The sequence below is a fragment of the Lygodium microphyllum genome, chromosome 4 (assembly GCF_053477565.2).
Source record: "Lygodium microphyllum isolate KBCC chromosome 4, Lygodium_microphyllum_v1.1.10, whole genome shotgun sequence".
In the NCBI taxonomy this organism is placed as follows: domain Eukaryota; kingdom Viridiplantae; phylum Streptophyta; class Polypodiopsida; order Schizaeales; family Lygodiaceae; genus Lygodium; species Lygodium microphyllum.
This window is the reverse complement of record NC_141138.1, coordinates 50,747,832-50,892,010: the sequence shown is the minus strand read 5'-3', so window position 1 is coordinate 50,892,010 and position 144,179 is coordinate 50,747,832. Positions and strand designations below refer to the sequence as shown.

At 39.7% G+C, this 144,179-nt stretch overlaps 2 protein-coding genes across 6 annotated transcripts; one reads left to right on the top strand and one right to left on the bottom strand.

The window, feature by feature from the left end:
• The first annotated feature begins 3,655 nt into the window (after positions 1-3,655).
• Positions 3,656-15,789, top strand: LOC148037024 (uncharacterized). 5 transcript variants are annotated; one of them, XM_087675966.1, is made up of 10 exons: positions 3,656-3,864; positions 4,103-4,341; positions 4,422-4,508; positions 12,740-12,848; positions 12,927-12,996; positions 13,082-13,180; positions 13,280-13,750; positions 13,910-14,004; positions 14,316-14,436; positions 14,544-15,787. In XM_087675966.1, the coding sequence occupies exons 2-10, from the start codon at positions 4,206-4,208 to the stop codon at positions 14,625-14,627; spliced, it is 1,272 nt and encodes a 423-aa protein (XP_087532092.1). In that variant the 5' UTR covers positions 3,656-3,864; positions 4,103-4,205; the 3' UTR covers positions 14,628-15,787. The 5 variants fall into 5 exon arrangements, 4 of the variants coding, with proteins under 4 accessions (XP_087532092.1, XP_087532090.1, XP_087532089.1 ...); XR_015690562.1 differs by having other exon boundaries at positions 3,657-3,864; positions 13,280-14,004; positions 14,544-14,691; positions 14,803-15,789; XM_087675964.1 differs by having other exon boundaries at positions 4,188-4,341; positions 13,280-14,004; positions 14,544-15,786.
• An 18,846-nt stretch (positions 15,790-34,635) lies between these two features.
• On the bottom strand, positions 34,636-108,441 carry LOC148037023 (glycine-rich domain-containing protein 2-like). Its single transcript, XM_087677059.1, has 10 exons — positions 107,898-108,441; positions 107,579-107,699; positions 83,475-83,738; positions 82,428-82,877; positions 81,027-81,628; positions 79,993-80,111; positions 51,715-51,896; positions 50,035-50,190; positions 49,752-49,896; positions 34,636-34,973 (listed from the first exon to the last, which is right to left on the bottom strand). The coding sequence occupies exons 1-10, from the start codon at positions 108,134-108,136 to the stop codon at positions 34,636-34,638; spliced, it is 2,616 nt and encodes an 871-aa protein (XP_087533185.1). The 5' UTR covers positions 108,137-108,441.
• Positions 108,442-144,179: the final 35,738 nt, after the last annotated feature.

Below are 144,179 nucleotides of genomic sequence, written 5' to 3'. Positions count from 1 at the left end.
GGTGATAGTCGATGGCATCACCCTCACCACAGGTGGCCCCATCAACATCACCATTTGTCAATCCCTCAGGCTCTCTAGTGTGGGGCTGTCTCTAAGCCACACCTAAGTCATTTTTAAACATGCGTTAAAATAAATATGAGATAATTAAACCAAAATATTGCATTCCTCATAAGAGAATAAAGATTAGATACTCACATGCTTATCATATCCCTCGGCAATATGCTTTTGTGTGCACTGGATGCAACACTTTTTTTTTTAAATCGTATTGGGCCCATGACCCTTCTCACAAAAGTAGTTACGAACTCCTCTTGTGTCATGGTACGCTCCTCCTCTAACAAGTCCCATAAGTGTCTTGCTCTTGCATATTGCCCTCTCTCGTACTTCTTGCGGGCTAGCTCTAATTTTCTCTCCAAGTTTCCAAACCGAGTCTCGGCCATACGAAGCCATGCATCAACAACACAAGTGTGTGTGGTACCAATAGGCTGACCAACGAGGAATATCTATGTGGATGTCATGCTCATCCCTCAAGTGGACGACCATGTTGACCCTCCTCTTCATGTTCACATGTCTCTTTGGGCAAAGGATGTTAGCACATCACTACCAAGCTTGAGAGCCATTAGGGAGAGTGATCTCCACATACGATGGTTAACCCTAAGCAAGCACATGCATAGTGAGTGGCCACCGCGTCACAATGCCAAAATCTTAGAGAGCACCATATTGTCATCGAACACAATGCATGGTATTGCAAAACTCTTACCGATGAGTGATTCTCGAAGATGGCACCATCATCATGTGGCGAGGGTGCAACACGCTTGTCGTGGCTTTCACAGCTAGGATGAGAAGATAATGTCACCTACAACAAACATTTAGAAGCACCCCTCATGAAATCATTACAAATCAATATAATACATTGAAAGTAGAAATCGAAAGATAAATGAAACTTATAATCCTCTTTGATCGTGTGCATGGAGGGTCCCGTCGGGGCCAAGCCTACGAGGACTGATTCCTCGTGTATGGTGCCATAACCAAGTGCCTATCAACCAATGACAAAAACAAACGTCACGATTCATGTTACACAAAATAAGTGAACAAGCTCAAAAGAAGAAAAGAATCAACGCTAAATCCCAATAAACCACTATCATAAGCAAGAATCATAATCCATGACATACTCATGTTCGGTTGCTTTACCATCCATAGAAGGCATACTTTTAGTTCTGGGTTTACTTCTAGGTCCTAGGCAAATAAAATTTTTACACGTATGGGCTTTCTTACATGTCCAACAGATTACACTCCTCAACATATTAGAGCAGCCATTCTTATTTAACCCAACATGCATCCCTCGCACAAGTATACATGGAGATTTCAACCAAAGTACAAAAAATAAACGAAGTTTGCAAACATATCAAACAATATTGATTCAATAAGGCCAAATGCATTACAAAGTGAACCCGACATTATCATCGAATTGCGTCCAAAAGTAGACCTAACATGAACTCAATCATCGAATAGAGACCAAAAGTAAACCCGGCATTATGACCGAATAATGACCAAAAGTAAACTTGGCATGAACCGAATCATCGAATGGCGACCAATCGGCATGATGATCCGCATAACTCATCCAATAGCAACCAAAAGTAAACTCAGCATTAAAGGTGGAAACATGAAATGCTCGCCAACATGAGCCGCCAAGTCGAGAGAGAGGAGGACGAGAGGGCCGCTGAGCTGGCAGATTTCCTTTGCGCAGGTCTGGGAGGTTCGGTTACGTTGTGGCAGAGAGGCCCAAAGCAGCCGGGCGAGAGTCGAGAGAGAGAGAGGAGGACACCGAGGGAGGTGGAAGGCACCCAGTTGAGAGAGAGAGAAGGATGAGAGGGCTGCATAGTTGGTGGTCCTTGGCGCGGGTCCGGGGGGTTACTCTGTGGTAGAGAGCCCCAAAAGGAGCAGGTGTCTGCAGCTGGACCAGAGGGCCACACCAACAACAAGACGAGAGGAGGACAAGAGGGCTGCAAATATGAGGCGGGGGGTAGATATGAGGACAACAGGGTGTGAAGCGGCCGAGGGAAGGTGTGCGAGAGGCGAAGCGGGTGGGCTTGAGATGCGCTGGGATGTGAGGGAGCTGAGCAGGGTGTGAGGGCCTGTGTGCGGGAGAAGAGTAGGGTCTGAGAGAGCCGAGCATGGTGTGTGAGAAGAAGGGGATAGATGCGAGAGAGCCGAGGAGCAGAGGTCTCGGTTCGGTGGATTCCATGCAGTTATTTCACGTAGAATATCGGTCATTCCACAAAGTCCGAGGTCACCGGCTAGTCAGTCGGGTCTACTAGTTTGACTCGGTTTATTATCCCCGAAATCACGGTGTAACTCCTAAAAATTCACTCTTTTTTGACGTGTTAGGTTTACTTATTGGGTTGGGATTACCGTATTTTATGGGTTTACTTGTTGAAAAACAAAGCGATCGAAATGCCATCTTTTTTTTGAGTGCATTGTCCACCGTTGATTCCATCTCCTCGGGGTCATAAAGATCCCGTGGGAGATAGTCGTGATTGAGGAGCTTTAAATTTGACGCCCAATGTTGGGCTTCAATCAAATTTTATTGACACCTTTGGCCTTTTTAATGGGCATCAAATTGACACTTTCATAGTAATTTCGGGCGTCAAAACTTCCAACATGTGTTACTCATTGATTAGTGATTGCTAGTAATTGTCAAAAAGTGGAGTCGACATATGAATTTAGGGGTTGATTGTTTTGGAGGAGACTACCAGAATGGCTATGAGGGGTACAAAGATAATAGTAGGCCCAAAAGTATGAAGCTATAGCCTGCATGTAATAGAGGGAAAGGTAGGAGCTTTAACTCAAAGAGCTCCTGAAGGTTGAATGTGTGATGCTAAAGGCAACTAGATACTTTGCCACTACACTTGTACGAACCTATGTAGCCTATCAACATTTAGCCTTTGATTACTCAACCCTCAATGCTTGCACCTTCATAAGTTATGAGTGTAAGTTCAAACACATCAGGTAGACCGTGCACAAATAAGTTGGGCCGAGCTAATGAAGACAAATCGAGCAAATTGGGTAGAGTCACAATGCAAATGTGATTTATAGTAGATATTCACAAGTCACACAAGTATAGGTTTCTCCCCAAAACATGTGGCTCCATATCTTAATATAGCCTTATAGATTTGAAAGTGATCCTGCCACTCATTGCGAATTCTAAGGCTTAATTGAGTCATGACCAAGCTTTTAAATCAATGCTAAAAAAAGCTATTGAGCATGGGAATTATGCTTGTGTGTCTTCTCACTTCATTCTACATGTATGTATAGATGTATATGGTGACACCTTACCTAACGTTATTAGACTTCAATTGCAACCTTGACCTTTAGACTTCAGTTGCAACCTTGACCTTAATTCTTAGACTTCATCTTGACACCTTGCCCCAAGTTTTTAGGAGTCGTTTGATGCCCAAAATGGCCATGACGCCCATTTTGGGCTTCAAATTTAAAACTCGGAGGCTCTCTCCAAAGGATGGTACTCGAATAACCATGGTACTCCAATAACCACATGTAGTTTGTTCGCTTGTGTGTGGTGGGGGCCTACGGGTGCATGCTTTCATGAATCGGAACTAGATGTAGTTTGTTCACGTGCTTGTAGTGGGGCGGGGGGCTATGGGGTGCGTGTTTTCATGGATCACAACGGGCAATAACCGGTCTACATTCAGGATATGACGGGCAGGCGCCAGCGTAGCACCTGGAACGCTTCCCTACCCTTTTGCGTTGCAATGCGCATCAGATCTAGTCGCTTGTCGTCTCCCTCGCAAACAGTAGATCATTCTCTAAAGAGTCTCGACCGATTGTTGACGTGATGATGGAGCTGGAGTGAGTCTTCTTTCTGCACATTGTTTCTTCTCGCGACTCTTCGAGAACACAGAGAGAGAGAGAGAGAGAGAGAGAGAGAGAGAGAGAGAGAGAGAGGCGTTAAACTGTCAATTATGCTGTTTCCGGGTCTGGGTCTAAAGAAAAATGGTTGAAATTGCAGAGAGAGAGAGAGAGAGAGAGAGAGAGAGAGAGAGAGAGAGAGAGAGAGGTTAAACTGTTCCATTTTCCTGTTTTCCAGTCTGTCTGTAAAGAAAAATGGTCGAAAGTGCTGCTCATCTTTGGATTTGCTTCAAAATCTTCACGCAATTGAACGTGTTGCGTAGATGCTGTATCCTCTCTGAATGGAATCAGAGGGCAGCCATAAAGTCTTAGGCTATTCCACATACAGCAGTTCTCTACCGACTTATCATCAGCACCAGCACCAGCACCAACACTCCTGTACGGAATCCTTGTATTTGGATGTCCATCAGAGCGAAGGTTACAATGTTCTTAGCTCGTTAATATATGAATTGTGCACATTGTTGGTAATTTAACCTACCAGCTTAATGTTTGAGCAGGAAAAGCAGCAGCTATTCATGATTTTTTCTCTCTTTGTGGAATTGGGAACACTACTTCGATTGTGACAGAAATGTCTGCAACTACAGGTAAGATGCTTGCAAAAATTGTGACACTTTGCTCTTCCAAAATGCTTTCTTTGGATAGGCACTATGTGAGCACTGCTGAAGCGCACAATGACATTTAGTAATACAATCTGATAAGCATACCTTAGCCACTGTCACATGGACAAAATTATGAGTGTCTCTATGGTTATATCTTGCCCATGGTTTTGGTGGTGAATCAATGATCCGACTGTGCATAGCATTTTTTCTTTAGATATGATCTTGGACATGCTTCAAGTAGGCTAGATGTACAGCAGGAGCATTGACTCAAAGGTCTAGTTGACAAGGGTGGTGTCCCATCGCGCCCAAGCAAATGCTGCCCCCCGATAGCACTCCCTTGCGTAGGCGAGGTAGTGCCATCATGGGTATGAGTACAAGCTTGCACACAAGATTGCAAAGGTAGGATCTTGTCATTTCCAACATGTGCTTGTAATGTAGGTGTTGTACATGTGGGGGTGTGTATAGCAGCAATTCAATCGAAAACTCATCAATAGAATTGTGGGGTTATTTGACCATTAACTATATCCAAGATCAATAGGATATAATGCAGTGGTATCATGCTAGAAGCAAAACAAGAGAAACTAAGAAGATGATTCTTCTCGAGTCAACTTTGCCTCAATAGAGTTAAGTTCTCTTACGAAGACATCTCATAATCTCTCACACCCAAGCAAATGAAGGAAATAGATCTACATAGTTGAGAATGCAAAATTCAGCCTCTTGGCTGATTCTTGAGGAGATTTGTTGCAAAGCAATCAGCTTAAAATTGCGGAAAAAGGGGCAGAACAGCCTCTTGACAACTTTTGGAAGAAATCTTTGATGGACAAGCACCCTTGAATGACTCAAAAATGAACAAAAGAGTCTCTAAACAGCTTTGAGAAATGCTGTGAAGAAAAAGAGTACACTAGCTTAGTGGTGAATTTGTCCACTTTAGGACTTAAGACTTGAGTGGACAAACTGAATGTGTTCTAGACAAGCACCCTTGAATGGCTAAAAAATGAACAAAAGAGTCTCTAAACAGCTTTCTGAAGAAATGTTGTGAAGAAAAAGAGTACACTAGCTTAGTGGTGAATTTGTCCTCTTTAGGACTTAAGACTTGAGTGGACAAATTGAATGTGTTACCTTCTTCATTAATTTCAAACTCCTGTACAGATGTAGAAGCAATAGAAGAGGAAATAGAAGTATAAACTTGTATACCTTGCATTGGAGTAGAAGTGAAGGATGCTATGTGCTTGGTGTCTTTGTCTCCAATTTAGGGGCCCATCCTAGTTGGAGACTCCAATAATCTTGCAAGATCTTTAGACTTGTGCATAGAATCTAAAGGAAGATAATCAGTGTTAACCTTCAAGAAGTTATTGGACTTGATGCGTGAGGATCATGTTAGTAGAGTATGTCAGCTCATGTGTGAGTCTGAGCATGTATTATGGCTCGGCACTTTATGTAGTTATTTCAGGCATTTTTATTGTGTAGCATTTTATGCTTTGTGGCATTTATTGTTGCCAGTCGGCCAACATTAAATGCTGGTCGACCTGACATATTTTATGGCATTATTCATGCCTATATATTTTGGGCTCCTCCTCCTTAGGTTGTCAATTCACCACCTAGAGGTCCTGTAGAGAGAGGAGCCGGTGCCAATGCCCACGCAGGCAATGACTCACTGTTGTATGCGACAGTATCGTGTTTGATATATGGATTCCATTTCCTGACCATACGTCTAAGTTCTCATCTGTATTGTGTTCTTTCTTTCATTTTCTCTTTTGTCTTGTGTTTCAGCAGTTTATTACAGCATATGCTTATGTTTCCATTGCTGCTCCACTTCTAACATGGTATCAAATTTTAGGATTTGCGCTCCTGCTATGTTTTCTTGTTGATTTCAGGACTGTTTTCACCCCTGCTGATTAGGTGATTGTTGCTCCAACCAGGTGAACTGTTTTACCTACATTTTCTGTAGAGTTGCCATTGCTTGCTGTCTACAGTTCCTCTGTTGCCTGCGTTTTCGGTTTTCAGACTGCTACGACAGTTTTTCAGCCTATTTGTGGCTGTACTCAGCCTGTGTTTTGGTGTTCCTAACTTCTTCCTGGCTGGGTGATTGTACCTTCAGGCTGTTTTTACCGTTTTTGGTAGTTTTTGATTTTTTGCAGCAGCTTTTGTCTTCTTTTGGTCAGATTTTGGGTTATACTGTAGTGAACTCTTATTTTTTGTAGTCTGTGCTCGTGTTTTGGCTGTGTTCCCTCTCCACATACCTTCTTTTCTCTACTTCTCTTCTAAAATCTCTACAGATGGCTCCTCCATGCATGTCCACTGATGACAAGCTCCATGAACCTGATTATCACATGTGGAGTGCGGTGATGAAGGAATGGTTAATCCAAAAGCGGTTATGGTACGTGGTTTGCGGAGCTATTGCACGTCCTCAATGGCTTTCTCCTGTTCCAATTGATTTTGATGAAGAGAACTATGAGAAAGCAATACTTACATAGGATTCGGATGATGCTCGTGCCTACTTGGCTTTACTTCGGTGTATTTCCAAAGAAGTCCTATCGGCGGTCACCTCCTGCAGGACAGCTTCAGACATATGGTCAAAGTTGCAGTTGATGTACGAGGCTCCTTTCACCATGAGGGCCATTACTATCTATGGCCTGCTCTAGCAACTGAAGTTTGAAACCAAAGATACGATCCAATCATTCCTCCTTCGAGTTATCCAGATTCAGGACCAGCTTCGGACTAGGCATTCTACCTATCAAAGGCACATCTTGTTGGTATGGTACTCTACAAGCTTCCTCAAGAGTTTGATGGAGTGGCCAATGCTTTACGGGCGCAGACATCTACGACTCCTGTTAGTTTTCTTCATATGTCCTCGATGCTACTTGAGCATGAGGCGACTTTGCAACTACAGGAGCGGCTTCCGTCACATTATGGAGGTTTATGTGAGGCTCTTGCAGCTTCAGAGAGGGGTTCAATGATGAAGAAGTCGAAACCCTAGTGTTACCATTGCGGCAAGAAAGATCATTTATGAAAGGACTGCAAAGAATTAGTGGCTTCCAGGAAGAAAAAGGAGCAAAAGACGAAGCGGGATGTGGATTTCTCCTACGAGTCATCATTTGCCTTAGATTTTGATTTAGATCCTCCGACCAAGGCGAAGTCCAAGGTGCGGAAGGGATCCTTTTCTTTGGATCGTGGGAAGGGCTTGGTGGCCCCTTCCTTCGTTGCTTTCTAGTGGTGGTGATGTCATCCCTCACGACCCTCTAGTGCCAGAGAAGGAGTGTGAGAGGGTGGTGAGGTGGGGCAGCTGTGCCTCATCTATATTTCTATATAGATACACAGGACGCATCGATCAAAGTCTGGCAGGTACAAATCTTGGAGCTAGGATTGACATCCAGGTTCATGATGGGTTGGCTACTTGATTGAGAGCAGGTGGCTTTCGTTTGGAGCTCATATGAGGGGATACTTTGGCAATCTGGCCAAAGGCGGGGAATCCATATTCACGATGTTCCAGAGGTATTTTTGAGAGGATGGTCATGTATGCTACTGAGAGACATTGGGGCGGATATAGAGATATTCACTAATCTTCTCTATTTTTAGGAGCTGGTACGATCAACATCAACATCAGGTTCTCTCCGAGGCACCTTGGTGGTGGTTTGATCACCCACTGCCTGGGTATCCATGGTTCTACTTGGTGGTTCTCTATTGTATGGACTATGGTGAGTCCTTTATCATTGTATCATTGTATTGTATTAGATCACCCATGATGTGAGAGAGGGTGTTAGCAGAGTATGTCAGCTCATGTGTGAGTCTGAGCATGTATTATGGCTATACTAGGCACTTTATGTAGTTATTTTAGGTATTTTTATTGTGTAGCATTTTATGATTTGTGGCATTTATTGTTGCCAGTCGGCCAGCATTAAATGCTCGCCGACCTAACATATTTTATGGCATTATTCATGCCTATATGTTTTAGGCTCCTCCTCCTCAGTCTGTCAGTTCACCACTTGGAGGTCCTGCGGAGAGAGGAGCCGGTGCCGATGCCCACATAGCCAGTGACTCACTGTTGTATGCGACAATCTCGTGTTTGATATATGGATTTCATTTCCCGACCATACATTTAAGTTCTCATTTGTATTGTGTTTTTTTCTTTCCTTTTCTCTTCTGTTTTGTGTTTCAACAGTTTATCACAGCATATATTTATGCTTTTATTGCTGCTCCACTTTTGATAGATCAAACTATATTGGGCATGTGAGATCACGTATGGACGGTAGTATCCATAGTAAGTTGAATCTCCATCCGTGTTGGAATCTTTGGAAGCTAGTTGTGAGTACCACTCCTATTTGGTTCTCGGCCTTGTTCTAGAGATTGAAGCGGTGATGATGTGTTTGAGACCAAAGAAATACTTGAATTGTCAGAAGTGGATGTAGCAATGGAAGCATATACATATGCTAAAAATACATTGTTGAACACAAGACAGAGAGAAAAGAACACTGCAAAAGAAGGGAACTCAGAAGAAGACTTGAAAAATGAAATCCATAGACCAAGACATGAGGCAGTTGCATACAACAGTGAGTCATTAGCTAGGTGGGCACTGGCATTGGCTCCTCTCCAAAAGGCATAGTTATCAGGTACGAAAGGCACGATACGTACAGTACAATAAAACACGGTACTAAATGATATCTTATGATTTTTGTAAGGTACAATACGATATTAGTAGGAAATTTTTTCCAATTGATTATTAAAAAACCCTTAAATAATTAAATGATAGAACACATGTTTAAAGTGGAAATGGCCATTTCATTACAAAATAAGATAAATACACGAGGGTGGCCCTTGCAGTTGCATGCACTGCGTGCAACATGCAATACAACTAGAGTCTAGAACATACATGTATGATGAATCATATTGGCATGTGGATACAATGATAGTAGATACACAAAAGAGAGAGACCTATTAATCCATGATGAGGCATCACTGTCATCATTAGAACCATCTGAGTGCTCATCAAGAGAGTCTGAAGATGACTCCTTGGCATCGGATGATGAGACACTCTTATCACTGATGAGGTTACGATTATCATCAAATGATGGCTCCCTAGGTGTTGATTGTGTAGGCGGGGGGGATGTCGTCATGAGGCATGGGATGCGAGCTACTAGAGCCCCCCCTTACATATGTCTATAAGCCACTCAAACTACCCCTCCTCGATGTCTGAGGACACCGAATGACCATGCCTTTGCTACCACCTACTCGAACTCCTCGCCCATAAGCACATGAGTGCGAGTGTCATAAGTATTTGCTCCTATAAGCTCTCTATAGAGCTTTGCAAAGATCCTCTCCTCCTCATCCACCTCATGATGTACACTTGGAAGAGTGTCACCTGTCAACTTGAATGTATCAACATTCACCTACACAATGTGCATAAGATTGTAAATGCTAAAGTCTAAATTGTAAATAATAAACTTTAAAGTTCAAAACAAAAAGTTTTAAATTTTATGGTTAAGCATTTACTTGCTTTGGACTACCCATGCTCATCATAGCCCTCATCGTACGTAAGTTAGTGCGGAAGTAGACTAGCCGTTGTAACTATCGTCTACTTTTGATATGTCAGATATGGGGCTGATTCATTATTTTTTGGGGATTCGATTTACCTAAAATCAGCATGGTATTGTTATGTCTCAGTCACAATATGTTCAGAAGTTGCTAGTAAGGTCTAACATGCAAGATTGTAAACCTAGGAGTACACCTATGGAAACAGGTTGAAGCTTTTAATGCATGATGGTAGTGATCTATTAGCCAAGGACACTATGTTGGTAAGTTGTTAAGTGCATTTTTCACCATTTGTAAGGAATACAGTCATATGGTTTGCTATTTTCCAAGGGAAGAGACTTGCAAATGCACGATTACAATGATTTAGATTGGGTTGGTGATCATGATACAAGGCAATCTACCAGTGGACACTTACTTTCTAGGCCAGTCATGCATTTCTTGGCTAAGCAAGAAGTAGCCTATTGTGGCTACCTCATCTTGTGAAGCTAAGTACATGGCAGCTTTTATAGCGACAACCGAGTGTGTTTGGTTGCACTGTGTATTGGTTGATCTTCATGTACATGTGCAAGGACTTACTTCTTTTCTTTCCGATAGTTAGAGTGCTATTGTAGTAGCACATAATCCAATGTTCTATGCTTGTACGAAACACATTGACATACACACTGAAGGCCGGCTCACAACGCTGGACGGGGCCGGGGTCGTAGGGCAGAAGAGGTGGGGGATCAGGGCGGAGGAGGCAGGGGGTTAGGGCGGAGGAGGCAGAGGATTAGGGCAGGGGGAAAGCTGGCGTAGGACAGCAGGCGGGAGAACAAGGTTGGGGGGGGAAGGCGCAGGAAATAGTGCACCACGGGCAGTAGGTGGGGGGGAGAGCTGGTACGATGGCAGGGGCGGAGCAGCAGCGCACGTGATGGTGTCAATGGTCTGGGACATCATGAGTTAATGTGTAATGAATACTGTAGTCAAGAACAAACCAAGCAATCCATGATAGTGTACAGTCACGATTGACAACACAATGAATAAAGCCAAAACACAAAATACAAGAATGAAGATAATTAAATGGATGAAAAGTGCTGAATAATGAATGAATAAATGAATGTTTGAACATGTACACAATGCTCAAGGGCAGAGCTGTCCAATAGTTTGGCTGAGATGGCAGACAACAAAAACGCAGCATGTAGGAGTGAGTGGAAGCTGTGCAACAGCAAGATAGCTGAATAGATTGAAAATGCAGCTGTCCTCAAAGGCTGAATGAACAGGGTGGCCACTGGGAATAGCTAGACAGGCAGCTGAGGAAGCAGTTTATGTGGAGAGGATGGTGACCAGCAGACAGGCGACTTTAGTAAGCAGAAACGCAGGCTGGAAGCATCCAGACGATGTTGATTATGATCACAATGGCAGCTGGGGCAAAATGCAGCCACTAGAGGCCTTTTGAATCATGAATGGCAGGCGACAGCTGAGGATGGCCACTTCAGGAGCTGGAAACAGGAGAAAACAGGCTGTGAACAAATGCTATCAAGCAGAGATGGAAGGGCAGCTGCAGGATGTCCATGAATGAGTGGGGAGAATGCTGAATGGGAGGAACTCGAATAGACTGGGATATCAAGTGACTATGAACATTGTCTATCTATAGATGAGGAATGGACCAAAATACATGGGATGGCTGACAGGTCACTGAAGCATTTTAGTATAAAGTTTGAGTTTCAGAGCTGTTTAGTGAGCGAATGAGGGTTTAATGTGAAATGCACCTTTTTATTAACTTTTTAGCTAAATAAACTTGGACTGTTTTCACTAACCCTTAATTTTTATTAGCCTTATAATTACCAATGTTTAAGTTGATGCCAACTTAGTTAAGTACTTACTACTAAACTAACCTTTATTTTTAGGAGGGATATACATAAACTAGCAGATGAAAAATTTGTTAGAGCTCCTAATGTCCTTGTATGACCCAGATTGAGGTTCACAGATAGGAGATGACCATATAAGACACATGTTTGCTAGCACCTCCATGCTAGCTCCATGAAGTAACTAGGTCTGTCATTTTCAACGCATGGAAATAGTCTATCAAAATTCCATCACCTTCCTCATAGAGATGTATCCGAGACAGGTACAGGAGCCCAAAAAGTTGTGATTGGAGGTGTGGGAGCTTATTGGGAGTCTCACAAAGTGGCACATTTGAGGTCCACCTCTAGTTGACATTCGTTGAAGAGAGCCTTATGTTATATGCCACTTAGTGGACATCTGGTTGTCCATCACCCTCTCTGACATCATTGGGAGCAGATTCAAGGGGGCTCGTGGCATTAACTGGAGCTTCAGTAGTTGTTCCTTTATACCCAGGGTTACTTATGGGATTGCAACACTCTGCTCCAGCTAGACTGTTTAGCACTTTTACTTTGTTGAAAATTTCTTCTGAAATAATTAGCCACACTTTATTTTGCAAAAGAAGAAAAGAGATGTACCCAAAGTTTCCCCAATAACTGGTACAAATATGTATTGTTCCAAATCATGGTTAGTATGTTCTTTCACTTATGCTGGTTATGGTGAGAGTTTGCCGTGTTTTCCTGTGTTCTTGATCAGTATACTAATGTTCTTAATTGGAGACGATTCATCATTGAGGCTTGAAGGGTGTCTTTGTGAGGGTTTGCTGTGTTTTCCTGTGTTCTTGACAAGTATAGTAACACTCTTAATTGCAGGTGATTCATCACTAAGGCTTGAAGGGAAGACACACGATAGTAAGGGGATTGCTTTGAGGTCCAAACATTCAGCCACAGAACAACGTAGGCGTAGCAAAATCAATGAGAGGTCCTCTTATTCTGATATTGTTGTTTGTCAGTTATGGGTTTGGATTACTTTTTTAAAAATGTGTTGGGACCTGTTTAGGTTTCAAACACTGAAGCAGTTGCTGCCAAATATTGACCAAAAAAAGGATAAAGCTTCTGTACTGCTAGAGGTGCGTATTTCACTCCTAAAAGTAGGCTGTTTTCTGCTATTTTCTATCAGTTATGGGCTTTGATTGTTGCTGATGGTACCTCCAGGCCATAGAATATATACAAATACTGCAAGAAAAATTGAAATGTTTTGAAGCATCAGAGCAAGAACGGCAGCAAGAGCATATGAATTCCAGGCAGTTGGATGTATGCAGATTTTTCTCAGATATCAATATTATATTTCATGCAGCTCGTTTGCATTGCAATAGTTTTTATGGACATACAAGATCACTCTCCTGTTTGCAGGGGAATGCTGGACTTGAAGGCCCAACTGAAAAATCATCTAATGCTTCCTCACCATCAATTGCTGCATTAGAAAGGAAAGGTCTCCCAGAAGCCAATGGCCACACGAGAAGCAGGTCGGGCTCACTGTCTACAGTGTGTGAAAATGGAACACTTGGCTCAAACTTTGGGGCCAATAGGCTCAGTGAAGGTACCCAGGCTTGCCAGTCTAATCACAATGGCAAACTGGCAGGCAGTCAGCCTGTGTCTCCAGCTTTCCTCACACACCCAGTGATTGAAAGCACATCTGCTTCTACAATGCATTCCACAAGGCGAACACCACTGCAAGCATGTGGAAAACCTAGCCATCTTTCTAATGAAGAGCAGGTTACACTAGCAGCCTACAATACTCCAAGACAGGCAGAAATTATTGGGTTTTCACAGTCACTCCAACCTCAAGGCTCAAATACGAAACTAGATTGGGATAATGAAAAGGTCAGGATTCCTTCATGCACTCTGGAAAGTGTAGGCAATAGAGATCACAGCAAAGATGTTGAATACACCAAAACCACCTGTAATCCAAACTTGCAGCAGCTTGGTGGGGCTCATGTCCAGGACTCTGAAATTTATAATGACAGGTGTGTTGATGCACAGAAAGAAAAACAGGTGAAAGAGATGACAACAGATGCCTTAGAGACACATTGTTGCCATGGAGTTTCCATCAGTCCATCAAAATTCTACTCACAAAGGTATGTGGCAATGCACAGTTTTACAAGAAAGCATTGCCCTCCAGTAACGAACTCTGTTCTGATGCACATCTGTGTAGGTTCAATTGCATATCCCAGCATTAGTAAACATACAGATCATAGAGAAAGTTGGAACTTGTAGCTAATCATGCATACAAAATTGGAAGCAAATAGCTTGTGAAAATGGCAAGGTAATAAAAGGCGGATGCGAACAAAGTATGAATCATTAGTTACGTTTTAAAATGTAAGAAAGAAAGGGTGTATTTTTTGTTGGCTTACTTGCTCATTTTACTTGAAGACCTGTTTTTGATTAGGTTGCAGGAAAGAATAAGATTGGCATTACATAATTCAGGGATTGATGTAAATCACACAAGGATTTCTGTTCAACTACAGCTGGAAGAGACATGCAAAGCTATTCTTTCAGAGTCTGGAATGGTAAGAGTATCTTGTCGCTTCTGAGGGGAATTTTAGTCCACATTTTCATTTTCTTTTTGATAGCATAGAATGCTTATGAACTTTTTGATTGTGGTGCTTGCAAACAGATTGATCCATCAAATCCAGGTCAGTCTCAAGAGTTAGACCATATAAGAAAAAGGTCAAAGGTTGACACAATTATAAACGATTAGCACTTGCGAACAGAAAAACTTTCAAGGACCTGTAGCATAAACCAGCTTCAAAGAAGATTTGAAGGTGTTCTCTCTTTGGCATCTCTGTTTTTTTGGTGTCTTTCTTGAGGTTGGGAGCAAAGTTTGTTGTAGTACATGAGTTTCAGCTTCTTGAACTGCAAACTGTTTGATCTAGGATACATACCCTCAATGTGATCATCATACTGCACACTTAAGGCTGCAGTTGCTAAGATCAGTTTCCATCTGTCAGACCTTTCTTTGTATAATGTCCAGTATGATAAGCCAGCTTTAAAGGAGATTTGAAGGTGTTCTATCTTTGGCATCTCTGTTGATTTGGTGCCTTTCTTAAGGTTGGCAGCAAAGAACGAGTTTCAACTTCTTGAACTGCAAGCTGTTTGATCTAGGATACATATCCTGATCATCACACTTGAACTTAAAGGCTGCAATTGCTAAGATTGGTCTCCATCCCTCAGACCTTTCTTTGTACAATGTACAGTATCATAAGCCAGCTTTAAAGAAGATTTGAAGAATGTACAGTATCATTAGCCAGCTTTAAAGAAGATTTGGAGGTGTTCTATCTTTGGCATCTCTGTTGATTTGGTGTCTTTCTTAAGGTTGGCAGCAAAGTTTGTAGTACACGAGTTTAAACTTCTTGAACTGCAAATTGTTTGATCTACGATGCCTTTTATGAATGTAATCATCACATTGGACACTTAAGGTGGCAATTGTTAAGATTGGTCTCCATTCCTCAGACCTTTCTTGGTGTGATGAGTATCCAGCTGTTTCAGAATGAATGAAGTACTTAGTGATATCAGTTTGCTATATGGCGCATTTATGTTAGGCCTTGCGGACAATTCAAGAACCTCTTTGAATATACTTCCCATGTGTTGGTGAAGGCTGATCGGATATTCCCGAGTGGTTTCCTCATCTGCAAGAATTGAGGCAGCTTATGGGAACCAAACCCTTAGCTCTGAGCCTTTGCACTTACAGTGCAATTCCGTTTGCTTCTATGGTGCATTGCACGAGTAAATGCCAATGCTATCATATCTTAAGGTACTTGGCGATGCCCCTTTTCGGAGTGTATTCTATGATTTAGGGACACTTGATGTCCTGCAAATAGGACTAAGAATAACTTTTCAAGCATTTTGCTAGTGTGCTTTTTTGGGTCTGCCAAAAATGCAGGTTGTAGGAATGACATGCTTCTATATGAAGCAAAGTCATTTTAACAGGTGAACATTTTTTGGCATTGGTTTATATATGAGTATTTGGATTGTGGCATATTCATCCCTACATGTTTTTTTGATTAAAAAGAAAGATTTTCAAAAAGAACAAAAGAAAACGAGTATAGTGGGTTATAGAGCTGAGCACAAGGAGATAAAAGAACAATATCCTTGCCAGAACCTTTGATAATAGTTGTTTGTCAAGCAAAACAATCTTTATACTATAAATGGTTTATCAATCTATATAATCTTAGGGACCTAGTCTCAAAAGGAGTTATGTCTATAAAGGAGTTATGTCTATTATTGGAGTCTCATCCTTCACAATGAGCCTTGTTTTCTACAAGCAAGATAACTTTTGACATGGATATCATAATGATTAGAATACACATTAGTTGGACATCAAAACAACATTTTGAATGATGATTTGCATGAGCAAGTATGTGCATCAGTCTTGTGGCTTTGTTCAAAAAAGGATAGGAAAATAAAGTTTGCAAATAAAAGAAGACATTGTATGGTTTAAAGAAAGCACCTTGGACTTAGTATGAGAAAATACATGTATACTTGATTGGACATAGTTTTTAGAATCATCTAACTATCCAACTGAGAGCACCTTATATGTTAGACATGAGGGTGACGTGCGTCTAATCTTTGTACTTGATATCAATGACATGTGGCTCACGGTCCTAATGAGGAACATGATTGATTTGTAAGGGGCCAATTCGAATTTGATTGTTTACACAACAAATGTATATATATTGCATCATTGTTTGAGCATTGAATTTAAACAACATGATTGAGGTATTGCTTTGTGTTAAACAAAGTAGATTCAAACATTGTTGTTGCAAAGATTTGCTTTGGAGCATAGCACACCTAATGCTACTTTTATGAAGATAGGTTTGAAGTTGAGTCTTAGTGATAATACTACATTGATATTTAATTTGCAATCTCACAAATAAGCAAGTTCATGCATAGCTTGGGCACCAAACATTTGTAAATAGCAAAGTGTATCTTTCAAGGGTTGAGTGATACTCAATAATTTAGGTGGTTTTATTTGAAGGAAGGATTCTTCGTAGCGTAGTGCTACTCCTATGGAGATAGGTTTCAAGTTGAGTCTTCATGATAGTAAATATTGCATTGATGTCTTTTTCTACCAGTAGGTTGTTTAATACTTGATTTATGTATGCATTATGAGCCTTAATATTTCATTTGTAATCTCACAAATATGCAAGTTTATGTATAGCTGAGGCACCAAACATTAGTAAATTGTGAAGTGTGTCTTTCACTATTTGAGTGATACTCAACAATTTGGGGGGTTTTATCTCTAAGAAATTGTTCACACCAAATCTACATGTTTTTTAATATTCTCACCATATTTATATGTTTGTTTTATTCAAAGGGGAGATCATTTTTACTAGATATACATTTTTTTTTACATTTTACTTGGGTTGGTTGTTATGACACTCATTTATCTATATATGTTTTTTGCTTTATGCTTGGCAACTCATGCACATCATGGTTAAGTAAGAAATAGCTCATTGTGGCCACTTCTACTTGTGAAGTTGAGCACATGGCAACTTCCATAGCTACAAGTGAGTGTATTTGATCTAAGGCACTTTTCAGTTGATTTGGCTACTAGGCAATCACTTGCTACCACCATCTTTATTGATGGGTCAAATTGCATTCTGAGTTGTACGAAACCTAGTGTTCCATGCTTACATTGAGCAAATTGAGGTCCATTGTAATTATGTTAAGGAGAAAATCTCTACAAGAGAGATTCACGTACTCACAAAGGACAAACTTGCAAATCTTTTACAAAGGCTTTGTGTTGTTAGAAGTTTGAAGCTTTTTGCAAAGCTTTGGGCTTACTTGCCTTTGTGTATTGATCATAATGCACCAACCTCGGCACTTCCCTATTGTTAACCGTAAAATGGCATGCAACAATTTTGGTCAATATTTATAGTCATATAGTTAATTCTAATATTATTTTGGGTTGGGAGTAGCACATGTGTAAGTTGTAACATTTTTTGCCAGGAAATAGGACCTGTAGCTTGGCAAGGATGCATGTGCTAGGTTTCATTCACTTTCATGACAATCAGTGTAATCTAAATGCGCATGCATGAATCAAGAAAGACTAACCTAGAGGTACATAGAAAAGACGGGCACCCGACTTGAGTAGAAGCCCAAGCTTAAAACCTTATGTATAAAAGTTAGAAAGTGAATGAATAAGCTCATTCTTGTTGTGTATAAACTTGAGAGCATTCTTTCCTTCTTGCTTCTTCTCTATCTTCTTATGCTTTATTTTGAGAGTGAGGGAGAGTGAGTGTTAGTGTGAGAGTGAGGGACTTGAGGGGTGAAGCTTCTTTCTTGCCACACACATCTCTCTTCTTCCCTTTCTTAGGTGAGAGATGGATTGGAGGAGATATTGGGTTGCTTCTCTTCTTCTTTGCAATCTCTCTCAAGGATCAAGAGCTTGTGGTTTGGATTGGGGGCTATGGAGTAGAGAAGGTAGATCGAGTACCACTGCATGGATCATGGAGCCACCATCGAACTTTCGTCTCGTAGGATCGAGAAGAAGGTAAGGTGGTGAGTTCTTTTCATCATACATGGGAATTATCTTCTCCTTGACCCTACAAGACCTCACCTTCTACACGAAGGAATTACCCATGACGACAAACATTCTTTTCATCATACATGAAAATAGAAGCACAACTTTGAAATAGAATAGGTGTGCGTACTTTGAAATAGATTAGGAGTGGAGCTCGAAATTAGTTGAGGTAGTTAGTGTAAGATGAATGGAGTAAGAAAGACCATATGATTTTGGATTGAAAATTAATATGTGAAGTAGAGTAGCGATTTAGTGTAGCCTTAGAAACAAACCTCGAACAATAAAAACCATAAAAAGATTTAGCTTTTTGGTCTCCATTTTGCATCCTATGGGGTTGGTAAAGGGCCTACTTGTGAGTTTGAAGCAAGGTGTAACAATAATACGTAGCTTCTCATGTTGTGGAGCTACAAGAGCTCACATGTAGGGTTTCATGTTTCCCTCTTTATCGACTAACACATTTTTGTCTAAGGCTTAGTCTAAGGTATTTTTCTCTTTGAAAGGCTTTATAGACCCTTATTACAACTTCAGATGATAGCAAGGGAGTGACGCCATTAATGAATAGAAATAAGCTATATTAGGCTATTTCAGGCTTGCACATCACCCAACAACCAAACGATATGTGATAAGGCCTAAAAGCCTTGGATTTCGGGGAACAATTGAGTGATATCTTCAATAGCCAAATAGGCCTACAAATGACAATATCAGTCGTGTTGGCTATGGGATAGGGCCGTGCGTTGGGGGGTTAAAGGCCATTTGTGCCTAGCCACCTATATTTATTTTGTACCTACTACTACCTGTACATTTGTACATTGCAAGTGGTGGTTGCCCATCATTGTCACTTTATTCTTTATTCTTTACTATGACAATACAATAAGGGAAGGAAGGTCACACACTATGACTATTGGAGTTTACACATATGGTCTTGCTCTCTCTTCTTGTTCCAACCTCCATAGCTCTTACTTCTTTCTTTTCCTTATGCTCTCATTCTCACTTACCCTTTTCACCTTTCAACTAGTATCATAGCGGGCATTTGAGGAGCTTCATCCACATTCACTTTAGCCTGAGAAGAGAGTTTCGCTTGTAGCTTTCATGGTAGCCCGAGCTCCATAGCAACCATCAATACCTCTAGCATAGTCCATGTTGATTGGACTGATTTTGGGTTGATTTACCCCTAGATCACTACTTATACCTCCTACTCTAGCCATTGTTCAAGCCATTGGCTACCTATTGGGCATCTTTTCCAAACTCTTGGACTTTGCCTCTTTTGAGCATTCTTTGAAGATGCATAACTCAACAATTGCTTCACAGTTGTGGACAGATTGTTGTTCATTGTTTGGGGTAGTATATGTTTGATTGTTTAATGTTGTTGAGCTTTTTTAGCTCAATAGTTGGAAGGTTTATTGTTGTTATATCATGTGGACGACAAGCATAATGCTTATGTATTTGATGCTTACAAACTATCTTAGGATTTCTATTAGTTATGTGGATGCTTGCCACTTATTGGCTTGGTTATATGTTGCATGTATGTACTCTCGGATATATGTTTGATGTATCTTGGGTTCTCAGATGCTTTGAGATTTATGTATTGAGATTTGTTTCCTCATTGGCTATTCTTGTTTGCTTCTAGTGGAAGTTCTTTGGCATTTTATTTGCAGAGCTTGTAGTCTAAAGTCAATGGGAGACTCTTACATGCTCATTGATGTGGTTTATGCATACACTATATTTGCAGACATGGATGATTGTGTGTTGATTTAGATTTGATTTGATACATGGTCCTTACTCTTGTCAGATGAGTTGTCAATGGTGGATACACGCTATGTTTATGTACATGAGCCTCACTGTTTATATGTAGTGAGTTTGCAATTTGTTGGATCTTCGTGTTGCTTGAGAGATCTCTAATGCATGGTGAATTTATGTATATGGTTATCCTATTGGTTGGGATACATCTATGTACTTCACATGCTTTGGTTCTTTGGAAATACTTGTTACTTGAAGATTTATGCTCATTCTTGTACAACACTGCTAGTTGCATTTTTAGGCTAGTTGCTACCTGGACTTCCTTCGTAGTGGAAACTTTGTATTTTGGTCTTTTTCCTACAATTTCATACTCTTTTATTGTAGTTTTATGGATAGCAAAGTTAAAACTCAATTAAAAGTCATTTTGTTAAGAGCAGACACTTGTTTTGAACACTTTAATGCATTTATTTTGTGGATAGCCATACCTTATATTGCACCCCGCCTCTTGTATTCAGTTTTGGGATGATTTATTATAATTACAATAGCCCATTCACTCTTTGCTTTGCAATCATAATGGCATCTTCTTTAAGTGCTTTTGGGGATATCGACATTTTCAACATAGACAAGTTGGATGGCAACACTTTCAATTATTGGAAGACCCAAATATGGCAAGTTTTGGTTCAAAAAAAATTCAATCATTGAAGACTAACGGGACAAAGCTCAAAAAGTATGGTGTAGAGGCTTGGGCTAATCTTGATGAGTTATGCAAATCCACTATTATCTTGTCTTTTTCAAAGCATGTTTACTTTGAAGTCATTGAGACTAAGGGTGTGGTTGGAAGTTATGGGTGAAAATATATAATCTTAATGATAACCAAAACCCTGCTTTGCAATTTTATTGGCATAAGAAACTCATGAATCTTTGTATGAATAAAGGTACTGCTATGTCTCTCATTTGGATGAGTTTCATCCCATTTTTAACCAACTTACTTTGTAGGGGATTACCTTTGAGGAGAATGTCAAGATTGTGTTGTCAAGATTGTGGGAGAGAAGGAAGGAGTCTCACTTGCAGCTTTCTTGCTTGCACAATGGGGGAATACACACAAGGGTGGAGGTTGAAAACAGTTTTCCTCTTCTTAGTTGTGTAAGCCAAAAAGAACTCTAGTACATAGAAATAAAAGAACCCTATATATGGGTCTCAAACCAAACTCAACTAACTAAGGTGGCATACTAACTGAGCCACAAACTGGAGTAGATAAGGATAGCTGTCATCTAGCTATTATTCATGGGCGGTGTACCAACCGCATCTGCAACTGACAAGTCGGTGACATAAATGCACAACGGTCACCCTGGCATATCACGAGTGGAGCTTGATATCTCAACACTCCCCCTCAAGCTCAATCCCAATTCCTGCACACCAAGCAGGTCTCTGAACTTGCGCAGCTTCTCTGCGCCCAATGCCTTTGTAAATATGTCAGCTACCTGATCCTCTGTGCTGACATAAACTAGATCAATAAGACCTAGTAAAACCCTCTCCCGCACATAGTGATAATGCACCTCAATGTGCTTTGTTCTAGCATGATAGACTGGGTTATTTGCCAAGTGTATACTGCTCATGTTGTCACAATAAATGACAACTGGCCCATCTGTAGGTTGATGCATATCATAAAGTAGCTTATGCAACCAAGCTACCTCACATGCAGCCATTGCTACGCCCCTGTACTCAGCCTCTGTGCTCCAGAAGGCAACTGTAGGCTGTTTCTTGCTGCTCCAAGTGACTGTAGCACTCCCAAAAGAGAACACATATCCACTGGTAGATCGTCTATCAGAAATACTACCTGCCCAATCAGCAACAGTGTATCCATGCAACTGTATCTGAACCCCAGTCTCATAAAGTAGTCCATACTGCAATGTGGACTTCACATACCTGAGTATGCGTCTGGCCGCATCCAAATGCGATTTCCTTGGAGCCTGCATAAACTGACTTACCAATCCAACAGCATAGCTCAAATCTGGCCTGGTAATAGTCATATAAATCAAACTTCCTACTATGCGTCTGTACATAGTAGGGTCTTCTAGAAGTTCACCTGCATCTGCGCTCAGCTTCACATTCTGCTCCAAAGAAACTGAAATAGGCTTACAGCGTGTCATCCCATATTTGGACAGCATGTCCAATCCATACTGCCTCTGCAAGAGCTGTATCCCACTTGGTGATCTAATCACCTCAATGCCCAAGAAATAATGCAGCTCTCCCAAATCCTTCATCTCAAACTTTTGCTTCAATAGCATTTTCACATGAAGGATATCTTCATCACTGTCACCTGTCATAATCAAATCATTAACATAAATGACAAGTAGCATAATACATTTCTCTGTTTTTCTCACATAAAGTGAGAAATCTGCCTTGGAAATCTGAAAACCAATAGTGACAAGATACTGTCCTATCTTGTCAGACCATGCTCTAGGTGCTTGCTTCAAGCCATACAATGCTTTCTTCAACCTGCAAACAAACTCAGGATGAACAGCATGCACATAACTGTTGAGATATCGAGCTCCACTCGTGATACGCCAGGGTGACCGTTGTGTATTTATGTCACCGACGTGTCGGTTGCAGATGCGGTTGGTACACCGCCCATGAATAATAGCTACATGATAGCTATCCTTATCTATTCTAGTTCGTGGCTCAGTTAGTATGCCACCTTAGTTAGTTGACTTTGGTTTGAGACCCATATAGAGGGTTCTTCTATTTCTTTGTACTTGAGTTCTTTTGGCTTACACAACTAAGAAGAGGAAAACTGTTTTCAGCCTCCACCCTTGTGTGTCTTCCCCCATTGTGCAAGCAAGAAAGCTTCAAGCGAGACTCCTTCCTTCTCTCCCACAATCTTGACATGGTATCAGAGCCTTGTTCGTGGTAAGGAGCTCAAGAAAGCAAGCCAAGCTCGCGGTGTTCTGGTAAGAGGAGCAGTGTTGCTTTCATTTTCTGTTTTGGGAGCAGATCTCTACAGGTAGCACAATCGGAAAGTGCAGGAGTGCATTGTCTCAGGTTGAGACGCCCTTCGCGGTGAAGCAAGAGGGCAGTATAGACAAAAACAGCCCAGTTTGGGCTGGAACAAACCTAGGGCTGCATGCTGACTAGGGCAGCCACAAAAATGCACTGACAGAGCTCCTCTGTCTCCTGTCAGACTTTGACAAGAGCTCACAACCAGGAGATGACAGACTGAGACTGAAGAGGAGCAGGCTAACAGGTTCTGGTTCTTGTATCACTTTGACCATATATGCATAGTGAATGGCTGTAAATCCATCATATTTCAGCCTATCCACAGGATACCTAGCTCTGGTAGACCTCGCAAAGTAGGTTCACTCCTAGGTGCTCTCAAAACATTCATGGTCTTCCTTACTCCAGGTGTAACAATAGAAGGAATACCCAACTCATCATCAATGCTCTGTTCTGAGCCACTGGATTCACCATCCACATAAGAGTGACCTGCATTCACATCAAACATGGGCTGATCTACCTTCTCTTTTCCTTTTCGTGATACCTGCAAACCACTATCTACATTGCTTTGAGAAGATTCTCCTAATCTCAATCTGCCAGTCCATGGCGAAGAATGTGAACCACTGCTAGAGGACGCTCCAGATCCACTAATATTTGGTGACTACTGCTGTGAATTCTGTGCAACATTACCATTTTGTGCATCTACATCATCAATCACATTTACTGGTTTATACCAGCTACTCATCTCATCAAAAACAACATCTCTGCTCACTGTAAACTTACAAGTAGAAGGGTTATAGCATCTATACCCTTTCTGCTGCAAAGAGTAACCAATAAAGATGCACTTCTCAACTTTTGGATCCAACTTGGATCTCAACTCATTTGGCACATGAACATAGGCAATGCAATAAAAAATTTTCAAGTGAGAAATATCTGGTTTCCTACCAGTATACCTCTCCTCTGGAGTCATCCCATGTATTGCTGCAGTGGGAGTCCTATTCATTATGTAGACTGCTGTAGCAACTGCTTCAGCCCAGTAAAAATCTGGCAAGTCTTTTTCATTGAGCATGGTACGAGATACCTCTCCAATATGCCTGTTTTTTCTTTCTGCAATTTCATTTTGCTGTGGGGTATGACTGCATGAATATTGCTACTTTATGCCATGCTCCTGCAAAAACCTTGCAAACTCATTTGAGAGGTACTCTCCCCCTCCATCTGACCTTAGGCATTTTATTTGCAGTCCTGTTTCTTTTTCAACCATAGCTTTAAGAGTTTTGAAACGCCCAAAAACTTCACTTTTCTTTTTCATAAAATACACCCAAACTTTTCTGCTATAGTCATCAATAAAAGTGACAAAATAATGACAGCCTCCAAGAGATGCAGCTTTAGTAGTCCACACATCAGAGTGGATTAATTCCAATGGCTTCTTACTCTCTTGAACATGTCTAGGAAATGATTTCCTTGCCTGTTTTCCAAACTGACAAGCTTCACATATCTTATACATTTCTGCAACCTTGAATTTTGGCAATCCTGCAACAATATTTTGGGCATGCATTGATTTAAGTCGTTGTACATTAACATGACCAATGCATTTATGCCAGATATCAATATCTGCAACTACCATGTGCAAACATTGCTGCACTCAATTCAGGCATGTCTGCATCCAATGTAAACATTCTGCCCTTCTTCTTTCCTTTTGCTATCAAGCGACCTTTATTTTTCATATCTTCAACAAAGCATCCATGAGGAAACCCATTTCAATACTTGTAGGAATGCCAAATTTGTCAGCCTTAGGTTTCTCTCTATCCATCTTTAATGGGTTAGCAGAGGAAGATGTGAAGTTCCACATAAGTGAGTTCCAAACATTAATGTTCAATTGCCAGAAGAATATCTCATGATGTTTTTCAATACGACTTTGAAAGGAAGAGCTATAATGTGGTATCATGGCTTGGAAGCTGGAACCATAACCATGATCAATTTATTCTTTGCAGCCTTTTGAAAAGAGTTTTCCCGTGAGAGAGGTGGTCAGTATATTGGGTATGTGTTTTGAATGTGATGCATCAAGAGTCCCATGAGAATGCTCAAGCGTATGCTAAGAAACTAAAAGAGGTGTTTCACAAATTGTAAACCTCTATTTCTATTCCACATGCTACCCAACTGTAGTACTTTTTACATGGATTAGATTTCAATATCCAAGTGCAATTGAGTAGTGTTTCTCTTGTTGATATAGACATTACTATTACACGAGTAGAGGAGGTAGAGTCACGCTTACAAGTAGCCTACACATCTAGAGCAAACCTAAATTTGAGTCTAGTTCTTGAAAATAATTTGGCAGTGATCAATGGAAGTCAAGGTTTCACTAATACACTTATGACCAATTCAAATGAAAGGAAGCATAATACAAAATGTGTCCATGTTGTTGGCTTCTCCTAGTGTTGCTATGCCAATGGCTAGCCAAATGGTTCCACTAAATAATGGAAGCCAAATAACAAACTCTAATGTCATGCCAATTAATAAGCCACCAATCCCTAATCAGGTGGTTAGGCTGGCTGAATGTCAAGGGGATGATCATGGTTATGAGTCTAGTGTATCAAATGTTCTTGGAAAAGTTAAGAATATGATGAAGCATTATACCAATATGATAATGGAATAGTTTAGACAAATAGTTGTAAATGTTAATTTCCTAAAGAAGTAGCAAAACTTGATAGGAAATCGACGTCTTGAAGAGGATGCTCCATCAAGATTTAGTTGTAAGTGGTGTGGTGGACAACACTTTTTGAGAAACTGCCCTAATGTGAAATGCGACATATATGGGAAGTCCAGCCATCTAGCTAGTACTTAATGGAGTAAGATCGGCTCTCTTAAGCAAGGGAGTAAGTAGCCAAGTCCGATTAACCATTGAGCACAAGGGAATAACCTTCAACAGTATAAGGGACTGAAGCAAATATTGCAGAGAGGAAAATCTATCATAGAAGAGCTACCCAATGGTAGTGGTGTCACCCTTATAGAATCAATGCATGTCAATACCATTGGGGCTTCCAATCTATAAGCCATTACAAGAGGACAAAAAGTTAAAGAAGGTAATAGGGATAATGAAAAACCTATTGAGGCAAACCCTAAACATGATGATAAGGGGACACAAGTCCTTAACCACCCTAATGTGGAAGGCCAGTAGTCTAATACCTACTAATGGCAAAGCTGACTCTAATAAGGAGTTGCCAAAGAAGAATGTAAAAACCAAGAAAGAGGTACCTAAGCCTATTCATCGATCAAGTGAAAGAATGATGGCAGGAGAAGAGAACCATTTCTAATTATAATGAATTTGACTTAGCCAATTCTCTTTGCAAGGTAAAGACTAACGTGAACCTCCTAAAGCAGCTGATCAAGTTATCTCTAGGAGTGCGTAAAGAGTTTAAGAAGATCCTTTGCACTAGGTATATTGTCGAACCATTGGGAATGACCCATATGGGAGATGACTAGTTTGAACATGCTGAAAAGCATTGTCCAAGGATGGCAGTATATGTTGATGGCATATTAGTGGATAATGCCATTGTGGATGCAAGATCCTTTATAAATATTATGAGTTCAAAATTGATGGAAAGACTAGGACTGAAAATCCAAAAGGATGCCTTCACAATTCTCCAGATGGTTGATGACAGTTTAAGACAACCGGAAGGTTGTATTACCAAAGTCCACATGACTATTGCTAATGCGGAATGTATTTTGGACTTTAGGGTTATTAGGTTTACAGGGTAGCCAAGCTATCAAGTATTATTAAGAAGGCCATGGATCTTGCAATCCAATTGTCAAGTTGATATACATGTCGATCGTTTGATATTTGGCAAAGGTGCCAGACACATAATAGTGAGGGATGCATATCTTGAATCTCCTCAAAGCGAGAGAATATCTTTATCTTCGACAATATTGGATACACTAGAGAATCCTTCTAGTAGTGAGACTTCATCAAGTGATGAATCAAGAGAGAGGTCCACTACAAAAGATGTCTACCAGGTGACTTTGAATGAGCTAATATAAGCTTAAGATAGAATCAGAGACACGGATGTGATTGAGCTAGATCTCGATATGTTGAATGATCCACGACCAATTAAATTAGGATCTATGCTTAGTTTGGAAGAGAGGAATGATTATTAATCTAAGAATTATGTGCTATTTTCACCTAGAGCTATGATAAGTTGAGGGGTGTTCCTCCTAGTCTGGCTATGCATACTATTCCCTTGAAGGAAGATAGCCATTCTGTTTGATTAAAAGTGTGGCATGTGCCTTTTGAGCAAAGGGACAGACTGTTTGAGGAGCTAAAGAAATTGTGTAAGGGTGGTCTAATATTTCTTGTACAACACACGTAGTGGTTTTCACCTGTAGTTATCAGAAAAAAGAAAAATAATCAAATCCAACTTTGTATAGATTTTAGGGAGCTTAATAAACAAAAGTTCAAATATTACTATCCGTTGCTACTACCATTCATTGATCAGATTCTAGATCCGTTAGTAGGTAGGGATATCCATTTGTTTATGGTCTGCTTTGTTGGTTATAATCAAATGTCTATATTAGAGGAAGGTAAGATTAAAACAACATTTATCACTATATTTAGTACATTTTTTGTATCATGTTATGGCTTTTAGATTATGCAATGCACCAGGGTCTTGGCAACATATGGTTAATAAAACTTTTGGTGATATTTCCCCAGAGGAGTTGAAAGTCTTTATTTATGAATTGGGGGTAGCCACCACAAAGGAAAGATAGTTGATCATTTTAAGAAAATATTTTGAGCATTACAAGCAATTTTGCATTACTCTCAGTCCAAGGAAATGTGTCTTTGGAGTGCCCTATGATTTGTTGTTAGGCCATGTGGTTAGCTCGGCTGGTATTGCGAGCGGTCCTAAAAAGATAAAGGTTATCATCGTCGCTATGAGTTTGCCACATACTCCTAAAGAAGTACACTATTTCTTTATTTGGAGTGATCCATATCAAGCATCCTTCGAGGATATGAAGCAAGAATTGGCAAAAGCACCAGTCCTCAAAGCATCTAAAAGAGGTAAGACATTTTATATATTTTTAGTAGCTATGATGTATAGTATTAGCTGTTGTTTAGCCCATATTTGGGAGGAGAAGTGGTACCATCTGATTGCACTTTCCAGTTGTTGCGCAAATTGGGGGTGTCCAAGATTAATTATACCTACATAGAGAAACTATGCCTTGGATTGTCTTTGCAATGAAGAAATTAATGCATACATCCTGTATGAAAAGGTAGTAATTTATATGAAGGTAGAGGGGCTGAGGTTATTGTTGAATAAGTTGCAACCACCTGACCACCTAGCAAAGTGGTTGATCACTTTGTAGGAGTTTGACTATGAAATTAAGAGTAATCTATCAAAGTTGTAGGGCATCGTTGAATGTCTTGTGGATTTCGAGGAGACGAAGAAAGTCGTGGCTAAAGGTAGTGACCTCGACGGTCTATTCAAAATCAATATGGCCTCCATTCCATCCTGGTGTGCTGTCATAACACTATCTATCTACAAGAGACCGGAGTCGCTTTGTCAAAGGCGACTAAAAAGAGAAAAATTAAGCAGCAAGCCTTGAAATTTGGCTTGATTGTAGGAACACTATATTGGCAAGGGTTTGATGATGTTTATCACACCAATGTGTTACAGTTGATGAGGTTCCATTTATCTTGGAAGAGTGTCATGACTCTGCTTGTGGAGGGCACTTTGCTAGATGGTTGATTGCATAGAAAGCTTTGAGAGAAAAGTATTGGTGGCCATTCATTTTCCAGGATGCATTTATGTATATCAAGAAATGTGATACATGTCAAAGACATGATAATAGGGAGAACAGGAAGTGGCCATTGGCTCCTATCGTGGCTATATTACCATTTGAAAAGTGGGGTATTGATTTCGTTGGACCTATACATCCTTTGTCAACTATACAAAAGCATTATATAATTGTGGCGACAGACTATTTCACGAAGTGGTCTGAAGCTTGCACTACGTAGGATAATACTAAGAGAATGGTTAGTTTTATTTTGGAACAGATTGTTTGCCATTTTGGTCCACCTAAATAAAGTGATTGAGGCTTTGACGGAAGCTCTGAAGGTTAAGAATAATAAGACAATGTCTTACAATCCCCAAGATAATGGGCAAGTAGAGTGTACTAATAAGCAGCTTGTGGGGATTTTATCCAAGACTGTATCTGAAGGTAAGCATGATTGAGATAAGAAGTTGTATGTGGCTATTTGGGCTTATAATACGGCATTCAAAAGAGCTATGGGCCACATCCCTTTCAAATTAATATATGGGGAAGAGTGTGTTTTACCTTTAGAGATTGAGCTACCTATGGTAAGGTTTGCTCTGAACCATTCTTTGGGTGAAGAGGAAGCATTGCAAGAAATGTTCCTTTCCCTTGCACATCTTGATGAGATTTTGTTACAAGCCTTGTTGCATCAGGAAGTAGGGAAGAAGCGGATGAAAATGTTTCATGATCTTTGCGCTAAGAAGTATAAATTTGCCAAGGGTCAATTGGCCCTATATTATGATGCCTATCCCTGAAGATTTCAATGCAAACTATTATGAGCTATTCCTAGCAAGTTGGAACCCAAATGCGATGGTCCTTATAAGATTGTTCATATAAGAAAGAATGGATCTACAACCCTTTAAGTAGAATTGCAAGGGGTAGAGTTAAAACCTAAAGTAAATTAGGGCTCACGTCGGACGACTTGGTGCCATTGCAGGTCCTTCAAGATCTAGCTTAAACTTGCACAAGGTACCAAGACTATTGGATGGGGAAAGTCATTCCTTATCCAGAACATTCATATTTAGAGCAGTGTTACCACCAAGGCAAAGTGATCTGGTGGAGTGAGGGTTATCACATTATTGAGTGGCGAGATGGATCTTTTACATGGGATATTTGAGTCTATTGCCCCCATTGTCTCATCGAGTTCTTACTAGCATCTCTATTGAGTTCAATGAAGAAGGAGAGATTGTACTTGTCTTACACCCTCTCTCTTGATTAGAGTTTGACTATCATAAGTATGAGTAGGTTGATTGCCATGGCAAGTTACATCAATGAAGCCTTTGTTTACACATTATATTTCGATGGAGCTTCTCGAGGACTTGCTAAGAATGCGACTGTAAGGGTTGTCATAAAGGATACCTATCGTCTAGTGGTTTTAAAAATGGGAGTGTATTTAGGAATTACTTTTAGGAATAACATGGTAGAATACAAGGCCTTGTTGATGGGGTTAAATCTAGCCAGACATGGTGGTATTCGCCAGTTATTGGTAAAAGGCGACTCACAGTTAGTGATCAAACAATTGAATGGGACCTATAGTGTGAGGGATCCCATTCTAAGGATGTACCATCGTGCAATTTTGGACACCCTTAAGATCTTTGAGGCAGTGAATTGCCAGTCGATTCCATGACAATGGAATCGCTTTGTAGACTCCCTAGATAATTATACCTTTGTTGAAGATGTTTTTCTTAATTGTGGTCTTGAGGGGCTTTGACAATTGCCTCTTGATGTTAGTCCAGGGCTACTATAGGGTTTTCTTGCCAACATGTCTTGTTTTGGTCGCCAATGGTTAGTATGGTTATGAGCCAGGTAGCGATTGACCATCTTCCTATTCTGCCATGGACACTTCGAATCGGTCAATGACATATTCGTCGGATGCCCCTTGCTATTTATGTAGAGGGGCTAGCTAATAACTTGATGCATTTAGTGTAGGGCCCGAATGGCCATCCCCTTTGTCTAGTTTTATGCTTCAGCATGGTTTATGTAGGGACCACAATCATTTGCCTTCAGCAGTAGGATGTTGAATGGTGCTTTATAGCTATAATTTTGTCAAGCCAAAAGGGTCTTTCCTATTGGATTTAATGTTTGATTTAGTTAGGCTAAGAGGACAGTTTATTTTGCTGTGAAATGGTTTATCTCATCAGACCAAGAAGGCCATTTGTAAGTTTGGTGTGGGTGCAGTTAATGGGTTTTTGTTTTAGTGCTGCACTAAATGGATTCAATGGAGCACCTGGAGAGAGAGCCTCTTGCTGTGCACAAGCTTCTTGTGGTCAAGTCCAGGTGATATCCTTCCTTTATGACTTCTTTCCCTTTATGCTTCATGTGTATATGTATGTGGGGTATTTTTCTTTTGTCGGGGACTAGCATTCAAGGAACGAAGTCCCATGATTGGGTTAGGTGTATCTAGGGAGGTTTGAGCAGTTGTCTGCCTCTTGTAAAGACATTGTCTGGCACTTTAAGAGTTGTTTTTTAGGGTAGCCCTAATGACCCTATTCTGCTAGCCTACTAGGCAACTGTTTCTCGGAATCCTTGTTAGTTCCTAAAGGATAAGTTAGCAGACCCGGGGCCAATGCCTTGCCTTCTTGGGGATGGCATTTAGACGAAAAAAATAAGGATGGTTGAGGGAAAATAAAAGTGAGCGAGAGAAGAAAAGGATTTAGTGTCACCTTCTTGCGAGAGCTTGTTAGGTTATTGGGTACCGAGACAGGAATTGAGGCTAATGCCCTATTCTCCTTGGGTCATAATATGCTTAGCTCTCTCCTTTTTACACACTTGAGTATAAAGTATTGAAGAAAAAAGAATGTGGTCAAATGGAAAAAATATGTGACTTTTTATAGACCACTCTATAGGAGTTCTCTCCTAGTCTAGTTGTCCTCAATTAGGTAGGTAGGTCAGACCACCACTTAGAATGACTCCTTTGATAGTTATTTTTAGCGTTCTGTGTTGGAGCAGTTGGTTAGCAACTAGCTCCTGATCTCCATCAGATTATGCTTAGCCTATCCCTCGTGCACTTCATGCTTTGATTTTGTCAGGGGGAGAGTGAGAGTTGTGTTTGTGCTCTGTTGTGTATCTTATTTATAGCAGCTTGATGCTCTTTATGGTTTCTATTTGTGCAGATCAATTTTTAGGTTCAATGGGTTGCATCCCCTTATCCCGTGGTCGCCAATGAGAGCTGATTTTATAGTCAAATTTTAAGAGCAAAAGTGGCTCAAGACTCGTAAAAGATGCATTTTTTGTGGAAAATGGAACAGTCATTAATCAAGGAGATGGAGTTTTCATAGATGCATCTTGACTCCAAGAATCCAAAGCAAGTGACCATTCGTTGATCACAGTCCATTCGACCCCTCCTTTAATGGCCGCAAGGTTCAAAGACGTTATGAAGTAGCTACTGAATCTAGAAGTGAAAAACTATCTGACAAGGCTAGGGTGATAGATTTCGATGCAAGAAAGTCACCCATCCAGTTGAATCACTATTCTAATGCTCTTTGCCCCTCTATCCAAGCTGAAACCACTTGTGGTTAAGTGTGAACATGGAAGTTTGAGCTAGTTTTTTTAATGGTTAATGGCTAACCATGATTAAGAAGAGTAAGAACCTCAAAATTTCACACAAATGGGGAGGCATGGGCGTGGGTGCATTTTTTCACTGCCCCTTTTTTCCCATCAAAAAATGAATTTTGGTACTTGTTGTCATCCTCCTCCATCTGGGGATTGGAATGTTGAATTTCTTCACTCTTCGATGCTCCAGACCATGACGGAAATGATGCAGTATATGAAAAGATATTTGAATTATGAAGGATGACACATAAATATAGTTTTCCGTATCACAATGTGTTTAAAGTATTAAAAAAATGCTTATAAATAAATGATCCACACTTAGAGTGCTCTTAATTTATTACATGAGTTATTGACTATTGGTAAGAGGTAGTCATCAATTGAAACAACCAACTCAAGTTCTTGGGGATTTGAGAACTTACTTTTTTTCATCTATCTACTTTTTTTCATCTATCCTATTTCATCTCAAGAGAAGCCTAAGAACATGTTTGCACTTTACCAAATCTAGCTTGGTCACAAGGAACAACAAAAATTATTGCAAACCAATACCCCCTACAAACTTTAACAAGTAATGCTATAGTATTAGGCACTTGGTGTAAAAATATGGTGTGTTGAAGTGTATGTTAATTACTGGAAAAAAAATGGATATGCAATAAAGAGGATCCAGCATGTTGGGAGGATGTTAATAGCCTTGAGTATGCATAGCACCAAAACAAGAGGCTAAAGTGATGAAGACTAAGCCTACCTAAATTTAACAATGTGTGAAAAAACCCAAGCATCTCTTGCAATTATTAATCTAGATGTAATATTCCTTCATTTGAATTTTAAAGTGTTAATGGTCATTTGAGTTTTTATCGAGTGAAAAACATGCCAAATACTAAAGTTATCTAGTTTATAGACAATGTCATCTCAATGGTCATTTGCCTTTCCAATTATACAACATTGGTGTTTGTAAACACCAACTTGAAGGAGGGTATTCAACCATGCACCAAAAATGCATTTATAAATGCCACAATCTATCATTATCACTTTTTACGCAATTCATGAGTATCACCTCAATGATGTTCCACAAATATGATAAGCTCATCTAAAAGTTTTATTTTTCTTTATTTCAAATACAAAAATCTTAATTTCAAATGCTATAAAGATATTTATAAATACCACAATCTACTATGAAAATTACTCATACAAAATTACATTTTTTTCTTGTTGACTACTTGGTTAGAAAAGACTTATGCTTTGATTATACTTTCACCAAGAAGGATCATAAACCACATGTGGTGGATTTTCATTTCAAGTCCCATATTTAATAATATATTTATTTTTCAAACATTAATGGGATTGATAAATTCCAAGATTGTGACATTTTCCTTAAGTACTTACTTATAATATAGTAATAACCTACTAATCTAATTTGGAAACATATTAATAGTTATAACATGTAATAGACTTTTGGGCATTGCGTTTGTGTTGTCTAGAAAACATTATTCTATAGTCTAGAAAATTCAAAAATAGAATTTCCATGAAATAAAATAATCAAGAAAAAATATTCACATACTCCAAAAGAGCATCCCTCCTCAATAGTAAAATGGACATACATTAGGCTAGGTAGTGCGTTTAGCTAGCATTCTTATTTTGGTGATAATTTGATGATATGAAGATATGAGTACTTTAAAAAATTTAAAATTTCAACTTTCAAATATGATGTGACGTAATATACTATGATTTCCAATTACATTCACTCAAATATTCATAAATGGAACAAAAACATCTCAAGTGATGCTAGTATTTTCAATTCTTATAAACTAAAGGTTACATAAACGTTGTGAAGGCCACCAATAAGGAACATGGAGTTCAAAATATTGTGATATCAAAGAATTTCTAATGAAAAATCAACTTAAATACATCATATCATATCCCCACATGCTTCTAATGTTGTTCATTATAAACTTCAATAAGTTAACCTTAGTATCTGCATCACTTGTGCCCTCCTCAACCACAATCATCCCGTCCTCCTCAACAACCACTGCATCCTCCTCCACAAACAAAACACCCCCCCCCCCCCACCAACACCACCACCACAACCCCCTCCTCCTCAACAACCACCCCCTCCTCCTCCACAACCACCTCCACCCCCTCCTCCTCCACAACCACCCCCACCCCCTCCTCCTCCACAACCACCCCCACCCCCTCCTCCACAACCACCCCCACCCCCACCACCTCCTCCACAACCACCCCCTCCACATGCACTTCCTCCAGAAGCATTAGAGCCACAAGCCCCTGCAGCTCCACATCCTGATCCTCCAAATAAGGCATTATTTGGGCTATAAAACGTGGAAGTCCATAAAAGAGGAGACATAGCCCACCAATTGTAGTAAGGAATCATTGATCTTCTTGATATTTTTGGATTTTTAATATCCATAAGAATAGAACCTGAGGAAAATATGTATCCATTGAACTTCATCAATAACAGAACATAAGCCAACATACTCACAAGAGAGAGAGACCCATCAATTAAATTTTGATTTAGCTGAGGGGAGAAAAAATATATTGAATAGAAAATATTTTGATTTCAAATCAATCATAAGGTTTGTTCCACTTAACAAACTTTGTCTCAGTACATAATGGGTAACTAATTTCCAGTGATATCTTAGAGAACTAAATTATCAAGATTGCTCATATTCATTGAACCTAGATAAAGAAGTTGGTATCTTATTTAATTAGAAAATATCTATGTGTTACAACTAAAAATATGTATTAGATACTACATTAGTGCTAGAAGTTTCTCTACTTGGGCCAAGGTTATTCTTCCAAAGCAATTATTACAATAAATTTAATCATTATAGATATTGCAATAATTAGGCACCATGTAATATGTAAATAAAGAATAAACACTATCAACTAGGCTTGTGTCAAATGAGTGATTTAGTGATGGAGAACACAAAACATGATTTTCTTGGGGAAAATCTTATTTGACAATCATAGCTAGATGAGTGGTGTATCCCCATATGGATTGATTTATATATATTTCTTTCCTATTTTGTTGTCCTTGGGGGACACAAAAATTCCCGCTTCTAAGTTATCCACCTACACTTTTGAGTGCCCAATGTTCCAAGGCTTCCTAAACAAGAAGCCATGATGATTCTTACATTGGATTTGGGGAGAGATTTAGCTACTAGTTTGCGAAAAAATTAGTACTATAGAAACTTGAGACAACATATATAAAGGATACATGAGTCAATATATATGGCTAGGAACCATTGGCTCAATCAATCTATATGCACAGTTAGAATACCACTTTGAAGATATGTTGGTGGAAAAATAGCTTAGTCAAACTAGAGGTATAATTGGAATGCTTAAACTATAATTGGGTGACCTATACTACTATATATAGATCTAGGTTGTCACCATGGAAGATACCAATGACATTAAGATGGCAAGCTCAACACTTGAAAACATTGATGATGGACTACCTGGATAGATGGGTCTATACATCTACAATTAGCACATCAGTGATCATTATGATCCTCACATGGCTAGTGACTTATCACTTATTATATTTAGTTTGTTGCAGCTACCTATAGTTGGCATAGTTATAGTGCCTGTCAATAAGTATAGTCATTTATGCACTCTTTGACTTAGTAGGCCACTTTCCTTTATGTTGTATCTTATCTATACTTTGTGTACATTGTATTGTGTATGGAAGAAAAAGAAAAAACTAGTAAGAACATCTTTTGGTCTCCATCTCTCTTCTTGTGTTCTTAAGTGAGCTTCCTCTTGTGTATATGATGTGTGTTTGACGCAACAACTCAAGCAATTTCCCCACCACGCGATTCTTGACATGGTATCAGAGTGGCAGCACTAAGAGAGGCTAGTTTTGAAGGTTGAAGTGAAGGAGAAGAAGCAAGGATTCAAGAAAGCAAGCAATGGGTAGTACAAAGCTCTCCTATTCTTCCACTCTTTCTCTTGGATAGTACCTATGGAGGAACCAAAAGCAAGGCAAAGTAAAAATCTCAAATTGCTCTAAGATTTAGTATGCAAGTAGAGAATTGTATATTGTTGGCCATCTAAGGCACCATTTCAGGCCCCCTTTTAGATACACAAGATTGTAGATAGTAGTTTCAGGGTATACTGCAATTTCAGATGTGTTGGTCGAAAGTGGGTGCACAAGTTATAGATTTCAAATCTATAAGTTTTGAGGTGTTTTCCAAGAAGCAAACATAAGTTTTATCTATGAACAAGTTGTAGATAAAAAAGGTTGCTTGGTATATTGGTGCGCACTTGTTCTAAAAGGTTGCTGAAGACTTGCTAATTGCTATTTTGTATCATTTTTGTGATAATGACAAAGAATAGTGGAAATCCCATCATTGAGAAGCTAGACAAGAATAGCTACCCATCATGGAAGTTCCATGTGACAAAGTTCCTTATTGGAAAATGCCTTTATGAGTTCCTTTCAAGTAAAGAAAATGAGCCAAAGCTGAGTAACGTTGTCGACTATGGGGATGAATTAAAGGTGTGGAAAGAATGGAATGCAAAGGACAAAAAGGTGATGTATTCACTATTTGTAGTCATTGATAATACTGTGCTGGGGCATATTAGAAATGTAGAAACTCCACATGCAGCTTGGATAATTTTTGAGAACATGTTTTCAATAAATAGAAAGGCATGAATATCATATTAGAGAATTTGGGAATATCCCAAGTTCCACTTTTAAATAAGGATTAAAGATTTGACCGTTTGGCTAAATCTTAACCCCATATTTGAAAGTGGAACTTGGGGAAATTTCTTATATAGTATCTACGGAAAATTTCAACTTCAATTAAGGAGATAAGATTTGACTGTGTGTCCAAATATTAATCACATGAGGAATTCCCAAACTTTATGAAAATTTCCAAATTCCCGAATATGTGGTTCATGGAAGATTCAACTCAAGAGTTGAATACTTTGAAGAAAGGAAAAATGTATATTAATGAGTATGTTTTGAAGGTGAGGAACATTGCAGTTGCTTTGGTAGTAATTGATGCAATGCTTGATGATGATGATTTGGTTTCATCTACTTTGGGTGGCCTTAATAATGAGAAAGCTTGGAAATCATGTGATTCTTCTGTATATGTACGGAAGCCATTTTCAGATTTTGATGAGTTGGTCTCTCTAATGATTATCAAATAGATAAATATGCAAGGTGACTCATCTGAAAGAAATGGTGAACATATCCAAGCATTTTACTCAAGTTTATGAAGGAGACATGGCATATCTTCTTTGAGAGGTGGTGGTATGAAACGTGTTGGTGATAACCCGCAAAATAGGTTAAATCAACAATTTGGTGAAATGCAGGTTTTAGGAGGCCGTGGAAACTTTAGAGGTAGGGAGAGCTCTAGAGGAAGAGATGGATGGCAGAACAAAGGTTCCAAAAAACCTGGTATTGTTTGTCACTATTGTGGCAAAACAGGTCATATTGCAGCTCATTGTTATGCTAAGAAGGAGGATATCCATAGTGGTAAATTGTAGCAAGGAAAGTATGCATCGTCTTCATGATACAATGAAAGCAAAAATGAGCACCTGTTTGTTATGTAGCATATTATGAATGTTGTTATAGGAAAGGGGACACATGATGGCGTATGGTATGTTGATTCAGGTGCATCTAATCATATGACCAGTCATGGTAAATGGTTTGGAGAGATGCAAGTCTTACAAAATTCAAATTATGTGCAGATGGGTGATGATTCATGCCACCCAAATTCACACATTGGAAAGGTTTCCCTATCCTTGCATGATGGCCAAACAAAGAGTCTATCAGATGTATTACATGTGCCATCAATCACAAAGAATTTAGTGACTGTTGACCAAATGGTAAAGCAAGGATTGTAGGTCTGATTTAATAAAAAATGTTGTTTTGTAGAAAAATTTAATGATAAGTGCAAGTTGGTCACAAAAGGAAGTAGAGTTGGTCGCATGTTCACTTTAAATGCTAGAATTCCTATAATGAATGCTGCTATGTATGCTAAAGGAAAAGGAGTGGTTGTAGACATTGAAATATGGCATAAACGTATTAGACATGCAAATGTGCAAAGGCTTAAATTAATGCAGTCCAAAGGATTGGTTACAAGGTTGCCTGATTTTAGAGTTGTAGAATTTTATAAAGTGTGTGAGGCATGCCAAATTGGTAAGCATACAAGACAACCTTTTTCGCATGACAGAGATGTGAGTAGAAACATACTTGATCTTATACATATAGATGAATGGGGGCCTACAAAAAACATATATCTTGGTGGTGGCAGCAAATATTTTGTTACATTCATGGATGATTATTCAAGAGAAAGCTCTAGGTATATTTCATGAAGGAAAATAGTGATGTATTTGAGCACTTCAAAACTTTCAAGGCTTCGATTGAAACAGAAACATGCTTGAAAGTTAAGTGCTTGATATTAGATGAAGGGGGAGAGTACCTCTCTAGTGAGTTTAGTGCTTTCATAAGATCTCATGGGATAAAGAGATAGCTTACTTGCAAGAATATCCCACAGCAAAATGGGGTTGCATAAATAAAACTAGGAATATTGCAAAAGTTGCACGGGCATTGATGGTTGAAAAGAATATGTCAAAACATTTTGGTCTGAAGCTATTCATATTGCTGTCTATATTATGAACAAAACTCCCATAGCTGAAGTTCATGGGACGAACCCCAAAGAATGCTTTATAGGCAAGAAGCTTCAAGTGTCACACTTGAAAGTGTTTGGCTATATTGCATATGTTCATGTGCCAGATGACTTGCAATGAAACGGTTGTGGATCAATGAGCTAGAGTTTTCCTAGATGGAGTTCAATGCTAGGAAGCCAACACAAGTCTCGATTAGTTCCCATCGTTCAAACTTCTTTAGCAAACCTGTTTGTCATCATGGCGCAACCCATTGCAATCCTAGCAACAAAGAACGTCGCACTTGCCAGCTTTAGGATTCCCTCTACCCCTTTTTAATGGGTTAGTAGATCAAGATGTGAAACTTCATACCAATGAATTTCAAAAGTTAATGTTTAACTGTTGAATCCAAGATGAAGGACACTTGATGAGGTTCTTCAATATGACTTTGAAAGAACAAGCTATGGTATGATATTATAGCCTAGAGGCTGGAAACCATAACTACGATTGGCCTATTCTTTGTGGCCTTGCGAAGAGAGTTTTCTCCTGAAAGGGGAGGTCAATATTGGCTACGCATTGTCAATGTAACATGTCACGAATCTCACAAGAATGTTCGTGGATATGCCAAGAAACGGAATGAAGTTTTTTGTAAGTTGCAAACCAATATTTCTATTGTAGTTGTTGCTACTCAGTTGCAATAATTTTTTAATGGGATGGACTTTAACATTCAAGTACAGTTGAGTAGTGATGCTCTTGCCAACATTGTTATGGCTATTATATGAGCAGAGGAGGTAGAATCACAATTACAAGCGACCTATACCTCTAGGGCAAACTGGAATCTGAGTTTAGGGTTTGGAAATACTTTGGCACTGACTAATGGAGGTCAAGGGATGCCCATGAGTACTCCCAATGGGAGAGGAAGAGTGATTCAAAATGTGCCCATGTTGCGAGCTCCTCCTAATGTGACCATGCCTATGGCTAGCCAGATGGCTCCACCAAGTGTTGGAAGTCAAACGATAAATCCTAATGTTGTTCCACTGAATCAACAGGCAATTCCTACTCAAGTGGTTAGATCAATGGAACGATAGGTAGATGATCACGGCTATGAGTCAAGTGCCTCGAATGTCCTTGGCGAAGTTAAGGATATGATGAAGCACTATACTAATATGATCAACGAAAAATATAGACAAGTAGCTGTTGATGTCAATTTCCTTAAGAAGCATCAGAATTTGATAGGGAGTCGATGCCCCCCAGAAGAGGGTGCCCCCTCAAGATTCAGCTATAAGTGGTGTGGCGGCCAACATTTCCCTAGGAATTGTCAAAATGTTAAATGTGACATATGTGGGAAGTCCGGCCATTTAGCTAGTACTTGTTGGAGTAAGATTAGTTCTCTCCAACAAGGAAGTAAAGAGCCAGGTCCAATCAACCATTCGGTGCAAGGGAATAATCTCTAGCAAGATGAGGGATCGAAACAAATATTACGAGGGAAAGCTATGGTAGAGGAGCTGCCTAGTGGTGGTGGAGTCAGTCTTATTGAGGCTATTTGTGTCAATGACATTGAAGCTTCTAATCTATGGGTTATTATGATAGGTCAAAAGGGTAAAGACGCTGCTAAAGACAAGGTAAAACCTGTCGAGGGAAACCCTAAGCAAGACGATAAAGGGATGCAAGTCCTTAATTCCAATATGGAAGGTAGAAATCTAAAGACCATAGATGGTAAGACTGATCCCAATATAATGTTGCAAAAGAAGAAGGAAAAAGCTAAGAAAGAGGCACTAATTTCTATTTAAAGGCCAAAAGAAAGAATGGTTTGGTGAGAAAAGAGAGCTCTTGCTAATTATCATCATGAATTGGAAGTAGCGAGTTCTCTTTGTGATAGTTGCCAATGTGGAATGCATTTTGGACTTTAGGGTTATTAGGTTCACATGAAGGCCTAGCTATCAAGTATTTCTAGGCATGCCATGGATCTTACAAGCGGACTGACAGGTTGATATATCCGCTAGTTAGTTGATCTTTGGTAGAGGTGCCAGACGTATAGTGGTAGATGCCTACCCTAAATCTCCTCAAAGTGAGAGAGTCCATTTATCCTCATTAGAGTTAGATACGTAGATGCTCCATCTACCAATGAGACATCATCAAGTGACGAATCCAACAAGGGGTCCACTACATAGGATATTTATCAAGTAACTTTGAATGAGCCAATAGAGATTGACATGATGTATAATATACTTAAATTTCTAAATAGTTTGAGGCTTAGCCCATGTAAATGAATAATATTTCAATTAACTTAGCTATCACATGAAATATTGGGCATCTCATCAACTATTGGGCTACCCAGAAGAGACTCAAAAGGGTGTGGAAAGGCCATGCCTTGTAAGCAACTAAATCTTATGATATGGAAAGTTGTCGCCATGAAAATCCCCACCAAAGATAGACTAGGGAGAACAATGAAGGTGAATCTTGACTGTATTCTCTATGCTACACATAGGAAAATAGTGAAGGATCTATTTTGGGCATGTAGAGATGCAATGGCCATTTGGAAAAGAATAAAAGAATGGTTCAATGCTGCTAACCTCAATGACTTAGTTAGGATGAGGACATCTCTATTTAGTGATATGGAAAGACTAGGTCGAAGGAAATGAAAGTCCCTTTTTTTTTCTTTTGAAGTGCAAAGTCAAGGTACATATTAAGTGTAAAAAATGTATAGCCTTGCAAGGAGTCAAGATGTAATGAGCTTTGAAGCATAGTAATTACAATCTTCCAATTGGCATATTTGGTGTTGACACATAGCAAAACCAAAACCAAAGTACAAAGTCAACTAAAATTCTATGATGGGTATCTCCCAAAGTGGATAGATAATTTGACTTTGGGACATTGTACATATAGCCTCTTTTTCATTTCATACAAGCATAGGATATAACTTAACCTATGAGTTATTTCTCAACAAGGGCAACCTTTGCTACGATTTCATAAAGGGTTGATGTAGATGTAATTGAGTTAGACCTTGGTACGATGAATGATTCACGATCAATCAAATTAGGATCTATGCTCAGTTTGGAAGAACCGAAGGACTATGTGTCCTTGATTCAAGAATTTCGCGGCATCTTTGCTTGGAGTTATGATGAGCTGAGAGATATTCCTCCCAGTCTGCTTGGCTGTTCATACTATTCCCTTAAAGGAAGGTAGCTACCATGTGTGTCAAAAAGTAAGGTGTGTGCCTTTTGAATCAAGGGATGGGCTATTCGAGGAATTGATAAAACTATGCAAAGATCGACTGATATTTCTCATTCAACACAAATAATGGTTTTTGTCAGTTATTATCAGGTAAAAGAAGAATAATTAGATTCGGCTTTGTTTAGACTTTAGAGAGCTTAATAAGCAGACAGTTAAGGATTATTATCCATTGCCATTCATTGATCAGATTCTAGATCAACTAGAGGGTAGGGAAATCTATTCGTTTATGGATTGCTTTGCTGGATATAATCAAATGGCTATTGCTGAGGAAGACAAACTGAAAATGACGTTTATCACTATCTTCCGTACCTTTGCATATCATGTAATGGCCTTTCGTTTATGCAATGTGCATGGTTCTTGGCAACATATAGCTAATAAGACTTTTGGTGATATCTCCCCTGAGGAGTTAAAAAGTTTTCATCGACGATCTAGGAGCAGCTACCACAAGGGACATACAACTAATTATCTTAAGGAAATATTTTGAGCATTGTAGGTAGTTTTTCATTGCTCTTAATCCTAGAAAGTGTCTTTGGGTGTCCTATGGGTTGTTAGAGGGCCATGTGGCTAGTATTATAGTCACTATGAGCCCGCCACACGTAGTCCAAAGGAGGTTCATAGCTTTCTGTCATCAATGAGATACTATCGAAGGTTTATCAATGGACTGGTAGAAAGAGCATTTCCATTGATGAACTTGTTATCTTTCAACTATCTGTTTACGTGGAGTGAAGCTTGTCAAGTATCCCTTGAGGATGTGAAAAAGAAACTAGCGAAAGCACCCAAAAGATGTGAGGTTTTTTATATATTCTAAGTGGCAATAATGCATAGTATCAGCTCCTGTTTAGCCCAAATTTGGGAGGACAAATGGTATCATCCAATAGTCTTTGCTAGCAAGAAATTGGGGATATGTAAAGTCAACTATAGTTACATGGAGAAATTGTGCCTTGGCATGGTTTTTGTAAAAAATAAATTTAGGCACTATATTCTCTATAAGAAGGTAGTATTTTTTACAAAGGTGGGGGGACTTAGACTATTGATGAATAAGTTGTAGCCGCCTCACCATTTAGTAAAGTGGTTAATCACTTTACAGGAGTTTGATTATGAGATTAGGAGTAAGCCATTGAAGTTGCAAGGTATTGTGGAATCTCTTGTGGGTTTTGGGGAGCCAAAGGAGATTTTGGCTGAAGGAAGTGACATCGAAGGTCTATTCAAGATCAATATAGCTTCCATCCCTTCCTGGTATGTAATTATAACACATTATCTATCTATAGGAGGATTTGGGGCTGCTATATCAAAGTCGGAGAAGAGAAAGACTAAGCAACAAGCATTACTCTTTTCAATTATAGCTAGTGTATTGTATCGGAAAGGAGTGGACGATATCTATTGCCAATGTGTAGTACCTAATGAGGTACCATTCATTCTTGAGGAATGCCATGATTCATCATGTGGGGGACATTTTGCTGGATGATTTACCACCCAAAAAGCTCTCTGTGCTGGATATTGGTGGATATCAATCTTCCAGAATGCTTTCAATTATGTTAAGCGCTATGATGTCTGCCAAACCAATCTTGGAAAGAGATGAATATAAGATCAAAATAGCTCAAAGAAGTAGTTGCTGAAGAGTTGAAGTAAATACTAAAGTGATAGTGACATTGTTGAGATCTCAAGCAACACTGTAGTGGTCTTAGTGACCTTTCATATTATACATATCTCTCGGGAGGGATATCCATAAACAAAGAGGGATTATGGATGATTATTCTTGATTATCTCATTGTACAATTGAGAGAAATCATGTGTATGTGTGTGTGTGTGTGTGAGTAAAAGATAGCCAAATTTATACAAAACAATGTATCTATGAGTGAGAGATTGTAAGAGAAAGCTATGGAACCTTTGAAGAAGAATACTGTGTGTTACCCTCCAAAAAATAGGATATTGATTTTGTGGGACCAATTTACCCTTCATCGACTATGTGTAAGCATTATATTATTGTAGCAATAGACTATTTTACAAGGTGGTCTAAAGTTCGGGCAACAATGAAGGATAATGCTAAGGAAACGACTAGTTTCATTATGGAGCAGATTGTTTGCCGTTTTGGGCCACCTAAGGAGATAATGTCTAATTGAGGAATACACTTCTTGAATAAGGTTATAGCCTTGACGGAAGTTTTCAGGATTAAACACAATAAAACTATCCCATATAATCCGCAAGCAAATGGCTAAGTTGAGAGTATGAATAAACAACTTGTCACGAAATCTTATCTAATATAGTGTCTGAAAGTAAGTGAGATTGGGATAAGAAATTGTATGTGGCAGTTTGGGCTTACAATACGACATTTAAGAGAGCTACATGCCACATCCCATTCAAGCTAGTATATGGGAAAGAGTGTGTTTTACCATTAGAGATAGAGCTACCCACTATGCATTTTGCTCTTAGTCATTTGTTGGGTGAGGCAGAAGCATTACAGGAAAGATTTATTTGTTTTGCGTATCTTGATGAGCTTGGATTACAGGTGTTATTACATCAAGAAGTAGGGAAGAGGAGAATGAAAGCACTTCACAACCTTCAGGGGGCTAAGAAATATAAATTCTTAAAGGGTTAGTTGGTGATGTACTATGATGCTCATTGTGAGCTATTTCCTAGTAAACTAGAACCCAAATGGGATGGGCTGTATAAAATTGTACATTTAGGAAAGGATGGCTCTACAGCCCTTTTAGCTGACTTACACAGGCAGAGTTTAAAGCTAAATTAAACTTTAATAAGATGAAGCCTTACTATGTGTAAGGGCTGACGTTGGTGGGCTTGGTGCATGTGCAGGTCCTTTATGATTCAACTTTAACTTGCAATAGGTACCAAGATGATCGGATGGGAAGAATCATCTCGTATCTTGAGCATCCATATCTCAAACAACGTTACCACCAAGGTCGAGTGATATGGTGGAGTAAAGGTTATCAGGTTATTGAGTGGAAACACAAATCTTTACATGGGAGATTAAGGTGTATTGCCACCATTGTCAAATAATTTTGACGAGTATTTGTATCGAGTTTAGCGAGGCAGAAGGGATTGTGCCAGTTATATATCCTCTCTCTCAGCTTAACTTTGATATCAGAAGTACAAGTGAGCTGATCTGTATGGTGTGGCCTAACAATGAAGATTGGGTTTATACTTTGTATATTCATGGAGCTTCTAGAGGGCCTACTAAACATGTGAGTGTTGGTGTGGTTATAAAATATCCCCAACAGAGGGTTGTTATGGGAGTATATTTAGGATCCTCTTTTACTAATAATATGGCAGAATATAAGGCCTTGATTATGGGGCTGAATGTAGCCCGATGTGGTGGTATCCACTGATTATTGGTGAAGGGTGACTCGAAGCTAGTGATTAATCAGTTGAATGGAACCTATAGTGTATGGGATCCCATCCTATGGATGTGTTGTTGTGTAGCCTTGGATATGTTGCATATTTTTGAGATGGTGACTTGTCAATTAGTTCCTCCACAGTGTGGAATCACTTTGCAGATTCCCTGGCTAATTATGCTTTTGTTGAAGATGTCTTTTTCAATTGTGGTCTGAGGGAGCTCTTAAATTAGCTTCCCATATTAGCCTAGGATTACTTTGGGGTCTTCTTGTTGACACGTTCTACTTTGGCTATTGATGGCTAGTTTGGGTTATGAGTCAGGTAGCAATTGAGCACCTTCATATTCTCTCATGGAGGCATAGAATTGTTTATCATCATATTTTCATCAAACACCCCTTGCTATTTATGCAGGAGGGTTAGCCAATAACCTTATGCATTTAGTGTAGGGCCTAAGGAGCCCTTATCCTTGGTCGGTCTTGTGTTGTAGTTGAGTTATGTTAGGACCAAGGGTTTTTTTCAAAAGTACGTTACTGAATGGTCATTTTATGGATTATCTCATTAGGCCAAGAGGGTCATTTTTGTTGGGTTTTAACGTTTGTCATAAGGCCAAGAGCAAGGGCCAATTATTCATAGTGAAATGTTATCTTTGATTAGGCCAAGAAGGCCATGTGACTGTTTAGTGCAGGTGCAGTTAATGGTTTTTTACTTTAGTGCTATGATAGACAGATTTAGCAGAACCTGGAGGGAGCCTTTGCTGCATGGAAGCTTCTTGTGTCCATTCCGGGTGATGTTCTTCCTTTTTGAGTACTGTTCTTTTATGCTATATGTGTTTGCAGAAGATTGTTCTTTTGTTGGGGACCAGCAATCACAAGACATGAAGTCCTAGGGTTAGGTTAGGTATATTTGGGGAGGTTCGTTGCCTAGCTCCTATGAAGACATGCATTGGAAGACTTGTTTCAGAAGGTAGTCCTAGTGACCATGTTCTGCTAGCCTACTCTGCTAGCTAACTGTTTTAGGAGTCCCTGCTAGTGTGAGGTAGTTAGACAAGCCTGCCAAAGTTAAAATAAGAGAAAATTCTGAATATACTTGGACTATAAAAATATTGAGGTGTGTAAAAAGGGGTTCTAGCCCCTAAAACTAGAAAAAGGGGTTATTATATTTTCGCTCCAACCTTCCTTGGGGTAGGAACTAGCTAGAATAAATATAATAAGAAAGGTTGGAGTGAAAATAAAAGTGAGTGAAATAGAAAAGGATTAAGTGTCACCTCGTCGTGAGATCTTGGTAGGTTCTTGGGTACCGAGTCAAATTGATGCGCTGTTCTCCTTGGGACACTCTACGCTCAGTTCCATCCTTTTTACATGCCCAAGTATGAAACTTTGAAAGAAAGCATGTTAAAAGAACATTTATGATGACTAGGCTATAGGAGTTCTTGCCTAGTAGGACTTCCTGGTCTAGTTGTTTTAAGTTAGCTAGGTAGTTCAGGCCACCAGCTAGGATGACCTCTTTGATGGTTCTTTTAGCTAGACCGTGTTGGAGTAGTTGGTCAGTGAGACTTGCTTTAGATTTTTGTCAAATTATGCTCGGCCTATCCCTTGTGGATTTTTATATCTTCATTTTGTTAGGGGGTAGGGTGAGAGCTCTTCTTATGTTTTGTTGAGTATTCTGTATTGTGACAGCTTGGTGCTTTTTATGGTTTTTGTTTCTATAGATCACTTCATGGGATTCGACGGGTTGGGTTGCCCTATCTCGTGGTCTCCACAATGAGAGCGGATTTTTGAGGCCATTTTTTGAAGTGGAAAAGAGTCCAAGAGACTACAAAAGACCAATTTTTCATGCAAAATGAAACGGTTCCAAATCAATGAGCTAGAGTTTTCCTAGATGGAGTTTGATGCCAAGAAGCTAATGCAAGTTTCAGTTCGTCGAGATCAGAGTCCGTTTGACCCCCCATTTAATCCCTGCAAGGTGTCACGTTATGAAGTTGCTATGTGATATGAGAGCTAGAAAGTGCATGACAGTGGCCAAGTTTATAGATTTCAACATCACGAAGTCAGCTCTCTAGATGGATCTCGAATTTGAGCTTGTTTTCCCCGCCAAAAGTGAAAAAACCATAGTTCTTTTAAAACAAGGCTTAAGCTTGTTTACTAGATAAGATTTGAAAAGACATGAGTTTTTGAAACATGGGGGGAAATTTTGGTAATTTTTAGCCATTTTTCTATTGTTGATCATCACATGAATGCTTTGGGCAACAAGATGAAGAATTTTCTCACCCTCCATCGTGACAAACGGTGCAGAAAATGATGCATTCTACAAAAAGCTCTAATTTTAGTCTTTCTCTCTCCTCTTGTGGTTTGTTCTCCATGGATCAATGTAAGAGAGAAGGGGGTGGGTTGAGATGAAAGAATTTGATCGTGGGATGATGCCAGAGTGTAAAGCAGCATAGATTGGAGTTGGACGAATTGCCATCAGCTATTGGGAAGCATCTATGGTCCCCAATTGCAAAATACATACGTCATACATGCACGATTTTATGAGAAAAATGTAGATTTCATTGTTTTATGATAAATTTTGGTTTGAAATGGTTGGAAATGATTTCATTTGGTTGCCAATGCTTTGATTTATTAGTCATGTTAAAGAAATCAGGAAAAATTAGTCATAATAATTTTATGCTAAACACACAAAACTCACAATTTTTTGTTTTAAGAAAAATATGCAAATTTTGGGGTTTTTTCATGCATATAGTGTTCGTATGGGTTGAAATATGATAGGAAAATAATTCTCAATAAGATTCATCATTCTAAATCAGTAAATTAAAAAACATTCATATTTTTCTATAAATAAATAGTAAAATAGAGAAAATTAATAAAAAATAGGTTTTTCACATCCGAAAAATAAAAAAAAAGATTTATGTTTGTGAATGTATGGTATAGCTAAAGCATGAGGTTTAGCCTTAGTTCAGTCCTACCTCCATGCTAGAGTGAGTTTTTATTACTTTCGTAAAGGAAAATACATGGAAAATACGCTTTAAACCTACCAACGAATGCATAACTCTAAATGGTAGGGAGAAGGGGGTTGTTAAGTGTTTGAAGTATGATGAATTTTGATGTTTTTATGATGCATATAATATAGGGTTCGTTGCTTTCTAATATTTAAAGGGACTAGTGGCATGAGAAAGCTCGGTACTAGCCCTAAGCAACGAAGCACTCCTCGTTTAGAAGAAAAGCATGAAAAGAGCAGTCTTCTCACATTCACAATGCCAGTTTTTAATTAATAAACTTGTTTGAGTATAGTAGTATACACAATTGCATTGCACACACGATATGGTATCATATCTTGGATGCATGGCAATCGTTTTCATGAGTGATGACCTACGTGGAGAGTGTGAGGTACCCTAAGCCATAGGGCTAGATATTCAGTTCTTGGGGGTTTTGTTTAGTGATGATTATCTATTATCTCTTGGGTTGATTTATTGAAAGAGTGGACTATGTTTAGATTGTGTTCTATGTTCACGGCACATCTTGGGGCCAATCCCCGAGGTGTAGGAAAGGTGTAGTAGAGCCGCGGTGATTAGTCGAGGGGTGCTCCATTTGTGTGTGTTTACGTGGTGTATAAGACCAAAATTTTTAGGAACTCTCTCAGAGAAGTGGGAAAAGAATTATTCGTTGGACTATGAACCATACAAACGCAAAGTTCTTAGACGCTCTTGGCCGCGAGGCCGTGTGGGGTGGTTTGAGGTGTATAGTAGAGGCCCGGCTAGTGCCTTAGAGCGAGTGTCGGGCCCGTTTTGGTTCCTACCAGGTAGCCATTTGTTTAGCCACAAACCTCTATATAGTTAGTTGAACCTGCCCCATGATTAGGTATTGTCTATAGATCACTTGAGAAACTGTCCTATCAAATTCCATCACTATTGCAAGTTCTCTTAAAATGGACATATTGTATCATGCATAAGAAATTTTAATGTAAACTTATGATGTATGCATTGATGTGAATGTAACATACCCCATTCCTCAGATGATTGAACACTTCGTTTTGGAGGCCTTCGTCTGCTAGAAAATTTCACTTGTAACCCTTCCATATCAACAATAGACATGGAAATTATACTTGATAGTAATAGCACAAGAATCACACTCTCTTGTATTGACACCTGGAAAGCAAGCAAGAGATACTAATAAAATACATTGGCAAAAATTTCTTCAGATCTAAAATCCACATATGCTTGTGATATATGCATATAGAAGTTAATATCTAGAAACATTTCTACTACATGCTACTAAAAGTTTACCTCTATGGCACCTGTACGCCAATTGAATAAAGCAGTTGCTTGTCCCAAATAACTTGTAGAATTATAATAGTGTATTAATGTCACAAATCCATTTTCATCCTCTTCATTTGCATCTTTAACTTCATATCCAAGTTTTCTACCAGAAACAAGGTGTACCTAAAATCATACAATGGTTTGTGAGGTGAAGTCAAGAAATACTCAACAAATGTCTCTATATCTAGTTAATGTCATAGATAAAAATTAGAACCAGTTTAATGCTCAACTTCCAAAGAAATAAAATTGTATGAAGATGCATGTCACAAAAGGTGGATTTGGAAAAGAAATTGAGGTGAAGGTAAAAAATACATTGAAGGCCTTTTCTCCATGACCCTCAAAATCAACAATTTTTAGTTCTCCTTAGTAAGTGAAATTATTTACCACTAACACATTTGAAAGCCTTATATAATACTATACGCTCACATAGCCATACATGTGCACATGCACATACATATGTACATATGGATGCATGCATGCACTCATACAAAAAACCAAGTTTTATTTTAGCTTCTACTACTAGTATACTATCCAAGACATAGACGACATAATACAACAAGTGGTAATATCACAAGTGATTGATGTTGATTTCATAACTGGTCTATATTTGTGTCTCTTTTAGTAGTACTTATTTCCCCATAAAGAGACACACACACATAAGTACTACTAAAAGAGACACACACACACACATAAGTACTTATTTCCCCATAAAGGATGGCCTTGACAAAGGACACATGTCACCAAGATCTCTCAAATTGAGTAATTTCATGGATAAACCATGCAAACATGGAGTTGTAGTATCCAAAAAATATTAGTTCTTATAATTATTATAGTCTCATAAACATTAATAAATATGCAAGCCAATCCTAGCATATGTAATTGCAACTTTCCAACTTGCTATAATTGTCATGCTTGCACATGGAAATGTGGTATGGCCAATCCTAGCAGATGTAATTACAACTTTCCAACTTGCTCTAATTGTCATACTTACACATGGAAATGTGGTATGGCCACTAATTACCAAATTTGGTGAAGATATTAGTACAAACAAATAGGATTCACCACTAGCATACAATTTTGTTGCATGTTTTTCTATTATGGACCTTAATGCATTCTAGCATAGGATAACAATAATTGATTGTATCAAAGTGACCTAAGTGTGATGCTTGAAAAGAATACATGTTTAAAGGGACAAAAAATAATTGTTAAGATTTGTTGCAACCTTTTAACATGAGTTGAAAAATCCATGCGTAACAAAAGCAAAGATCCAAGTGCTTAGTATCACACAGTCAACAGCTTCTTATAGCATATGTTTCTTAAACACAAAGACTAGTACAAGAAAACATAAGGAGAGATGGCTATCTTGGTCTTCATTTGTATAGATGGAGCAAATATTAATGCACATGTTTTTATAAATGGAGAGAGAGAGAGAGAGAGAGAGTAGGTGCATGGATGCATGTGCACAAGCATGCAAGTATGTACATGCTCATGTACGTGTGTGTGCGTGCGTGTGCGTGCGTGCGTGCGTGTGTGTGTGTGCGTGTGTGTGTGCATGCGCGCGCGTGTGTGTGTGTGTGTGTGTGTGTGTGTGTGTGTGTGAAGCTTTCTTGAGCTATGGAGAGAACACTAAGTTGGTGTACTACTTACTTTACTTGCCAGGTTTCCACTCAACTCAAGAAGAGGCTGACCATTCCAAAGTGGATCGCTAGTGTCTCTCTTAATGATCAAAGATGTGCCATATTCAACCAACTCCCAATGCCTTCGAATGGACAACACACTTTTTGAGTCACCATGATCAAGAAGTTGTCTTGCAGTTGCTACTATGGTGGCTACACATACAAGTCATTTATCATGATTTTAGCATTGTGTAAATATGAGCCCTAATGTGACAAAACAATCACAAGAAAAAATAGTAGCTTAATTTCTCAAAATTACATGTTAATTTCTTTAATGATTTCAAAGACCTATACCAATGCTTGCAAGTAGTTTAATAACAATGTAATTACATGTACTTGTGACTTATAACTACTTCTTAGAACTTTGTTTGCTTATACACTAAAGTTCTAGCTCTCTTCCTCTTGCTCTCTCCATTCCTACTCGTACAATTACTTCATCATTTCATAATATTCCTTTTTTGTGTTGATCATAGTGATCAATATCCTTCTCCTTATGCTCTAACCTCCTTTGAACAAGAAAAATACATAATACTTTGATATTTACAAAAAAGGATACAAGATTTTCTTAAAGCCACTCAAGTTTGATAGTGGAAGGGGCAACGATTTTGAAATAGAGTTTGAATAACCTTGCCCCCAATATCTCCAACTTCTAGGTATGGGCTAGATGCGCCTTAAGGAAGAGGTTTGGCTCTAATGAGGGCATTTTGAAGATCCAAGGGGCTCATAGCCTCGAGCTAGGTATCCAATGGAGGGTTTAGCCATTGGCAAAACATGGCTACTTGTTGGGAAGATTCCATTGGCGGGTCATAAGCAATGAACCAAGATAATTTAAAAGACAATGCCCCAAGCTAAACCAACCTCTTTAGCAAGGATATTTCCATGGAAAAAACAAAGGTGTAGTAGGAATAGGAAGAGGGAGAGCTACTATAGCTACCTACATGGTAGAAAAAGAAGAGGAATAACCTATAGTGGAAGTTGAAGCGAAAGAGGATTGATCCATGATGTCCTCAACAAGAAGGGGCTAAAATGTCACTTCTTAGTGATTTAAACACTTGCAAGTTATCAAGGTAAACCCTTCAAATTTTTAATAGATTATGGAAGTGCTCATTCATTCATCTCTCCAAAGTGCGTAGAAAAATAAACTTAGAGATTGCACTAGCATCCAAACTCTTAGTAGAACCAGCTAATGGAAAAGAAGTCATATCCTCACAATAGACTATAAAAAAGGAATTTCATCCAGATGATGATCCGGGGCCACTAGCACAAGTTTCTGAGTCATGAACTTGGGTGCCTATGAGTGCCTATTGAGAATGGATTGGCTGATACGATACCAAATGATGCTCACATCCATTGCAGGAAATGCCAAGTCTCATTCCAAATCAAAAGAGAAGTTATGTGATAATTCAAGGTGAAGATGGAAAACCTAAAATGCAACTAACTAGCCAAGATATCACACATTAAACACAAGGGCTAAAGAAGGGATTGCATGTATACTTGATCAAGATCCATAAGGTTGATGAAGACAAAAAGTCAAAAGAGGAACCCTCTTAGATGAAGGAGTTTGTGTATATCTTACTAGAAGAACTAATTGAAATTTTTCCTAAGAGAGACCCATGAAATCAAAATTGTGCCAAGATCAGGTCTAGTAGTGGAAAAGGGGCCTTACCGTATGTCAATCCCTAAGGCTATTGAGTTGAAAGAACAACTTAAGTAATTATTGGATCAAGACTACATCTGGCCAAGAAAATTTCCATGGGGAACCCTAGTCTTGTTTCAAAAGAAGAAAGAGGGAAAGCTTTATCTTTGTATCAATTACAATAGGCTGAACCAAGTAGTAGTAAAGAACAAGTACCCAATTCCTAGGAATGATGAGCTTCTTGATAGACTTCAAGGAGTAGAGATATTTTATAAGATCTCTAGGTATTATCAAATCAAGATTAAAGAAGAAAACATTCCAAAGACCCCCTTGAATACAAAGTATGGCCATTATAAGCTCATTGTGATGAGTCTACGAGGGGAATTATTAAGACTTGATCAAGGATAAGTGAGCTTGATGGAATGGATCTAGGTGTAGAGAACTTATGGATTGATTTGAGTGGTATGATGTAGAATCTATAGATAGGGGATAGAAGCCAATGATACTAGCAAAATGCATTTAAGGAAAGGATTGATCCATTAGGGAGGTCAATATGGAGCTGTAATCCATTGTTATGATTCCCTTCTCTCTCTCTCTCTCTCTCTCTCTCTCTCTCTATGTGTCTCTGTCTCTCTCTCCACACACACGCACACACACGCACACGCATGCGTGCACGCGCGCGCGCGCACACACACACACACACACACACACACACACACACACACACAAAATAGAAAAATGTAAATGAATGATTAGCCTGCAAGCTTATCTCAAAGGCTATTTATATAGTCTCTTATGATGGCATTGAAAAATGATGATCAATATATGGGGGGAAAGAAGATGGGGGCATTACTATTTGGTCGATTTTCATTAGGAGTGTGGAGTTCCAAACTCCTATACTCCATGCTTGCATTGATTGGCCCCTGCTTTAATCACGGTAGTCTAATCAGCTTGTTCTCTCCCTCTTAATCTCTCTAGGTTGCATGGTGTCCAACCAATGGATCTCTCTCTTTCTCTCTCTCTCTCTCTCTCTCTCTCTCTATTTGTGGATACCTGCATGGCTTCTTAGCTCTTGTTTTTTAGAATCCAATCTTCAAGTACGCTTTTGAGGTCCGTAGAATTCTCAATGTTTGAAAAGAATTTATATCCAAGTTACTTCTTAGGTTGTGCATCCTGATTCTTCCCTTTGTTCTATACATCATCCATAACCTACTCAAGAAGTGGCCTAGAAGGGAGAGTGGAAGACTGTGACCCCCTCTAGTCTTCTTCAATCTACTAGGAGCATCATCATCTCGTCTCCTCTTCTCCTCAACATGTACCTTAGTACCTTGAGCCTTCACTAGGTATGCATAGATAGAGTAATTATCCACCGGTGCATCCCAACCAATCTCTCTCTATATGCTCTGTTGACCTAGATTACACAACTCTTACTACTGCATCTTACCCCTATGAGCTATAGCAATGCAAAAGTCCATAGTTTTCTCACGACCTTGTGTTCATAAATGTGAGTCTAATTAGCATCTCCTCTCCTTGTTAAGTGCATGATAGCAGACAAATAATAGGTTGACGAAAGGGGATGAAAAAAAAAGACAATTTAAAAGAAACAAATAATCAAACTATTAAAGTTCTAAGGTTTTTAAATCTTAGTCACTAAACTTTTTAATTTTTTCTTGGCCCCCATTCACATGTCTTTTAGGTTAGAAGGGTTTGGGACATTACATCCTCTCTTCCTCAAAGGAATCCAGATGTCCTCATCTTGACAACTAGCCCAATTCAATACAATACATTCCAATCAACATATATAACCATATGCTACACATGAACTAACATTCCCAAGTTTTAGGGTACTAGTCCAATAGCTATGCAATATACTCATTCATTCATCCATTGCAATGATTTATCTATAAGATAAGTACATCCCATAACAAAATAAATTGCCTAAGGGATAAGATATTTAACCCCAAGGTCACTTAAAAAACATGAAACAAAGAACTAGCAAACAATCAAGGACTACTTTTTGCTCAAATTAGGATAGGTAACCCAATTTTTCTTGCCTAGGTTTTGGCTCATTATATTTAAGTCTCTCTTTGGCAAGAATGGAATTTGGCTCATCAAAAGTTTATGAGAACCCCGTCAACTCAAGGCATAAGGTACTCTTAAGTTTTTATCATGGTAGCATATTTGATGCCTATGGGAACTAGGTCTAAGAGATGTGGATGGATAAGGATGGATGAGGTGGCAATCAAAGAGGTCACACACAAATGTATGAAATGCAACCCATAAGCAAAGAGAGAGGAGTAGCATAGCTAAAAAGTTATAAAAGAATGTACTAGCTTCACTATCAAATCAATCAAGTCTCTTTCATTCTATCATGGTCTCATTCTTGTTTTTCTTCTTTCCCCCATAGATAATCCTATCTTCTTTATGTGCACTCAAAGAAGCTTGAAGCTCAAGGTAGGTTGAAGACTCCCAAGTGCATCAAACACATTGGAGGTGTGGAAGAGGCTTTTCCAAGCAAGGTATAGCTATCCATTGTGCTTGCTTTTTAGTTCGATCATCAAAAGAGGGAAGAAGGGAAATCATTGGTCCATACTTAAGATTTATTTGTCGAGTCTCTTGTGGTTGGTTGTAAGAAAGGGGTCAACTTAGGCCCCATGCTTAAGGGGGTAGCTTAAAACTCAAGTTGCGGGGATGCTTATGCCACAAGCAAAGGGCTTGCTTATTAGACAAGCATCGAGCCTACTCTTGTTCATTAGAGATAGAAAAGAGAAGAGGAGGAGTGATTGTCTTCATTGTGAGCCCCTAAACTACATCACCTACTCTCAGAGGACATTCAAGAAGCAATCGACCCATTGACTATAGATTCAAGGCCTGAATAGTTAGCACTGTTTTCCTGAAGCATGATAGTAGCTCCACATTATTTTCCTCATCTAAGTCCTCTTTTGTAAAAACCTTATAAACTAAGTTTATTTCCCCTTCACAAAAAGAAAAACTTTCACACTTATTTATTGCAAACCAACTATTTCTTGGGTTCTGTTCACACTATAACTATCCAAATTGTTTTTAAATAGCTTGTGTTCACATTGTAAACATCTAAATTAGTTATTGTAAAAGTTCCATTCACACAATTGCCTACGTAAATCAATTTGTCTCTAAGAGGGTTGCCCCCATGAAAAATTTAGCTTATTAAAATTTGGATAGTCCTCATTATATAAGATCCAAAGGATACCCTTTACGACACTAACACTATTAGGCATTAATCTATAAGCCCAATGTGATCTCTCCCATTAAAGCATCATGTCAACTCAAGATGTCATTGATAAATTTACAAGATTTGGGTTCCACACTTGGCAATAAAAAATGATGTATCTTCTTATGAGGAATAACCTATGGGGCATTATCATTGGGAGAGGCACAACAAGTTTGGGAGAAGAATATGAAAAAAACAATGAGAAAGCATTGGGATACATAGCAACAGGCTTAGGTGATGAATGCATACATCACATTAATGATATTCCACCCAATTGCAAAATTAGCATGGAAGGAGCTCAACAAATTCTTAGGCACCAAATCCAAGCATTCTAAGGTGAAGCTACTGATGCAACTTTATAAACTAAAGTTCAATCCAAAGGAAGATCTCAGAAATCACTGGAATAAATATAAGGCATTAAACAACAATTGGCTATTTTGAAAAGAATACTAGATGAAGATGAAGCCAAGGCTATTTTATTAGTAAGCTATGATGTAGATGGTTATCAAAATCTAGTTGAAACACTGCCTAATATGAAATATTTGAAGTTACATCACATTGAGGCATCCTTACTAGAGACAGAAATCCAAATTGAGTACACTAGGAGCACTTCAACCACTACTTGTGACAATGTTTTCATCACACCAAAAAATTCAAGGCTTCAATGCAATCATTGTGGATTAACTAATCATGAACAAAAGAATTGCAAAAACAAAGGTAAACATCAATGGACAATATGTAGATGCTTTGGTCATGAGGATAGATGATTGGTTGAAGAAGGCCTACGTAGTTGTTGGCTTTGCCGCGCCACTGCACAATGTACCTAAAAAGAAGAGTGCTACTCCAACCAAGCAACTATACAAACTATTAGATATGCTCAATGCCCCACCCTCACAAGGTGCCACCAATCATCCATGGTGCTCTAAGTTGTAAGGCCCCCATTATGAGGAGAAGCCATGTGTGAGCATGGACATTGGGTGGGTCCTGACTTATATGTCAGATGAGGTCTATGTGATCAGATGGCAAAAAGGTGACCTTTGTGGATCTAGCCTTTGGGTTAGATAGAGTAGTTATGCTGGTAGCAACTTGAGGCACAATGCATCGAGTTGCGAGGTGTGGGAGTTATTGTGGACATCTATTTTGGGGTTTGGGGGCCATGGAAGCAGCCCTTGACTGGGGGGTCTTAGGGGAGTCAGCAACCCTCCTAATGAGGGTTCGGGGGCAGTGCCCTTGGCCCACCGACATTCCTTAGAATATTCCTTAGCTAACTAGGGAAGGCTCAAAATATGGTCGAATACTACCTTCCCGGGCTATAAGGGTCTCTCTCTGAGGAGTCTGAGAAGGTTAAGGGTTGGACTATAAAACACGATACAAATGCAAAATGTATGTACGATGGCAGAGCAATGTGTCCTATAGACGCTCCTAACCGCGAGGCTGTAGGGTTGTCTTGTGCATGCTAGAGGTTCGGCTAGTGCTATAGCTAGTGCCGACCCATTTTAGGTCCCATCAATAAAGGCATTTCCACAAGAAAGCAAGAACAGAGCGAAGGCTTCTCTAGATTGGTGCATGCTGACATGTGCAGTAAAATTCCTACAAAACTCTTGGGAGGATCTCCTTATTTTATGTTGATCGTCGACGATTAGAGTAGGAAGATGTGGGTGTACTTCCTTCGTGATAAGGCTTAAGCTTTTGTAAGTTTAAAGATTGGCTAAAACTTGTTGAGAATGAAATAGTGCAAAGCGTGAAGAGGTTTAGAATAGATGGTGGTGGTGAGTTCAACTCAAAGGAGTTTGAAGACTTTTGCAAGAGCAAAGGAATTAAGTGTCAATTGATGATGCCTCATACACCTTAGTAGAATGGTGTTGTTGAACGCCAAAATCACACCATTGTGGAAATGGCAAGGCGTATACTTAAGGGCGAGGGATTGCCTAACCAGTTTTGGATAGAAGCTGTTAATATTGTAGTCTACAATCTCAATCAAAGTTAGACAAAAGCTCTTAAGGGTAAAACTCCTCATCAAGCCTATTCTAGTAAAAAAACCATTTGTCTCACAATTTAGAACTTTTGGATATGAATGTTATGCACATGTTCCAAAGGAAAGAGAAACAAGTTAAATCCAAAAAGCACCAAAATGTATCTTCTTGGGTTATAGTGATGAGCAAAAGGCTTACAAATTTTATGACCAAGAGGCAAAGAAGATCATAGCGAGCTGTGATGTAGTGTTCAAGGAGCAGCCATTGCCCGCGATGGGTGAAGTAGCTCTATGATCATAGTAATCCTATGCCTACTATAGTTGAGGAAAAGGCAGATGGACCAAGGAGGTCTTTGAGAATAGAGGAGCAAAGAAAGGCTTCTGCTCACGTAGTCAATATGGTCTTAATGGTTGAGATTATGAGAGAAGTAAAGGAGCTCGCAGACTTGGAAGGAGCACTTGCTGATATTCAACATGGAGATCAGCTACGCAAGATGAGTATGATATCATAATGAAAAATAACACTTGGGAGCTAGTGGATCGGTCAGGATAGAGGAAGATTATTGGCAGCAAGTGGGTATGGAAGATATAGTACAAGGTTGATGGAAACTTAGAAAAGTACAAAGCCAGATGGGTTGCACACAGACTTTCACAGGTTGAAAGATTTGATTTTCAAGAATCGTTTACTCCAACTATTAGAATGACCACTATTTGCGATGTACTTGCATTGGCTACTTATAAGAAGTGGCTAGTTTACCAAATGGATGTTAAATCAGCATTTTTGAATGGTGACCTCAAGGAGGAGGTGTACGTGGCTCAGCCACCAGGGTTTGAGTCCCCCCATCATTGTATGGGCTAAAACAAGCCCCTAGAGCATGGTACCAATGGATAGATAAATTCTTTCTAGGTTTAAATTTCAAAAGATGTGCCCCAAAATGTTGACTTGTATGTGTACAGGGATAGTGAAAAGGCTGTAGTGATTGTCCTATATGTGGATGACCTTCTTGTTATAGGTGACTATGAAGATATGATCCATTAGATCCAAAAGGCTTTGAGCTTTGAGTTTGAAATGACTGACTTGGGCTTATTGCATTATTGTTTGGGGATTGGAGTTTGGTAACATCTTCATCTCTCAAAAGAAGTATACATGGGAGATTTTAAAAGAATTTGGCATGATTGAGTGTAAGGAGATAACTACACTTATGGAGTTCAATGTGAAGTTATCCATTGAGGATACATCAGCACTAGTAGACATTGGGTGGTATATGAGGTTGGTTGGTAGACTCATCTACTTGTGTAACATCAGGCCAGATATCAGTTTTGATATTGGTGTTTTGAGCACATTCTCAAACAAACCACGAGAAAGTCATTGGAAAGATGGGATGCAGGTGCTCAAATACTTGAACGGAACTCTTGACTATGGTATCACATACAATTTTAGAAGTGCTCTAATGGGGAACTGTGACTTAGATTGGGCAGGTGATAGTGATCCTAGGAAGTCAATTTTTAGATGTTGTTTCTCTTTAGGTTCAAGAATTTTCTCTTGGATCAGTAAGAAGCAACCAACTGTGGAATTGTTTTCTACCAAAGTAGAGTACAAGGTAGCTTGCTTTGCTACATGTAAAGCAGTATGGTTAAGGAGGATCCTATGGTATATGGGAGTACATGATGAAGATCCGACAATGCTAAGATGTGACAACCAAAGTTGCATTGCCATTGCAAAAAATACAGTTTTTCATGCACCCACCAAACATATTAAGATCAATACTTTATTCGGGATATGACCAATTCCAGCTTGCCCTTGAGAGTAAAGATTTGACTACGATTAAGACACCTTTAGGCCTTGCTTGAATGTGTACGCTTCTGCAAGGAGCTACTAATTCGGTTACTTATATGATGAATGGGATGAACAAGGTCTTACGGGATTTTATTCCAAAGCTTACCATGCCTTTCATTGATGATCTGCCTATTGAAGGATGTTTGGAGAAAGAGAAGGACGAGACTTTAGATTATCATGGATGCGGGTTCTTTGTGGCCATGCATATTAGAGATATTGAGAGGTTTCTTTGCAGGATAGAGGAAGTGAATTTGACCTTGTCAGTGTTGAAGTCTATTTTTGGTGCTAGAGAGGTTTTGATTGTTGGACATATGTGTGGATATTAAGATAGGAAGCCTTCTCCTGCAAAGGTTGATACCATAGAGAAGCTTGGGAAGACTTGCTATTCTACTTTCGAGGTTCGCAACTTTCTTGGAGCTTGTGTGTTTTATCTTATTTGGATTCCTCAATGTTCTCATATTGCAGTTGATCTCTACCAGCTCTTGAGGAAAGGGCAGTGTTTTTCCTGGGACATGAGACACACTAGAGCTATACAGAAATTGAAGAGATTATTAAGAGCTGCTCTGACTCTTTGGAAAGCAGATTATGAGTGTGGGAGACCTATTGTTCTTATTGTTGATACTAGTCCTATCAGCATTAGATGGGCTGTTGGCCAAGACAATGCAACTGGAAATAGGTATGCTATTTGGTTTGGGGCAAAAGTCCTAAATGAGCAGTAGCGCAGGTATCCACAGATTAAGAGGGAGCTCTTTGGAGTTGTCACGGCTCTCAAGAATGATAAAGAGTACTTCATTGGTGCTGATATGGTGGTTGAGATTGATTGTTTGCCTCTTCTATGTATAAACACAAGTTGTTCTACTCTAGATATTGCCATGCTTAGGTGGATTGGGTCTTGGATAAGTTACTCATCATGAATATATGTGTGTTACGTGGGTCCAAAATAAGGTATTTTTAAAATACCATTTTTATACATTTTTTACATATAGAAGGGTGTAATATAAAGAGTTTATGTACATATTGAATAGAAAAGAGTTATCTTTTATTCATGAAAAATTCACAGATAAGGATATTTATAAATAGGTCATCAATGCACGTGACGTAGAGGATATAGATATAGTAACTTGCATGAGGATTGGGTACATAAAATCCATGAATCCTGAGTTCAGGCATATAGCAGGTAACGACAACCTAGTATCCGATATGCTTTCATGAGTGAGGTATGATGATATGGATTTTTCTTACATTAATGATATTGATGATGGGGATGATCTTTCAGCTATGCATGATGATCTTATTTGTCATGTATCTGCTTTGGAAAGCTTTGATGAGTCTTTGTATATAGGAGAGTATTTACAGATTGGTCATTATTTCAGTACCATGTCTAGACAGGATAGATGGACTGATTCAGACTTCAAGAAGATTAGGAGAAAAGCTTATGGTTTCTTCTTATGAAGTGGGATACTTTGAAAGCATCCACAAAAGCGAGGAGGACATCCATTGAGAGTTGTATGTGACAGAGCTTCACTGGTGTGAATCATGAAAGAGTTTCATGAAAGTCTTTGGGCTAGACATAGAGCTATTTGGGCGACCTATGAGAAGATTAGAGAGTGTTACCGTTGGAGAGGCATGTACAGAGATATCTCACAGTTTGTTGAAACATGCATTGATTATCAGTTGTTTTCTTCATTGAGGCATAGAGATGAGATTTACCCTACCTACCCACTATGTATTCACTACATGTGGGTTCTTAATTTGATTACTATGCATGTTGGATTATGGCAGATGCATTACATTGTTTTGGCACGAGAAGATCTCACGAATCAAGTGGACGGAAGAGCATTGAGGATAAAGTCTACTTCAGTGGTTTGTAAGTTTTTGTTGGAGGATGTTATTTGTAGGTATGGATGCATTGGGAAAATTACTGCAGATAGAGGTGAGTTGGATGCTAATGAGGCTAGGGAGTTTTTCTCTCGCCTTGGCATTAAACTTGCTTTGACTTCAACATATAATCCAGAAGGCAACATAAAGAGTGAAAGAGGCTATCCACTGATTGTGAAAGCCTTGGCCAAAGCATGCGGTGGAGAGTGGCCTAGGATGTTGCCTTACACCTTATGGGCTGATTGCACTACTCACAGTGTGACTACAAGATATATGCAAGCTTGAGTTGATGTATGGGCAGAAACCAGTCATGCCTATAGAGACCTGCACACTTACTTGGACTGCTTTACTATGGTAGCAAGATGAGATGTCTAGAGAGAATCTTTTGGCTCTTCGTATTCATCAATTGGAGAGGAGATCAGAAGATATTGAGAGAGTCATTCAAAATATCAAAGAGGCAAGAATTCACGGCAAAGACCGATTTGATAGCATACACAGATTGAGACCTAAAGAGATTGAGGAGGGAGATTGGGTGTTGGTTTATGATAGTAGTCTAGAGAACTAGTATAGTGCTATCTGCAAGGTTTTGAGACGATGGTTTGGGCCTTATTTGGTGCAGCATGTCCATGACAATGCTATGTATTCCTTAGTAGAGCTTGATGGTATGGTCTTGCAGATTCCGATTGCAAGAAAGAGAATCAAATTGTTCAAGAGAAGAGATGATGTAGCCTATGCAGTTGAGGAGTTGGATGATGATATTTATGATGGACTTGAGCTAGGAGATGATGTAGATGAGGATGTGGATATTGCATATGATTTTGCAAAAGATGAGGAGATCACATTGACCGTCGAGCTTGGCGATGATGAGGATGGGTAGTTGTGGCCCATCCTCATCACCGGAGGATGTACAAGTTTGGAAGGGGTGGATGTCATGATGTTGCACGTCCACCACTGCGAACCTGAGGGTAGAGTTTATGGCCAAGAATTTGAAAACATTAGTCAGTGTCATTAGGATTTTGTTTTCCATTGTGTGTATCTTTTGTGTTTGCATTTTGCATGATGCATGAGCACATGTAGTTAGGCTAGGCACATTCTTTTCATTGCCTTCATAATTTTTGTGTGGACATCATCTCATTGATTGCATCACATGGATTCAACATTGCATAATTTCTTGAATCATGAGTGGATGAGCATGAAGTTCTATTTCAAAGCATATTTTCTTATTAGGGCACAATGCATGAATCAAGGTAGGAAGTGATGACAGTGTAGCTTCTTTGGTTACGGCCCTTCCTAGCACAAATAGTGAAGAAAAGAAATGGGAGAAACATTTGAATCTTAAAGAACCCCACAATAGACCTGGACATTGGCTTGCAGTTTTTTGTTAAATGATTTCCCTTTTGTTTTATGAAGTTAAGATCAAAAGTGATTTGTATTGTGATGGATGTTGTACCACTTTCAAAGCAAGAGCAAAGTATGAACTTGGAGGCTTCTTTCAGTCAATAGCTAAATGTATCAGCAGAGTCTGATGAGGCACCACTACATTGTGTGGGAAGTGAAGTTCAAGTTCAACGTCAATTGAAGCTAGAATTTCTATGTGGTAGTCTTTCGGTTACCACATACAATGATGCTATAACTTGTGGAATCTCATCAAGCTCAGATGCAACAAATGTTTATGCAATAAGTCTCCACAATGAGAGGAACATTGCACACCGCTACAAGATGCTCCCTTCATAAACTATCTTAAACACTCTTCTCTTATCATGAAAATTCATGGAAAATGATGTTTTGAAGAAAAGCAATGCCAGTGACTCAAGCAAAAGCTTGAATGCAGGTAGAGGAGGTTCACCAAAAAGATCACAAGTTTTGGAATTCTTTTTATCCCTCACTTTACAAGTCTGGCACTACAAGGAAAGAGACGTATAGCGACGGCGGGTAGCGACGCCCCGCAGGGAAAAAAATAGGCCGAAACCCGAGCGCGTTTCATTTCACGCTTTTTTGTGAAACATTTCGAGAGGGAGAGTGAGAGAGAGAGCGACCGTCTTGCATAGGGTGAGAGAGGGAGAGGAAGAAGGCTTGCCACCGCCGCCGCCGCCGCCGTTCGCGAAGGAGAGGAGGAGCCTTCATCGCGAAGAGGAGCTGCCAAACCCTCGCCATATCTCATCGGTGAGTCCATTCTCTCCTTCTTTTGCTTGTTTAGGGTTTAATTCTCTCCTTTTTTTGCTTGTTTAGGAGAGGAAATGAGAGAGAAAGAGAGGGAGAGGGAGATGGAGGGAGAGAAAGAGAAAGAGAGGGGGAGAGAAAGAGAAAGAGAAAGAGAGGGAGAGGGAGGGGGGAGAAAATGAGAGAGGGAGAGAAAGAGAAAGAGGGAGAGGGACGGGGAGGAAATGAGAGAGGGAGAGGGAGGAAGAGTGCATTCTCTCTCTCTTTTACTTTTTCTTGTATGATTTGTGTATATATATTGAGAGAGGGAGAGGAAATGAGAGAGAGAGAGGGAGAGGGAGAGGGAGGAAATGGGAGAGGGAGGGGGAGGGAGGGAGAGAGAGAGAAAGAGAGGGAGAGGGAGAGGAAGTAAATGGAAGAGGGAGGGGGATGAAATGAGAGAACGAGAGGGAGGGAGAGTGTATTCTCTCTCTTTTTTATTTATTTTTTGTATAATTTGTATATAATGAGAGAGGGAGAATAAATGAGGGAGAGGGAGAGGGAGAGGGAAATTAAAGAGAGGGAGAGCGAGGAAATAGGAGAGGGAGAGGGAGAGGAAATGAGAGAGGGAGGGGGAGGAAGAGAGAGAGAAAATGAGAGAGGGAGAGGGAGAGGGGGGGGGAGACGAAAACATAAAAGGGAAATGAGAGAGGGAGAGGGAGGGGGAAGAAATGAGAGAAGGAGAGGAAGAGAGCAAAAGGAAATGAGAGAGGGAGAGGGGAGAGAAAAAAAGAGAGAATGAGAGGAGAGAGAAAAAGAGATAAGATGTTAAACATAATAGGCAAAGAGAGAAAGAGAGGGTGTGGGTGAGGGTGAGGGCGAGGGAGGGAGAGGAAATAAGAGAGGGAGAGGAAGAGAGAAAAGGAAATGAGAAAGGGAGAGGAGAGAGAAAAAGATAGAATGAGAGAGAGAGGAGAGAGAAAAAGAGAAAGAGAGAGAGAGGGAGAGGGAAATGAGACAGGGAGAGGAGAGAGAAAAAAATGAGAGAGGGAGAGGAGAGAGAAAAAGAGAAAAAATTATTAAATCTAATAGAGAAAGAGAAAAAGAGAGGGTCAGGGTGAGGGAGGGACAGGAAATGAGAGAGGGAGAGAAAGAGAGAAAGGTAAATGAGAGAGGGAGAGGAGAGAGAAAAAAAATTAGAGAGAGGAGAGAGAAAAAGAGAGAAAAATCATTAAACCTAATAGGGAAAGAGAGAAAGAGAGGGTGAGGGCAAGGGAGGGAGAAGAAATGAGAGAGGGAGAGGAAGAGAGAAAACGAAATGAAAGAGGGAGAGGAGAGAGAAAAAATGAGAGAGAGAGAGAGGAGAGAGAAAAAGAGAGAAAAATCATTAAATCTAATAGGGAAAGAGAGGGTGAGGGCGAGGGAGAGAGAGGAAATGAGAGAGGGAGAGGAAGAGAGAAAAGGAAATGAGAGAGGGAGAGAAGAGAGAAAAAGGAATGAGAGAGAGGAGAGAGAAAAAGAGAGAAAGATAATTAAACCTAATGGGAAAAGAGAGAAAGAGAGGGTCAGGGTGAGGGAGGGAGAGGAAATGAGAGAGGGAGAGAAAGATAGAAAGGGACATGAGAGAGGAAGAGGAGAGAGAAAAATGAATGATAGAGAGAGGAGAGAGAAAAAGAGAGAAAGATAATTAAATCTAATGGGAAAAGAGAGAAAGAGAGGGTCAGGGTGAGGGAGAAAGAGGAAATGAGAGAGGGAGAGAAAGAGAGAAAGGGAAATGAGAGAGAGAGAGGAGAGAGAAAAATGAATGAGAGAGAGAGGAGAGAGAAAAAATCATTAAACCTAATAGGAAAAGAGAGAAAGAGAGGGTTAGGGTGAGGGAGGGAGAGGAAATGAGAGAGGGGGAGAAAGGGAAATGAGAGAGGGAGAGGAGAGAGAAAAAGAGAAAAAAATCATTAAATCTAATAGAGAAAGGGAGAAAGAGAGGGTCATGGTGAGGGAGGGATAGGAAATGGGAGAGGGAGAGAAAGAGAGAAAGGGAAACGAGAGAGGGAGAGGAGAGAGAAAAGGAAATGAGAGAGAGAGAGGAGAGAGAAAAAGAGAAAAATCATTAAACCTAATAGGGAAAGAGAGAAAGAGAGGGTTAGGGTGAGGGAGGGAGAGGAAATGAGAGAGGGGGAGAAAGATAGAAAGGGAAATGAGAGAGGGAGAGGAGAGAGAAAAAAATGAGGGAGAGGAGAGGAGAGAGAAAAAGAGAAAAAATTATTAAACCTAATAATTTAAGAGAGAAAGAGAGGGAACCCTGGCACCTGCTACATAGTATCATAGTACTGGGTACTTGGCACTATGATACTAGAGTACTAGGTGCTAGATACTAAGATGCTATGATATTGTGTGCTAGGTACTGAGTACTAGATATTAAATACTAGTGTTCTATGATACTATACGCTAGGTCATAAAGAGAGAGATGGAAGGAGAGGATAACAATCTAAGAAAAGAAAAGAATGATAACAAAAACAAATTTTTTGTTATAACGTAGACAAAATGGAAAACGAAGAAGGTCGTATTGTTCAAGATTGCGAGGTGTATCTTAATCAGCATGTCCCATGTCCTTGCTCTCAATGCAAGCTGGCAATTAGACAAAAACGCCGATTGTCTATAGAACACGTATGACGATTTTGCGAGTTTCAATCTGAGATCATTGATCAGGCGATTGCGGATTTTCAGAAAATGATAATTTGAAGTTAATATCAATCATGCATTGTACTCGCAAGCTAATTGAATAGCATATACAATAAGATTGGGTCTCGCTGGTAAATTTTCTATCCGGGGAGGTGATGTATCGTCCCAAGGAGGAGTGCATCCTTTGCAGCCAATTAGAAGAGTACGTGGGCGTGCGATGGATGGAGTGCAGGAGCCAATCCACCACTCGCAAGGCCAATCTATACCGTCAATGCCAGAGGAGACATGCAACCTTCCAGACCTACCTACAATCTTGGAGCCTGAGATGGAGGCAATGATCGATGCATTGATTCCCATGGATGTCGAGACTTCTGATCCGCTTAGAGAGGAAGCATCCATACCATTATATGATGGGTGCTGAGTATCTCGGCTGAAGTCACTGCTTGCACTCTTAAGTGTGCAAGCAAAATACAGGTGGAGTGATACGAGTGTGACCGAGTTGTTCAAGTACCTTGTATATACGTTTCATTGATTTTTTTTTCGGCACTATTATTACAAACATTTGTGCTTTTTCAAGGTGTTTTATTATTATTTTTAGGTTATTAAAATATCATATATTATCACCTACAAATACCATGCCTGAGTCTCGTGATGATGCATGACATGTTTTACGAAAGCTTGGCATGGACTACAATAACATCCATGTATGTATCAACGATTGCATACTGTTTCGAGGAGAATACGAGACTATGGAGACATGTCCAAACTGTGGTGCTCACAAGTATCGACAGGACTTGCAAGGGCAAACCATCCCTCAAAAAGTTCTCAGAAACTTTTCGCTTATCCTCTGCATAAACCACATGTTTCGTACGTCTGGCATGGCGAGCTTGACAACATGGCATGCACAGAATAGGTCCACGGATGGAGTTCAACGAATATTAGTGGATTCACGTGCATAGAGCCACATTGACTCTACCTTCCCAGGCTTTGCCCGAGAGCCAAGGAATCTTCGGCTCGGTCTTGCAATGGATTGGGTGAACCCATTCAATCTACGCTCAATTTCTTACAGTGTGTGGCCTATAGTCCTTGCCAACTACAGTATCCCTCCATGGCTTTCTACGAAGAAAGGACATCTCATCCTTAGCTTACTCGTCCTCGGCCGCTATGTAGTGGTTGTCTATCAGTATTTCAGACTCAATGATTGTGCATATTTAGGATGCAAGTACACCAAAGGAGGCATGGGATACTTTGTCAAAAATGTATAGCACAAATATGCAAGCCAGGAAAATGCGGCTCAAGCAAGAGTTGCACAATGTGCAAAGAGAAAGTATGAGCATCAATGACTACCACATGAAGGTGAAGAAGATTGCAGATGCACTTGCTTCCATTGGGTCGCCAGTGGAAGATGATGAATTAGTTTCTGTGACCTTGAATGGTCTAGGAAAGGATTATGCATAGTTCGGAACATCCATTTCCGTCCGTGAAAGATTTTCTGATTTTGAGGAGTTGATTGCTCTTCTAATTTTTGAGGAGCAGAGAAATGGTGGTGCATCTTCTTCAGGAGGAACTTCAAAAGAAGTTGTCTTCTACTCAAATGCTGGAAGAGGTAGAGACAGAGGTAGAGGAGGCCAATCTGGAGGTCATGGAAGAAATCAGAATATGCAGCAAACTCAAGAAAACCAGTCCTATGGAGGAGGACGTGGTAACTCTAGAGGCAGGGGGAGCCAAAGAGGTCGTGGTGGATAGCAAAGAGGCCAAAATGCAAACAGCAATGTTGAATGCTACTACTGTGGTAAAATTGGTCATATAGCTAAAGACTGTTATAAAAAGTAGAATGACATCATGAATGGAAAATTGCAACAAGGGAATTATGTATCTTCTAGTAGACAGGGTGATGACAGAAATGAGCATTTGTTTATGGTGCAGCACATGGCCAATTCTGTGACAAGTGCAGAAGAAAGCAATGATGTGTGGTATGTTGACTCGGGTGCATCAAACCACATGACAGGTCATGCAGAATGGATGTAGGATGCAAGGAAAATGGAAAAACTAGGATTTGTTGAGACTCGTGATGATACTGCACATCCTATTGTGCAGATTGGAAAAATTCCTTTGTCTATGCAGGATGGGAAAAAGAAATACATGTCGGATGTATTTCATGTCCCGAATATCACCAAGAACCTGGTTTCTGTTGGTCAAATGGTTGAGCAGGGCTTGCAGGCCAGATTTAATCCTCATGGATGCTTTGTTGAGGATATGAAAAATAAAGGTCGCTTGATAGCAAAAGGAAAGAAGAAGGGCAGAATGTTTACGTTGGATGCAGACATGCCTGAATTGAGTGCAGCAATGTTTGCACATGGGACCTGTGTAGTTGCAGATATTGATATCTGGCATAAACGCATTGGTCATGTTAATGTACAACGACTAAAATCAATGCAAGCCCAAAATATTGTTGCAGGATTGCCTAAATTCAAGGTTGCAGAAATGCATAAGGTATGTGAAGCCTGTCAATTTGGAAAACAGGCAAGGAAACCATTTCGTAGACATGTTCAAGAGAGTAAAAAGCCATTGGAATTAATCCACTCTGATGTGTGGACTACTAAATCCGCATCTATTGGAGGCTGTCATTATTTTGTCACTCTTATTGATGACTATAGCAAAAAAGTTTGGGTGTATTTTATGAAAAAGAAAAATGAAAATTTTGGGCATTTCAAAACTCTTAAAGCTATGGTTGAAAAAGAAACAGGCCTGCAAATAAAATGCCTAAGGTCAATTGGAGGGGGAGAGTACCTCTCAAATGAGTTTGCAAGGTTCTTGCAGGAGCATGGCATAAAGCATCAATATTCATGTAGTCATACCCCACAGCAAAATAGAATTGCAGAAAGAAAAAATAGGCATATTGGAGAGGTATCTCGTGCCATGCTCAATGAAAAAGACCTGCCAGATCTTTACTGGGATGAGGCAATTGCTATAGCAGTCTACATAATGAACAGGACTCCCACTGCAGCAATACATGGCATGACTCCAGAGGAGAGGTATACTGGTAGGAAACCAGATATTTCTCATTTGAAAATTTTTGGTTGCATTGCCTATGTTCATGTGCCAGATGAGTTGAGATCCAAGTTGGATCCAAAAGCTGAGAAGTGCATCTTTATTGGTTACTCTCTGCAACAGTAGAAAGGGTATGAATGATATAACCCTTCTACTCGTAAGTTTACAATGAGCAGAGATGTTGTTTTTTATGAGATGAGTAGCTGGTATAAACCACTAAATGTGATTGATAATGTAGATGCACAAAATGGTAATGCTGCACAGAATTCACAGCAGCAGTCACAAGATATTAGTGGACCTGGAGTGTCCTCTAGCAGTTGTTCACATTCTTCGCCATGGACAGGCAGATTGAGATAAGGAGAATCTCCTCAAAGCAATACAGATAGTGGTATACAAGTATCACGAAAAGGAAAAGAGAAGGTAGATCAGCCCATGTTTGAATTGAATGCAGGTCACTCTTATGTGGATGGTGAATCCAGTGGCTCAGAACAAAGCATTGATGATGAGTTGGGGATTTCTTTTGTTGTTACACTTGGAGTAAGGAAGACCAGGGATGTTTTGAGAGCATCTGGAAGTGAGCCTACTTTGCATAGGTCTACCAGAGCTAGGTATCATGTGGATAGACTAAAATATGATGGATTTACAGTCATTCACTATGCCTATATAGTCAAAATGATACAGGAACCAGAACCCACTTCTTTTGAGCAAGCCATGGGAAAAGAAAAATGGGAGAAAGCGATGGATGAAGAAATGGATGCCTTGGAAGCAAATGCTACTTGGGAATTGGTACCTTTGCCTAAAGACAAGAATGCAATTGGTTGTAAGTGGGTTTATAAGGTGAAGCACAATGTAGATGGTTCTGTGAACAGATACAAGGCAAGATTAGTAGTCAAGGGGTATGGACAAACATATGGCATTGACTATGAAGAAACATTCAGTCCGGTTGCAAGGATGGAAACCGTAAGAGCAGTCATTGCTATGGCTGTATCAAAGGGATGGTCTTTACATCAGATGGATGTAAAGAATGCCTTCTTGCATGGTGATTTGCAAGAAGAGGTCTATATGGAGCAGCCACCAGGTTATGTGCATGCTGTTCATCCTGAGTTTGTTTGCAGGTTGACAAAAGCCTTGTATGGCTTGAAGCAAGCACCTAGAGCATGGTCTAACAAGATAGGACAGTATCTTGTCACTATTGGCTTTCATATTTCCAAGGCATATTTCTCACTTTATGTGAGAAAAACAGAGAAAGGTATTATGCTGCTTGTCATTTATGTTGATGATTTGATTCTGACAGGTGATGGTGATGAAGATATCCTTCATGTGAAAATACTATTGAAGCAGAAGTTTGAGATGAAGGATTTGGGAGAGCTGTGTTATTTCTTGGGCATTGAGGTGATTAGATCACCGAGTGGGATATGGCTCTTGCAGAGGCGGTATGGATTGGACATGCTATCCAAATATGGGATGACAAGCTATAAGCCTATTTCAGTTCCTTTGGAGCAGAATGTGAAGCTGAGCACAGATGCATGTGATTTTCTCGAAGACCCTACTATGTACAGACACATAGTAGGAAGTTTGATTTATATGACTATTACCTGACCAAATTTGAGCTATGCTGTTGGATTGGTAAGTCAGTTTATGCAGGCTCCAAGGAAACCGCATTTGGATGCGGCTAGATGCATACTCAAGTATGTGAAGTCCACATTGCAGTATGGACTATTTTATGAGACTAGGGTTCAGATACAGTTGCATGGATACACTGATGGTGATTGGGTTGGTAGTATTTCTGATAAACAATCTACCAGTGGATATGTGTTCTCTTTTGGGAGTGTTGCAGTTACTTGGAGTAGCAAGAAACATCCTACAGTTGCCTTGTCGAGCACAGAGGCTGAGTACAGGGGTGCAGCAATGGCTGCATGTGAGGTAGCTCGATTGCATAAGCTACTTTATGATATGCATCAACCTACAGATGGGCCAGTTGTCATTTATTGTGACAACATGAGTAGTATACACTTGGCAAATAACCCAGTCTATCATGCTAGAACAAAGCACATTGAGATGCATTATCACTATGTGCGGGAGAGGGTTTTACTAGGTCTTATTGATCTAGTCTATGTCAGCACAGATGATCAGGTAGCTGACATATTCATGAAGGCATTGGGTGCAGAGAAGCTGCACAAGTTCAGAGACCTGCTTGGTGTGCAGGAATTGGGATTGAGCTCGAGGGGGAGTGTTGAGATATCGAGCTCCACTTGTGATATGCCAGGGTGACCGTTGTGCATTTATGTCACCGACTTGTTAGCTGCAGATGCGGTTGTTACACTGCCCATGAATAATAGCTAGATGACAACTATCCTTATCTACTCTAGTTCATGGCTCAGTTAGTACGCCACTTTAGTTAGTTGAGTTTGGTTTGAGACCCATATATAGGGTTCTTCTATTTCTCTGTACAAGAGTACTTTTGGCTTACACAACTAAGAAGAGGAAAACTGTTTTTAGCCTCCACCTTGTGTGTATTCCCCCATTGTGTAAGTGAGAAAGCTACAAGTGAGACTCCTTCCTTCTCTCCCACAATCTTGATAGGGAGCAGTGGAGATGGTCTATCTCTTTGAGAAATACCTGCCCACCAGCATGCTCACGATACAAATCCACCTTCTTGTGCATCTTGTAGATGAAGTGGAGATTGCTGGACCTGTCCATACGCGATGGATGTTCTTCTTGGAGTGCTTCATGAAAACCCTGAAAGGATTTGTGCGACAACAAGCTTGGCCAGAAGGTAGCATGGCTGAAGGTTGGTTGGTGTCTGAGGTTCTAGTGCATATTTCACAATGGCTACCAACGGTGGAACCGGACAATGAAATGCTATGGTCGCTGAAGGACGATGATAGACTGACTGGAGATGTGGTGGTTGGAAATGGGATAGAAAAAAGAATGGATGCTTCAATGGAAGAGAAGGTGAGTCGCTTTTGTATGTTGCACCATGCCTCTATGGAGACATGGCTCGTCAAGTACCAGATCGCTAGGCAAGATCGAGAGGAAGAGCGAGCTGAATTCCGACATAGTACACATCATCGACCAATTCGATATCCCGAAGGCATGGAGGAGATGCCGTGGTTCATGTCAACGCGATGGTTGCATGGAGCTTTGATCGCGCAGTGTCTCGCGAAGGGACAGAGGTCTCAATGGAGTGGGAATTCTCAAGGGGATGTAGTCCAAAGGTGATGAGGGGTTTAGAATCTGTCATATCTAAATTTTATATGCGACATCTAATTTGAGTGTTTCAATGTACAGTACAAAATATATAGTGCAGCGTGGTCGCATGGATGACATTTTTGCGTAGAGCATATTGACAAAATGCGCTCCATAATGGACTGTGGTATCATGGCAAGGTTCGAGCAAGAGAGCCGGTGACAAGCAACGGATCCAAACACGATTGTGGATGAGATGGAGTATTTTGGAAACTTGCAAAGTATTGTTACGGTGGATTACGTAGCTTCTCCATGATACTATTCTATGTGTAGTGGTTCAAAGTGGTACTTGGAGGAGCTGGAGCAACAATTCGACGAGGTCCATCTGGATTTCTCAAAATAGATTCCGACAAAAAATGGATGGATTTGCGCAACACCTTTGTGTTGCCGGCCCATTGTGAACATGTGTATGGACTCATTTGCTTACTAATTGTATTACGACATGGTTTATGTCACAATGGTTTGAACTCTCTTGTATGTGTTTGTGAACATGTAATCTTCTATCCAAACCCCCGACAACCTCGATGGTGGTATGTTACACCTTCAACTCCCCGAAGTGCGAGAGTATATGATCAAAGCGATATTCCGAGCATAGATGAAGATAATATGCAAATAGAGGGGTCGATATTACAAGGGATGGAGGCCGTCGAAAGCTTGGAGCCAGCATCAGCTATAACAATGATGGAAATATAGGAGTCCAAGAATTCTTTGAGAACGAGGTGGACTCATTCTTTTGTGGTGACATGTCTATCAACCTTCCAGTGTATGCGGAGTTGTGTCAGGAGATTAACATGGGACCATAGGATACTTCATACTTGGAGTATTCACTTACTCAATTCGTTGACCAATCGCTTATAAGGGTACATAAGATATGCATTTTAAGTGAGATTTTTTTAAATGATTTATATTACTGTGCTTTATATGATTTAAATTGATTATTCTAACATCATTTTTTTTCCGTGCAGGTGACATTTTTAGGATGAGTCGAGGGATGAGCGATGAGGAGTTACAGGACATCTTCAGACGCATGTCTCCAGACCAGATCGCAAGATTCAGAGAGATGGCAGACCAGGAGCTGTCTTAGTCTTCGTCAGGGCGCTCTGCTAGATCTACTTCAGCACGATCGGATGCTTCGGCTTCGAGCACACGAGCTCGACGCTCATGACTTAGGCTAGAGGGAGGGAGTGCATCGGGATTAGGGGGATGCTGCAGAGATACAGAGGCAGTGAGCCCGCGGTTGACACGGGATACAGGTGCAACTCCTCGCTCTCGTGGCCCTTTCAGGGAGCGTGGCTCAGGCTCAGGTGGATGCTGTGGAGACAAGGACGCAGTGTCTCCGTCTCATCATTCAGCTGGAGGTGTGTCACCTCAGGGATGTGTCACACATGTGGGGACATCTACTCTAGTTACTCCGACTTTTGCGAAGCCGTCAGCAAGGTGGCACCCCTGTGGGTGCCACTCCGACAGATATTACCTCGGTCGGTACACCGGATGCACAAGGGTCTCCTGGATATGCCCCGGAGCATGGACGGAGATGGGAGATGACCCATCTTAGACAAACTCTAGGGGGTTATGGATATCTAGTCGATAATAGGACAGGAGCTATCATCATGAATGATGAGGGGAGGAGGGTGATGGCTCGCATGAGAGAGTTGTGCCAATAAGTTTTTCGGCACAACGTCTTGGATCATTGGAAGAACATACCGGAGGGGAGCAAGGACTACATAGTAGCATCCTTGCACGAGGATTTTTCGGTGCCAGCCTCAGTAGATAGATTCTCTACGGGCTGGATGATGGATTGCATGCGTGCATACATGTCACAAAGACGATCCAATGCACGCAAGGCAATCAAGAGCGGGGCTACAAAGCCCAAGTGGTTAGATGAAGACGATTGACAGCGATTGAGGGAGGAGGCTACAAATTCTCCAGGACGTTGGAGTCAGCAGCGTGAGGCGGTGAGGGCACGACTCGAGGCCGGAGTGGTCCATCATCTTGGGAGTAGCGGCCACAGGACATATTTGGAGGACTTTGTAAGTTTTTCTTTTGTTTTGCTTGTTTATTTTTTTGAAATATTCTTTGTACTAACAATCATGTTTCTAACAGTTAGCATTTTGTTTTCTTTGCAGCACTCCATTACAAATCGCGATTGGAGTGGCCTTGAGACCCAATATGCAGAGAGGCACGGTCTTATTTCATTGATCGATCAATTGTATAGATGCGGTGGCCCTGTAACTCACTCATCTTTCTTTTCTGTAGTTACCATGAGATATTTGAATGCATTATTGTATGGTGGACTAATGTGTTGTTTCTTTTTCTGTAGAGTCCGTTCGATGCTCCTTTGCGGTGGGACGAGCTTTCGGGAGACGAGGATATGTAGCTCGCCCTTGGATCCCTGGAGCTCACACACCTTTATTTTTGAGTCGCCTGATCTATGTATACATTTTCTATGTATTAGTGATATGTTATCATGATTGTACCAATCGCTTATTATGCGATCGTATATTTATTTCATGTATCAGTGTTATGATTTCAGTATATATTATTTTTGTTTGCAAGTGCATTGTACACAGTGCAGAAACTATTTTGTATGGCTCTCATAAAGCACACAGTGCTATATGTGGCAGGACAGCTTGCTGCCCTACCACAAATTTGTCAAGCTTGCTGCCCTTGCTCGCACACCTATTCTTGCCAAGCAAATGTACTAGATTCGAAGGTTCTTTGTAATGGCAAGATTCACTAGTACACCAATAGACTTGCGAAGAAGCAAAGTCCATATCTTCTTCAACTTGCTCATAATCACGTTGATTGGTTTCTTTTTGGGGGGGATTAGACATGATCGTGCGTGTTGACATGGGAATGAAAAGGTCTCATATATTGTAATGAAGAAAGCTATAGATTTTATCAATGGAGTCGGCAACTAGATGGAATAACTTTGAAGCACCCAAGCACTTTCCTTTCAAAGTTGATAACACAAAGGAGTGTCAAAAACTTTGAAAGTGTCTTTTCTTCCTTGCTCACAAACTAACAGGATAGCAAGTGTTGTGACTTCGAAGATATCAAAATGAGGGAAAATTAAAGGAAACACTTCTATCTATGCAATTGCTTTGTTGAACAATCTACCAAAGGACATTGTGACATAAATTGAGATGCTTGTATGTTATGGGTTACATGACTATGTCCAAAAGGCATTGAGACAAACAATGTATTCATTCTCATTGCTAGAATTATGTAATCGATCAAATGTGAAACCTAATCATTCTTTTACTCCATATATTTACCTTGAGATGACTACTCAACATCATCTTTTGCTCCCATCTTGCTAAGCGTCCCTGTGGCACGACGAGCGATTTTCACGAACTTCCACGCATTTCCCGTGTGACATCGTATTTGGCATGGCCATCACTACCTAAAGTATCTACCAGGAGGACTCTATCAACACCAACTATTACAATAGTGGGTTTAAGTTCCCCCATATCTCATCTTATCTTCTTGCTCAACCATGTTTTGTGACATATCCCACAGGGAAGTTCTTGGGATGCATACCCCAAAAGACTCACATGGAAAAATGGTATATTTTGGTAGCCTTCTTATGTATAGATGGTTACTTGTCGAGCTTTGTCCGTTTCTTAGTGAGCCCACCAAAATTTTTCCATTTCCTAATAGGCTCGATGGAAAATGAAAAACTCTTGGCAGGATTACTTACATAGCATGTTTCAATCAATCAAAATAAATATTAATAACATCATTATTGCAAAACTTTAATGTTAACAATATGCTATTATAATGTAATCACTAAATTGTAATCACATTATCACGATCCGTTGATGTATTTAGCTCCCCCTCATTTCTCTCTCTCTTTGAACCAAGTGTGACGCTAGTTCACTTTGGTTCGGGATATCTTGGATAAGCAATTACCAAAGATCGACGATAAGAAATTTTTATTAGGAGATCTTACAATCCAATTAGGACATCCTTTTCACATAGATCCTTGTAGGGATGAGGTGGTACCTCCCCTACAAGGCTAGACTCAAGTGATTCTTGAAGATTCCTTAGGAGTTCTAGATGGAGTCACCTAGATACATTCCTTGATGGAATACTAAAATTGTGTTGTTAGGAATTCATTAGAAATGCACATTACAAGTTGGGTAGCTTCCCAACATTCAAGTTAGAGATAATAAGGATTCAAAATACCCTAAACATTTTAGAATTCTAAACATTACATTTTAGAAAAACACTTGTAATCATACCCATCTAGACAATGGGAAAAGAATCATTCTCCTTGAATCAAGTATGGGTTTCATTGTCTCTATGATATACCATCAACCCTATGGGTATAGTTTCTGTAGAGATTTGCTAACATTAGGACGGCTTTGAGAAGATCCTATTGATCTACTCACTAAAAGTCTACAAGTGGAATGTTCTATCTTCCTTGGGAAGATGATGGGCATAGAACACAATATTAGTGAGTTTGGGAATCTCCCAATTCCCATTTTTTGAATACTAAAAAGGTGGCATCTGGATAACATGCCTATAACTTTCTCAAAACATATGATGTGACTTATCATTGGAAAGCGCTTGAAACATTGAATCTATTGAGCTATAGAGCACTTGATTTGGAGTTGTAATGTTCAAGTTATGACAAATCCAAAGATTTACCACGTGTCCCAAACTTATGGGAAATTCCCATATTCCCCAATATGGTGTTATAGGATAAGATTATGTATATTCCTCATCTGATTGTACTTATATGTACACATTATACTTCGTCGTTTTTTTCTTATTTCCTCCTCACTCAAGCGCATTTTCTTTAAGTGGGAGGTTTTTGGGGGTTAAAGGTCGCTTGTGCCCAGTTGCCTATATTTATCTTATACTTATTGCCTGCACACTTGTACACTCCATGTGGCGGCCGCCCACCATTGTCACTTTATTCTTTATTGATAATAGAATAAGAGAAGGCATGCCACACATTATGGTTGTTGGAGTTCCTATATGCACTCTTCCTCTCTCTTCTTGCTCCAACCTCTATAGCCCTTGCTTCTTGCTTCCACTTTATCAAGGTATCATTTACCTACATGCAACATATAGCATAATATCATACAAAAATTTGTGTTTAAGATGGAGCTAAAATATTCTAACTTTATCACCTTTGGGGATGATTCGTTTGGCAAGTTCCAAGAATTAAAAGTTTTCATGGCTACTTAAATACAAGTGCCTATAGCCTTTGGCACCTTAATATGGAGTTATATCACATGTGACTTACTTTAAAATAACCACTAGCTTCATAACTATAGATATTTGGACTGTGACCTAGAGCATTGTCTAATAGTTAATGTAACCCATATCAAAGGTGTTGGTGATTTGATGTAGTTTAGTGCATCAACTAGGATCTAGAATGTTTACATCATTATTGGCCATATAAGGAACCTTCTATTAGTTAATGAAGCTACCAAATATCGTGCCAATATTTGATTCAATAATCTTTACTATAGTATAATCAATAAGCACATCAAATATCTTCTAGTTTAAACACATCAAGGTCTTCCAAGGCAATCATTATGAAGAAATATGTATACTGAGTACATATTTTAATCTTCTTATATTTATATAAATGTTGGAGGAAATGTATAGACACCCCATATCAACAATGCCTATTGATATATAAACCATACAGGTAAGCTTGCTACAAGGCAAAGGCTACACATAAACTCTAAATACCTTAGAAGTGCTATTTTTGAGCCTCTAGATAACCAATTTAAAGGTTATCACTTCAAAGCATTGAACTATACTACTAAAATTAAAAGTTCCATACATTAACGTCAAAGAAGTAAAAAGTAATACTAAAATTTGTGTGTGTGTGTGTGTGTGTGTGTGTTCCAATAAGCATAAGACAACTAGTCTCATGCACTCAATTAGACTTAGCTTCTAGTTGAACTATACTCTAGGTTTATGGAACGATCAATAAAATGACATTGAAAAATTGTTTTAAGTACATGTGATAATAAAGCATAATTATGTAGATTAACATATAAGAGTTCATACTCAAAGAATTTTAGATGCACATTGAGCCTTTAACATTGTGAGTCAAGAGTGCCCTTAGGATTTGTTTTATTTCAAGAGTTGTTGGACCATGTCAAAGTAGAAAACATCTAAACTCTCTCTTTACTTATACAAGCCAATATACGCTAACCATTGAAGTATATTTTAACAACACAATGTTGAAACTTGTCAAAAACTAAAAGGTCTCATACTTGTGATGGGCAAATCTCTCTCTCTCTCTCTCTCTCTCTCTCTCTCTCTCTCTCTCTCTCTCTCTCTCTCTCTCTCTCTCTCTCTCTAGATGGGTAACATTAAGCATTCAAAAAATGTAAGCTTGATCAATCAATTCAACAAGATTATCTCCTCTCATGATTACATCATTCTCATGCTAAATGTTACATTCTTATCTATTATAAGAGAAAGGAATTTACTACTTAAAAACAAGGCATGTAGATATTGTAAATTTTTAAACATGCAAGTGTGTTTGATAAAAAATTTAGTGAGATGCTTGACATGGAAATACCTGGAGCAATTCCTCTATCAGAGTTTTTTTTTGGATACTCCCATCCACCTTGGTGAATATGTATGAGTTTGTCTTTCTCAAGAGTACGAATGGGAAAAATGGGGCTTCCATCAGAGTAACTATCATGAGAAAAATGTAAAAGGTCATAAGAGCTTATCCCAAATGTTGCAATTATAATGTCTAGTAGTACACCATCCTCCCATTGTTCATATATTCAATCAAAACCTTATTAATGTTGAAAGGTTAAGATGTATTGTTTTTATTTTTTTGGAGGAAAATAGTTTTGCCAATAGTGGAAGGTCAACAGTATCATCGAAAGAAAGAATCATGAAAGCTAAGGTTCAAGGACTATGAAAATGAATAAAACCACAAAGATTATGAGAATAATACATGGTCAAGGGTCATGATAATGAAAGGTTGCAATAAGCATTATGGAGGAAGAGAAAGTCTTGCTAAGTGTAGCTGTCTATTCTGGCAAATCTAGCTCACACTTCAGGACATTAATATTTTACGTATGTGAGCTTGATATGTTTGATTTTTAGTCTCACAAGCGAGCGACCAGGTCGTATAGGTGGAAGTGAGTACTGTCTTCTCTTCTAACCCACTGGATGGGTCCACCATAACCTATGGCCATTCATCATTGGTGGTTGACTCTAATGCACTTTTTTACATATCTAATAATTACAATGGAGATAAATTTACACAAGCGAAATGAGAATCATAGGGATTATGTATCATTGATTTTTTTTGGCTTTTAGGTTGTTTTCTTCATCCTTTCATTGTGTAATACCGTTTTCTTGCACTCCCCAAAAAGAAACAAAAAAGATCCATACAATATGCAAGCGAAGGAAATTCCTAAATTAATATAATGAGAAGCAATTAGTGTTTTAAATGACTTGATGATTACGAGCCACTAAGATTGCTATTCATCAACTCTAGATAGTCTTGGTGGAACATGCAGATAGGTTAGGTGTGTCATGCATGGAAATGATGTCATTTGAAGGAAGCGAAGGCTGAAGGGGAAGGCTATGTACCTTGTGCGGATAATGAAGACTTCACAGTTGGCGTGGTCGAGGACAGTTCTCGTCAGCCAACGCCCGGCAGGAACTGAGAAGATGCTTTGTCCCAAGTCCATGCGGCCTCGGTCATCGGTAGGAAGGGAGTTGATGCACCGAAGCAGGTATGGCGCAGCACTGGGTGGTGTGATAGAAACATGCAGCTTCAGGAAGATAGGTTTATTGCACGCATATCCAACCATATGATGACGATGATGCCTCGTATTGCTGCTGCCCAGTGCTGTACTTGTTGACTGCAACGCAAACCATCCATCGCATGAATACTGGGTCGCCGATTGCAATAACGCCTCCCATCGGATCACTAGCGACCCTAGGCTCTTGCTACCAAATAGCAGCCTCTGCTTCAATAGCTCCATATGTAGCCCTTCTGTTGATACCTCGCTCTCAAATTCACATCTCGCATCCCATTCCACATAGCCCTCTTGCGACGTTACTGGGAGTGATTGGGTATCGATGCTAAATGCGTTGCATTTCTTCAACGCACGCAATCGCACTCGTAACCCACCACCTCCTCTAGCTGATGGGGGTATATTCTTGGCTCCAATTATTTTCACTAATACCTGATAAAATACAAGGTACACAAGTTGGTTTTCAAGTATCAAGGAATGACAAAGTGTCCACAACTATAATATTCATATGTGAGCACATCATTATTTGACAAATCAAATACTCAACACAAAGCTAGTTAAGAAACCAAACCGGTACAATCCATTGTGTATGTATGTCTGCATGTTGCTATGTATGGTCAACCAATCCATCCATTCACTTATATGCTAGGTATACGCAGCTACATATGTGCAAACATATGTACATATGTAGTACTATGGATTGTCTATTTACTCATGCTTCCATCTACTTGCCCTCACCATAAAAACTACGCTAATTAGTCTATGTGATTTACTTATCTATAAATCATTTAGAAAATTATAATGTTCTTACCATGAATTAAAACTCATGTTAACTTGGGTAAGTGTTGAGCGGCAAGTTTTTGTTTTTGTTCTTATTTTGTGTCATGGTGGTCTTTTATTCTCAAGAAGTCTATCATGGCAAGGACATCAATTGGCTCCCTTGTTAGTTGTTGTTGTTTCAAATTTTGATGTTCTGTAAATAGAGTATTCATATACATCTAATGTGCATTAAGAAAAAGGCTCGTTTGTTTTCTGGGAGAGAAGGTGGGTCTACATAGGAGTAGAATCCACCCATTTCCCTATTGGAATATTAATTGAATTTCCTTAGAAGAACAAGTAAGATAATCTTTTTCTCCCACAATGGAAATTGGGTGTTTCATTAAATTTTTGGGAAAAGAATGCAATTGTGTGATCAAGACAAACATATTAGATTTTACAAGTTGCAACTTACTTGCATATGTTGTCGTTGCTTCAACATCGCATTTTCAGGATTGTGGGTTGGTACCATTGGCAACGTATGAGTTTTGATTGACATATCTGACATTGAGTTCAACATAAGGTCTGGAGGGTCCCCTCTATACATGACACCAGCCCTCTCATAACAGTAGCCATAAGTCTCTTTCCAATGTTGTTTTGTTTGATTGAAACAAATGTCCAATTTTTGCCCAATGCTTCTATTAATGTCTGTATCATCGTGATCCAAAATTCTCCCCAAAACATCAAATGTGTCTTGCTTGTATGCCTTAGAACTTAGCTGATGTGCATGCCACATTAGGTCAATATCATAAGTGGGTACAAAGAATGTGCTACATTTTGTCATCTTAAACAAGTGTAAGAAACCTTTGTATCGTTGGAGAGCAACTTGTAAAAAGGCATTGTCTCTCATGTGAGGTTGGGAAACCTAGAAACAAAGATAAACTATCATTCTCAGTAAAGGAAAATTAAGAATGAACCAAACAACAATGATGTGTATGTGAGTGTGAACAATGGGAAATAACTCATAAAATCACTTACTGAAACACATACATGTTGATACCTTGTTCCACTTCTAGGTAGAGGGAACAACTATATTACATCAAGTGAAAAATATACTTTGGTTGTGGGGGTATTTTGAATTTTTTTAATTTTGTCACATTTTTTATAGCGTCAGTAGATACATGATACCAAAGGGTTCAATGAACCTAACTTTGGAACTTTTATTTTTCAAGATGTTGCCTGTAAACAAAACACATTTGGGGATCTTTTTCAGCATAGCATTTGTTGGTTGACAACTAAGAAAGTTTCTCACCATATACCTCTCCTTTTTCATATTATTAGCCCTAAACATATATATTTTTTGGTAGTTGCCACACAATTGCCCCCTCTTTCCTACTTTCAATCCATGTGTACTCCATGCACATGTATGTGTACAAATGCTTACACAAGGGTGTGCATTTGAGTTTGATTGCATGCATGTCTTACTATGTATTGAATGGTATAAGTTTATGTGGCTACCAACCTGGTAAAAGAATGTCCTTTGTCTCAATATTGCATCTTCCAATTGGTAGAGATCTAAAAAAGAACCATTTTCTTCTCCAAACGTATCATGAAGAGTGTTATTCAAGTATTGGGAAAGATCAAGATCATAATTCTCTTCTGGATAACACTCTTTCCATAACACCTTAGATATCTCTAATGATTCATGTAAGATATCAGAGTCAATCATTAAAGGTGCATCCAAGAGTTTGCCAAATTGTCGTGTACAATCTTCAAAATATTGTACCTAAAAAAGGTTAAGAAAAACTTTGTTAGTTTTTATAAAAAACACAAAATCACATGTGAAGCATCATTGAAAACATCAACTCATTATCAAATGGCATTGTCCATATGAGCTCACCTAGTATATTATTCAAAGGTTCCCTCTCACAAAGATTTGTATTGATAAAATAATTTGAGACTATAATAGACCATGTGGTGACCATACGATATTTCAATAATCAACTACAATAAAAAACGGTAACCATATGGCATCTCAACAATCAACCACATTATAAGCATACAAAATCCCCATAATTAAGCTCAATGCATTACAAGGTGGCCATATAAAGTCAATTATGTAGGATTCTTGTTTCTATGGCACACAATGTAGACACTCTCATACCCTCCTCTACATAGTTCTTACCATACAACACACTCCCATACCCCATTGCTACCATTGTGTTCCTTATGTGACAAGATTTAAGGTAGTTTTAGTATTGTTATGGTTGTGTGTTTGGCTAGCCAACCATACACAAAGCTTGCCACTAGTTATATACTCATTCTTAAAACTTGTCCCCTTTTTGTAAACATGTGCACATGCGTGCGCGCACGTGAGACACACACACACACACACACACACACACACACACACACACACACACACACACACACACACACACACACACACACACACACACACACACACACACACACACACACACACACACACACACACACACACACACACACACACACACACACACACACACACACACACACACACACACACACACACACACACACACACACACACACACACACACACACACACACACACACACACACACACACACACACACACACACACACACACACACACACACACACACACACACACACACACACACACACACACACACACACACACACACACACACACACACACACACACACACACACACACACACACACACACACACACACACACACACACACACACACACACACACACACACACACACACACACACACACACACACACACACACACACACACACACACACACACACACACACACACACACACACACTTGAATGTTTGGCTAGTCAACCATGTAAAAGCTTGCCTAGCGCACTAGTTCACAACAACCTTGTGAAAGGTTACTCTTCACCCCTCGCTATTGTTAACAATGATCATTGTATGGCCACTATATAAAATGATAATGTTCATTAAAATGTTTGCAACAACCTTGTGAAAGGTACTTCTTTATCACTCTCTATTATACTACAAGGATATCACTACCTCTAGCTATCATGTGATGATGTGGGGTCTCTTCTCAAGGTGTTATCTAGAAACCCAACTCTACTATCTTTGCACAATGCTTCAAAATTTTCCCTATACATGAAGGCAATGAGCACTCATGTAGTGAGCACAACAAACACTCAACTTTCCACTCTATCATTGCTGCTACAAAACTTGATCACTAATTGACTTGTTTATAGCTTGCAATCTAATCACTTGAATAAGGTTTTTTTTTTTCGATATGGTGAAAGGGATGCCAACCAAGTTAATTCATTGACATCTACAACACAAGTGGTTTTGCATTAGTCCTCTTAGTATCTACTAGCTTGCCAAGTTTTCTTAATTTTGGTTGCTTTGTATGAATGTATCTCTTTGCCCCCCATATGTGGGCTCTCAAGATACACCATGTATCTCTTAGTATCATGCAAATAAAAACCTATTTTACAAATACCTCTATTCATTTGGTTATTTCAAGTGGGATAGGTTGTTGGTTTGTAATGCTAATTCTATGTTGTAAAACACAAAGACACACATGGCTTAGGTCTTAATCACACACACACGTGCACACACACACACACACATACACACACACACACACACACACACACACTCACTCACACATGTGCTTTAAGGTCATTACTTGAAATATATACAAATCTCTATATATGCATCTCTCCTTCCCCTCTTCCCTACTTCCCTTTCTCTCTCTCTCTCTCTCTCTCTCTCTCTCTCTCTCTCTCTCTCTCTCTCTCTCTCTCTCTCTCTCTCTCTCTCTCTCTCTCTCTCTCTCTCTCTCTCTCTCTCTCTCTCTCTCTCTCTCTTTCTCTCTAAAAAGATCAAAAATCTCTATTAATCTCCACATATACATTTTCTTCAATTAGCCTAGATCATTCTACTAGCTAACAAGGACTATAATTCAAAAATAGTGTTTATAGGTATTAAGGTTTAAAGGATTTCTGTGGTTGTTAGTGATATACTTCTAGGAACTCCTAGCCATATACTTTGCTTGACTAAATAACTAAAATTGAAGAATTGTCACCCACAAACACTCTTATATGCATCTTGTGTGTGTGTGTGTGTGTGTGTGTGTGTGTGTGTGTGTGTGTGTGTGTGTGTGTGTGTGTGTGTGTGTTACACAAGGCGCACGCTTGCACCCGCGCACACATGCACACACACACACACACGATCTCTCTCTCTCTCTCTCTCTCTCTCTACTATGTTTCTCTTTCTCTCTACTATGTTTCTCTCTCTCTCCCTTTCTCTGTGTGGATACACTTTTTTCTTATACATCTAGTCAGTTGCCATTCTAGGTATCAAGATTACAATAAACATAGGAGATGTGTACATAAGTTTTAGCTATATATTAGTCTAATTCCATGTTTATGGTTTCATAAATATGCTTCATCCCATCATAGGCTTTGGTGGCATCTCACAGTCTCATATACTTATGTTAGCCTAACTTGCTTGTGCATAGTGAAATATATTACCTATTTTATAGGGCATTTCAAGATATGTATATCTCGGGGGGTTTACTATATATATCCTCTCTATATAACGTGGGTTCATGGCCTATTTATAAATATCCTAATATGTGATTTTTTCTTGAATAAAACACAACCCTTTTTTATTCAATCTGTAAGTAACCCATTTATATGACACCCTTTTGTATGTAAAAATTGTATAAAAATGGGGTTTTAAAAACCCCTTATTTTGAACTCACGTTATACATACATGTATTAATGAGTGACCCCCCCGAGATGTATATGTGCATACATATGCTTATACTGATGTTGATATATGCATACATACAATTACATACATATCTTTTGATTTAAGAGGCATTTATCAGTCTAACATGAACATGTATCATGATCAAACACCCTATTTCTACTAAACAAACCAAATTTCTTTAACAATGGGAAATGTAAACTTAGCTACACACACACATACCTCACATCATTGATTAGAAACATCTCATGACCGCAATTCTCTTGAGAACTCAGGTCTCTTACAATACATAGTAAGGGCTTAAAGAAAATTTGATGATTAGTAGTACTTTAAGGCCGAATGCATGACCATAATATCATTATAGTATCAACATCTTATTCTAAAGATGTTAAGATAACTTGGATTGTCAAACTATTAATCTTGGATACACCTCGCGAGGTAATGGGTACAATATAGGGCAATACATTTTTAGGAGTTATGGAGTTAGTTTTTTCTATATCGTATCTTAACCATGCCTAAGTTTGTTTGACGCATCTTATTAAGAAATGGTTTATCAATTTTGATATGACTAAGTTTGCCAATGGTTCGTCTAATGTCTCCTATGTTCATATTTGCTCATAACTTGAATTGTTTGAAAGAGACTTGACTATTCAAAGTGGGTGGTTATATTATCTAAATATTTAGTTATGCTTAGACAATAGATTGTACTTTGAAACATTAATATTGCTAGAAATATTTAATTGGGTGTATTTATTTTAAGTCTTGGATAACTAAATGTATATATTTCTTATGGCATAGGCTTTGCTATGTTTCTAGTAGGGGTGACATGGATGACAAATGGGTCCTAGTGCCGACACTTGCAATACACATTAACAAGAATAGTTCTAGCCATGTATTCTTGTATGAATGCATGTTAATGTTGGACCCTTTCCTTGATGAGATGTCTAGAAAAGTTGCCTCCTATAGATTTCCATGAGTAAAATACACTTCATTTTGTATACCAAGAAGGGGACATGGAACCTCAATTTTTATCTTTTTTTCAATTAAAATTATTATTATTATTTTGAAATTGAATTTTTTCTTTTCTTCTCAATTATCCTATATGGTTCAAGATTTATTTGCAAGGAAATAGCAAGCACACAATGTATTTTTTTGTACATAGACATGTATATGTAAGTATGTATACATGCATATATACACATTCACACACTTCAATTCATATGCCATAAGGGGGATGTGAAACATCACTTGTAATCTTTTTTCTATTAGCAATATTTTTATTTTATTTTGTGAAATTAACTTTTTACCTTTTCTTCTCAATTATCCTATATGGTTTAAGATTTATTTGAAGGGAAATAACAAACACAATGTGTTTGTTTGTACGTAGGCATATATATGTATGTATGTATACATGCATATATACATATACACATGTACATGAATACATATTTTGTAGCCATGTACATACGTGTGTGTATGCACATACACACAAACAAAGATACATACATATGCACACATACATGCACGTGTGTATCTATACATGCAAGTGCACACACACACACATTCATACAAAGATACATATACACTATTTGCATATATACATATTTGTATACATCCATATATGTAAATATTTGTGTACACACACACACACACGCACACGCACACGCACACGCACACGCACACGCACACGCACACGCACACGCACACGCACACGCACACGCACATGCACACACACGTATGTGTGTGCATCTCTGTGTACACACGTGTATGTGTGTGTGTATGTGCATGTGCACGCTCACACACACACACACACACACACACACTCTCTCTCTCTCTCTCTCTCTCTCACTCTCACTCTCACTCTCTCTCACTCACTCTCTCTCTCTCTCTCTCTCTCTCTCTCTCTCTCTCTCTCTCTCTCTCTGATATTTGTATTTAAAAAGAAAGTTCACACTACAATGGAGGACTAGTGTAAGCTCTGTGTTGCATAATAAGGAACTAAATAGATCAAAACATTCCTAAAATAACATTACGTAAAACAAGTCACACAAAGGAAAATGCAATATATATAGACATTGATATCATTTCATCAAGTTCCCATAGCTTTTTCCTTCTCTCCATGAATCATGCAAGGCTCTCTTCGAGGGCCTCTCTCTCTCTCTCTCTCTCTCTCTCTCTCTTTGTACACACATATAAATACATATACATATCTACATATTTACTCTCCAAAATGGTTAATGGAAGTGTTACCAAATATGTTAGTTGAGTCAACTAGGTTTAAAACTTAGATGGTGGGACATGCCATACAGAAACTTGGGATTGTTGCTACCATATGAATTATTTATATATAGCTAGACACAACCACAGAGAGATGTGAAGCCTGTTGCCCATGCCCAGCTAGTCCACACCCTAGTAGAAGGCATAACCTGCAGATACATAGGATACTACATCATAATCAGGGGACCATACCTCAATGCTTCAGCCTCTCTATGCTAGATAGACCCATGAGAGATATATTGGGATGAGAGTGTCTCCTAAGAAGTTCCATATTAATGTATTTGGCTTAGACATCATTTTGTACCCATCACCTATGTATTGTTCACTGTTTATTCTCTGTTTAGTTAGTCGTAGCATTAGATGAGAGCTATCTTGGGACTTGCAAAATTCTTTGAATTTTCATACGCAACATTTTGGCCTCATAGGCTAATTTGGCCTTTTATAGATGTTAATATAACTTTCTTCTCTCTCTCTCTCTCTCTCTCTCTCTCTCTCTCTAGATCACTTCCAAAGTTTAGTTTGCAAGGTGTGTTTTAAGTGGCTCTTATGACTTGGTGGTGGGAAGCATCAACCTTTGGTGGAAATGGGTATGTAGCACTCTTCATGTCTATTTTTGTGATTGTTTTATAAGGATAGTGCTACATAGTGTGGGTTTTCCAATGAGATGAAGAATGTTATTACATGGTTTCCATGGATGTAAAATTAGATCCTTTTATTTGATTTCATGATATTATGTAGTATTAAAAAGACCTTGATAAGGATACTTGAATTAACTGGGTGGATATACCTCAGTCATTCTAATATCAATTTATACTATTCAAACAACATGACCTTCCAAATATGGACAATGTAGCCAAGATAAGGTTGTCTCTTCTAGCTACCCTTAGCTATGTAAACAACAATTTTATTTTGGTTACTTTACTGTAGCAAGTTGAATAGTACATGCAATTCTAGGAGACCAAGAGAGTGCAGGCAGCCAAAATCCAGCTAAAAGCTAGCTAGTTGTCTTAAGGGGATGAACCAATTGATTTTTTATTTCAAGCACTTAAAAAGGAGGGGAAGAGGAAATTCATTACTTGCATTAAAGCTGCAGATGGTGCTAAACTTATGTTCACTGAAGAAATCCAACAAACATCCTATGGTCACCTGTTTGATATAGCCAGATAGCCCCATGGTGGCTCGTTCAATTACAAACAGAAACTAGCAACCTTCTTTGAGGAGAGTGAAGTGCTCTTAACGAAGATGGAAAAATGGCACCTTGGGAAGCCCTTCTTTGAACAAGAAGTGGAGTTTGCCTTACATAGATTGAAGGTGTTGAGATGGCAAGCTCAACACGTGCGGACATTGCCGCCTGGCTAGATGAGTCTGCACGTCTACACTTAGCATGTTAGTGGTCATTATGATACTCACATGGCCATGACTTATCACTTATTATATTTAGTTTATTACACCTACCTACAGCTAGCAAATATATAGTGCCAGTCGATTAGTATAGTCGGTTATGCACTGTTTGACTTAGTAGGCCACTTTCCTTTATATTCTATCTTGTGTACATTGTATAGTGTGTGGAAGAAGAAGAAGAAACCAACAAGAAAACGTTTTGGCCTCCATCCCTCTTCTTGTGTTCTTGAGTGAGTTTCCTCTTGTGTATACAGTGTGTGTTTGATGCAGTAGCTCAAGCAAATCCCCCCATCACGTGATTCTTGACATGATATCAAATCTGCACCACTGAGAGAAGCTAATTTTAAAGGTTGAAGTGAAGGAGAAGAAGCAAGGTTCAAGCAAGCAAGCAACGAGTAAGAAGCTCTCATATTCTTCCACTCTCTCTTAGATAGTGCCTGTGGAGGCACCAGAAGCAGGATCGAGCAAAAATCTCAAATTGCTGTGAGATTTGGTGTGCGAGCAAATCACTATATATTTTGCAAATCGGTGTCCGGCAGTTATTTTGGGCATCTGAGGCCCTTTCAGGCCTTGTTTTAGAGCCGCAAGGTTGCGGACATCAGTTTTAGGGTACATTGTGATTTCAACTGTATTAAACCGAAAGTGGATGCACATGTTACAGATTTCGAATCTGTAATTTTTGAGGTGTTTGCAGGAAGCAAACATAAGGTTTATTTGCAAACAGGTTGCAGACTACATATACTATTGAGCAATCAGTGAAAAAGGTTGCTTGGTGTAGTGTTGTGCACGTGTTGTGAAAGATTGCAGAAGACTAGCTTGCTGTGTTGTATCCTTGTTTGTGATAATGGTAGATAATAGTGGAAATCCCATTATTGAGAAGCTCGACAAGAACAAATACCCTTCATGGAAGTTCTGTGTGACGAATTTCCTCACTGGAAAGGGCCTTTATGAGTTTGTCTTGGGTGAAGAAAAGGAGCCAGAGCTGGGTATCCCTCCAATTGCAGATGAGTTAAAAGCATGGAAAGAGTGGAATGCGAAAGACAAAAAGATGATGTATTGGCTATTTGCAGTCATTGATGAGTAAAAAGCATGGAAAGAGTGGAATGCGAAAGACAAAAAGATGATGTACTGGCTATTTGCAGTCATTGATAATACTATGCTGGGACATATCAAGAATGCAGAAACTTCACATGCATCTTAGACAATTTTTGAGAGCATGTTTTCAATAAATACAAAGGCACAAAAAATTCAACTCAAGAAAGAGTTGAATGCCTTGAAGAAAGGGAAAATGTATGTCAATGAGTATGTGTTGAAGGTGAGGAGCAATGCAAATGCTTTAGCAGCGATTGATGCAATGCCGGATGATGATGATTTGGTTTCATCCACTCTGAGTGGCCTTAACAATGAGAACACATGAAAATCATTTGGTGCTTCAGTATATGTACGAAAGCCATTTCCAGATTTTGATGAGCTGATCTCTCTCATGATTATTGAAGAGATCAATATGCAGGATGATTCGTCTGAAAGAAATGGTGAACAAGTCCAAGCATTTTACTTGAGTTCAAGAAGGGGACGTGGTAGATCCTCTTCGAGAGTCCGTGGTATGGGACATGCTGATGATAACCAACAAAATAGGTTCAATCAATAGTTTGGTGAAATGCAGGTTTCTAGAGGTAGAGGAAACTTTAGATGCAGGGGGAGCTTTAGAGGAAGAGGTGGATGGCAGAACAGAGGCTCTAGAAATTTTGCTATTGTTTGCCATTACTGTGGCAAAACATGACATATCGCAGTCAATTGTTATGCTAAGAGGGATGATATTCACAGTGGTAAACTGTAGCAAGAAAACTATGTATCGTCTTCACGACAAAATGAAGACAAAAATGAGCATCTGTTTGTTATGCAGCATATAATGAATACAGTTATAGGAAAGGGGACACATGATGATGTATGGTATGTCGATTTAGGTGCATCTAATCATATGACCAATCATGTTGAATGGTTTGGAGAGATGTAGGACTTACAGAACCCAAGTTATGTGCAGATGGGTGATGATTCATGCCACCCATTTCACACATTGGAAAGGTTCCCTTGTCCTTGTATGATGGCCAGACAAAGAGTCTGACAAATGTATTACATGTGCCATCAATTACAAAGAATTTAGTGTCTATTGACTCGCCAAATGGTAGAGCAGGGATTGCAGGTCCGATTCAATGCAAAAGGTTATTTTATAGAAGACTTTAATGATAAGTGCAGGTTAGTCGCAAAAGGAAGTAGAGTTGGTCGAACGTTCACTTTGGATGCTAGAATTCCTGCAATGAATGTTGCTATGTATGCTAAAGGAAAAGGAGTAGTTGCAGATATTTAAATATGGCATAAATGTATTAGACATGCAAATGTGCAAAGGCTAAAATTAGTGCAGTCCAGAGGATTGGTTACAGGGTTGCCTTCTTTTAGAGCTGCAGAATTGCATAAAGTCTTTGAAGCATGCCAGTTTGGTCAACAGGCAAGACAACCCTTCTCGCATGATAGAAAAGTGAGTAGAAAAATACTTGATGTAGTGCATATAGATGTTTGGGAGCCTACACAGAATGTATCTCTTGGTGGCAGCAACTACTTTGTCACATTTATTGATGACTGTTCAAGGAAGTTATGGGTATACTTCATGAAGGAAAAAAGTGATGTGTTTGAGCACTTCAAATCTTTTAAGGCAGATGTTGAAATAGAAACATGCTTAAAAGCAAAGTACTTGAGATCAGATGGAGGGGGAGAGTACCTCTCTAATGAGTTTAGTGGCTTCTTGAGGACTCATGGGAGAAAGAGGCAATTTACTTGCAGGTATATCCCATAGCAAAATGGTGTTGCAAAAAAAAAAAACAGGCATATTACAAAAGTTGCACAAGCATTAATGGATGAAAAGAATATGCCCAAACATTTTTTGTCTAAGGTTGTCCATACTGTTATCTACATTATGAATAGAACTCCCACAGCTGCAATTCAAGGGATGACTTCTGAAGAATGCTTTACTGGCAAGAAGCCCAATGCATTGTACTTGAAGGTATTTGACTGTGTTGCATACGTTCATGTGCCAGATGAGCTATGGTAGAAGCTTGATCCAAATGTAAAAAAATGTGTTTTTATTGGATACTCTTTAGAGCAGAAAGGGTATCACTATTATAACCCTGTCACAAGTGAGTTCAGAGTGAGCAGGAATGTTATCTTTGATGAGATGGGAAGTTCGTATACACATGCTAGTGATGTTTTGGATGATGATAATGATCAGGACAGCTATGTGTAGAAAGATAAATAAGAATCACAGTCTTAGTGGACCAGAAACATCATCTAGTACTACACCTACAGTGAGCCCTTGGTCTGGGAGACTAAGGAGTAGCCCCACATCTTCAAGTGGATCTATAAGTGTTGCAGGGAAGGACAAAGGAATGAAGAAAGTGTTGGATAGTAATGATGCATCTACCAGTCATTTGGGATTTAATGGAGATTCTAGTGGTTTGGAGAGTTTGGATGATGAGCTTGGCATTCCTTCATCAGTTAGGACACCAGGTGTATAGAGAGCTCATAGTAATTTAATGGCTCCATTGAGTGATCCGGTGGTATGCAGATCTAGTAGGGTCAGATACCCTGTTAAAAGATTTGGTTTTGAAGGTTATGCAGCTCACCATTATGCTTATATGGTGAAACTAGTTGAGGATGTTGAGCCCACTTATTTTGAGGATGCTATTGGTCATGCTCATTGGGATGCAGCAATGGATGAGGAGATGGCTGCATTAGAAGCCAATAAGACTTGGGATTTGGTACCCTTACCTAAGGGTAAGAAAGCTATTAGCTATAAGTGGGTTTACAAAGTCAAGCATAATGTAGATAATTCAGTTAACAGGTATAAGGCTAGGCTGGTTGCAAAAGGCTATGCTCAAACATATGGAATAGATTATGAAGAGACATTCAGTCCAGTTGCTAGGATGGAAATTGTTAGGTATGTGATTGCCTTGGCAGCAGCCAAAGATTGGAGTTTGCAACAAATGGATATTAAGAATGCCTTCTTGCATAGTGAATTGCAAGAAGAAGTGTATATGGAGCAGCCATCAGGTTATAAGGATTTAGAGCATCCCGCATATGTGTTCAAGTTAAAGAAGGCGCTCTATGGGATGAAGTAGCCACCTAGAGCATGGTCTGACAAGATTGGAGAGTATCTTGTCAATATTGAATTTTGTATTTCTAATGCTGATCACTCACTTTATGTGAGAAGGGGAGATGCAGGTTTGGTCATCATAGTCATCTATATGGATGACTTGATTATTACAGGTGGCAGTGAGAATGGGATTGCTGAAATTAAGGACTTCTTGAAGAAGAAGTTTGAGATGAAAGATTTAGGTGAGCTGAGATAGTTTCTTGGTATTGAGGTGATTAGATGTGATGATAGTATATGGCTGTCCCAAAGGAAGTATGGCTTGGATATGTTATCCAAGTATGGTATAAGAGCATGTAAGCCTCTTTCAGTACCATTGGAGCAAAATGTGAAGTTGAGTGTCGACGTTGGGGATGAGATAAAATACCTTACTATGTTTAGGATGATAGTAGGGAGTTCGATTTACATGACTATCACAAGGCCAGACTTGAGCTATGTTGTTGGCCTTGTTAGTCAGTTTATGCAGATGCCTAGAAAGCCTCATTTGAATGCAGTTAGACGTATATTGAGGTTTGTGAAGTCCACTTTACATTATGGACTTTTTTATGAGGCAGGTAAGGATGTATAGGTATTTGGATACACGGATGCAGATTGGGCTGATAGCATGTCAAACAGAAGATCTACAAGTGGGTTCATGTTTTCCCTTGGTAGTGCATCAATTACATGAAGTAGCAAAAAGCAACCTACAGTAACACAATATTAGTGAGTTTGGGAATCTCCCAATTCCCATTTTTTGAATACTAAAAAGGTGGCACACGGATAACATGCCCATAAGTTTCTCAAAACCATATGATGTGACCTATCATTGGAAAGTGCTTGAAAAATGAAATCTATTGAGCTATAGAGCACTCAATTTGGAGTTATAGTGTTCAAGTTATGACAAATCCAAAGATTTTACCATGTGTCCCAAACTTATGGGAAATTCCCATATTCCCCAATATGATATTCAATTGCTTTATCGAGTACAGAGGCTGAGTATAAAGGTGCTGCTATGGCAGCATGTGAGGTGGTATGGCTACAAAAGTGTCAGAGAGAGAACTAGGGAGAGAGAAAGAGGAGAGAGAAGACTGCATAAGAGAGAGAAAGACTACAGGATGAGAGAGAAGAAGAGTGATGAGGAGAGAGAAAGACTAGATTTGGAGAGAGAAATACAGGAAAGAGGGAGAAGCCATAGAAGTTGTGAGCAAGATGGGAGAGAAAGACTGTAATTGTATTAATATGTCAAAAAGATGTGAAAAATTACATATCCTCTCCTTTTATACCAATGTCAGTGTGACATTGCATAATATTTATATTATTTACACTAAATCCTTATTCCTAGCTTCTTATAATCTATCCCTTCCTAAAAGTTTTTGTCCTAAAAAACAAACCTGGAATACTAGAAAAAGATGGATAGAAGAGAGTACTACTCTATTTTTACAGCTTTATAAATGGGAAATGAATGAAGTATGACTAACTATATGGACTAAGATTGAAGAACAGAAGTAAGCCTCATCTATATACATGATTTGGAGTACTTCAAAAGTATATGGATCCATAAAGTCTTCAACAAATAATCTCAAAACAAAGTAGACAGCTTGTTGCATAAACAGACCCTGTTGAACCAAATTTGCCATAACTTCTAGTAGAAGTGTCCAAATGAGACGTACCATGTATCAAAACAAAGCTCTTAAAGAGTACTTTTAGCCCATGTAGATAAAATAATTCTGAAAACTAGGCACGATAAAAATTGTTCTAAAACAGTGTGCTTCCTGATCCTGTCTGTATCATCACTAGCTCCATAATCAATAGGCTTCACCCACCAATGTATCCCTTAAGAAAGGAAACTCATCCAATATAGAATCAGGCCTCCAAGAAGCTTACTCAGGTGGTAAACCTCTCCATTTGATCAAATATTCCACGATAGAACAAGATCAAAACTTCTTCTCATGTTGACCTATAATAGCCTCTCTGGGATGTACTGAATAAGACCGTCTTCATCAATAGGTGGCAGGTCATCAACTATATCCACTGGATCACCATAAAAGGGCTTGAGTTGACTAACATGGAAGACATTATGAATCTTTGTGGAAGAGGGAAGCTCTAGTCTGTATGCCAAATCTCCAATTCGCTTAAGGATCCGGTAAGGACCATAAAACTTGTGGGCAAGCTTATTACTAGATCCATCTTTTAATGTAGAGTACTTATACTTGGGTACCTTTAGTAAAACCAACTCTCCTTCTTGGAACTATAAAGGCCTCCTCTTCTCATCAGCATACATCTTCATTTGATCTTGAGCCTTCCTTAGATTCACCTTACACTGCTGAAGAAGGGTTTGCATTCTTTCTAACTCTTCCTTCCCATGAGGATTGATTCTTTCATTAAAGATCACTGTGGGTAAGGGCACCTTGTAACCATACAAAGCCTCAAAAGGTGAAACTCCTATACTAGCATAAGTAGAATTGTTATAAGCAAACTCAGCCAAGTGTAACCAAGAATCCCATGAAGTTTGGACATTATAGCAAAAATGGTGAAGATAAGTCTCCAACCATTTATTAACTCTTTTTGTCTGTCCATCAATTTGGGGATGATAAGCTGTAGATGGAGCCAATTTAGTGCCCATAGATGTAAATACCGCATGCCAAAAGTTACTCATAAACTTTTAGTCTCTATCATGGACAATCACATGCGGTAATCCATGTAGTCTAAAAATCAGCTCCATAAACTGATTGGCCACTTGAGAAATAGTAAATTGAATCTTGGCTAGAATAAAATGGGCTGTCTTGGTGAGTCTGTCTACCACCACATATATACTATTCCATCCCTTCTTGGTATAGTAGGTAAGCTAGTAATAAAATCCATAGTAATATGGGTCCATTTACCTGTAGGAATAGGTAATGGCTGTAACAAACCTCCTGGCTTATGGGTGCTGTCCTTATTCTGCAGACAAGGTATACACTTCATAACAAAGTCCTTGACATCTTTCCACTGTCCTTTCCAATAGAAACTTTTATTGATCCTGTCATAGGTCTTGAAAAATCCTAAATGTCCAGCTAGAGGCAAAGAATATAGTTCCTCCATAATTTTCCGCGTAAAAGAAGAGGTAGAAGGAATAACAATCTTGCCTTTCACCCAAATAAGGACATTTTTAAGCTGATAATGTGAGTTTTCTTCCATAAGACCTTGCCGTAATTTCTAAAAAATATGGTTGAATTCTTCATCCAGAAGATAAGCCTCCTGTAATTCTTCAATTCAATCATTATGCAATTCTATCATAGCTGAAACTTTGCAAGCCCACATACGAGAAAGAGAATCAGCCATTATGTTATCTTTGTCCCTTGTATGAGTGATGTCAAAATCATAATTCTGTAATGTAGCTACCCAATGACGTTGCTTTGGAGTAAGATTGGACTGAGTAAGGAAATACTTAAGTACCCTGTGATCACTGTGTACTCTGAATCGGCTGTCATATAAGTAATGGTGCCACTTCTTAATTACATGCAAGATAGCCAACATCCCCTGGTAAAAAACATTCATGACCATTTCTTTATTTATAAGCTTACGGCTCTCAAATGCAATTACTCCATGCTCCTGTAGCAAAACAGTCCCAATGCCACGGCCACTAGCATCACACTGTATAGTAAATTGTTTGGAAAAGTCTGGGCATACTAAGATAGGAGCAGAGGTAAGGAGTTTCTTTAACTGGTTAAAGCTGTCATCTGCAAGAGCATCCCAAAAGAAAGCCTCCTTCTTCAACCTATTAGACAAAGGAGCTGCAATGGCCGCATAATGCTTAATGCATCAGCAATAGAATGAAGATAAACCAAGAAATCCTCTAAGAGAGGTAGTAGTAGTAGGTGTTGGCCAATCTTTTATACATTGCATCTTCTTGGGATCAGCATGTATTCCTTTTTCACTGACAATATGTCCCAAGTCAGTAATAATACCTTGTGTGCCCATGAACAAAGACATAGGGAATGACATGAGGCCATATTATCTCTTGGGATCAGCATGTATTCCTTTTTCACTGACAATATGTCCCAAGTCAGTAATAATACCTTGTGTGCCCATGAACAAAGACATAGGGAATGACATGAGGCCATATTATCAAGAATGGAGCAAATGGTTTTGTCAACTAATCAAACAAAGTCTTCCATTGAGAAGTTGGTGGACTCAACGACTCAAACAAAGGGTTCTATTGATAAGTTTGTAGAATCTAATGCTCAACTTATGGCACAATTCTCCCAATGGATGCAAATGCAAATGGGATCAAAAGAAGCTAAGGAGAAAGCTTATTCAAACAATGAGCCTTCAGTCCCACTTCAGTCATCTAACCAAAATGGTCATGGACCTCAGGGGGGTCACTCATGAATATATGTATATATAAGGCGAGTTCAAAATAAGGGGTTTTTAAAACACCATTTTTATACATTTTTAACATATAGAAGGGTGTCACATAAAGGGGTTACTTACAGATTGAATAGAAAAGGGTTGTGTTATATTCAAGAAAAATTCACATATTAGGATATTTATAAATAGACTACGAGCACACGTTATATATAGAAATATATATAGTGAACCCCCTGAGTCATGGACATGGGATTATTGGAAGAAGAGGCATCCCAAATAGCCAATATGAAGTAGGAAAGGCTTCACAATGGCATGATGACTATTTGGGCAGTTTGAATGGAGCTAATTCTCAAGCTTTTGGGCTGAATACTCAAATTCCTAGGGGTTCTCTACCAACATGAAGATTACATAGTAGTTCTTAGCCACCTGTTGGCAGATTTCCATCTCAATTTGGGGGTTCCATACATGGTAATCATGATCATCCTATTTTGGGATAGCAACCATTTCATGAAAGAGAGCTAAAGGACAAGATTGTTCTAGCTAAATTTAATGGTCAGTCATCTTCACCATCTGATTTAGAGGAGTAGACCTCTAAGATGGAATCCTACTTTGACATATTCCCTAAAACTGATGACATGAAGATTCATTTTTCTTCCTTGCATTTGGAGGGATTTGCCCATACTTGGTGGAGTTATATAAAAAAAGAAAACATACTTGTAGAGAATTGGAAAGCTTTCAAGGCACTTATGGTTGAAGTATTTGTCTCCCCTCTTGAAAAAGAGAAATTAGCATGGAGATGGTATGGTTTGGAACAAAGGGGCCTAAGTGTAAAAGAGTACACTAACCAATTCCTCAACCTAACCATGTATGTGGAAAGCATCTGTGATGAGGCTAAGCTCCATAAGTTTATGTATGGTTTAGAGCCATCTTTATCAACTGATGTTATGGCACAAAATCCTACTTCTCTCTTTAAGGCTATTGAGCTTGTGGAGTGCTATGCAAGAAAGTATAGAAGAGAATCTTCATTTCAGCCTGGTTTTGGACAGCCAAGGACTGTTTTTAAGCAAGGGCAAGTTGGTAACACTTATGGCAACAATCATGTGCCAAATGGGAGTTTACGGGTACCAACTTATCCTCCATTCAATGCTTCTAGACCTCAAAGTAATTTCAGGACAACAAACAGTCCAAGAGTTGACTTCAAACAAGGGGACAGTAAGCCAAAATCCATTTCAGCCAATACGAATACTAAATCTATTCCTATGGATCTTTATAAAGAAAGAAAGGAGAAAGGCTTATGTTTCAAGTGTGGAAAAAACTATACACCTGATCATGCCTCAAAGTATGTATACAAGAGGATTTCGAATATGACATGGATGAAGCTAATGCAATTGCACTTAATGATGCTGAAAATGAAGATCTTGAGGAAGAACTTGGGCAAGAGTATTTCTATGATCCAGCCGACTCTTTTCCTTTTGATCCAGGTGGAAGTGTTCCTTTTGATCTAGATGAGACTTGTTATGAGCCGCTTGCTGCCAGTAATTGTTCTATTTCTATGGATGCTTGAGCAGGATCTAAGAGCCCTAATACACTCCGTATGAAGGGAAGCATATGTGGAAAGCTAGTATTCATTCTGATAGATAGTGGCAATACTCATAGTTTTGTGAATAAGTCCATCATGGACAAGCTGAATTGTGTTTCCACAGATTTACAACAGCCCATTAAAGTTCAAGTGGCCAATGGTGAAGAGGACATCGACACACAGATATGCCCACAGGTTTCTTTACAGTTGGCTGAAAATTTTGAAGCAAAGGTAAACCTGATCACTTTGGAAATGGGGCCTATAGACATTGTACTCAGCTGTGATTGGTTGATGACATTAGATAGGATCATTATGGATTTCTCACAGTTGTATATGGAGTTTATCTTCAATGGACAACTTATCCATTTATAGGGGATTCCTAGTAGATCAGATTTTCAGCTTATTACCATTCAACAACTCAAAAGGGAGTACAAGAGGTGCTCACAAATATTTGTTTTACATTTGATTATAGAAATGCAGAATCAACCCAATAATTCAACAAACCATCCAGCTTTGACAACTCTTCTTAAGGAGTATAGAGATTTGTTTGAGATACCTACTTCATTGCCTCCTAAGAGAGCAGTAGATCACCCCATTGATTTGGAGCCCCACTCAAAGACAATCAATAAGCCACCTTACAAATTATCAAAGTGTGAACGAGAGGAAGTAGCCAAGCAAATCAAGGAACTTCTTGAGATGGGATTCATTGAACCAAGTTTTTCACCTTATGCATCTCCAATCCTATTAGTCAAAAAGAAAGATGGATCTTTCAGAATGTGCATTGACTACAAGGATCTTAATAAGATCATAGTGAAGAACAGGTATCCGATACCCAGGATTGATGATTTGCTTGATGAGCTTAAGGGGGCTCGATTTTTTACGAAGATTGACTTGGGATCAAGGTATCATCAGATTCGCATTGGAGAGGATAATGAAGTCAAGACTGCTTTCAGGATTGATCGTGGGCTCTATCATTTCTTAGTGATGCCATTTGGGTGAGGCTCTTCAGGTCTTTCTTGAGGTGTATCATCCAACATGAAATCCCTGATTTACTAAGCATAATCTTCTTGGGCCTTATTTTTACCCTTACGTCCTGCCATAATAGTGCAGTCTTGCAGTACCCCATGTCAGAAAAATGGCTATAACTTTTGCTAGGGAACTTTGATTTAAAATTTTTTTAGTTTAAATCGAAGCCAAGAATTCCCTCTTCGAGATGAGCTATATCATGCTAATGCAAGATAGTAACCCCCCAAATCCTATAGAAGGCTGGATAAGACCTGTGGGTACCCTGTAGTACCTCCACCTGTACTTCAGTAATGAGCTATAGCATACTATAACAGATTTAGGATAGAAAATTCTGTAGCTAGATTTATGAGTTTGAACTGTCCAGGCCTGCACCCTATCTAAACCTATAATAAGTACCCTATTTTGATCGTGTAATGCAAGATAGTAACCCCCCTTGTAGAAGGTTGGATAGGACCTGTGGGTACCCTGTAGTACTTGCACCTGTACTTCAGTAATGAAGGGAGTACCTGTAACCACCTGTAAATGCCCTGTAAGTGTCCTATAAATTCCTTGTTTTACCCTGTTTTGAACCTGTAGGTACTTGAGCCTTTGGAAAGTCTTCAATCTTCAATTCTCCACTCGTTGTACCTATGTGAGGGATACAACGGCATGACAGGATCCCTACACAGGCTCCGAATCACCGGGAGGTGGGCAAAGTTTCCCCCGGGTCGGTTGGTTGCACCCCTTCGGGATCTTTGATAGTGAGGGAGGGTCACCTCTCTTTTGTCCCACTATCTCCCTCGGCATCCATCTTTTTCCTCGGTGGGTATATCAACATGGCAGTAGCTAGTAATCTAATCAATTAGCATGAGATGCATTTCTGAAATATTCATTCAACCTTTCATGAGATGCAATTGAATGGAATCTTGAAAGTTTGGATAGGGGAAGGGTCTTACCAATGCAATTCAGTGACTCACTGATTGCTTTAGTACTTACCCTTGTACAATATTTCAGCTTGTCAAGGTTATGCATCAAGCTTGTCAAATTATATCTATGATGAAGTAATGATTGAATCAAGATGAAATTCAATGGAATAGGTTGAAATCAATGAAAATTAACACTAATCTCTGATCTATTGATCAATAAACTCCCATCAACAAGTGGAAAAGCAATAGAAAATGGATTATTGAGAGATTTCAGAGATTAGTATAAGAAATACCTCAATTAAGCTTGAAGAATATGGTAGATGTCAACTCCAATCCCATTGATGGAAGATTTCTTCAAATTCCACCATAAATACATCATAAAGCTTGAAATATCCATAGAATCAGTCCATACAAGCTCCAATATGATTAAATCCGTGAAGAATCAATGCCTTGTCCTTGCTTGAACACTTGAATATCAAAGATTCAAGCCTCTTGAAGAAAAGCCCCAAAATAATCCTTCCATTTGAGCTCCAATGTCCTCCGCGGGCTAAAATCTCCTCAATGTCTTCAATATTGGAGTCTATCAGACTTGTACATAGCACTAGAGAAGCCTTGGAGGTCGGAGAAGTCCAAAATTTGAAGAAATTTGAGCTTCCAAATCTGTGGCTATGGCTACCTTGCTGTGTCTTAGGGTTTTGAACAAAGAAATTGATGATTAGAGTTCTCCTACAGCTGAGAGTTGCTGTAATAGATATTGATGAAGTGCTTCAAGACAAATGATCAATCAGTGGAAGATCTAGAGCAGATCAAGTAGAGATGGAGAGTAGGGAATTCAGTGCAAATTTCAGTACATTTTTCGGGCTGTATTCTGCTCCATTTCTTGCATCATTACCTGATTAGGATACTCCTCTTGAAGCTCAAGTGACAAAGAATCTTTGCCCCATGCTTTGGCAGTGAAAGATGATCAGTAGAGAGAGATCTTTGAAGATTTCTTAGTAGCCACCATGAAAGCTTCAACCAAAAGCTTAAAAGAGAGATAAGAGAAGCTCCCTTTTGAAAAGTAACTGGAGTTTAACCTCTAACTAAGCCCGATTAATCTTCCTTTACTCTAGTTATCTCCAGTTTTGCATGAAGCTTGATGATGACCTGCCACTTAAGCCATCCTCCACTATATCTGACCTTGGATATCTCCAGATGTAGTCTCTTACTAATTGTAGATGATCTGCAGTACTCCACTAGTCACTGTCTTGTACAATTTTTGTCTGAAATTGATTTTGATAGAGGAAAATAGAACTGAAAATAGAAGAAAAAGAATGGATCAAAGACCAATGCTCTGATACCACTTGTCAGAGAGAGAACTAGGGAGAGAGAAAGAAAAGAGAGAAGATTGCATAAGAGAGAGAAAGATTGCAAGAAGAGAGAGAAGAAGAGTGATGAGGAGAGAGAAAGACTAGATTTGGAGAGAGAACGATAGGAAAGAGGGAGAAGCCATAGAATCTGTGAGCAAGATGGGAGAGAAAGATCGTAATTGTATTAATATGTCAAAAAGATGTGAAAATTTACATGTCCTCTCCTTTTATACCAATGTCAATGTGGCATCGCATAATATCAATATTATTTACACTAAATTCTTATTCCCAGCTTCTTACAAAAAGTTATTAGGTGATTTGGACGCGCAGGGAGATGGTCCAGTTGTCATTCATTGTGACAACATGAGCAGCATACAGCTAGCTAGGAATCCAGTGTTCCATACTAGGACAAAACACATTGAGGTGCACTACCACTTTGTGAGAGAGAAGGTACTTGCAGGAGAGATTGACTTGGTATATGTTAGCACACAGGATCAGATAGCTGACATTTTCACAAAGGCATTGGGTGCAGAGAAGCTTCGAAAGTTCCGAAGCTTACTTGGAGTTGAGCTTGAGGGGGAGTGTTGAGATGGCAAGCTCAACACGTGTGGACATTGACGATGGACCACCTAGCTAGATGAGTCCGCACGTCTACACTTAACATGTTGGTGGTCATTATGATACTCACATGGCCACTGACTCATCACTTATTATATTTAGTTTGTTACACCTACCTACAACTGGCAAAGATATAGTGCCAGTCGATTAGTGTAGTCGATTATACACTGTTTGACTTAGTAGGCCACTTTCCTTTATGTTGTATCTTGTGTACATTGTATAGTGTGTGGAAGTAGAAGAAGAAACTAGCAAGAAAACGTTTTGGCCTCCATCTCTCTTCTTGTATTCTTGAGTGAGTTTCCTCTTGTGTATACAATGTGTGTTTGGCATAGTAGCTCAAGCAAATCCCCCCATCACGTGATTCTTGATAGAAGGATCATTGGGGAAATGATGCAGCCCTAACGAGCTACCTGTAGAGTTTTACAAGTCTATATGGGACACATGTGGCAAAGACTTTACGTCTTTCCTCAATGCATGGATGAAGGCTAGCTCTATCCTTACTATAAATCATGCGAGACTAATTAAGCTTATTTTGAAGTCTACTGATAGAATGAAGATGGGGTATTTGTGTCCCCTCACGATATTGAACGTGTCCTATATGCAAGTTGTCAAAGGTGATAGCATTGCGACCCAAGTACATATTGGCTAGGGTCATACATAATAGACAATATGGGTGGAAAATACAAGGTGCGATCCTCAATCTAGCCTCTGCAATGGATTGGGTAATTTCCAGTGGCCAAAGGTCCATCCTTATCAACATGGACTTTGACAAGGCTTCCAACCGCATTTCTTGGGACTTTATCCTGGTTACCATGGAGGTCTTCGGATTCGATTTGAGTTGCACTGCTATAATTAATGCCTTGTTTAGTAATGCTGTTGCCGAGATTTCTATCAATGGCTCTTAAACTAAATTCTTTGATCTTAAGAGATCCATTAGGCAAGGGTGCCCCTCCTTTATGCTATTGTGATTGATCCTCCTTTAAGGAGGCTCGATTAGTTGGTGTAAAGAGGATCCCTCAAGCCACTGCACCATCCAGAAGACAATTACTTGGTGGCACAATTCTTCGCAGATGACAACTCTAATGTTGTCTCAGCTGATAAGAATCAAGTTGAGCTCCTCCTTGAAGTGTATCAACTATTCTCAGAAGTGTTTGGATCTCAAGTGAGCTGTACCAAGACAAAATTACTGTATTTAGGAGCTCACCACCCACTTGATCAGATTTATCACTTTGGCTTCAAAGTCATCAAGAAAGGGGACATTTTCAAGTACTTGGGATGTCGACTAGGGCTTGACTTGACGCAACAAACAAAGGCTCAACTAGTTTCTATCCAAGGTCAAGGTAAGGCTACCAAACGCGCATCTAAAATGACAACCTTTGGAGGTGGGTTAGTAGTTTTGAGCTCAATGCTTGTGGCCACTTTTGTCTTTATACCAATTGTTTTGGCCTTTAGTACCCAATGTTGGAATTCACTGGAAAGAATCTTTCGCAACTTCTTATGGTCTTTTGGTGACAAGAATCAGTGGTATTACATTTCTTGGGAGCTTGTAACAACAGAAGAACCTGAAGGTGGTCTTGGTGTTGAGTCCTTGAGAGATAAGGCAAAGAGGCTTCTCTTTAAGTTGGTAAAGAGAATTGATTGCCCCCAGCCATGGGATGTTGTGATAAGGTATTGGCTCTCTCACAGCAAGATATATGTGATCCCTAGTGCCAATGGGAAGGTCTCAGGTGGTCCGATGTCCTTTTTTGCAAAAGACTCCAAGTCAAAATTGGTGGATTAGACCTTGTTCACAACATGATTAAGGAGTGGAAGCCATTGCTTAGTGAGGCTGATTGGTGTAGGATACAAGATGGGCGTGGTGACCCTAGTCTATTGAGAGTCATTTAGCTCTCCCCTGAAGCATTTGAAGGAGATTACTTGCCAGTTTGCTGATCAACCTAGACTTGCTCAATGTATGTTTAGCAAGGGCATGTGTTGTTGGGGAGACCTATGGGAGAAGAATGAATCTCGTTGGTACTCTGAGGTTGAAGCTAAAAGAATGTTTGGGCTCACTAACAAAGAAGTGATGTGGTTGAGAAGAATATTCTCAAGGCTTAAGCAATCATGGCCTACCTCCTACACCCCACGAGATGTTAGCCTGCTAAAATGCTTTGAGACTGAAAGGGGTAAACCTCTGGAAGCTATTAAAAAGAGAAGTGACTATAGAGGAAGAGACATAAGACACATTCTCAAGGTGTATTGAGTATTGAAAGAGGATTTGTCCCAGGACCAAGATTAGAACCTGAAAAAGAAGAGTTGGGAGGGTTTGGGGAAGTATGCCTTCCCATAAGCTGAACATGGTCTAGCAAATGTTCTACTCTTCGTGCTCTTTGCAAATGTCATGTGGACTCAATCCAACATCTTTTCTAGAGTGTTTTGAAATCTAAAATATTTGGAGCGTGATTATGAATTGGATTGAGAGGGATGGTTTTTTCAACAAATTTGGTTTTAAAGTAGCTCTGTTTGGTGACTATGGACACCTTAACAAGGCAATAGTAGAGCTATGGGATGTGCTGAGATAATTCGGAATATATGGAGCTTTAGAATTAAGAAGCTTTTTGATAAGCTTTCTGTTAGAGGCTTTGATGTAATGAGATGTAAACGAGATGTAAGGAGGAAGTATTGATTGTTTTTAAGGGTTCGGGGAAGAAGTCTATCTTTAACGCTTATAGTTTTTTGTTAAAAAGCAGTAACTGTTTCGACAGTTGACCCATGGCCTTTTTAGGTTGACCTGCATGTCTTTACATTAATATTAACTTTGCATTATTTAAAAGAAGAGATAAGAATCCTTTTGGTAAGATAAATAGAAGGCATGACTTCAAGATAGCTTCCAAGAAATTGAGCTAATTGTAAAGTTCACGTTTTGGTTAGCAAGCCTAGAAATTGAGCTACTTGTGATGTTTAGGTTTTAGTTAACAAGCTTCATCTATATAACATTGCACATATTTAATTAATATAATTTTGCATTATTTAGAAAAGAAAGAAACCTTACTCTAATGCTTTTCGCACGATTAGGCCTATGTCGTCTCTCCAATTTCTAACTTTGCAAGTTCAAGGTTGAGTAAAAGCATTGCTCCTACTGGAAATGATAGAGAGAGAGAGAGAGATGACCGGGTGCAGCCGGTGGCAAATCCAGATCCACGCGCAATCGAGTGGAGGCTGAAGGGGAAGGCCAGCGGGGGTGCAGCCATCAGACTGCCAAGCCAGGAGAGGGAGCCAGCAATTCTCGTACCTATTTTAATATTGTAATTTAAGACAAATCAGACAAATGTAACAGAGCATAAAATATATTGCACCAATACAAACATAATTATGTCAGGCCATCCCACAGATCATAGGCGAGCCATCCATGATCATGCGTGCCGACGGTAACTAGAATGCGGCTGCTGCTGATGATGATCATGATTAATGAGATAATCGATAAAATTACCGTCGGATGGCGCGGCTGAGGGCGGGGCCTCGGACGTAGAGGCAAGGGTTATAGCACTGATCCACCCGCTCCAGCAACCCCAGCAGATGCAGCGACGCGGCCACCAGGTCGATGCCGCTGCCGAATGAGATGGACTGGGCCTGTCTCCAGTTCAGAGCTTGGACCCTCTCGGTCTCTTCCTCCTCATATTCTCCTGCGGTACTGATCTTCATCTCACTTCCCTCTCTATCTCTCTCCATCCCTTAATCTAATCTTCTTCTTTGCATGGACGAATTGCGGCACTACACGACACCACAAATAGACAGATGACACAGGAACAGGCGAGCGCGCGCGCGCGAGAGAGAGAGAGAGAGGCACTGTGGCAGCTCCCCAGGAGGTTGCGTTTTCAGCCAGAGTCAGCCCTTCGAGCAGGAGTTAACTCCCATGCACCAGGCGCGATCTTTATCTTGAGCGTGGCGTGTCACAGCTAGGCCACATATAATCCGAGATCGAGACAATATGTGGACAGTGGACTTCTTCAAAACATCTCCTACTTGCCCACGCTAGTTGCGTCAAAATATTGGAAGCCTTGCAAGACACGCTGCATCTCACATATACATATCTGTAAAGGCGTGTTGCGTTGACATACGACATCATCAACTTCTTCGACCTTTCCTCGTCGGTCAAGGTCGTTGCGCCAAGCAAATAGTTGAAGCCTTCCATGTACAAGGGTAGTACACCTTAAGAGTCTTGGTTTCACACCACCAAAACTTAGCCATCCAATGTTCAAAAAACTCACTTCCAATTGTATGCACAATTAGCACTTGATAAAGTAGAACAGATGTGGTCGGACGAACTTCCAAGGCTAGCATTCCATGGAGGATAGAATTTTAATTCGCTCACTTGAAGAACATTAGAAGGCTATATTATTCGCATTCACATTGCTTTGTTAACCAATACATGGTGCCTCTAAGGTGCATTATCTCCATTATGAGTTATCATTACATGACAATGTCCATCATGTTGATATGCTTGACTCATATAGTCCCAATTGTAAGTTGTATGTGAAAATCCCTTGTGCAACCATCCTATCTTTGATTATTAAGGTCATATGGCGTAGGCACATCCCAATGCAATAATGAAGATGTAAGACGACCTTAAGCATTTATGTCTCTCTCCTTGATGACAAAAAGACATGTAAGTTATGCACTAAAGAATTGACCATATGTAGTTTTTGCATTTGTATTCCAACTTGTGCATTGCACTCAATATTAGTGAGTTTTCCCAATTCCCATTTTTTGAATACTAAAAAGGTGGCCAATGGGGCTCCTCTCTCAAAGAAATTTGGAGTTTGGGAATCTCAAACATTGAATAGTTTATCATATAAGTAAATATATTGTTAAAGCTATAATCATATATTAGGAGCACTACATGATCAACATTAAAGCATGAGCATAATCTTGCATGAGAAAAGATAGAAGTAGTCTAAAGTATTGATGAAAATGTTGATTCTAACATAAGCAACCTTTAGAACCCCAAACTTTTCTAGGACAATGAATCTTATAGGATAGTGCACAAAAAGGAAGAGTTTGAAAATTTACAAATACCGTATGGGGTGCACCTATAAGAAATAATCTATATAACATGAGTTCAAAGGGTATTAGGAAATATCCTTTCTTCACATGCCATAAGGTCATAAAATGACCCCTTTTCCTTTACTAAACTTACTTATTTATTTAAATTTTAATTTAAAAATACCTTTTATAAATATAATCTTGTAATTTTTACTAAATAAAATACCATTTCTTTTGAACTCACATGGTATCTTTCATATTCTATAAGGTATACCCCCCAAGCAAATACCAAGATAACTATGGCTTAGAGAATGGAAGCCATGTTAGTATTCATTTGAATTACCATGGATGAAAACTTGTTGAGAGCTTAAACTTTAAAAGAAATAACTTTCACATCAAGGGCCTTCACATGCTAGTTATAACACTCTTCAAAGCTCATAAGTTCACATTCTTGTGACCAATCAAATCAATACTCTCTCCTCTATATGTCTATGCTGACATAACTTCTCCTCATACCCTTTCTAGCTAGAAATATCAAGTGTATTTGCATATTTCCTTCCCAATTATCCCATTGTTTCTTTTAATTCACTTTGAGCACACATTATATTATTGAGCTTCTCATGATCTTTCCCAGCAATATTTCCTTTTAACCCTTCTTCAACAAATCAACAAAGTTCTTACATATATGTTTTTTCCTGTTTACTAGTTTATTTTTGGGAAAATTTTTATATTTTTGTAGTTAAAAAAATAATTTGTCAAAATATAAAGACCTCCCTCTATTGGATCACTTTTCTACTTGAGTCTTCACATGTAATGGTCCTTCCATCATCCAAGCTTGCATGGATGCCTGACTGAAGTGTATGGTTGCATGACGGTTGATAGGACAACAAAGTGCAAACAATCATTGAGTCTGCTCAACTCTTGATACCCTCCTTTCCTATGATATCCACCCATTTTAGGACACGCCTATTGACCTATAATAACCTCTTGTAAGAGGATCAGCATATCCCAATACCCATATGTTCTGCGAGACTAGGCTATAATTGAGCAGCAATGTAAGCTCTTGCATCGTGGTTTCCTCTTCATCTTTCAATCCACTATTTAATTTTCTTGCCATGGATACTAAATTGCATTACCTACATGTGTGATACATATACATGACAACCAAAGCTACTATAATTGTGTCGCATTACAAGGTAAAATTATCTAACATGGTTTCCTCCTCACCATCCTGCAATTTACATAGACATTCTCCTTGCCTTGGCTACTTAGTTACTCTACCATTGTAGATAATCCTAAGAGGATAGCAAGGACCGTCTAGGCATTGGAGTTAGGGTCATAGGTTGTACAGGCCATGTACGAATGAAGCGTGTCGGTGTCACTCTTCCGAGTAAGTTGCATTGTCGTGCAATGCAACAGTCATCAATGTTGTTGCATGCCATGCAATTGTGGAGTATATCTCGATGCTCGCCTATTAGAACTCTCTATAGTTCTAATAGGTAGGCATGTTACAATGTTACAAGACATGTCACGGACAAGGATCACACAGCCAAAAGAAAACATAGAAAGACCAAGGAATCCCAATTCAAAAAGGGAATGAAGTAGCTCATTCTTCCCAAGCACGAAAAGTGGAGGAGAAAGAAAGCTCAGAAAAAACCTAGGAGACCACTGAATATTCTAGCAAGGTGCTCTCAAGGATGAAGGAGAGTACCAAATATTCTAGCAAGGCTCTCTCAAGGATGAAGGACATCTTGTCAAGGATGAAGGAGGTCCTCTCAAAGATGAAGGATGCTCTCTCAAGGATGAGGGAGAACCTCCAAGGGCACTCGCAAGGAAAGTGCGGGGCACAATGTAATTCATTTTATAAGAGTATCAGGCTCCCTTCTGTGCAAGTTGTAAACTCTAAACGGACATGGGTGAAGGGATAAGGCAACTAGAAAGGAATGTAGAAAGAGGACCTTGGCAAGATGCTTGGTCATGTAAAAAAGGGGATGGGTGCCCAAGGGATCTAGGTTTTTGTATATAAACTCAAAAAGTATATGAAAAGCTCATTCTTTGGTGTATGGCAAATGTGATCTCTCCTTCTTGCTTTCTTGTGTGTGCTTGAGAGAGGGTGTTAGGGAGTGAGTGTGTGAGGGTGAGGGATCGTGTAGAAGAAACTCTCCATCATCTCCTCTCTTCTTTTTCCCTTCTCTTCCCTTCTCTCAACTTGTGCGCAACTATGGAGGATGGAGCTTAAAGAAAGAGGCTTGAGGTTGCTTGAGCTTGCATCCTGAATCATGGAGCTACTGGCTTCTTGCTTGAGAGAGGAGGCTACTCATTCAGGCATCAAGGTAAGTTCACTATACCCCCATAGGATTGAAGGCATGTCGCCTAGACGAGAGATAACCATTTGGGCTCGCTTAAAACACTTGAAGCAATAAGCAGTCTGTGGGTCTTGGTGGTTGAGCGTGAGCTCCCACTACATTTCGGTTCTGTTGCCGAAACCAATGAATTCAAACTTGAGCACTTACGCGACTCAAATTGAGCGTCGAAGTAGGGTTGCATCCCCGATCCGATGCTTGAGGTAGGTAGGAGATTTGGGGTTTTCAATCTTCAAAAACAAGTAAGTATTTTAGGTTTTTGATGAGTAGACAAGTAGGAGGAATCATTTTAGTAATTGTATTTTGATTTTTGTTGCATTTAGAGTAGGATAGGAGTAAGAAATCGAAGCAAAAAGCTTTAGAGTTTCTAATGTAAAATAGGTCAAAATAGGGAAAAATCAAGGGAAAAACAGGCTTGCACTCCATTGATAAGGCTTGTGCACCAACGAGACATCACTTAGGCATTAGGACAAGGGCTTAAGACCCAAGAAAGGGGGGTCGAAGGCTCATTTTTAGTTTTTGTAGTAGAGAGAGAGAGAGAGAGAGATAGATAGACTTGGAGCTTAGGGCAAATCAATCAGCTTCCACAAGAGTTATCCATGTGTATCAGGTACATAGAATCCTCTAATGTATCCACTCTTGCATTCTAAAGCTCCTTACTTATGGGCGTGGCCAAAATCATGGCCATGATTCAAATTTTTGTTGATGCTTTTTGCGTGCCGCTGCAATCGGAAACGGTCCATAAGGGTCCAATTCCTAGAATCAAACAATTCAATGTCCAATTTTTAGAATTCAAACATTCGGACTAACTTGACTTGTCCAATTGAACATTGTCCAGTCGACCTTGAAATTTGAACTATCCCTTGCCTATTCTATCGAACATTCACCTTGTCTGATTGGGACAATCGAACTTGAACACTCGACCATTAGTTACTCAAACATAGGAAAACCAGACCTACACTACAAGGATTTAAGGCTATAGCGACGGCGGATAGCGATACAGGTAGCGGCGTCGCTATTGCGTTGCATTTGCGACATAAATAGCGAGGCAAATAGCGACTCTCCACAGGGAAAAAAAAAAGGCCGAAACCGAGCGCGGGTTTATTTCACATTTTTGTGTCTACTCTTTTGAGAGCGAGAGCGACCGTCATGAGAGAAGGAGAGGAAGAAGGCTTGCCGCTGCCGCCGCTGCCGCCGCCACCGCCGCCATTGTTTGGGAAGGAGAGAAGGAGCCTTCATCGCGAAGAGGAGCCGCCCCACAGTCGATATATCTCATCGATGAGTCTATTCTCTCCTTCTTTTGCTTGTTTAGGGTTTAAATCACTTTCTCTTTTGCTTGTTTAGGAGAGGAAATGAGAGAGAAAGAGAGGGAGAGGGAGAGGGAGGGAGAGAAAGAGAAAGAGAGAGGGAGAGAAAGAGAAAGAGAAAGAGAAAGAGAGGGAGAGGGAGAGAGAGGGGGAGGGGGAGGGGGAGGGGGAGGGGGAGGGGGAGGGGGAGGGGGAGGAAATGACAGAGGGAGAGGGAGAGGGAGAGGGAGAGGGAGGGAGAGTGCATTGTCTCTCTCCCTCTCCCTTTTGCTTTTGGAGAGTGTTAGGCTATATTGTGAGAAGGAGAGGAAATGAGAGAGAAAGAGAGGGACAGGGAGAGGGAGGGAGAGGGAGGGAGAGGGAGGAAATGGAAGAGGTTGTGGGCAAAACTCTATTTACTTTTTTGAAGTGTTCAAATTAACATAGGATGCATGTATAGATCATTCTTGTGTATGCAAACTTGAGAGATCTATTCTCTCTCCTTGTATCCTATCTTCTTATACTTCACATTGAGGGCAAGGGTGAGGGTGAGGGTGAGGGTGAGGGAGAGTGAGAGAGGAATTAAGTGAGGAACTAGAAGAGTGAAGCTTCTATCCTATCTTGCATTCTTCTCTTCTTCCCCTTCTTCTTCTACAATTTGGAGGGTGAGAGGTGGAGTTGAGATGAGGTTGGGATATCCCTCTTTCTTTTCTATGCTTCCTCTCTTTGTTGGAGTACTTGAGGAATGGATGGATTGCAAAATGGAGTGGCATAACCAATTGAGGAAGCCATGCTTGGATTGTGAGGCTGAATTGATTTGAGATTATGATTTGATTGGTTGAGTCTATTAGAGTAGATAGAAATCAACAACTTAATTTTTTATTAAAAAACTCTCTAATCATTTGTAGTAGAGATTCGAATTGCATTGATTAATGATTGCTATGGAGGATTAGTTATGTCCAACGTTTATCAATTGCATTAGGAAAGAAATTAGTTATGTCTACTGTTATGTCTAATGATTGCTATGGAGGATTAGTTATGTCTAATGTTTATCAATTGTATTAGGAAAGAAATTGGTGAAATTTTTTTGCTTACGACATCTAAATGCAACTCACAATGTAACTCATCTAAATGCATTCAAATTGAACTCACAATGTAACTCATCTAAATGCAAATCATTGGAGAGTGTTAGGAGCATTTAAATGGAAAGACCTCTTGAGTGAAAGCTACCAAGAAGAGAGAAAGATATTTTCCAAATAAAACATTTAAGGAAGAAAATGAAATGAGAGAGGGAGAGGAAGAGAGAAAACGAAATGAGAGAGGAAGAGGAGAGAGAAAAAATGAGAGAGAGAGAGGAGAGAGAAAAGGAAATGAGAGAGGGCACTAAGGCTCAATACATGACCTAGAAGCATATAAATACCACTGACAACACTATGACAGATATAAGTACTAGATCCAAGACAAAACATCAAACCATCCTACAATAGGGGTACTGCATCCAATGAGTATCAAGAGAGCATGTACATGTCACAATTAGTCCTATTGTCTCACTATAATATATCTAACAAATGGCTCATGTATCATCCAATGATAAGAGATATGAAGTGTCTTAAATTAGTCCTATTGTCTCACTATAATATAACTAACAAATGGCTCATGTATCATCCAATGATAAGAGGCATGTATCTCAAATGTCTCATGTATCATCCAATGATAAGAGGCATGAAGTGTCTTAAATTAATGCTTGATGTGAGAAGTGACATTCTAGAAGCATGGCCAAGAATATGGCATCAACCATAGACATTAGTGTAGCATGCAAAGTAATCAATAAGCATCAACAAGCAATAAACATGAAGTTTCTCTGACAAAATAGCATCCAACCCTACTTATTACAGAAGTGAAAACCTCTATAAAATTGAGTAAATGAGTGCTCAAATTAGTCCAATAGCATGCCAAGACATTGACATAGCATCCCAAGTGATCTCACATCAAATAGACATCTCGAGAAGCATAAGTGACCTCCAATAAAGAATGAGTGAAGGGTTTTCCCAAATTGTATTACAAGTCATTAAATTGTTTGTTGTAACGTAGACAAGATGGAAAACGAAGAAGGTCCTGTTGTTCAAGATCACGAGGCGTGTCTTAATCAGTGTGTCCCATGTCCTTGCTCTCAATGCAAGTTGGCAATTAGACGAAAACGTCGATTGTCTATAGAACACGTTGTCGTGTTGCTGCGCATCCGAGTCGTATTTACCTCCATTTTTTTTGTTGTGCATTTGTGTTAATTTCTGCGTGTGATTCATTGTTTGTGTGATGCATTTTGATAATCCGCATCCAATGTATATATTCCCTTAGTGCATGCGTATGATTTTGTTTGGATGCATGATGTGCGTGTATTAGAAAAATATGAAAAACTGATGCCAAAGGACATTAACCAGCTGATAATTTTAATGATGAACTCGAAGAAAAGTGCAGGATACCGTGGAATCAAAGGAAGCTTTATAGAAATTGACATTTAAGCTATGAAGACAAAGGTGTAAATTCAGGAATATCATGTTTAATGGAAAAAGCTTAAGGAGTGCTGAACGGGTTCCCTTGTCGAGATGTAGACTCTTGGAATGCACTTATTGCTGGGTATGTACAGCACTTGGGACTGCTGTGGTGGATATGAATGCTGAAAGTGATGCATTTGGCATCATCTTTGTTATCTTTTCATTTGGGCACATATCTGGAGCATAAGTCAACCCAGCAGTGACAATAGGATTTGCAAGTGTAGGGAAGTTCCCTTGGCTTGATGTTCGTTGGTATATTCTGGGGCAGTTTTGCTGGTGGGATCCTTGGATGTGGCATAGGAACATCACTTAATGGAGTGAGTTTAAAGGTTGCTTTGGTAATACCAAATGCTTGGGGATCCCTTGGCTTTCTGCACCGTTTCAGAGAAAGAAAAGGGGAAAGAATAGCAAAAGATATTCTTAGATTTGTCCAAGAATATCGAGCGGTGGCGGCAAAAACTGATGGGGGGGAGAATTCAAATGGGGAGAGCAGAGGAGGCTACGTGCTGCAAAAAAAGCGGAGGCCAGTATTTCTGGCACACCATCCATTACGGTGGCGGCAGCTGTAAATGTTGAATCTACGGAGACCGAATTTCTAAAAAAAAGAATAGATTGCATCTTATTTCACTGATAAGCTTTTGAGAATTGTCAGTGATGTGTGGCGTCACATGAGTGTCAGGAAAAGAGATGTTACTGACACAGAGACTACATCACAAGAGTTTCCCAATTTGACTGGCTCTCACTTAAAGATGGGTGATGCTGCTCTGGAGTTCATCAATTATGTCCATCGTGTTTTCTCTTTGGGATCAAGGAGTTCAGCATGAAGTGCTGGTAATGCGGAGGAATCTTCTTAAACTGGTTCGGGTGAAAGAGTTCTCTCCAGAAGCCGCTCCAGCTGTGATTGGATCACTGATTCGGATCTTAAAGGCACGCAACAAAAACGACGAAGAGAAGGAGATCTCCATCCCACCGCAGGCACGCACGCAGGAACACAAGAGAAGGGCATGATCGGTGGTGGCGTTTCTGCGTGCAATGCAGAATCGGAGCTGATTATCTTGGGGTCCAGTTGCTCCTCTGGAGTCCCCAGCCCCAGATGCTTGCTGCATCTGGAAGACCCCTTGTAAGGGCTGCCACGACTGCTCAACAAGCATAATCATTGATAGAACAGGAGCAAGCTCGTTGATCAAGTTAATCTGACTGTAGTCGATTGCAGTTGATAGAAGGAGGATTGCACAAACTTGAGGATGAAGGCGAGCTTCTGCAGTGGCACAACATGAATATTGACACGGAACAGCAACCAGACTTCAAAAGCAACTTGCCCCGAGGTTATGTCGTAGCAACAAAAATGGCTACCGTGCTCCGACTGTCATGGGCGTATCTCCTGTTAGAGTAACACATGACCAAAAACTTATATAGGTTTGCTGATTATAGCATGAATCATAGAAGGTGGACATGCCGGAGTAGTTATTGGGCATGACGGAAACTGCAGGTTCTTGAGTGCCTGAATGTGGGCCACCATCAGAACAGGATGGAGGGAAATGCTTGAATGTAAGGGCCTCAGGATGAAACTGACAGTGAAGACAATTAAGCCAACTACTGAAATCACCTTGATGGAAACCAGTCTCAAAATTGTTGCTTATGTGGAACAGAAAATCACAGCTTTTGGAAAGCTACCAATCCTTTTGTGTCATTATATATAGAAGAGTCTGCCAGGTTTGCTGTTGAAAACTGATTTGAAGTTTCCAAACTGAAGCTTGTTGGTGTAAAGCTACATTCTTCAGAAAACTATGCTCTTGTAAGAGAATGTATTAGTGTGAAGAATGATTGGGAGTTCTCTGGTTTATGCATTAGAGGGAAAATTGAAGCAATCAATGACCAAATTGATGTTTGGCCAATGGCTCAGTTGTACTAGTTGAACTTTGGTATCACAATTTTGCAGTGAATGCAGTTTTGTATGTTATACCAGCTGCCCTACAGACTTTGAACCTTAGAGTAAGGCAAAAAGATACATGCTGAAGGACTTGAACAAAATTTGCTTATTGCTCAGTTTCTTTGTTGTAACTCTACGATTTTGACAAGCAATATAGTGATCTTTGACACCAAAAATTTGAGTTCTTCTTGTTAGCCTCTTTCCTTGTTGAATCTTGAACCCTGTGTTCAGCAGCTCTTACACAAACTCTACGACATTTCTGGTGAACCCGACGTGAAAGTGCTGCATCATCAGCAAGATGGGAGACTCGCAAGAAGAGATGACAGATGATAATGTCATGAAGAACCTGTTTCAGTCATTTACCATGTATATGCAGCAGCAAGCTCATGCAAAACGTGACAGTGATGCTATGGATGCTTTGAAAGCTGTCCAACAGGAGATGAAGCAGTTTAATGGCCAGCAAGTGTCAACTTACCTGCATTTGTATGAAGAAAAGATGAAGTTTTTTGGGGTTTCTCAAGATGTTTGGAGCCGCTACTTCTTGCGGATCGTGGTGCGCGCTCTTGAAGGTCGAATTGCAGAAATTCAAGAGGCACATGCAGGTTGGGCTGAATTTAAAAAGGCATTAAAAGATGAATATTTCCTGGAGGATACAGGTCTTATGAATCGCAGGAATTTTTTAGCATGGGTTTCTATGCCTAATAAGGGACTTTCTATTACTGCTCTTCTGCGAGAGTTTGAAAGCCGTTATGATCAGTTGGATGGGACTGAACAGCAAGCTTTGGAGATGCAGAAAGTGGAGTTATTTTTGCAAGCTGCAGATGCTGATTTACAGGAAAAGTTGGATGATCTTTTGGAAGATCAAGCTACTGATTCAGGTTTAAAGACTGAGTGGAGACATGTTATTGATGCTGTGAATGCTCTTGTCAAGAAGCAGCGCAGGAGAGTCAGATTGCATCGAAATACAGGATCAGTTCCTGAGAAATCTTTGGAGACTTCTTCTTCTACCCCTGCTGCAACTTCTTTGCCTAAGCCTACTCCTCCTGTTGTGAATCCACCAGTTCCTGCTGCTCCAGTTCCCTTATCTGTAGATGATGTTATTAAAGGCTTAGCGGATTTGACGATTGAAGCAGTCAAAGCTGAAGTTGGTAAGTTAAAGGAGCAACTTATGTCAGTACCTGTTGTAGCACCTGCTCCAGTGACTGCTTTTCCAGCTGGTCAAAGAAAAGGGCGACGATGTATTTGGTGTGATAGTACAGAGCACCAACACTGCAGAGATTGTGATGCTTTTCAGGAAGCACGTAAGAAGAATGTAGTGTTCTGGGGACAAGATGGGAAGATATGGCTGACAGAGACTGGCGCTCCTCTTGAAACGAACTTTGGTAAGGGAGGTATGAAGAAGCTTGTTGATGATATGGCTGCGCGATCAGCTTATGTGAGTGTTAGAGGAGATGCTTCAGCTTTTGGAGTCCAGCTTGAGCAGAAATCTGATGGAGACTTTGCTTTATGGTTTTCTGCCTTGGAGATAGCGAGAAGAGGGAAAGTTCAAACTTCTACTATGACTTGTGTGGGCTCTAGCATCCGAGGAGAAACAGGATGGGATTCTCCTGTTGACAGGTATTCTATTTTTGCTTATATGGCTAAAACGTAGGGTTTAGATGCCATGGTCGAAGAAAAGAGAAGAAGAGATGAGGAGGGTCCTAGCTCCTCCAAAAAGACTAGAGGGGGTGACTTTGTTTCACCACCTGTTACAGCTCCACCTATGCCAAATTCTCCAGCTCAAACAGGTTCTGATCAACCAATGGGAGACAAGCAGAAAGAAAAGAGGCAACCAAGAAAAGAGCCAGGATTCAAGCTCTTGTCAGACCTTGATATGCAAATGGATATGAGTAAGATTTTTCATGAAAGAATTTTGAATAGTGAAGTCACTTTTACTGTTGGTGAGGCTCTTGGGATTGCTAGAAGAGAAATACAGGATCAGATGCAGGATCTTTTGCGGAGGAAACGACATGCGATGGAAGGACCTACTTTACAGGGATTGTGGCATGGAGCTCTTGGAGAAGAGCATGATGATGCAGTGATGGTTGAGAATGCTTCTGTTAATCCGCAATTGGAGAAAATAGTGCAGCCTATGCAGTATGAAGATGATGAGACCCCTATTCTTATTCCTCGCAGCCATTTTTCACGAAGTCATTGGGCTAGAGCAACCACTGAGACAGTGGTAAGGATTGGAGAGAAACAAATTCCCTTGATTGCTTTAGTTGATCATGGTTCTGAGATTAATCTTATTGCTCGAGGTGTTTATGAGAGTGGCAAGTGGCCTATGGATGCAGAGCATGGCTGGCGCATGAGAGCCGCCAATAATACTTCTGGTGATATGTATGCTGCTTGTCCGAGTATCAGAATTTCTATTGGTAATGTTGAAGAGGATTATCATTGCTTTGTTCAGGATTCATGCTCTTATCCGATTATTCTTGGACAGCCTTTCATTACAGAAGCAAGAATGGAAACAAAAGTGATGGATGACGGGTCAGCTTATGCGCGGATACGCAGTAAAGATGGTATGCGAGCTGTTCAGTTTATGACTGTTGGGGTAAATCATCCGAGAAACAGGGACTCCTTGCGTGAGGCACCACTACCTGCGAAGGAGTTGGATTTTCATTAGGTACCGCTGTCTTGCGAGACGCCAGTGGTACGGAGCGGAGAAAAGAGGAGATCTCGCCTCCTGGCAGCCAGTCTTTCTCCAATAATTTTGTTGGTTTTTCTTCAGATAGTTCAGTGAGTTATCAGAAAATTTCAGATTTGCCTAGAGCTGCCAGGCAGTACATTGGCCGTAAGGAGAAAGAGTTGAAGAACGCAGGTATTTTGCAAGCAGAAGAGCATGTGGATGGATTGTATGAAGGGATGTCTTATGCAGATACATTGTTTGAGATGAGAGCAATGCTGAAAACTGATGTATGCAAGGGTTCAAAGATCATACCTGTGCAAACCTTGGATATGTTTCAGGAAATTTCTGGTTTTATGCTGCAAACAGAGTTAGAGGCTGAGAAAACTCAGCAAACTGAATTTATGGTTGATCTTGATCAGCTAATAGAATTGCAAAGGGCTGAATCCATTCAGCCAACAGAGTTGAATGCAGAAAAATTTCTGCATACAGAGTTTCAGGATGCATCTATGCAGTCCATAGAGCCGAGGGCTGAATTCATTCAGCCAACAGAGTTGAATGCAGAAAAATTTCTGCATACAGAGTTTCAGACTGCACCCATGCAGTCCATAGAGCTAAAGGCTGAAATTTTTCAGCCAACAGAGTTGAAAGTTGCTGAAAATTTGCAGAAATTGCAGCAAAGAAAAGAGTGCTTGAATGATGCCAAGGTTGACACAAAATATAAAACAGTTGATAAGAAGGTTAAGCCGGTTGCAGGCCCGCTTCCTTCTGATAGTGATGAACAGATTGAAAAAGCTATGAAGCAGCCTATGTTGAGGGATCCTGCAAATATTGGACATAAGTTTACAGCTGAAACTCTTGCAGAATTGAAGATTGGAAATGAGGATTTTTTGCTTCCAGTGGAAAAAGAATGTTTTAGAGAGATGCTTGGACGTCATGGTAAGGCATTTGCTTTCTTTCCACATGAAATTGGCTGCATTAGTCCCGAATTGGTTGCACCTATGGTCATCTTCACTGTTCCTCATGTACCATGGAATATACGTCCTATACCTGTGCCTAAAGCACACTTGCCAAAGCTGATAGAGTTGCTAAATGAGAAGATTAAATTGGGGATTTTGGAACCCTCTTTTGCACCTTATTCTAACAGGTGGTTTACTGTACCAAAGAAGAATGGTACTTTGAGATTTATTCAGGATATGCAGCCTGTGAACAAAGTGACAATCAGGAATGTGGGAACAGGTCCAGTTGTGGATGAATTTGCTGAGGCTTTTGCAAGACGAGCCATCTATTCTCTAGGAGACTTGTATTCAGGTTATGATCAGTTTCAGCTTGCCTTGGAAAGCAGGGATATTACTACTATGCGGACACCTATTGGTCTTGTGAGGATGTGTACCTTGCCACAAGGTGCTACAAACTCAGTTGCTCATATGATGAATGCTATGCATAGAGTTCTTCGAGACTATATTCCGCAGTATACCATGCCTTTTCTAGATGATGTGCCTATTAAGGGTTGTGCAGAAGAAGAAAAGAATGAAAGTCTTGATTTGCGTGGATGTAGACAGTTTGTGGCTGACCACTTGATTGCTTGTGAGCAAATATTGACACGATTAGAGGAGGTAAATTTGACACTTTCAGGGCTGAAATCTGTCTTTGGTGTTAATGAAGTCATCATAGTTGGGCATATGGTTGGATATTATGGCAGAAAGCCTTCTCCTGCAAAGGTGGATGCCATAAACAGGATTGCAGAGTATTGCTCGACTACTTCAGAGGTGTGGAGATTTGTGGGAGCTTGTGTATTTTACATGATTTGGATTCCTCATTTTGCTCATATTGCAGATGTTCTCTATTAGCTGCTTCGAAAGGGGCAGAAATTTCATTGGGATGAGAAGCATTCAAAAGCCATGTGTAAGCTCAAGAAGCTATTGCAATCAGCTCCTACTCTACGCAAGGCGGATTATCAGTGTGGACGGCCGATCATGTTGACAGTTGATACTAGCCCTATTGGCATAGGTTGGGCTGTGGGACAGGATGATGCTGATGGAAATAGGTATGCTATCCGCTTTGGAGCTAAAGTTCTTAATGAGCGACAAAGGAGATACCCACAGATCAAAAGAGAGTTGTGGGGAGTAGTCACTGCACTGAAGTGTGACAAAGGATATTTTATTGGAGCTTTAGTTGTTGTGGAAACAGATTGTTTACCTTTGCTTGGCATGATTACTAGTTGCTCGACTCCAGATATAGCGATGCTTTGGTGGATTGCCTATATCAAATCATTGAATCCAGAATTTCGACACATAGCAGGGAAAGATAATCCAGTTGCTGACATGCTTTCTAGAGCGAGATATGAGGATGAGGAGTTAATGCTTGCAGAAGATGATGAGACAGAGTTTGCTGCTTCTGTCCTTATTCATGATTGTCATGTATCTACTGTTGAAGCTTTTATTGAAGAACTTTATGTTGATGAGTGGCTGCAAATTGGACAGTATCTAAGTTCATTGACTCGAAGAGCTGATTGGACAGATGATGAATTCAAGAAAATCAGAAGGAAGGCTTATGGGTATTTCTTGAAAGATGATTTTCTTTGGAAGCATCCAAGAAAGAGAGGAGGCTTGCCCTTGAGAGTAGTTTGTGATGTAGTGATGCAGATACAGATTATGCGAGAGTTTCATGAGAGCTCATGGGCTGGACATAGAGGTGTGTGGGCTACCTATGAGAAAATTAAAGAAAGATACTGGTGGAAAGGGATGTATAAAGATGTTTCTCACTTTGTGGAGACTTGCAGGGACTGCCAGCTTTACTCTTTAGTGCGACATCGTGATGAGTTGCATCCGACTTATCCACTATGTATTCATTACAAGTGGGTGGTAGACTTGGTTACTTTGCCAGTGGGACTTTGGCAGATGAGATATCTTGTCTTGGCTAGGGAGGATCTTACAAACTATGTTGAAGGTAGACCGTTGCGGACGAAGACCACCACTACAGTATGTAAATTCTTGTTGGAAGAAATATTTTGCAGGTATGGATGTATAGGCAAGATTACAGCTGATCGTGGAGAGCTAGATGCAGATGAAGCTAGAGAATTCTTCTCACGGCTTGGGATTAAATTGGCTCTTACTACTGCCTATAATCCAGAGGGAAATGGCAAAAGTGAAAGAGGACATCCGCCAATAGTTAAAGCATTGGCAAAAGCTTGTAGAGGTCGGATTGGAGATTGGCCGAGATTACTACCTTTTGCATTGTGGGCTGATCGCTCTACACATAGTGTGACTACTGGATACATGCCTGCGGAGTTGATGTATGGGCAAAAACCTGTCATGCCTACTGAAATTTGTGCTCTTACTTGGAGTGTTCTTCCGTGGCATGAGAATTTATCAAGGGAAGAGTTGTTAGCCCTTCGGATTCGTCAACTAGAGAGAAGGACAGAAGATGTGCAGCTAGCAGTTGATCGTTTGAAGGCAGCCCGTCTCAGAAATAAGGACAGGTTTGATTTAAGGCATCGCTTGAGGCCTAGAGCCATAAAAGAAGGAGATTGGGTTCTAGTCTATGACAGTAGTCTAGAAAATCAGCATAGTAGTATGAGAAAAATGGTTCAAAGATGGTTTGGACCATATGAAGTAAAGCAGGTTTTTGACAATGGTACTTATGAGCTGGCTGAATTAGATGGAACAGTACTGAGGTACCTATTGCTGGAAAACGAGTCAAGATTTTCAAGAGAAGAGAAGATGAAGAATATGCACTTGAAGCATTGACAGAAGAAGAGCAGGTAGAAGAAAGACAAGCAGAAGAAACAGAGAGCATAGATGATGAAGCTGATCGAGAAAGAGGTCTACTAGAAATAGAAGGTGGACGTGCCGGAGTAGTTATTGGGCATGATGGAAACTGCAGGTTCTTGAGTGCCTGAATGTGGGCCACCATCAGAACAGGATGGAGGGAAATGCTTGAATGTAAGGGCCTCAGGATGAAACTGACAGTGAAGACAATTAAGCCAACTACTGAAATCACCTTGATGGAAACCAGTCTCAAAATTGTTGCTTATGTGGAACAGAAAATCACAACTTTTGGAAAGCTACCAATCCTTTTGTGTCATTATATATAGAAGAGTCTGCCAGGTTTGCTGCTGAAAACTGATTTGAAGTTTCCAAACTGAAGCTTGTTGATGTAAAGCTACATTCTTCAGAAAACTATGCTCTTGTAAGAGAATGTATTAGTGTGAAGAATGATTGGGAGTTCTCTGGTTTATGCATTAGAGGGAAAATTGAAGCAATCAATGACCAAATTGATGTTTGGCCAATGGCTCAGTTGTACTAGTTGAACTTTGGTATCACAGTTTTGCAGTGAATGCAGTTTTGTATGTTATACAAGCTGCCCTACAGACTTTGAACCTTGGAGTAAGGCAAAAAGATACATGCTGAAGGACTTGAACAAAATTTGCTTATTGCTCAGTTTCTTTGTTGTAACTCTACGATTTTGACAAGCAATATAGTGATCTTTGACACCAAAAATTTGAGTTCTTCTTGTTAGCCTCTTTCCTTGTTGAATCTTGAACCCTGTGTTCAGCAGCTCTTACACAAACTCTACGACAACGTACAATGATTTGGCGAGTTTCAATCTGAGATCATTGATCAGGCGATTGCAGATTTTCAGCAAATGGTAATTTGAAGTTAATATCAATCATACATTGTACTCGCAAGCTAATTGAATACCATATACAATAAGATTGGGTCTTGCAATGCGACGCTGATAGCGATGCCAATACCGACGCTTATAGCGACAGTTTGCGACGCGCATAACGATGCCAATAGCGACGCCAATACCGACTGTTCTATACCGTCGCCAATAACGACGCTTTTTGCGACGATGGGGGCAAATTTTTTTCTTTGCATTTTCGTCGCTTTAAACGTCGGTATAAGGCCTATATCTTGTAGTGCTAGTAAAAAATCAGATGCTTGGCACTCGAACATGCTAGAATCAGATACACCAAAATTAGACAGCTAAAGCCTGATGCCTGACTCTGAGAATCAGACACTGTAAAATCAAACACTATCAAATTAGACCAAAATTCTGACAGGAGAGACTGACAAATCTCATGCAGCCCGAGTGAGGCAAAACAACTCCCACAACTGGGGAAGGCTCTGAAAGCATTACAGACAAGAATTGGCCCTAGAAATCATAGCCAGATAACTAAACACGACAGTTGACATTCATGTCAGCTTTTAGTTCCTATTAGAGCTGTGAGATTGCGCCCCCAGACCCCCATTTGCCCCTGATCAAGTTGAACAACTAAGCACATACCCTAAAGACCAGAGAGGGTGGCCAGTGATTGAGTGTAAAGCCCTATTCGGCCAAGAACTTAGACCGAAGTGTGGAAGCTGCACTTGTTATGTTGCATTCGCACCCACATTATTTTGACACTTGAAGTGAACTTGGAAAAAACTGAAAGCTTGATTTTGCATAAAGAAAAGAGCACCACACACCCATTGAGAAAATTAAAATTGAGGGTTGGTTGTCAATAAAAAGGAACACACTCAAACCTAATTAACAGAACAAACCCACTAATAGAAGGTGACATGCAAACCTAGACATGGAATCAAGCAACTGCGATCGATAGGGCCAAGTGATAGACATGACACAAAAGACCATATGCTTCAAAGGAGCAACACCATTGGGAGTGCAACATTTCCCGACTTGATCAACCTTATCAACAATCTAGTGGAGTAGGAGACGGCAGACATGGCAGAGTCTAGTAGAGGCTGCAAACACGAAGAGCTCGACCTAGGAGATTTCTCAGTTGAAATCTAGCAGATGGTGAATGAATATGACACACAAACCAAGGAAAGACCACCATGGCAGGTCATCGGAAGACATCACAACAGGCCTTGAAGAGGAATGAAAACTAGCGTAGAAAGTCTTGCAAGGCATAGCAGCATACAACTAATGATAACATGCTAGGACATTATGGCAAGACATAGAAATGTGAGAAGTCTAGCACATGCTAGCCCTAGCAAATAGATTCCAAACAGGACCGAATGTAGAAAGGGAGAGAGTGCTAGAGGCAGACTTAACATTGAGTGAACTTCTCATGAAGTGATTGATAGACAACACATCAGTAGAGCAAAGCGCTATAGCACTAGCAACATCATTGCTTGCAGGATTAGGAGTTAACTAGGGCTCCAAGAACCAATCAAGAGTCCCAGTAGTTGCAAAACAACTAGACAAGTACTAGCTGAGCAATGACTCATATAGTTTGTAGAGCAATTCAAGCATGTTTGTGAGGCTAATGGCCTCATGGATCTTGCCCAATGCTCGCAAGCTTTTGGCCTATGCTTAGGGGATAAGGGACGGATGTGGTACACCATTTTGAACAATTCTAAATGCAATGACTTCAACACCCTCAAGAGTCTCTTCATCAAGAGGTTCTCTGAGGTGGGATACTCTAACAACCTCATAGTTAGATTGATGAATGTCAAGCGTAGAAGGACAAGGAGGATATCCAAGAGTACATCACTCATGTGTGGAGTCCTTTCAAGAGAATTCGAGCCGTCGCGTAGAGAAACCTAACGAAAAGTGGCCTCCACTGTGTTCATACGTAGAATCCCAAGTGAAGAGCTTTACAAGTGGTGAGAAACTCAACCCTGCCAAGGGACGTGCTAGCTAGGGTCTTCAAAGAAGCCATACGAGTGGATGATCTACTCAAAGAGAGGAGCTCAAGACCCACAACCCGAGACATCACTACTTTTGAAACCTCAAGAAGAACTCTAGTTGCTAGTGATAGATCAAGCCAAGGTACCCAAGACAAAGGAAAGAATGTTGATAAAAGCCAAGAGTTGGTAGACATGAAGCTAGAGTTGGCTAAGCTGTAGGAGATGATGAGAAGGCCTACATGGTCCTATGTCCAATGTATGTATTGCAGTGGGGACCACCTTATCCGGATCTTACACCAACTACGGCAAGTTCGGCCATGATGCCATGCATTGCAGACTACCACGATGAATACTCCCATATTTGCAGCCTTACAACTAGCATTACCTCTAGGGAATAGACCTCCCAATTTCTTTGAGAGAGGATCCCCATTGACCCTTCCAGCACCTAACAATACAAATTCACCCATCTCTAGGATAGAGATCAATCCCACATGCATACCTAGGCCGTGTGGACCCACATAGCCCATCCATCGAGCGATGCTCCAGTCCACTATGTGGAGCGCCTAATGATGAAGAGCCCTATAATGTGGACTCTTACGTCTCATATGATGAAGAGGGCAATCCAATTCTCATGGACTATTGGCCAGTGCCGATGATGGTGTTTGGAAGAGGCATAGGCTTAGGAGGGTGGACCCAAGAACCGATTTCTTGTTGGACTTGTGGTCATCCAGGACACATCTCCTCATGCTACCCCAAATGGAAGCAAGCTAACCGAGATAAGAGTTATCTCAGATGTGCTAAGTGTGGAATCACTCACCTCTTTACCAATCGCCCTAGGCGAAAGCAATCCTCTAGTTTGGTAATTGTCCCATCAGTTCCACTCGGGGTGTTCGGTGTCGAGACACGTGACAGGGAAGCCATGCCCATCTTGTTGCATGATGGGACCTAAAACAGGCCAGCACTAGCTCATGCACTAGCCGGACCTCTATCATGAGCTCAACAAACCCCACGGCCTCGCGGCCAGGAGAGTGGATGACACATACATCATCTTCCTAAACATCTTGCATTTGCACGTCTCATAGTCCAACTCTAACCCAATTAACACTCCTTGCCACATGGCATGAAGTACAAACATAGGAGGTCCCCCCACGGCTAACTGCCGCTACCTCACTGCGACTCTCCTACATCTTGGGGATTGGCCCCTTGATGCGTCGCTAAACATATAACACAAACGAACACAAACTCCTCTCTTTTATATTTCTCGTATTTCCAGGAGATATACCATGCTTCCTCACTTCACAGTCCCTTAGGAAACTAACCCTCTACGCTACAGCAAGGGATAACCTCACACTCTCAATCGTGGGTCAAACTCCAAAGAAAACAATTGCTATGCAGTCCAGGAGATGTTCCTTCGATGCCATGAACCATGCATAGTGCATAATGTGAATGGTTTAGTGCACAACCAATAGAAAATCAGCATTGTGCATCATGCGCAACCAATTTTTTCATGATTTCCATGCTAACGTTTATGTATTGAAATGAGGAGAGACACCGAGCCTTACGCTCATGCTGCCTTTTCCTTTATTTTAAAACAACGTCCTATAGCCATGATGCAACACATAAATCAGATTTAAGATTGTACTTTGATGCTCAAACTCCCTTCTCACCCTACCGTTTAATGTTTTGCAATCGTTGATAGGTGTAAGAGTCATTTTATGTGTATTTCTTTGTAGAGAAAGCAATAAATACGGACAAAACATAGAAATGAGGGTAAACCGAGGCTAACCTCGTGCTCTACCTTCATTATACATTGCACAAACACTTATGTAATTTTTTGAAATTTTTCTTTTATCGTTTCCTAATTTTTTCCCATTTAAAACCCATTTTTCACCATTTTTTGTATTTTTCCTCTATTATTTTCAATAAAAAATAACTAGAAATTGAGATTCATTATGGGCTATGGCCCTTAGGTTCTTTGACAGCAAAATTTCAGGTTTTATTGATGTTATATCTCATGTTTTTTCTTTATTTGGCAAAAAAATCCCATTTTGCCTCTTAAACGCGTGTTTTACGAGTTTTATACCATTAATTTCAGACACTTATGATTTTCTGATTTTCTGAGCATTAAGTGATCAAACTCATAGCAAACAACAACATAATGCATAATCAGCCTATGGGAACAAATATTCATGAAGCAAATTGCATAAAATATCAATTCCCTTTGTAAAAATGAAATTACCGTTCTTTGCGGGTTGCGGGTTTTTATTTGCCATGTTTCGGGACTGATTTCCAGTAGCCATTAATGTCCATGACAGTCCGGAATCAGCAATCTACCCTCCTCTTGAACCACGGAGCAATCCGGTCTTCATTGGACAAGCATCCGTCATCCATTCTTCTTCTTCTTCTTCTTCACCACATGAATCTGCCCTTAGAGGAGAGAGAGGGAGGAGAGAGAAAGACTGAAATCAGAGATTTCCATTGAGGCCACCATTTGACGGGCGAAGACAGGGGATAAGACCAGCCAAGAGAGGAAAGATCAGCCCCATGATCGGTTGTATGGAGTACTCACAGCCTGTCATCTCCATCTCCATCCATGGAGGCGCCAAAAAAATGGCGTGAAGATGGCGCCCTCTTCCTCCATTCTCTCTCCACGTTTTTTCATGCTTCTTGATCAAAAATTTGAAGGGGGGTTAAAATGTCCCAAAGGGCACCCCTTTTGGTCTTCTCCAATGTCCACCTTTTCATATCTTGACCATTTGTTGGCCATTTCCCCGTCCGGTGTCCAAATCGAGTGCTGTAAATTTCTGTGCGTTCGGCTTGACATCCCGCATTGGCTAGCAACTCTTAACAATCCGCACGGCAGTCTGAAAAATTATCAAAAATCAACAAGTGTCGCTCGGGCGCCTTTAAAGCACTTGACGCTTAAAATCGTCCCAGCTGGAGCCGCCACCTTCAACGTTGAATATTTTTCCCTTGATATTCATAATTTTTAGCTATTTTTAAACACTTCTCGGCATCAAAACTCCATTCTCATTGGCGACCACGGGATAGGGCGACTGAGCCCGTCGAATCCCACAGTAGATCTGCACAAAACAACCAAAGGAAGCATCAAGCTGATACAAAATAGATACATATTAAAACACATCACAATGCTCACCCTACCCCCTGACAAAACCAAGGCATGACATCCACAAGGAGTAGGCCTAGCATAATCTGATAGAAGGTCCGAAGCTAGTCACTAACCAACTGCTCCAACACGGTGTCGAAGGGTTTCGAAAGCAATGTCGCAACTTCAGAAGTCCTTGTTAAATTTCAGGATAGAAGATCAATCAAGTGAATGTTGTGTGTATGGTTCAGTCCTCAGAATAGAAGGGTGAAATCTTGCAAATCCAAGTATTTGTCCAGCTCATCTTATGAGATAATTGACAGCTGCAATTGAGGCTCCTGTAACAGAAACACCAAGAAACAAGCCCGTTTTGTACCTATGATGGATGTCATGAATATGATAGAACCTCCATTATTGCTCTATTATCAACTGTACATGCTATAAAAGATGCGGTTGAGAAGCTGTACATGGATAAATACAGGAACTGGATACATAGCTCAAAAGCTCCTAGCTCACTCAAGAAGCCATGGCAATAACATCAAAAAAATGCAGCAAAGATCACTGCCAAAATCAGTAGCACTTCTGGCTTTGTTGAACTTAGCAATCTCTAGTTCACTGGCACTTTCACTGCAGTTATCACTGTCACTGCCACTATTGCTATCAATGCTATAGCTGCCACTGTCACTATCGCTGTAATCACTCCACTTTCAAGGTAAGCAATGATAAAGCATAGATATTGCACAAATTCTAAAGTTATCTCTTTACACCACGTGAGGGTATGTATGATAAAATGTCAAGGTAGCCAAGCTTACGAGATCCTAAAGATATAGGTCATTAGTTTACATCTGAAACATTACTGGAATTGAAAGTTGGTGCAGAAGGGTTTCTTTTGCCTATTGAGAGAAGCTGTTTTATGCAGATGTTGGCTAGACATGGGAAGGCATTTGCATTTCAACCAAGTGAAATAGGTTGTGTGGATCAAAATGTTATCTCTCCTATGGTCATATGTACTGTGCCACATGTACCATGGAACTTGAGGCCTATTCCAGTGCCTAAAGCTTACTTTCCAAAGCTTATGGATTTGCTAAATGAAAAGATTCGCATGAAGATCTTGGATCCTTCTTCAGCCCCGTACTCAAATCGTTGCTTTACTATGCCCAAAAAGAATGGGGCTTTGAGATTTATTCAAGACATGCAATCGGTCAATAAAGTGACCATATGAAATGTGGGTGGAGGTCATGTGGTTGATGAATTTGCAGAGGCTTTTGCAGGAAGAGCAATCTATTCTTTGGGTGATCTTTACTCGGGGTATGATCAGTTTCAGCTTGCAATTGAAAGTAGGGATATCACAACCATGAAGACTCCTTTGGGGTTAGTACGGATGTGTACTCTCCCACAGGGTGCAACAAACTCAGTGGCACACATGACAAATGCTATGAATAGGGTACTCAGGGACTTTATACCACAATTGAATATGCCCTTCTTGGATGATGTTCCAATCAAAGGGTGTGTAGTGGATGAAATGAATGAAGAGATGGATGCTCATGGATGTAGACAGTTTGTTGCAGATCATATTGTGGATTGTGAGAGGATTTTGACACGTCTAGAAGAGGCGCATTTAACTCTTTCTGGACAAAAGTTTGTCTTTGGAGTTGAGGAGGTTTTGATTGTTGGGCATATGTGTGGGACTTATGGGCGAAGGCCATCACCAGTAAAAATAGATGGGATTGATAGAATGCAAGATGTATGCATGAATGTATCAGAGGTGTGTAGATTCTTGGGTGCATGTGTGTTCTATTTGATATGGATTCCTCACTTTGCACATGTAGCCAATGTTCTTTATCAACTTCTACGGAAAGGTCAAAAATTTCATTGGGAAAGGAAGCATCAGAAAGCAATGAAGAAATTGAAGCAACTCTTAAAATATGCTCCTACGTTGAGAAAGGCTGACTATTCATATGGGAAGCCTATCATGATTACTGTCGATACAAGCCCAATCAGGATTGGATGGGCAATTGGGCAAGATGATGAGGAAGGGGAAAGGTATGCAATACGCTTTGGTGCAAAAGTATTGAATGAACGATAGAGAAGATATCCACAAGTAAAAAGAGAATTATGGGGAATTGTGACAGCCCTTAAATGTGATAAGGAGTATTTTATGGGTACTCATGTAGTCATTGAGACTGATTGTTTGCCAGTATTGGGTATGATTACTAGTTGTGCTACCCCGGATATTGCTATGCTCCGGTGGATTGCATACATCAAATCTTTGAACCCTGAATTTTAGCATATTGCAGGAAGAGATAGCCCAGTGTGGCAGACGTTATCTCGAGCATGCTATGAGAATGAAGATGGGATGATGGATGAGGAGGAAGAAGATGACTTTCTTATGGGTGAAAATGATGTTGCAAGAGTGAATTTAGTAATGCAAAGTGTTGCTACGGCATTAACAGAAGCTTGGACAACAAAGAGAAGACACTTTAGATGTTTTGCATCTTATGCAGAAGTGTTTCTGGAAGACAAATATGCAGGAGAATGGCTGAGAATTGGTCAATATGAATGGTCAGATGAGGAGTTTAAGAAGATCAAGAGGAAAGCCTATGGATTTTTCTTAAAAGATGGATACTTATGGAAACATGTTAAAAAGAAACAGGGTATGCCGTTGCGAGTTTTGGGTGACATAGCCTCACAAGTAAAAGTAATGCAAGAATTTTATGAAAGTTTGTGGGCTGGTCATAGAGGTATTTGGGGTATTTTTACAAAGATCAAAGAAAGATATTTGTGGCAGGGTATGTATAAGGATGTTGCTCACTTTGTGGAAACATGTACGACATGTCAAATGTATTCAACTATGAGACATCGGGATGGATTGCAACCCACATATCCATTGTCTCTTCATTTTAAGTGGGTGGTGGATTTGGTCACAATGCCTACAGGTCTTTGGCAAATGAGGTATCTTGTGCTTGCTCGTGAAGACTTGACTAATCGAGTGGAAGGGAGAGCTCTACATACTAAGACAACAAATGCCGTATGTACTTTTCTCTTAGGAGAGATCTTTTTGCGATATGGCTGTGTGGGAAAAATTACAGCAGATAGGGGTGAGTTGGATGCAAATGAAGCTCATGATTTCTTTGCACGGTTGGGGATAAAGCTTGCTTTAACTTCAGCCTATAACCCTGAAGGAAATGGCAAAAGTGAAAGAGGTCATCCACCTATTGTGAAGGCATTGGCAAAAGCATGTGGAGAGAAGATAAAAGAGTGGCCACGATTGCTCCGTTATGCTTTGTGGGTTGACAGAATAACTCATAGTGCTGTTACAGGATATATGCCTGCAGAATTGATGTATGGTCAAAAACCTATCATACCGATAGAAGAGATGACTATCACATGGAGTGTGTTACCTTGGGAGGAGGAGTTAAATGGAGAGGAGTTATTGGCCTTACACATTAGACAGTTGGAAAGAAAGTCAGAAGACATAGAGGCAGCAACTACAAAGTTAAGGGCAGCAAGGATACAAAACAAGAAACGGTTTGACAAAATACATAGACTGAGACCAAGAACCATACAAGATGGGGATTGGGTATTGGTTTATGATAGCAGTTTAGATAACCAGCATAGTGCCATGCGTAAATTTCCAAGAGATGGTTTGGACCCTATGTGGTAAGACAGGTGTTTGATAATGCTACTTATACATTAAATGAGCTGGATGGGACAGCCATAAAACTTTTGGTAGCAAGGAAAAGAATCAAATTATTCAAAAGGCGGGAATCTATTTCTTATGAGTTTCCAAAATTGGAAGAAAATAGTGGCCATGATACAGGGGCTAGCCAGGAAGATATGGAAGAGGAAGAAGTAAAGGATATGGTTGTAGAGGATGAGAAGGACTCAAAATCCGGTGACAACTAGGATTTTGGCACATACTGGAGGATGTGCCGATTCAGAGGGGGTGGATGTCGTGATGTTACGAGGACATAGTGTGAAAATGTATGGAATGCATCATCATCCAACTTCTCTATTGATCTAGAGAGTCAATGTGATCTGAGCCATTAGTACTAGTGCGAGTTGCATGAATTATCCAAAAATACTAGATTTTTGGATAATTTTAGTCTATTTTTGATATTATTTATTGTAAAAATCCAAAAAAGTTAGAAAAAGCTTCTAGATTAGGATGGCATGCAAAAAGCTAGTTGTTTTTTAGCCAGTTAGGGAATTTTCACAAGGAGGACAAATTGACAAAATCGCGCGCGTCGCAATTGCTGTAAATAGGCTGAAAACTACAGATTGAATTGAAAGAAGAAGAAGGAGTGATCTGGGAGATCTGTGATCTGGTGTCCTAGGGTTTTACCCCCCTTTCGGAGCCAACGGAGCCATCAGATTTGGGTTCCGGGAGCAGAGAAAGAGCTGATTTTTTTGATCCACGTTTTTGGTCTACGAAGGAGCTCCAAGAGAACTAATGCCTTGAGATTGCTTCTGAGTAGAGCAAAGATTACAGGTTCTTTCAATTGTTTCAATTCATTGTGATTTGTTTTTGTCGTGTTTACCACTTGGGTGTTCTCTATCTTCTCTTCCATCTCCTATCTCTACTTCCTTCTACTTCTGATCCCCGGTGGATTCGACCTTTCAACAAAAACCCCTCCAACAATGGATGTGTATGCTCCCACAGGGTACAGCAAACTCAGTGGCACACATGACAAATGCTATGAATAGGGTACTCAGGGATTTTATACCACACTTGACTATCCCCTTCTTGGATGATGTTCCAATCAAAGGGTGTGCAATGGATGGAAAGAATGAAGAGATGGATACTCATGGATGTAGACAGTTTGTTGCAGACCATATTGTGGATTGTGAGAGGATTTTGACACATCTAGAAGAGGTGCATTTAACTCTTTCTGGACAAAAGTCTATCTTTGGAGTTGAGGAGGTTCTGATTATTGGGCATATGTGTAGGCCTTATGGGCGAAGGCCATCACCAGCAAAAATTGATGGGATTGATAGAATGCGAGATGTATGCACGAATGTATCAGAGGTGCGTAGATTCTTGGGTGCATGTGTGTTCTATTTGATATGGATTTGTCACTTAGCACATGTAGCCAATGCTCTTTATCGGCTTCTAAGGAAAGTTCAGAAATTTCAGTAGGAAAGGAAGCATAAAAAAGCAATGAAGAAATTGAAGCAACTCTTAAAATCTGCTCCTACATTGAGAAAGGCTGACATTATTACTATTGATACAAGCGCAATCAAGATTGGATGGGCAATTAGGCAAGATGATGAGGAAGGGCAAAGATATGCAATTCGCTTTGGTGCAAAAGTATTGACTGAACGACAGAGAAGATATCCACATGTAAAAAGAGAATTATGGGAAATTGTGACAATCCTTAAATGTGATAAGGAGTATTTTATGGGTGCTCATTGAATCATTGAGACTGATTGTTTGCCAGCATTGATTACTAGTTGTGCTACCCTGGACATTGGTATGCTCTAGTGGATTGCATACATCAAATCTTTGAACCCTGAATTTTAGTATATTGTAGGAAGAGATAACCTAGTGGTAGACATGTTATCTCAAGCACACTATGAGAATGAAGATGGGATGATGGATGAGGAGGAAGAAGATGAATTTCTTATGGCTGAAAATGATGTTGCAAGAGTGAATTTAGCAATGCAAGGTGTTGCTACAGCATTAACAGAAGCTTGGACAACAAAGAGAAGACACTTTAGATGTTTTGCATCTTGTGTAGAAGTGTTTCTGGAAGACAAATATGCAGGAGAGTGGCTGAGAATTGGTCAATATCTCAGTACATTAACAAACAGAGATGAATGGTCATATGAGGAGTTTAAGAAGATCAAGAGGAAAGACTATGGATTTTTCTTAAAAGATGGATACTTATGGAAACATGCTAAAAAGAAACAGGGTATGCCATTGCGAGTTTTGGGTGACAGAGCTTCACAAGTAAAAGTAATGCAAGAATTTCATGAAAGCTTGTGGGTTGGTCATAGAGGTGTTTAGGGTACTTTTACAAAGATCAAAGAAAGATATTAGTGGCAGGGTATGTATAAGGATGTTGCTCAATTTGTGGAAACATATACGACATGTCAAATGTATTCAACTGTGAGACATCGGGATGGATTGCAACCCACATATCCATTGTTCATTTTAAGTGGGTGGTGGATTTGGTCACAATGCCTACAGGTCTTTAGCAAATGAGGTATCTTGTGCTTGCTCGTGAAGACTTGACTAATCAAGTGGAAGGGAGAGCTCTACATACTAAGACGACAAATGCCATATGTACTTTTCTCTTAGAAGAGATCTTTTATCGATATGGCTGTGTGGGAAAAGTTACAGCACATAGGGGTGAGTTGGATGCAGATAAAGCTCATGATTTCTTTGCACAGTTGGGGATAAAGCTTGCTTTAACTTTAGCCTATAACCCTAAAGGAAACGGCAAAAGTGAAAGAGGTCATCCACCTATTGTGAAAGCATTGGCAAAAGCATGTGGAGAGAAGGTAAAAGAGTGACCACGATTGCTCCCTTATGCTTTGTGGGCTGACAAAACAACTCATAGTGTTGTTACAAGATATATGCCTACAAAATTGATGTATGGTCAAAAACCTATCATGCCAATAGAAGAGATGACAGTCACATGGAGTGTGTTACCTTGGGAGGAGGAGTTGAATCGAGAGGAGTTGTTGGCCTTACACATTAGACAGTTGGAAAGAAAGTCAAAAGACATAGAGGCAGCAACTGCAAGGTTAATGGTAGCAAGGATACAGAACAAGAAATGGTTTGACAAAAGACATAGACTGAGACCAAGAACCATACAAGATGGGGATTGGGTATTGGTTTATGATAGCAGTTTAGATAACCAGCATAGTGCCATGCGTAAATTTTCCAAAAGATTGTTTGGACCCTATGTGGTAAGACAGGTGTTTGATAATGCTACTGATGCATTAAATGAGTTGGATGGGACAGCCACTTTCGATAGCAGAAAAAAGAATCAAATTATTCAAAAGGCGGGAATCTACTACCTATGAGTTGCCAGAATCGGAAGAAAATAGTGGTCATGATACAGGGGCTAGCCAGGAAGATATGGAAGATGAAAAAGTAAAGGATATGGTTGCAGAGGATGAGGAGAACTCACAATCCCATGACAACTAGGATTTTGGCACATACTAGAGGATGTGCAGGTTCAGAGGGGGTGGATGTCGTGATATTATGAGGACACAGTGTGAAAAAGTATGAAATGCATCATCATCCGACTTCTTTATTGATCTAGAGAGTCAATGTGATCTGAGCCATTAGTACTAGTGTGAGTTGCATGGATTATTCAAAAATACTAGATTTTTGGATAATTTTAGCGTATTTTTTATATTTTTTATTGTAAAAATTTTAAAAAGTTAGAAAAAGCTTCTAGATTAGGATGGCATGCAAAAAGCTAGTTGGTTTTTCAGCCAATTAGGAGATTTTCACAAGAAGGACAGATTGACAAAATTGTGCGCGTCGCGATCACTATAGACAGGCTGAAAACTACAGATTGAACTGAAACAAAAAGAAGGAGTGATCTGGGAGATCCGTGAGCAAGTGTTCTACGGTTTTACCCCCCTTTTGGAGCCAATGGAGCCATCAAATTTGGGTTCCGAGCAGCAGAGAAGGAGCTATAATTTTTATGCACGTTTTGTTCTACGAAGAAGCTCTAGGAGAACTAATGCATGGAGATTGCTTCTGAGTAGTGCAAAGATTCTAGGTTCTTTCAATACATATTGATTCAATTCATTGTGATTTTTTTTAATCGTGTTTACCACTTGGGTATTCTCTATCTTCTCTTCCATCTCCTATCTCTACTTCCTTCTACTTCTGATCCCCGGTGGATTCGACCTTTCGACAAAAAACCCTCTGACATCGTCGAGCAGCCTTTGGATGTCTTGCATATCTTTGAGACGATGACTTGCCAGCTAGTTCTGCGACAATGGAATCACTTTGTGAATTCCCTCACTAATTATGCTTTCGTGGAAGATGTCTTTTTCAATTGTGGTCCAACAGAGCCCTTACAATTACCTCCTAACATTAGCCCTGGACTACTTTGGGGTCTTATTGCTAACATGCCCGGGGGGTCCACTAGGGTTTACCGTATGGTACCACGTGAGTGTAAGGGAGGAGGGTTATTTAAGGGAAGGAAGATACATTTTATTAGGTAAGGTCCCATAAATAGGGGGTAGATAAGGGGTATTTTCATATATTTCTTGCACGCAGGTGGCGTCTCCTTATTACTACTAGTGAATCCCCCATGTTGACATGTCATATTTTGGCCACTGGTGATTAGTCCAATGAATATGATGATATAGAATCATATGCATCCATGATAGAGTAAGAAGGTGCTTACTTGCTACTTGACTCAATTAGAGAAGGAAAAATGAAGAAATTTCCTACAAGCAGCTAATTATCGCCTTGCGGAGGCCTAGTAGGTTCCTAAGGACGAGTCCAGACCTGTGGGCTGATGCCTTGTCTTCCTAGGGGTAGCAAGTAGCCAAAAGAAAAAAAAAAGAATAAAACATAATATTAGTAAGTTTGGGAATCTCCGAATTTCCATTTTTTGAATACTAAAAAGGTGGCACCCAAATAACATGCCCATAAGTTTCTCAAAACCATATGATGCGACCTATCATTGGAAAGCACTTGAAAAATGGAATCTATGGAGTTATAGAGCTCTCGATTTGGAGTTATAGAATTCAAGTTATGACAAATCCAAAGATTTGATCACGTGTCCCAAACTTATGGAAAATTCCCATATTTTCCAATATGGAACATTACAGAAAATTCTCTTTAAGATGCTGGAAGATCATCCTAAAGATTGGGACAATTATCTACATCAAGCTTTGTGGGCTTGTAGAATAATGCAAAAGACAAGTACAAGATTCACACCTTTTTAGTTAGTTTATGGTCAAGATGCTTTATTACCTATGAATATCATGTTCCCTATGATAGAGTTTGTAAGAAATGATTAGTTAGGTCAAATAGAATTGGGAGTTGATAGAGGACTGAACTTGCATACCCTACAGTTGGATAGGCAACAAGAAATGGATTGTTAAGAAAAATAGATTATGTGAAGAGAAGGAAATGGTTCAATACATAGCTGAAGAAGAAGAATCTTGCAAAGGGAATGTTGGTTATGAGATATGACAATAGCTTGGACTCCACATTTCAAACCAAGTTTCGAGTTAGATGGGAAGGACCTTTCCTCATCAAGAAAAAGTTTGAAAATGGCACTTACTTGCTACAAGATTTAGATGGGACTGTTCACAACAGTAGAATCAATGGGTTCTATCTAAAGAAATATATCTGTAGAATCCTGTAAATAAAGGGGATATAAGTAATGTACATACTATACATAGAGTAGGTTGCTTCAAGTTTATTTTTTTGGGAAGCTTCAATTTTCTAAAATCTGGTGTTAATAAAATGGTTGTAAATGAAATAAAGCATATTTAACGTGTGCTTTGACACCTACTAAAGGTCTCTGTCAAGTTTGGTGTTGATCCGAGCAAGAATGTGAAAGTTATGGTCTCTGAACGGTCGATATCTAAAGCAAACTGCATATAGAAATTTAGGATTATATGCTATGTAAAGTTATTTCAAGACTACGACTCAAAGAATTTGGCTATAAATTGTTCTATAGAGTTTTATATCGAAAAGAGAGCTATAACTTTTCTTTTTGAAACTTGGCAATCGGAGACCTCATTAGAAAGTTATGAGTTGTTATGTACAGTGCTCTATGAGACACATTTTCAAGAAAAGGAATTTGTCTTCGTTAGATGATTTCAAAGCTTTTAATAAAGGTTTGTTCACAGTTTGTGTTCCAAATCAAGGGGGTTGTTAATCATGGTGGGTGAAAATGAGTGACCAGGGACATGATGCTGCATGGGGTCAAGTGGGGTAACACATGCAAATATCATTTTTTCTCTTTCTATCACCTACCCGTAACTAGAGTTGGGTTGATAGTGGGTGGAAATCCCAAGTGGTACCATGCATGTTCCCACATGTGGTTGTGATATTTGAGTTTTGAGACCCACACCTCATGCAAAAGAGATATCCTCATAGAGGGAACATGTTCTCACTTCTGATTTTGAGTCCCCTAGTGGAATTTTATGTGGCATGGGGCATGTTTTCCATCTAGCAACTAAGGGGAAGCAAGGGGCATCTTGGTAAAATAGGGAAAAAAGAAAAAAGGTGAAGAGTTTTTTTTTAAATAAAAGAGGGAGAGGGGTTCTACACAAGATAATTAGTGTATCTTAGAGAGAGAGAGAGAGAGAGAGAGAGAGAGAGAGAGAGAGAGAGAGGAATCTTGTAGTCTGAAGAGAAGGGAGAAATCTGATACTCAGAACAAGAATGACAAGTTTAGAAGAAAGAGGCCATGCAACTGAAGTTATCGGAGTCATGGAGCATGATGGCAGTATATTAAAGATGGGGCTTTTGAAGCCAATTGGCTTATGCAAGTTCTCAATTTTTAGATGATTGCCATAAGATTCTTCCTTGTGTATTGTTTTCTTCTACTGCTACGTGGGGCACAGAGTATGTAGATCTGTTCTGATGTATGAATATGAGTGAGAGACAACAGCAGAGAAGACGTATGTTCTTTGTTGTGTTGAGAGTGATGTATGTTAGTTGTTTGCGCAAGGCTTCCCGTTAGGAGAGAAGAATGAAAGTAAAATATCTCTACATCTAGAAATGGGTATGTGATAGAGAATATGTATTATGGGCAGTTGTTGAATGCACAAACTCGAGTTAGTGAAAATTTGGAAGAATTTGTAGCCAGGAAAATGATGAATTAGAGCTCATAACGTTTGAAGCTCCGCAACTCTTCAACAATGCAAGATATGCTAAGATGTATATGTTGTTATGCTAAAATGAGAATCTGAAATCAAATAAAGTGTCCTCCCATTTGCAAGTTTGTGCTTCTTGGAGTAGAGAAGTTATGTGTTTGCTGTATAGAGTAGCAATGTATTTCTACACTGCTCTATGAGGCAATTTCTATGCTGCATGAGGCAACAAATGAATTCAGCAGCATCTACACCACCAACTTGGTTTCCCCATGAAAGTCATCATGATTATCCATTGCTATATCAGTGTAAACTCTATTTTGTTGCAGTAATGGAATTTCTACAATAGTGAATTGCTTGTAGTAGATGAATTGGCATGAAAATTCACCATATAAATCTTTGGTTACCTGTGTTTTTGGCTTCTCTTTATGTGTGCTCTAAGAAAAGAAGAATAGAAAGAATCTACAACTAATTTTGCACTACTTAAGGCAACCAGGCTTTGTGGGGCAATTTTTGCATGGGTTTGCCATCCCTAAAAAATAGGAGTTGTGTACTTGTGTTGTCAGAGTCTCAACCATGGTTGTTTCTACATTAGATTCTCTCTAAAAGTGGTAAATTATGAGCTTGAAATTTTAAATTGCTTAAGTGTTGAGTTGAAATCTCAGAGGAGTGAGTGATTAAGAATATTTGATCATGTGTTCATTGGTGCTATCTCATGGGTTTTGTTGAGGGAAGATTCTTAGTCTTTATCCTATGGTGTTGTCCTGTGGGTTGTTAGAGGCCGACTACCCAATTCACCTACCAACATCTTATGACAAGAGCACAGTTCTTGCTACCAAATGACGAGGAAATTGATTTGAAGCAACTTGTTGACAACGACTCCTCTTTCTTGAGGAAATGGTATGCTCTCAAACTCTAGTGGGAACAAGAAGGCTGCCAAATCATGACCAATACTAAGTAGCTACACACCATTAATACCACCGAGTATGATCCCACATATGTAGCTCCAACCTCCTATAGGGTGTTGACCACCATTTGTAACCGACTCCTAGAAGAGCACCCCACCCATATTTAGATTAAATTCTGACTGAGGAGGAATTACATATTACTGGTTGAATAGATTCCATTGACTTCATAGATGTTCTCACCTACATCACTCAAGTAGGCATCGGTCCTTTTGACATGGACCGCTATGATAATTTGGAATACTATCCAAACTTCTATGCTTTGCTCATACGAAAGTAAAACACCATAAGCATGTGCTCGATGCCCTTGACCTCTCAAACCTTAATCCTAGAAAGGATTCTTCGCAATTCCAAAGGGGAGGGAGTAAGGTGAATCAAACATGCAAACATGTAAGGTGAATGGAACATGCAAGGAAAAAAGCCTACATCAATGTCCAAAAGTGAAAAAGAGTGGATGAAAATCAACTCATGATTGAGGAAAAAAGTTGTAAATTTTTGGAATGAATGGACTGCTTAAAGGAAAACTTCTCTTTTTGTACTTAAGCATTTTATTCTTTCCATAAAAGAATAATCAATTATTGCTTACCTTTCAGCAAGAAATTATATTAAGGGCACTAATGGTGAACTATGGTATCATGGCAGGAACTCAAAATGGCAGCATAGCAAGATCGGGCCCATCGGCTCCCATTCACAGAAGAAGAAAGGGCAAGGTACCACATGTCCCTCAAGAACCACACCTACAACCAACTAAAGCTCAAAAATATCTATAACATCAAAGAAGTCGTGGCCAAGGAGGAGGCTGCCCAAAGAGTTGTAGAATAGTGTAATCTAGAAAAATATGTCAATAAATTTGGGCAGGAGATTGACCACACCAAATGCGTAGAGTTCTTGAGAACCTATGACCCTAACAGAGAATGTGGCACAATGATAGCTGGAAGAGGAGAAGGAGCCAAGTAGATATAGGTCTAATTGAGTAAAGCCTTGGTGAAGAAGGAACTAGGGCTAGAGTACAAAGTGGAAAGGAGGTCCAAAAGGGATGTCTATGCCATGTTGAATATGAAGAAGGACCAGGTTCTGACCAATGATGGCATCAACATCCAAGAAATCCCAGATCTAGAAGTAAGGCTTCAGGAAAAAGTCATCAACTCCCTATTCTCTAGCCAAAGGTATAATTTTCTTATGCAGAGAATGTGTGCATATGTTGGAGAGCTTAGCTGTCCATTCATTGGATGAGATTGATTGGAATGGGTATGTGAGAAATACGATCAACCAATCAACCAAGGCACTAGCCCTAGGGAGTAAACCGTCCTTGTGGGGAATTCCCACCATCAAAGGCAAGAGTTGAAAGAAAAAACCCTCATTGAAAGCCTTGTTCATTGGATACGGTGGTGTGCTAACTACTCTTTTCCAAGAGGCAATGAAAGAGGCATAGAATTAAGAAGGAGAAGGAGTCGCAAAGACAAGAGTTGCAAACAGGAGTCGCAGACAAGTCACCTCCCCACCATGAACGAGAGCAATCCAATGAAAGAATAGTAACTGACAAAGAGGAGGAAAAGGAAACACAATCTAGCCATGGAAGGGCTAAGAAAGCAAAGAAAAATATTGCACATGCAAAGTAATAAGAAGAAAGCACGAAAAAGGAGAAGGCTAACTTGGAAAAGGCTAAGAAAGTAGAAGACCGACTTAGAAAAGGCTAAGAAATAATCTAAGAAAGTGGAGGAAGAAAGAAAAAAGAAGGAAAAGGAGGAGTCGGAGAGGTTAAAAGAAGAATAAAAGAGAACCAAACAGGAGAGAAAGAGAAAGGCAAGTGAAAGAGAGACAAATTTGAGAAGGAAGGAAGAAGAGGACATCACACTAGCAATGCGCATGTCAATAGAACAACAGTGCAGATAAGATGAGCTGGGTGCCATGAACCCACCATAAGAAGAAGGGCCAAGCTCAAGTGCCCAAGCTCCAGAGATCACACTGCCTCCGGTGAAAGAAGGCAAGGGCAAGGGCCTAATGGATACCATCCCTACTCTAGTGACTAGCTTGGGACTTTTATCAGATTATGCTAGGCCTACTCCTTGTCATGCCTTGGTTATGTCAGGGGGTAGGGTGAGCATTGTGCTGTGTTTTCTTGCATATTTGTTTTGTATCAGCTTGATGCTTCCTTTGGTTGTTTTTGTGCAGATCTATCGTGGGATTCGACGGGCTGAGTCGCCCTATCCCGTGGTCGCCAATGAGAGCAGAATTTTGGTGCTGAGAAGTGCTTAAAAATAGCTAAAAATTATGAATATCAAGGAAAAAATATTCAACCTCGAAGGCGGCGGCTCGATCTAGGACGATTTTAAGCGTCAAAGTGCTTTAAAGGCGCTCGAGCGACACTTGTTGATTTTTCATAATTTTTCAGACAATCGTGCGGGTTGA

Excerpts from the sequence above, each read along its gene's own strand:
- LOC148037024 (XM_087675964.1), top strand. The coding sequence starts at position 4,206 with ATGGAATCAGAGGGCAGCCATAAAGTCTTAGGCTATTCCACATACAGC. Across the intron at positions 13,181-13,279 it reads TGAATTCCAGGCAGTTGGAT|GGGAATGCTGGACTTGAAGG; the intron begins GTATGCAGATTT and ends TCCTGTTTGCAG. Across the intron at positions 14,437-14,543 it reads TTCTTTCAGAGTCTGGAATG|ATTGATCCATCAAATCCAGG; the intron begins GTAAGAGTATCT and ends GCTTGCAAACAG.
- LOC148037023 (XM_087677059.1), bottom strand. The coding sequence starts at position 108,136 with ATGGAGAGAGATAGAGAGGGAAGTGAGATGAAGATCAGTACCGCAGGA. Across the intron at positions 80,112-81,026 it reads GTCTTCATTATCCGCACAAG|TTACTCTGATGGAAGCCCCA; the intron begins GTACATAGCCTT and ends TTCTCATGATAG. Across the intron at positions 49,897-50,034 it reads GGCGTACAGGTGCCATAGAG|GTGTCAATACAAGAGAGTGT; the intron begins GTAAACTTTTAG and ends CTTGCTTTCCAG.